This window comes from Tiliqua scincoides, chromosome 15 (assembly GCF_035046505.1).
Source record: "Tiliqua scincoides isolate rTilSci1 chromosome 15, rTilSci1.hap2, whole genome shotgun sequence".
Lineage (NCBI taxonomy): Eukaryota > Metazoa > Chordata > Lepidosauria > Squamata > Scincidae > Tiliqua > Tiliqua scincoides.
In genome coordinates, this window is record NC_089835.1 from 3,422,770 (window position 1) to 3,563,774 (window position 141,005).

Genomic DNA, 141,005 nt, shown 5'->3' on the forward strand with positions numbered 1-141,005 from the left:
CTTTACTCAGTGTGTGGTTGTTCTGTGGAACTCCTTGCCACAGGATGTGGTGACGGCATCTGGCCTGGACACCTTTAAAAGGGGATTGGACAAGTTTCTGGGAGGAAAAATCCATTATGGGTTACAAGCCATGATGTGTATGTGCAACCTCCTGATTTTAGAAATGGGCTATGTCAGAATGGAAGGCACCAGGATGCAGGTCTCTTGTTATGAGGTGTGCTCCCTGGGACATTTGGTGGGCCGCTGTGAGATACAGGAAGCTGGACTAGATGGGCCTATGGCCTGATCCAGGGGGCTGTTCTTGTGTTCTTAACTACAATTCCCAGGAAGCCTTGCAGGTCTCTTGTTATCTGGTGTGCTCCCTGGGGCATTTGGTGGGCCGCTGTGAGATACAGGAAGCTGGACTAGATGGGCCTATGGCCTGATCCAGTGGGCTGTTCTTATGTTCTTAACTACAATTCCCAGGAAGCCTTGCAGGTCTCTTGTTATCTGGTGTGCTCCCTGGGGCATTTGGTGGGCCGCTGTGAGATACAGGAAGATGGACTAGATGGGCCTATGGCCTGATCCAGGGGGCTGTTCTTGTGTTCTTAACTACAATTCCCAGGAAGCCTTGCAGGTCTCTTGTTATCTGGTGTGCTCCCTGGGGCATTTGGTGGGCCGCTGTGAGATACAGGAAGCTGGACTAGATGGGCCTATGGCCTGAGCCAGTGGGGCTGTTCTTATGTTCTTAACTACAATTCCCAGGAAGCCTTGCAGGTCTCCTGTTATCTGGTGTGCTCCCTGGGGCATTTGGTGGGCCGCTGTGAGATGCAGGAAGCTGGACTAGATGGGCCTCTGGCCTGATCCAGTGGGGCTGTTCTTATGTTCTTAACTACAATTCCCAGGAAGCCTTGCAGGTCTCCTGTTATCTGGTGTGCTCCCTGGGGCATTTGGTGGGCCGCTGTGAGATGCAGGAAGCTGGACTAGATGGGCCTATGGCCTGATCCAGTGGGGCTGTTCTTATGTTCTTAACTACAATTCCCAGGAAGCCTTGCAGGTCTCTTGTTATCTGGTGTGCTCCCTGGGGCATTTGGTGGGCCGCTGTGAGATACAGGAAGCTGGACTAGATGGGCCTATGGCCTGAGCCAGTGGGGCTGTTCTTATGTTCTTAAATAGAGTGCGGACACACCCAAGCCCAGGGACCTCACGCCAGCTCTTTTCCCCTGTGAGCAGAAAGCCCCGAAAGAACTGAACAAGGTCGAGATGATGATTAAAGAGGCATGCGAGAGAATCCTGGGGAGCCCCCCTCCCACACCTATGAAGCCTGTGGAACTCTGCACCGCCAACGGCAAGCTGTGGGCCCAATTGGAAGAGGAGCTGGAGCAAATGTTGCTGCTGCTACGCAGAGTCCGAAACACCAAGCAGACCCCCCCACCCGCAAAGGATGCAGCAGACCCGCCACGCCCTGCAGCGAAGACCCAAAAAGAACCACCCCAAACTGAAGGACGCAAAGAGGGTCAGGCCCGGAGCAGATCAAGGGCACCCGGCAGGGGACGGAGCAAGGGATGTAAATAAAAAAAAAGTTCAGAGAGAGTGAGCTGGGGTTGTGTCTCGTGGTCGGCAGGCCTCCTACCCCCAAGTGCAGCGCTGCCCCCCAGAACGCTGTCTGGGGTGGAACACACACAGACCCTCCGGCGTGCAATGAGGCTGGACGTTGATTATGTTTAAGCTCAAGCCTCGCTCCTGGAACAAGTGGAGCATTGGTACTAATATTGCCAAGAGTACCTCTGAGCATGGGCAAAGTGCCTTTCCTTTTTGTACTACCAAAGAACCTAAGAGCAGCCCTGCTGAACTGTGCCAAGGGCCCATCTAGTCCAGCGACCTTTTCCCCCCACTGTGGGGCACCAGCCACCTCCTGGAAGCCCACACCCCAGGGCTGAAGGCATACCCCTCTCCCCTGCTACTGGTATTCCTAGGTACACTTCCTCTGTCTAAGGAGGTTTCACACAACCATTTTCCTGCTTGATGACGTCAATTTCAGTCGTGACATCAGTTCCGGGGGGTCCTGATGGATTCTCATTCTAAAAAGTGGGTCCCGGTGCTCAAAGTTTAAGAACCACTGCATTATGAGAACAGAAGTGCACTGAAAGTGGATTAAAGCTGTCCCAGATATGCAGTACAGGTCTTCTCCAAATGCACCAACCTGTATTTGTACAATTCAAACATGGGCAAGTGCAACTTAAGCAGACCAGAACTGCTAAAGCCCAGCAATAAGTCACCCAGTTCAGTTCTCAGAATGCCCAGGCCCCAGTAGTCAGTTCCATCCCTTTGAGTTTGGGTGAGTTTAACCCTAACCCTAGATAGCCCAATCTTGTCTGATCTCAGAAGCTAAGCAGGGTCAGGCCTGGTTAGTACTTAGATGGGAGACTGCTTCGGAATACCGGGTGCTGTAGGCTTATACCAGGGGTGCCCAAACCCCGGCCCTGGGGCCACTTGCAGCCCTCAAGGCCTCTCAATGCGGCCCTCAGGGAGCCCCCAGTCTCCAATGAGGCTCTGGTCCTCCAGAGATTTGTTGGAGCCCACACTGGCCCAACGCAACTGCTCTCAGTGTGAGGGCGACTGTTTGACCTCTTGCGTGAGCTGTGGGATGAGGGCTCCCTCCACTGCTTGTTGTTTCATGTCTGTGATGCAGTAGCAGCAGCAAAGGAAAGGTCAGCCTTGCTTTGTGCAAGGCCTTTTATAGGCCTTGAGCTATTGCAAGACCTTCATTCATTCATACAAATTCAACTTTAATATATTCATTTATGTAAACTTATGCAAATTTATTGAAATTTTAAATGTAAATTAATTCTGCGTCCCGTTCCCGACACAGTGTCAGAGAGAAGGTGTGGCCCTCCTGCCAAAAACTTTGGACACCCCTGATCTGTTCAATCCCCTCTTAAATGTATCTAGGCCTTCAGGAACATCCTGTGGCAAGGAGTTCCAAAGGCTAATTACATGCTGGGTCAAGAAATATTTTCTTTAGTCTGTTCTAACTCTCCCGACACTTGGTTTGAGTGAATGTCTTCCAATTCTGGTGTTGTACGAGAAGGAAAAGAACACCCATCTATCCAGCCCCTGCATAATTTTGTATGTCTCAATCAGGTCCCTCTCCCCACCACCTACAATAAACATGACTTCAGCCAAAGCCTGTTCAGATGGATGTATAAAATAATATCCAAAAAAGGAAGTGTACAAAATTTTATAGAAGGAACAGGAGAAACTATCAGTGGGAGACAGGAGATCACATTATACTGGTCACTAAGCCTTCTGGTAGCAGCTGTCCAAGGCCCAAAGCAGGAGATTAAACAACAGATTGGACCCGAGAACTTCCTTATGCAAAGGATATATTCTTCCGTGTTCTGGCAGACAAATCTACCTTTGTACAGTGACTGGCTCATCTAGCCAAGTGCATCAACTCTGGTAGGCATGACCCATCAGCTGCTGAGGGAAAGGTCCTTCCCAGCCCCGCCAGCCGAGAGAGATTTAGTGGAGACGCCCAGGATTGAACTGGAGACCTTCCGAATGGGAAACATATACCCTTCCAAGCCTCCACCTTCATCACGTGTAATCTAGACTGCTGCCCATTCAGTTACTCTCCCCATTCAATCAACACCACGGGATCAGAAGCTTGCTTCTCTCAGCTATCCTGCCTCACAGGGTTTTTGCGAGGAGAAGAATAGCGACAACGTTTTTGGAGCAACTCAGAGCCCTCCACATGGGTTATCTTGAGATTATCCGTACAACAACTCTGCAAGGTTGGCGATTATGATTTATCCCCATTTTGCAGATGGGGAAGACGGAGGCAGAGAAGGAATGGAATTCCAAGGTCACCTAATGAGGTCAGGGCAAAGATTAAAAACAGAAGAAGTCCCGATCTGGAAGCAGTGAGGGGGCGGAAGGGACACACATAAACCTTTCCTTGAAGGGAAAGATGAATGCAACGTACACATCAAAAAGCCCTGTTGAGCGGCCAAGCTTTCTGTTCCAATAATCATAACGAGATAGGAGCTGTTCGTTATAGTTATTCTACTCAGACATGCCGTTCTGAAGTCTCACTGGGTCGGCTGGCATTATTTCGGCAATCCCCCTCCATTTTCAAATTAACTTGGGTGCTGCTGAGAAGGCAGAGGGAAGTCTTGCCGGCACGCAGATACAATTCAAGGTAGAACTGCAGAGGCGCTGAAGACTTCGCGGGAAATCAATGAAAGGTTCAGGCGATTAAACCCGTCGGGGGGAGAATTTCAATCAGCAAGCTTGAAAGCAATTCTTTTGAAGCCATTTCCTCCAAGAGAGAATCAGCAAGGAAAAATTAAGGGAAGCCCGATAGACGAATATTCGCTCATTAGGCTAGAAGATGTCAACCCAGAAGCTTCAAGACAGACCTGGGGCTAGAAGTCTTGGGAGGTGGGCAGAGTAGCCAGAACCCCAACACAGGTAGACTAACAGCCCTGCCAGAAGTTATTAAGCTGCCATTAAGCCGAAGGGTTAAAAAGCTCTGTTGTCGCTCTCTTATATACACAGGCAGGATTTTAGCCCATTACGAGAGCCAGGATGGTATAGTGGTGGAGGATCCAGGTTCAAATCCCTGCTCAGTTAAGAAGCTTCCTGAGCGACCTTGCCTCTCAGCCTCTCTTACATCGCAGGGTTGTTGTGAGGACAAAAGCAAAGAAAGGAATTATGTACACCACCGTGAGCTCCTTGGAGGAAAGGGTTAGGGTTATAAAAGTGCGTGAAATAAGAAAAGTGACAATGAGTTTTTTTTAGCTTTTTGCTTCTGCCTTGAGACAATTGGTTACCTGACCTTTTCATCGCCCTTTGACGGATCTGCAGGGCAATTAGCAGCTGTCCTGCAACTGCAGGAGCAGAGCTCTTTGCAAAGTAATTAGCAGCTATAGTATCTATTCCTCTGCAAAGAGCACAGCTCCTGCAGTCTACAAGATAGCTGCTAGTTGCCGTGCAAGGAGCTGAGCTCCTACAGTCTGCAAGCCTGTGTAAATATAGGGAGATAAATGTTTGAGGGTCCTTTTTGGGGTTATTCTTACAACTAAATGAATAGAATATTTCTTTCCGGATCTTTTTTTAAAAAAAGATCTGGTAAACTTACATGCGTCCTGGTAAAGTGTTTTAAAAAAGTGGGTCCCGGTACTATAAAGTTTGGAAACCACTGCCTTAAAAGGATGATCAAGCAACTAAAATCCTCTAAGTGTTTTGATAGCCCCATTAAATTTATATACTGTATTTCAAAATAAAATAAAACAGGGGTGGGGGAAGATACACCAAACACAGGTTTCACAACAAACATACAAGCGAAGAGAATTAAAACTAAACCAAAAGAGTTTGGGTTAACATTACTTCAGTTACACGACCAGGGTAACTTTCAGGGCTCCAAGACTCACAAGGGGTTCACAAGTGCCCTATAGTGCTGCTTTGCACAAGCTAGTGCAGCAGCTTTCAAATTCCCCAGACCAGTGGTTCTCAAACCTTTCAACACCAGGAACCCACCGGAAGTGATGTCATTCATTTGGGAATGATGTCATGGCAGGAAAATTTTTAACACACCCATATGACAAACATCAAATCAATTAACTAAGTTTGCAATATGTATAAGTTTTAAAATAAAAAATAAAAAAGAACCCTTCGAACTCTCCCAAGAAGTTGCTGATCAGTTTTAAAAAACCCCAGCATCCCAAAGGCTGCCTGAAATCCTGTTCACACTTAACTAGGAGTAAGCCCCGTTGACTGTCATTGTTAAAAGTATTTACATAGGAGCCCGTTGAAAGTACACCTGCTACACTTCCCCAAATGCAGTCACATCCCACGGTAGCATCAACTCTATTAAAAATAAAATATGCATTGAAAAGAATGGGGACCCACCTGAAATTGGCTCGTGACCCACCTAGTGGGTCCCAACATACAATATGAGAAACACTTTCCTCAGCCCCACAGAGGGAATCTTGCATACAAAACCCCTGAGCTACAGAGCCCCCTTAGTCTTCAGGATGGCATATACGAGTCTCACCCCCTCACCTTTACCCTGTGAGGCAGGCAAGGAGAGAAAGAAACTGGCTCGAGGTTACCCACAACACTTCACGACTGTGCAGGATTTGAATCCAGTTCTCCCTAATCAGACATTCTGACCACTACCTAACAAAGATCAAGAGACCTCCTATTTGGCAGTGAACACCCAAGGTTAGCCACATGAGAGATTCTCAGACTGAAAGGGGCATAAAAAGGGGATACACAGAAGGGGGATTTGGGTACTCTATCCCCAACCCGTTCATAATTGGGTTGCTTCATTCTATGGCAGCAGAAGCTTCCAAACAGTCTTCTAGAGCAGTGATTTTCAAACTCTCAGAGAAAGCTTGAGCCGCTCTAAGTTCTTGCAGGGGAGGGGGGCAGGATTGCGCTGCTCGGGGGGCTGCAGGAGTTCGGGTCCACTTACCGAACCTCCTGCAGCCTCCCAGGGGTGCAGGGAGCCCAGCGCGACCTTCTGCAGGGCTCCCCGCAGCTTCAGAAGTGAAAGTGGAGCAATCGCGCTCCACTTCCGCTTTAGCAGAGCGCGATCGCTCCACTTTAGCTTTCAAAGCTGCCTCCTCCCTGCCTTCTAGCTGCCCCCGTCCCTTATGGGGAAACAGGCCAGGGCCCACAGTTTGTGACGTTGCGACGCCCCTGTTTGAGAAGCCCTGTCCTAAGGGATGCACATTACAGTAGCCCGTCCAAGAAGCTGCCACGGCTTGAAGGAGGATGGCCAAGCCCTGCCCTCCAGGAAGGGGCCCAGCCAGCAAGTCAGCCTACATTTGGCCACAACCACTCCCCCGTGGATCCAGAAGTGCCCCTAGGCTGGACCTGATCCGTCAAGGGAAGTATGGGCCTGCATGAGTCAAATACTTACTGAAGGAATTTTCTTTGTGCTCCAGAAGAAGTCATTTGTCTTATGTTCTTATGTTCATTTGCCCAGATGCAACGGGCATAGAAAGACAGATTCACACCATTTTTCTATATTTCCTTGAAATAGATTTCTATATCTCCTTCCCTCCTGTTCTTTTGGCTGCCAGTTTGGGAGCTCCCAACCATTGGCCTGCCTGGGACAAACAAGCCATCTCTTCCGAGTGGGCAAACCTGCCAGGCTCCAAAAGTCAGCGTGTGGTTGGTCTGTGGAACTCCTTGCCACAGGATGTGGTGATGGCATCTGGCCTGGATGCCTTTAAAAGGGGATCGGACAAGTTTCTGGAGGAAAAATCCATTACGGGTTGCAAGCCATGATGTGTATGTGCAACCTCCTGATTTTAGAAATGGGCTATGTCAGATGCAGGGGAGGGCACCAGGATGCAGGTCTCTCGTTATCTGGTGTGCTCCCTGGGGCATTTGGTGGGCCGCTGTGAGATACAGGAAGGTGGACTAGATGGGCCTATGGCCTGATCCAGCGGGGCTGTTCTTATGTTCTTAAGTCAACCCTCATTCCAGTCCACCTCAGCCACCAGGCATCTGTTCATAGAGTAAACTCACCGGGTCGCTCTCACTGGTACGGAAGACCGCTCTGGGCTTTTCTGGGGAAAGCTGAGCATTCTGGACTGCGGCTGTTATTTGCCAGGTCCTGGAAGTGGAGTGAAAGAAACAGTCCTGCTCCGCCTAGGGAAGGAAAGAGCATTTCAGTCAGAAGTAGACTTGCACCCTCTTCTGGACATCTCATTCATCTCATGGAAAGAGGCACTCAAGAGCAAAGGGACTGACTTGCAATGCAAGCCTACTTATATTTACTCAGAAGAAAGTTCTGCTGTGCTCAATGAGACTTATTACTCCCAGGCAAGTGGGTACAGGAAGCTAAAGTCTCAGGCACGCTTAGCTGGGAGTAAGGCACATTGAACACAGAGGGACTTACAGCACAATCCTATGCATTTCTACTCAGAAGACCCATTATAGTGGGGCTTACTCCCAAGTAAGTGGGATAGGATAAGATAGGATTATTCAGTGGGTCTTACTCCTAGATAAGTGTGGACAGGATTGCAGCCTAAGGATGTCTTATAATCAATGCCCCATTATACATGGGTTGTATCTAACAAAGAGTGATTTCTTAATTAAGTCTCATTGAAATCAACACAGACAGGGTTTCAGCTGCAATCCTAAACCCTTCCTGGGGAGGAAGTCATATTGAATTCAGCAAGACTTCTGAGAAAGGTTCTCTCTAAAAACAGAGCTCTTCCAGGTCAGTGGTGTAGCTAAGGGATACAATGCCCTGGATACCATGCCTTAAAGGGGTGGCAACACACACGGACAACAGCAGACCTGATGCAAAAAGAATGTGGCACCCCAAGGCTCCGAAAGGCCACGCACAGCCTTCCCAGACCTCAGAAGGAACTCCTGATGCCACAGAAAGGCACTTTTTTGGTGCAAAAACTGGAAGTGCCTTTCTAAGGCCTTCTGAGGGCAGGGCGGATATTAAATTTTGGCTGCTCACAGTTGCATTTTCCAGCATTCGGTGATGACATCATCTGTCTGCGCCAACTTCTGGTTCAGCGAAGCTCCAAGCTGAGCACTCGGCTTCGAGCTGCTCAGCCATGCCGGTTAGCAGGAACAAGACTTCTGAGTAGGTGTACATACAATTTCACTGTAACTTGTCCCATTCATTTCAAAGGCACCATGCTCAGATTTCCATGGATGGTTGGCAACCTTCAGTCTCGAAAAACTATTGTATAAGCCTACAGCACCCGGTATTCCCAGGCGGTTTCCCATCCAAGTAATAACCAGGCCTGACCCTGCTTAGCTTCCGAGATCATGGTATAAGCCTACAGTGCCCGGTATTCCCAGGCGGTCTCCCATCCAAGTAATAACCAGGCCTGACCCTGCTTAGCTTCCGAAATCATGGTATAAGCCTACAGCACCCGGTATGCCCAGGCGGTCTCCCATCCAAATACTAACCAGGCCTGACCCTGCTTAGCTTCCAAGATCAGACAAGATCAGGTCCAGCTCATGCATTCCAAGCAAACAACCCTACAGTATTTTCACGGCACACATCCCAAAGACAGAAAGCAGTCCTTGCCAAGCTCTTCTGCTTGCTGGTGCCAAAGGCTTGGGGCAACATTTTGAGAGGTGAACCAACAAGAAGCCACATGGAGAAACTGAGGCTCGGCCAGGAATCCCAGAAGGTGGAGCTGTTTCTACAGGAATCTCCGTTCCTCATGCCTGAATTACGTGGCAATGTACAAGCTTGGAAAAGTGAGGCTTCCTGTTATTCCAGGTGTGGAAAGGTCAAAGGAAAGCAGCACATGTTTAATCTGGGGAGGGGGGTGAACTCACAAACAGGGAAGGGCTCAGCTTATGTCCCTGGAGGACGAGTCTCTTCAGTATCCTCAGCATTGTCCCTGCAAAACACAACAGCACAGCTTATTACAAACACAGCTTACAGAACACAGATTGCTGTTCTTTTACTATAATAGACATGCACTAGCTTCCTACAGACCCAAAGCACTCCTGGCGTTAAGATAACTTTTATTAGTCTAGCACAGCGTTTCTTAACCAGTGGTATGGGTGCCCACTAGTGGTACTTGAGGTGGTGTCTGGTGGTACTTGCTGGACCCCTAGAAACGTGCCGCCCAGCAGGGAGACCAGGAATGTGATGCAACCAACAGTAGTAGGAGGCTTTAATGCATGCTTTTCCACACTCAAAATAGCCCTCTGGTCCACCCTGAGCCTCTTACTGGTGCTTGTCACATCGCTTCTGGGCTTCCAACCCAAAAGCAACTAGCAATGATATCATCACTAATTACTTCCAATGGTACTTCGACTAGGTGGACCATGTGAAATGGTATAGTGGAGGACAAATGTTGAGAACCACTGGTCTAGCATTTCCGAAAGTGTGCTTTTAGGAGCCCCAAGACTCCCGAGACACCTTCTGGGGCTCCCTGAGCACATCATCAGTGACTGCCATCTGCCCCCTGTCTAGCTTGTTAGACTGTCCCTCCCACCTCCCCTGTTCACGGCTCTCCTTCCTCATTCCCTTCTTGTGCCGTCTCTTCTCAGATATATCACGTTGGGCTTGGCCCTGTGGCACTCCACGAATGCACCTGCGATCTGGAGCTACCTGAGACTCCACACTTAAGTCTGTGGGGCTCTTTGAAAATCCTTTTAGGAATAAGAACATCAGAAGAGCCCTGCTGAATCAGGTCAAAGGCCCATCTAGTCCAGCTTCCTGTATCTCACAGCGGCCCACCCAATGCCCCAGGGAGCACACCGGATAACAAGAGACCTGCAAGGCTTCCTGGGAATTGTAGTTAAGAACATAAGAACAGCCCCACTGGATCAGGCCATAGGTCCATCTAGTCCAGCTTCCTGTATCTCACAGCGGCCCACCAAATGCCCCAGGGAGCACACCAGATAACAAGAGACCTGCAAGGCTTCCTGGGAATTGTAGTTAAGAACATAAGAACAGCCCCACGGGATCAGGCCATAGGCCCATCTAGTCCAGCTTCCTGTATCTCATAGTGGTCCACCAGATGCCTCAGGGAGCAAACAAAACTCCTGCATCCTGGTGCTCTCCCTTTCATCTTGGCATTCTGAGGTCGCCTACTTCTAAAATCAGGAGGTTGCACACACAACGAACGTTTCCTCCAGAAACTGGTCCAGTTCCCTTTTAAAGGCATCCAGGCCAGATGCCATCCCCACACCCTGTGACAAGGGTGAGAGCCAGGGTGGTGTAGTGGTTTGGGAGGTGGACTTAGACCTGGATGATCCAGGTTCAATACCCCCCTCAGCCACAAAGCTTCCTGGGTGACCTTGGGCCAGTCACTTTCTCTCAGCCTCGCCTACCTCACAGGGTTGTTGTGAGGACAAGGAGGAGGGGAGGAGCAGCTGTGTAAACCGCCCTGAGCTCTTTGGAGGAAGGGCGGTATAAAAACGTGAAAAATAAATAAAATAAATATGGAGTTCCACAGACTAATGGAATGCAACTTATTCCTTCCAATAGGAATGTAAAGGGCTCCGGAGACCAGAAAGTTTGAGAACTGCTGTTATTAGTCCATGCAGCAAAAATACAATAGAAACAAAAAGATCACATTTCCTTCAGCCACACCCGATGATTACTCCTTCCTAGTCTGTAGTACTACTGAGCATAGAAAGAATGACAAGGATCATAATGCCAACAGACCCAGGGCCCAATCCTATCCAATTTTCCAGCACAGATGCAGCCACAATACAACCCTGATATAAGAGAACAAAAGTACCCTTAATTTGAGGAGGCCTTAGTGACTACCTCCCCATCACAACACACACCCTGTTGGCATGGCTGCATCAGCACTGGAAAGCTGTACAGGATTGGGCCCTCAGTAACGGTACGTTTCGTAAAATAATTGCCACTGTAATGTCAGCCAACCGGGAACTGGTAATTCATTTGTTTTATAGCTACTAGATTGGTTATTAATTCTGCATAGCGAAAGGAGGAATGGAGAGAAGAGAGGCAGGGAGGAGGGCAGATCAGTGCCAAGAAGAGGATGGTATTAGAGGCAGCAATGCCACAGATATCTATCCCCCTTTCCCACCCTCCCAGTCAGACCCTGGCCAAGATCCGAGTAAAGAACTTACCCCGGGGCAAAGGAGGCAGCAAGGACTTAACCTGGGGCAAGGGAACAAATGTTCCCTTATCACAAGGAGGCCTTCATGGCTCAAAACTCTCCTGTGGGAAGCAGCATGTGCCCTGTTAGCATGGCTGCATCAGTGTGCAGGGAGTTCCGTAGGACTGGGCTATTAGATAAAAGTAAGGGAAGGAATGAAGTGAAGTATCTTCATTCACTTTTGGAATGCTAAAACTCACAACAGTGCACAGCCCTAATACCGAATTAAATAACCAACTTAAGCTTTAATATTTAATTTACTATTACAAACGTTTAAGAGGAACACTTCTCATTTCAGTATAAACTATTTATATACCAGCTCAGTGGTTCGCAAACATTCGTACTACATCTTTTGTACTAGACAATGTACTAGATCTTTTACACACAGTATCAAGTGGTTTTGATACAGTATATGCAGGACAACAATACTGTAGCACTTGTAGATTTGTGAACATTTTGTATACTTTTTACAATCAAAGACACATCATCATAATACAGGTATTTATATACCGCCTTTCTTGGTCATCAGATTTCTCCTCAGACTTTATTCAAGGCAGTTTACAAAGGCAGGCTGTTCTAAATCCCTGTAGCAATTTTTACAATTGAAGAAAGGTTCTATCTTTCAAGAACCACAACATTTCAGATGGATCTTTCTGATCTGCTATTACATGCTGGCCTCCAGTTTACTCCGACGCAAGCTGACAAGCAGCTCCTTCATCTCTCACATGGAGGGCAGCCAAGACGCTTCTTTGCTCACACCAAAGAGCAGGTGGAATAACTCGGCTCAGCTTGTCAGCTGCTTCAAGGTCTCACCATTCACGGTGCCAGTGGCCTCGAACTGGCGACCTGCAGATGTTATCTTCAGGCAAACGGAGGCTCAACCCTCTAGACCAGACCTCCTGCCCATAATTCTTAAACCAATAACTACAGCTACGATACTTGATCTTGGCCCAAAGACAGAGAAGCGATGAATCAGAGTTTATTATTTATATATTTGAAGGCATACCATGAATACCAACCTTTCAGTAGTGCATAGATTCTGAAAGAGGCTTCAGCTAACGGCGCCTATGGAAGAGGATTGCTGTCCAACACACACAACCTCTGGAATTCTCCCTGTGTTGAACATAAAAATTAAATGGTCAGAAGGGAAGTCAGTGTTGCCAAGAGGATCTTTGACCATGTTTTGCAACACTACATTCTATGCAGAGTTGCCACTTCAAAAGAGAGTGAAGAGATAAGGAATGTTTGTAGCTAATCCCATCTGTCCAGGTCAGGGGTGTCAAGTGTTTGTGGCTAACCACAATCCCCATCGGTCTAGGTCAGGGGTGTCAAACATAAGACCCAAGGGCCAAATGCAGCCCCCAGAAGCAATTCATCCAGCCCCCCAATATAATTGTGCTCTCTCAACCTGACAATAGGCACTCATATCTTGAAAACCTGAACAAGATTAGCACATTTTCTCTTCTGTCATTTGCAGCTAATGGGTTTCTATGTGAGAACAAAGCGCTTATTTTCTGGCCATCATCTGCTTAATGATGGCACTTCCAGCCCTCAGCCAGCACCATGAATGCTAACTTCAGCCCTCTGTATGAAACAAGTTCGACACCCCTGGTCTACGCATTCAGCACTTAAAACCTCCTTATTTCCTTCCTTCACTGAAGAATAGCACCGGGGTTCCTCCTTATTTGCAGGGGTTCTGTCCATCTAGTTCAGTACCACCTGGCAGCTCTCCAGGGTGGCCTTCAAACATCTGGTCTCTCCCAGTCCTACCTGAAGATGCTGCCAGCGACCAAACCAGGCACACAGTATACAAAACAAGTGCGGCTTTGCTGCTGAGAAACAGCAGAAACCCCTACATCAAACTGTGGGTCAGGACTCACTCGGTGGGTTGTGAACCAATTTCAGGTGGGTCACCATTGATTGACTGCTTTAGCCTGCAGCAACGTGCTTATGGGCCAGGAAGGCAGAGCCTTGTGAGGAGAGATGCTTCAGTTGAAGAGGCTTCCCCAAAGATTGCCCCAGAAGGTTGAGAGAGAGAGAGAGAGAGAGAGAGAGAGAGAGCGCACTTGTGGGTGCAGGGAGGAAAATGTCTCAATTATAGACCCCTTGGGGCAGGGATCCACAGCCCAAACCTATGCTTGGGTCTCAACTGTAACCCTCTTGGGGGCAGGGACCCAGGGTCACTTGGGTCTCAACTGTAAAGCCCTTTGGGGGCAGGGACCTATGCTTGGGTCTCAAGTGTAGGCCCCTTGGGGCAGGGATTCAGGGCCGCTTGGGTCTCAACTGTAAAGCCCTTTGGGAGTAGGGACTTCTGCTTGGGTCTCATAAGTAGGCCCCTTGGGGTAGGGACCTGAGGCTGCTTGGGTCTCAGTTAGAAGCTCCTTGGGGGCAGGAGCCCAAGGCCCCTTGGTTCCCAACTATAAGCCCTCTGAGAGCAGAGACCTCTGCTTGGGTCCCAACTGTAGACCCCTTGGGGCAGGCACCCAGGGCCACTGGGGTCTCTACTGTAACCCTCTTGGGAGCAGGGACCCAGGGCCACTGGGGTCCCAACTGTAGGCCCCTGAGGGCAGAGACCTGCGCTTGGGTCTCAACTGCAGGCCTCTTGGGACAGGGACCAGGGGCCCCCAGCGCAGGGGGGCAGCCAGGGGGCCTTACCTGGCGCTGCTCCGCCTCCTCTCCTCTCACAGCAGTGCCTCCCCACGCCTCTCTCCTTCCCCCTCCATGGGCGCCGCCATCTTTACTGCTTCGCGAACAAGCCGCGTTCCAGCCCTTCCTACGGAATCCGCGAAGGGCCACGCCGCAGGCGAGCAGCTCTGCCTGTCTGTAAACACGCACATCGCTGGGAGCGCGGAAAGAGACACGCCCCCTGGCTGCTCCTCCCCGTTTGATTGGCAGAGCCGAGGCGGGACTTGCTCGGATCGAACGCTCATTGGTCGCTTCCCCGTTTGATTGGCAAGCGGAGGCGGGACTTGCTCGGAACGAACGCTCATCGGTCGCTTCCCCATTTGACCGGCACGCGCCCCGGGAAGGCTGATTGGCCCGCTTTGCCACGAAGGCGGGACGCCCGCTGGTGATTGACGGGCGCGCGAGGCGGGGACAGGCCGGGACCCACGCGTGGGATTGGCGAGCGGGCGCGGGAGGAGGCGGGACGGCGCGCCCATTGGCCGGTGCGGTGCTCGAGTGGCAGCGCGGAGAAACCCGCCCCGCGCGCTTGACGGACAGCGGAGGAGAGGGACTGGAGCGGAGCGAAGGTCGTCCGCCTCTCCTCTGAGGCCCAGCGCGGGGCGGGGCTGAGCGTGCGCGCGCGCGCGCGCGTGTGCGCGGGAGGGGGCGTGGCCTGGCGGTGCGTGAGTGGCGCGCGCGAGGCGCGAGGCGTTCGGCGCGCCGCCGCCAACCGTCACCGTAACCGCCGCCGCCGCCAGTCAGTCAGCGCCGCCATCTTGGAGCGCGGCCGCCCTCAGCGCAGCGCCGCGGGCCGAGCGGAGGAAGGAGGACGAGGCCGCGCCGCCAGCCGCCGCCCTGGCCGCGCTCCCCCGCCGCGCGCCCGCCCGCCCGCGCCAGTCCTGCGAGCAGGCGGAGCACCCGCGGCCGGGCCGGCCTGCCCTCGCACGGTGAGCCCTGACAGCCGGGGCGGGGCGGGGCGGGGCGCGGGGGGGGCTGACAGCCAGGCCACGCCCTCCCTGGCGGGGGGGGCCTCGCTGCCGCTGGGCCCGGGCCCGCTCCCGGCTCCGGGGGCAGGCCCCCCGCTGAGCTCCCCGGGAGTCTGCACGGCTGCGCTCTGCGCCCAGGCAGGGAGGGCGGCATCCCCCGGCTCCCGGGTGGTGGCGCCCCACTCCACAGGGCAAGGGTGGGTGGCACCCCCTGGGCCTCACCAGGCAAGGATGGGTGGCACCCCGTGGGCAAGGGTGGGTGGCATCCCCTGGGCCTCACCAGGCAAGGGTGGGTGGCACCCTCCTGGCTCCAGAGAGAATGGGTGCACAGCACCTCATCAGGGAAGGTTGAATGGCTTCTCCTGGGTCCTGTCCGGCAAGGGTGGATGGCACTCCTCTGGCCTCCAAGGGGCTTGCTCCCAGGCAAACGGAGATGGCACTCCCTGGGCCCCATCATGCAAGGGTAGATGGCATCCTCCAAGCTCCAGAGGGCATGGGTGCATCGCATCCGTCCGGCAAGGGTGGATGGCACCCCCTGGCCTAATCTATGGAGTAAGGAGTATTACGTGTGGAGTAGGAGTGTATGTATACTATGTATGGTGTTTGGATGTAATGTATGGAGTAAAAAGTAAAATGTGTGCAGTGTTATTGAGGAGTATCATTCTCTATGGAGTATTGCAGTCTCTGGCTGCAATCTTATCCACACTTGCCTGGGAGTAAGCCCTGTCGAGCCCAGTGGGTTGCTTACTTCTGAATCAGCCCTTCTCCCCCCAAGTGAACCTGAAAGGTGTTTAAATGGCCAACTCCAAAACAAGCCTTTCCATACTGCCTATTAAGCTCAGTGGGGGGCTTGCTTCTGAGTCAACCCCTCCCAAATGACTCTTCAAGGTGTGGGTAGGATGGCAGCCCTGGACTCCATAGGGCTGGCTCCTGGACAAGTGTGGATAGGTTGGCAGCCCTCTCCATAGGGATGACTCCCAGGGAAGTGTGTATAGAATTGCAGCAGTGTGTATAGGAGTGCGGGGGTCCTTACTTCTGAGTTGATCCCTTCCAAATGAATCTGCAAGGTGTTTAAACAAAACAGGCCTTTCCATGCTTGCCTGGGGGATAAGCCCTGAGCACAGGGGGAGATTACTTCTAAATTGACCCTCCCCTCCCCAGTTAAACACCTTGCAGATTAAACAACCAACTCCAAAACAAGCCTTTCCATACAGTACCAGGGGAGGGGTAAACTCTATTGAGCACAGTGGGGTGTTTACTTCTGAGCTGACATACACAGGATCGGTCTGTGAGTCTTTTTAGGAAGGGGGGCTTATGGGGCCTCTTGGATGGCTTCCCCTCACAGCTTGCTTTCCTCTCTTTTTTTAACATGAGATGTCTTCTTGTGTTTCTCCATCCCCTTTTTTCAGTTAGCTTGTTTTGGAGCTGGCTGTTTTAAAATCTTGTAGAGTCATTTTTGAGGGAAAGGGGCATTCCTGCAGGCACGGCCTCCTTTTCCCTGCATCACCTCTCCTGCTAAGTGTTGATCTGCAGATTGCTTGCTGCTGTTTTTGCTTTCTGTAAAATAAGGCAAGTAAATAATATTTTGCAAACTAAAAATCTTGTGAATTCTCTGACAAGTCCATTTAGGGGGTTGATTGGTCCTGCGTGAGATTCTTGTAGCTTCACTTTTTTTTTCCCCTCGGGGGAGAAAAAATTCTTGCTCCTTTGGTAGAGGAGGTAGTGCTTGTGTTTTGTGTTTTTCTTCAAATTGAGCTTTTGCAAGTTTGTCCTGGGGCTTTTATGCTTGAGATTCTTACAGCTTCCCTTGATCTTGTTATGTTGTATTGAAGTCTTGCAGCTTTGTACTGGAGGGTTATATGTGGGATGCTTATAACCTCACTTTTGGGTTTGCGTATAGCATTTTTGTGGCTTGCTTTGGGGGTGCCTGCTGTGGAATTCTTGCTACTTCATTCAGGAAAGGGGTTATATATGGAACTCCTTTAACATTGCTTTATGGGTCAGTAATGTATGGCTTTTAACTTGAGAGAAGAAAGTGATCCCCAAGAGGTCCCTACTTTAGGTGAAGCTGTACTTTCTTTCTTTATAGTAGGGTGGGAGATGCCTCCCTTGTTTAAGGGTCTTGTCTTGAGATTGAGTGTAGATTTCTGACAAGATCTTTTAGAGACTGAAGTAAAGGGGAATCCTGATGTATGGATCCTGGTGTTGTGCCCTTGTCTGCCTGGGGGCCCTTTGACAGCCAGCCCTGTTATGTAGCCAAAATGTTTGATGTGGGGAGGCAGGGTGAATGTGGATGTCAGGAAAAAGTAGTTTGGTCTTTCTGAAAACAGATTCATAACCTGTATGAGAGCTCGATGGATTCTGAGGGCTACCTCCAGGCATGCCAAAACTCCTGCGCGGAGTGTGTTTCCTTTTGTAGGAAATAACATAGCGTGGGCTGCTGGTTTACAGACACACACGCACATGTGTTTTGCTGCATGCAGAAGTGTTGGGAAACCCCCAGCCAATCACTGTGTGCCTGCCTATGTACACATGGCAATTAGATCATCACACATGACTGTCTGTGTGCACCTTGCACATAAATCTGTCTTGGTTGAAGTGGCCCTCTGCTCCTGATGAGGTGGGAGGGATTCCCGGTTGCCAGATTGGAGTCCCTGCAGGTGAAAGAGGTGGAGACCAGATGGGCTTCCTGTCGGACTGCTTCCAGAACCTGGGAGTATTGGAGTCCTTGGCACCCAAGCCTGTGTGTTGAGAAATGTCTTTCTCAGGCATTAACCCCTTAGTCTTCCCTTTCCTTTAGTAAAGCTAAGCCTAAATACACATAACTGCTTTTGTGCTACTTTTGCTTCTGTCCCCCAGTTTGCCAAAGCTTTCTGCTCCTCTGGGTTTATTTGCTCATAGCGCTCTGTAAGAAATAGGGGCATGCCAGGAAGGAGACTGCTGATTCTGTTTTTCAAACCCCATGTGTGCAGTTCAGTGTAATTCCAAGGTGCACTTAGCAGGGGACTGCAGCCTGCCTTGTACTTATTCTTTGAAAGCTTTGTCAGTGGTAGCCCGTTCCTCGGTTTTTGTTCAGCACCTGCTGCTGTGTCATTTTTACCTTTCATGTCTGACTTCTCTCCCCTTGTCTCTGTCACCTGATACCTTTCTTTCCTTGCATAGTGCTTGAGACTGGATCCGTTTAACAACCCAGCAATACAGCACTTCCTCTTACAACCCTTCAGAACTTGGTCACACGTTTTCTGTTTGTAACGCGCCCGAGCAGGAAAGATGCTGGGTGCTGTGTTGTGGTGTGGTGCCCAATGTGGCGTTGGTCCTCAGTACAGGCTGAATAATGCCGTATCCTGCTTCTTCATTAGTATGCTCGGAGAAACTTACGTGGAGCTCCTGGTTGGCTTCACGTGCCCCCTCAGCTTCACCTTTGCTACAGCAGTAGATGCTCCCAGTCCCAGGACTGAGGCAGTTGCATATTTTTCGGCAGAATGGTACATTCCATTCTGGAGCGTCTTAGGAGCTCTTTCACACCATTGCTGACAGAAGTTATGGCAGGCTTTGTTCTTGAGAGACATGGCAGGAGATTTAGACTCTGCATTCTTCTTTTTGGTGTGGCCCTAAACAGTGTATATCTAGTTTACTGCTTCTCCCTCCAAGGAGCTCAAGCTGAGCATGTGTGGGGCTGTTCTCACAACTGTCTGATGAGGTAGGTCAGACCAAGAGAGTCAGCCTGAGTCCAGGCCTCTGACTCCCCCCCTCCCCTGTGCTCTTAGCTTTGCATAATCTATTTTTTGTTTTAAGATGCCGAGGACTGTCAAGTAACATTCAGGCCGAGAGACTGGACTGTGAATCAGTGACGTAGGAAGCTCCTTTCCTGTGAGCTTCAATCTTCTCCCTTCTGCAGTATGGATATAATATCTACCTACTTTGCAAAGGTGGCTGAATTGGAAAGATCTGTGTTGGCACAAACTGGTTAGAGTGAAAAGGTCCAGAAATGCCTTGTGCCTGTGTAGTGTTTCATTGAATGCATAAGGAGCAGGGATGCCGAAACATTATATTCTTAAGTGTGGAGAACACAGACTGCCATTTGGAATAGAGAAGCAGTTTCAAATGAAGGCTGGCTTCCATTAGCCCTCTGTCTGACCGGAGAGGGAATACCTGAGGCGTGTGGCACCCCATTCTCGGCCAAATGCGTGGTTCTAAGAATCCTAATGTGCTTAGCCCATCCTACTGAAATTGCTACAAGTTTGCCAAACAGCTTGCAGAAGTTACTAATCCGTGAAATCTTTACTGGGCTTTCTGCTTTTCCATGACTGTGTAAGGTTTTTGGCATAGCAGCAGCCAACGCTCTTGGAGTTTGCAAACCCATCCTTGTTTGCTCACCTAAAAATGATCCCTACTCGCCTCTGGTGACTTGGTTTACAAAATCTGACTTGGTTCAACTTACTACTGCCTTAAACGTGCTTAGAATTGATATTAGTGACAGCCGCAAAGTTGTCTGCGTGATGCAGTGAATAGAATAAGGAAGAGCCCCGTCAAGCCTGAATGTACGGTGGGGCACTCCTTCTCTTCTCCAATGTGGCTGAGAGCCGAAGGCTTGGAAGATCCGTGAGACCTTAAGTGTTTGTGGGCATTTGGCTCTGTGCCAGACTGGCTTCTAGAACTTCAAATCCACATTTGGGACCACACCACCAAAAAGATACGATTAGAGCCAACAAAAATGTCAGAGTCGCAAGCAAGCTTCTGAGTTCCCTCAAACTTATAGTCCAGCCTAGAGGAAGGTTTGGGGGGAATTGGTAAGCTTGCTCACTGTTTTGTGACTTTTTTGTTCAATCATAACGAAGGCGTTACCCGACTGTTAGTTTTGGATATATATATACATATTTTTTGATTGTGTTTTTTTTTTCTCCTTTTGATGGATTAATAGGGCAGTTTTGTGTGTGGGTTTATGTGTGTTGAGAGAAAACTGAGCTACCTTTCTAGTGTTAGAGGCAGAGCCAGTGAGTGAAGGATGCAGCAGTGGTCAGGTAGAGGAACTTGGGTCTAACTGTGGTGTTGAAAAAAGTAAGGCAGTGATTGCCAAACCTTTACCACTAGTGGCTCCCTTGATGTGCTGGGCCATTGGCCGTGGTTCCCCATTAGGGCTACAATCCTATATTATAGGGCAGCAGGTTTTTTGCAAGGATTCCGTGGCTCCCCTGGCTTGTTTCCACGGCTCCCTGGGGAGCCATGGCTCACAGTTTGGGAACCACTGGAGTAAGGTAATGGCTAAGAGAGTGAGTGGTGTTTCTGAGTCTTGCCTGTGCTGTGAACTCTCTAGTTTTCTTTAGGCAAGCTTCAGTTTTCCAGCCTCAGTCGTCTTCATCTGCAGTATGGGGTTAATAATATTGGTCTTCCTCATACGGCTATTGTATGGATTGTAACAAGATAGTGTTCACTATGAAGCACTTTGAATATATGAAAGTACTATCTAAATGTCAAGTATTGTGGGCTAGTGCATCCGAAAACAGTAAGGGGCCTTAGCAGCCAATGCTATGGGGTGGGCAAAATGGAAGCAGGCCTTCTTGGAACCAGAGGAAAGGCAACAATGCTGTGTTAAAGCCTTACGGACTTCAGGCATTCCTGTCGTGTTGGAAAGCCCCAGATTTCCTCTGGTGATACACGATGCTCACCTGGTGAGGCAGGCTGGTTGTTAGAGGAAGCCGCCAGAGGGCACCAGGGAGGATTGTGCATCAGGTCTAGGTCTTGGTGAATGAAGAAGTGCAGCCCTAGGCGCTTAACAACAAACATTTAAATGCCAAGTGCACCGCTATGGAAACTCTTGGAAAATAGCACTGCAATTACGTCATAATAGTATTACCAGCCATGTTTGTAATTTAAAAAAAGGAGTCTGGGAAACCAGATTGACAGCTGCCTAAATAAAAGAAGCGCAGGGTGGAAGAGTTTGGGAAGTCCGTGTCAGTGCAGTTTCAGACAGGCGAGCAAATGCACAAGAAAATAAAGATCTTTACTAGCATTGTACTGTGAAGAGCCTAGAAAAATGGCACAGGAGCCCTGAACATTCAGATTTCTCCTTCAGTTTGCAACTGAACTCTTCAGAGTTCTCTGCAGCCATAAAAACATGAAACTTCTTCTGTTTTCGGTCAGCTTTTGACATCCTTCTCTCCCCACTCCCCAATGCACACAGTTTCAGCAGCTTGCTCCCGCTTCACCAGCTTGGACCCCGAAACAGCTTGCCCGTGCCCTTTGACGCAGGTGGTTTTTGAAAGTCCCTTCCGTTTCTCAGGTGATTGGTGAGGCAGTACAGAAGGCTGCTTGGTGAGAGACACCCAGCCAAATTCTACTGGAGTGTATGAAACTGGCTGCTTGGATTGTGGCCATGAGACTTCCCCATTCATTCTCATGGCAGGGGCTGTTTGACTTGGGAAATTCTCCTGCCTCAAAAGAGATGGGATCAGCCTGTGCGCCTAGGACCCCCATGTATACATTGCAGTCTGTGTGGGACTTTGACTGGCTCGCTTTCTTCTACCCTGCGACTACCAGAGGTACTTGCAGGTCAGCCAAACAGTTCCAGGATAATTTTGTGCATGCGCTTGTAAGGGTTGATTCGTACACTTGTCTATCATTTCTTCCCCAAACAGAGAATTCTGAATCTTCGTTCTTCTGGCTTCTTTCTGTAGTCATTGTCCTAATTGTTTTCTTTTTGTTTTTTCCCTGCAGTGAGAAGATGCTGGCTACAAATTTCAGGCAAGATTCATCTGTGGGCAACACGCCTGTGTTTGGAGGAGAAAATTAAAAAAACCTGTTTAGGTTGATTTTGCAACAGCACAGACTGTGATGGACCCTCAGAATACTGCTATGTTAGGGCTCAGTTCTGGTTCTGAAGGGTTTTCCGGGAAAAGCCCCTCGGCAGTGGCCACAGGTACGGCGGCAGGAGGCAGGAGGGAAGCAGAGCTCAATGGTAACACTAAAGAGGAGGAAGAGAAGAAGCGGGGCCGTGAGGGGAGCGATGGGGAGCTTGGGAAAGGCGAGAGCCTGGCGGAGGCCCAGCAACAGTTCTCCGTGAAAGAGACAAACTTTTCGGAGGGGAATTTAAAACTGAAAATTGGCCTGCAAGCAAAGAGAACTAAAAAACCCCCCAAGAACCTGGAAAACTATGTCTGCCGACCTGCCATAAAGACCACGATCAAGCAGCCCAGGAGAGTGCAGAAGGGAGGCAAGATGACCGATGAAAAGAGCGACCCTGGCGCTGCAAAGCAAGTGAGTCTTGGGGAGGGGCTGTGTTTGCAGTTCTCTAATTATGCCACTGGTGGGGAGCGGGGTGAGGCGGGGGGGGAAACAGAGGTGTGGTAGGCCCTAGAAACTGGTTCTGCTGCAAGTACCAGTGCTCTGCGAACATGAAATCTGATCTTTAGCACAGAACTTTGGTGTCTGGAGAATCTTAACTATTGTATTTTTTTTAAAAATCAGCTTCTACGCTGATTATTTTTTTCCAGGCACAGGGCCTGCCTTTAACCTGGACCTTCTGTATGGGTGTCTCTTTTTAGTTTTGGACTACATGTACTCACCTTTCTGCTTATGGCTTGTGTTCCCCTTTCTCGCTCCTTGCATGCTTTTTCTCTATCTCTCCCCCCCCCCACTTAATCCTTTACTCTTAAAAAAGAAAAGAGAGAAGAAAAAACCATGTGGCTGTGCCCCTCAAAGTGCTACTTACTCTAGGCTGGCCCACAACTCAATTTTTACTTCTGCCATGCTGGTCTCTAGTGACTTTTCAGTTGTGTTGATAACTACTTCTGGTTGTTGAAAGCACTTCTGTTAATTATCTGGCTGTGGTCTCTTACATCAAGCCAGTATGGTAGGTCAGTATAATTATCCCTATTTTGCAGATGAGAGACTGAAGCTGAGAGTGGCTTGATTAAGGCCACCGGGCAAGTCTGTGGCAGAGGCAAAATTTCTCATTCATAGTTCCTTTTCTGTGCCATTGCACTCCACCAGCTAGGCTAGGAATCCTGAACTTTTTCAGAGCTTTGTGAAGGATTCCTCTGGAAGGCAGTGTCCACATTTTCCAGTCTTCATCTGCAGCGACCTGCCAACAAGGAGTTGGGCGCACGCTGTGTGAGCTGCGTGAAGGGGAATACCCTTACACCAGGGGTGCTCAATAGGTGGATCGCAATCTACCGGTAGATCGCGAGGCAAAATGAGTAGATTGCGGAGTGCTGACCCCCCCTTCAGGTGCCTCTGGGAGGAAACGCCGGGAGTAAGGCCCATTGTATTCAATGGGGCTTACTCCAGGTAAGTGTGGCTAGGATTGCAGCCTCACAGCCTAATCCTAGGCATGTCTACTCAGGAGTAAGTCCTGTTATACTCAGTGGGGCTCAAGGTACACCAACATACATTGTCCACATAATGTACAGAGTAAAAAAAACTCTGGTAGATCTCCAGGCCTTGCTGGGTTTCAAAGTAGCTCTCGAGCCAAAAAAGTGTGAGCACCCCTGCCTTACACCTACAGAATGCCTCAGCTTACTACAGAGTCAGTGAATTCTAATGAAGGTGGAAGCAGCTTCCTACAGCTGGGAAACTTGGAAGAGAATGTTTTAATTATTGTGGTGTCAGAATATTCTGTGTGCACTGTTGAAAAATCCAAACTTCTGGTGTGTGGAGGTGAGGCAGTCCTTGGTATACTCTTTTTCTGCTCATACCCCAGAGTGCATCTTTTCCCCATTCTAGGTTTTTTTGTCTTTTCGTTCCTCTGTCTTAGCCAAAATACCCAAGATTTTAGATACCAGCACCTCGAAGGCAAACAATAGATGTAGTTTTGTTTCATTTGTGCAGTGCAATAATGTGTAGTCTCAAAAATTTTGGTCTCTGGAGCCCTTTGCACTCCTAAAAGGAGTCTCAGGGAGCCCCATATGCGCAGAGTCTCAGGGAGTCCCAGACTCTGCACATGTGGGGCAGAGTGTTACAGGGCCAAGCCAATACTGGCAAAGAACCCAAACAGGGACAGAAATGAGGAAGGAGAGCCTCTAACAGAGGAGGGGCTGTAAACCACGGAGTAGGCAGATGGCATCTAGTTATGGTGTGTTCATGGAGCCCCTGGAGGGCTCCTAGGAGTGCACTTTGAGGAATGGTGGCATAGTGTCCACTGATTGGCCTGCAGGTTTTCCTTTGAGGTTCCTGCTTGCAATAGAAACTGCTTGTGGCAGGAGGTCTGACTCCTTGTCTGCCGCCTTGTATGCCTGAAGATCTGAGGCTGCCAGTTCAAAACAACCGGAAGTACCCAAGAACTGACGACACGCTGATATACTGATGAGCTGACCCTAGGTGGCAGAGAGGAGTGGAGCGTGGGAGGCGAAGGGCCAGAGAGAGGCCAGACTGGGAAGGAATCCACCTGGAAGGAGGAGTTCTATGAAAGACTAGAACTATTCAATTGTAAAAATCCCTACGGGGGTTTAGAACAGCCTGCCTACGTAAACCGCCTTGGTTTAAAGTCTGAGGAGAAATCTCACAACCAAAGAAAGGTGGTATATAAATACCTGTATAAAATAAATAAATGATTTCCCCTAAGTAGCCAGTTGCAATTGTAGTTATGAGTGGTTTTCTTATTTGTGCACTTCAGGTACTTGCCACACTCTGATTTAAGTAATCCTTACAAGGACCCTGAAAAAAGAGAGGTTGTTAGTATTATCTCCATGCACAGATGGGCAACTGAGTCTGAATGGGGCTTGCCCCAGTGTATTCACAACTCTGAGATTTGAACTAGGACTTGCCAGCTCAGTTTGTTCCTTTAGCCATTGCTGCAACTGTTGTACATGTCGGCGGTTATACTGGTTCATGTTGTGTCCAACCCAGTTCCAAAAGCCACAACATCAGTTAGTATTTGCAGGCGGCAAAAGCAGCCCTCTTGGAAAGGCTGTGACTGGTCTGGTTTATTATTATCCACGTTAGCCAACGCTGCTTCTTTCACCACAACTTGGTAGTTCAAACCTGTTTTTGGTTTTAAAATGAGTCTCTAAGTGTGGGGAAATCCGGGCTATTTATTCCGCAACTGGGCAACCTGGCAACATTGGCTGTGTGCTCACCAGCCATCGGACCTTTGACAAGCTGTTTTGGTTTCACCGTATTCTGTAAGCTGTAGTTCTAGCTGATGTTCTTCCGTGTTAGCTGGGCTGTTGGGTGCCAGCAGTTCCTGCTTAAAACACTGCTATGTATGTGCTAGAATTGGCAGAATGGTATCTCCTCAGTAGATCTGTTGCTTGGTCATCATCAGAGAAACAATGGCAAAATTCTTGTTTTCTCAACTCTCGAGATTCTTAAATTCAAATTCCCTTTTTTTTTTTTTAAGGGAGACTGGTAGCAACTTCAGGGTGGGAATATCATGGGAAAAGTAAAAGGTTTCCTTAATTATGCTTTTCTCAGTGTCTCCTCTGCTGAAATTTAGATTGCAAACTCTCAGGGCATTGGCTGTCTTGCGCTCCTGTCGTTCTGAAGGCACTGTGTGCATTGATTGTGCTGGGTGACAGAAATGATGAGGCTGCAGCATTTGATCAATTAAAGATCCTTTGGTTGACTGAAAATGCGCCCAGATTAATTGGGCAGCAGATTTCTCTCTCTGGAATTATTTCTAATCCAAGTGTTTGTGATTGCAGAGCGTCATTTTTAGAGGAGGCATTCTTTCTTCTGGCTTGGGCAGAAGGGAAAGCCTCCCCAACAGTCCTGTCTACTCAGAATTAAGTCTTATGGAGTTAACAGAGCCTACTGCCAGGGAGCTGTGTATAGATTATACACAGGCTTACATCTGAGTGGACATGCATAGCTACCAAGCAGTAAAGTTTCACAAATGCTTGTTTGTTTCTGTCTTCTCTCTACTGTCGTCTTAGGCCATAAACGAATACTATAGGTGGGCTTGTGGAAACGTTATGAGCTAGGAAACCTGGGGGCCAGGCTCCGTTGTTTTTCACATTTTTATACTCCCTTCAAGGTGCTCAGGGTAGTGTACGTGGTTTCTTCCCTTCTTTTGTCTTTGCAACAACCCTATGAGGTAGGCAAGGTTGAGAGCCTTAAGATCACCCTGGAAGCCCCATGACTGAGTGGGGATTTGAACCTGGCATTGTTTGGGCCCAAGTCTAACTCTGGAAATACAACACCATCCTGGCTCTCCCCTCTTGCCACTTTGCATGTGATTGGGGGATGGCCACAAGATTATTTTCAGCATGGGATTGTTTTTGACATAGCGAAGCTTGGGGTAACAACTTTTTGTTGTGCCAGAATTCCCTGTGAGTTAAAAGGGATGCCATGCAAATGCAACCTATGCATCAGGAAGTGTTTTTATCCACTTTTCTTGTCTGCACAGCCTAATCCTGCCAGGTAGTTCATTTATTCCTGGCATGGCTTGGGAGCGGTGAGATTAGGCAGGACCAGCCCTGCAGTGAGGCAGGGTGAGGTGGCCGCCTTGGGCAACAAATTATCCTATTGCTGAGTGAGGTACAGTATTTGCTGCTGGGGAGCACCTTTTGGGATTTCCTGCCTCGGAGGCAGAATCTGCAGGTGAGCCTGGCATGGAGTTGGACTGCTGGTTCCAGGACTTTCATGACATGATTTGGGGGAGTTGTTGAAGAACGCTTGGGTTTTCAGATGTGTAAATTCCCCAAGTTCAGCAGGATGGCACAGCAAGAGGCCAGAAGCGAGGGTGGAAAGCAGCGTGCAATGGGTGGTAAACTCATGCCTAATTTTTCCTTAATTGTTCTTGTAATCCTCCTTCGAATACCGTGTAGCGCGTGTGTGAGAGTAATAGTTATTTGTTTAGTTTTGTAACTTTGGCCAGGTGCTTATGAATAATTATGGAGTCTGGAAAACGCCAAATCACAGGCCTTGAATAGCTTGTATTTAGTTTTCTTCCTCTGGGCGGTGTGTTTAATAGCATAGCTGGCAGCAAATAGCATGTGAACCTGTAATGTTGGAATTCTTTCGTTAAAACCTAAACGAGTTGATCGAAGCAGGGCAGGCAGGCTATGCAACTTCATAAGGGCTTCTTGACATCATTCAGGACAGACCAGGTTGTTTCAGAGGGTATCTTGCAGGGTGTGAGTCTGAATTGGCAGCTTGCTTAACTGATTAGCAGAGATTTTCAAGCTCTACCTCCTGCAAAATTCAGGAGGTGATGACATAATTATTTAATCCGATGGAGCCAAAAGTCTCTAGTTACTTGGGGGGGGGGGTCTTTACTTTATGAACCTGGTTTAGCTTCTGGATTAGTTGGATGTTTTGGGAGCTACTGCAGCTATGGCTTAGTTCAGCCTAAGCCAGCATTTCTCAGTCTGTGGGTCAGGACCCACTAAGTGAGTTGTAAGCCAATTTCAGGTGGGTCATGTAGCACTTAGCCCAGCCACCATTGAAAATACAGAGCTAAAAGTATAGGACACAAAGCTGCTGGGCAGGGCAGGATCCTGGTGGGAGAGGGGCACAGTGCTTGCCCTGAACTGGTGGGAAAATGGGATGCTGGAAAGGGATGAGGTCTGTGTGGTTGGAGAAGGACCCAAGTCTGTGTTCTGCTTGGACTTTCAAGCTGGAATGTTTTAATTCTGAGCTCTGCAAAATAGTAGCATGCTGTGTAATGGGACCTTTTGTCTGATTGCTGCTTTGGTTTGAAGCCTAAATGGATGGTGCCATTTCCATGACATCACTTCCAGGTTGCTGACATCACTTCTGGTGGATCATGACATATTGTCCTTCTAAAATTGGGTCCCGGTGCTAAAAAGTTTGAGAACCACTAGCCCAAGCCATACCCTCAAATCTAGAAAATCTAGCACCCCAGTTGCAGCTACATAATGACTCCGTGAGGTTATTCTCCCCCTGCTTCAGATTAAACCAGGGCCCCAGAGAACAGGGGGCAGGGCCGGGGAATTCAGGGCACTGTTCGTATAGTTTCTTTGGCCATGAGGGCTAGAAGCTTGCCTTTTGAGAAGAGAGAGAGAGACTTTAGACTCAGAATGCCAAAACCTGCCCTAAATCCTGCACTCGTTCAGTGATCCCTGCAAAAGCACAAAGCCCTGACTGGCCTTTTGTTACAGCCCTTTGAAGCAGCCTATTTTCTGCACATCTACCCAAGGCCCTCGCAAATGTTTGCCTCCTTTGTCTGCATTTGTAGTGTTCAGCCGCCTGGTAGGTATCGTTTTTCTTTACTGGGAAATCACAATCCAGGAGCTGCAGAGGCAGAGCAGTTTGTTGCTTGAGGCACAGATGGGCAAACGCCAGCCCCTGGAATCTTCTGCCTATTTATAGCCATGCCGTGTTCTGACTATTCCGGTCTCGGTGATGATGTGGAGGCACGAAGGTGACAGCAACAAGCTTTGCGCTGACAGCTGTAACGTGATGCAGTTGAGACAATGAAACAAGATGGAACCTGCTTCTGTGCTCACAGAGCTCCCCATTTCCCCGAGAAACTGCTGAGCGCAGGTATCTCGCCAATCCTTGCGGTGTCCTTGGCTCTGCAGGTGAATGCTGCAGGAGGGCTCCCCGCCTCTTCCTCACTTGCAGCCTGCTTCTAAACCCCCCCCCCCAAGCGAATGGTAGCCAAACACGAAGAGAGACGTCCCTCCTTCGGCTTTTAGGGCAGTTGGGGTGGGCGCAGAAGTGTGTGCAGGAACCACATTTTCTTCTGACACTCTTCTGTTTCACCTAAAAAGAGATATCGTATGAGGCGTGTGTGTGTCACATCCATGCATCCAGAAACAGCGAGGGGGAGGCTGTGATCACCCCTGGCTTAGGCCAGGAGCTAATCCCCAAAGCATTTTATCCAGAACGCTGGGTGTCTGAAGGTAACTTGCCCACGAAGCAGGGTGAGACAGCATTCCCAGGCAGCAGACTCTGGGCGTCATGAAGAGGGGCAGGGGGTGGAGGTGTGTGGTTTGGAACTGCTGGGTCACAATCCCCCGGAAAGTTCTCCTAAGTAATCCCCGTTCATTTCCATTGTGGCTCCTGCAGGACGGCCTTCTGGTGGATTGCTTTCTGAATTGGCCTGTGACTGGAGGGCATTCGGATTTTGCACCTCTGGCAACACGATGCTCTAGGCCAGCCTCGTGCAGCTTTCGTGTAGTCTGTGCCGATACTGGTGTGTTAAGAAGGGTTTCCTCATCCTTGTTTAAATTCCGTCGCAACAAGGAAACAGTGCTGAAGTGGAAGCATGCTACAACATGCTGCAGGCGCCAGGGCCCACGGCTAAGCTTCAGGTTGTTTCCATGTTTCCAAGAGCCCAGTGTGGTTCCCAGTCTTCCAGGAAGGGGGCAGACCCTACTTGCAGGGGAACTTCACACCTTAAGTACACATGGAGCGTTTGATCGCAGCAACAGTCATGGCACTCAGGCATCTGTACAGCCCTCGTGCGTGAAGAGTGTGACATCTGTCATCTCAGACTGCACAACAACCCTGGAAGGCAGGGTTTTTGTAAGTCCCTGTATGACAGGGTGGAAATGAGGCTGGAAGAAGACAGGTTTGCCTGGAGGCCACCTAGAGAGTCCGTGGCTATTCATGAATTCAGGCTGGAGATGACGGAAGGCTTCTGATCAGTAGGGATATAGAAATGAGTGCTGTCCTCGTAGGGTCAGATCAGAAGTCCGTCTATCCCATGTTCTGTTTCTGAGCAAGTGGAGCCTTGCTCAGAAGGCTAGAGTACAGCCTGGAGGCGAAGGCTATGTCCTCTCCATGTTGGCCCTCAGCCCCTGGTGTTGAGCAGAATATGGCTTCTGTATAGGGAGTTTTTGTTTATCGATCCAAGCTCCTGGCTGTTGATAGACCTGGTCTCCTGAATTTCCTTGAATCCTTTTATAATTTTTTTTAAGTGATCCAAGTCATGCATTCCCATTATTGCAGGTGCAGCCAATGGGGAGGACCCAGGGGTCAGAGTGGAGAAGCAGCAAGGTGTCTGTGTGGAGGATTGTGGCTAGAGAAGTGGGGTGCTTGCCCTTGGCTATGGTTGGGCTACAGGTGGTTGGGTTCTGGGTCTGGGGAGGAGCTAGTTGTCAGTCCACATGGGCCAGAAGCAGGTGCCTGATCCAAGCAGGGATTGGGTGTCCAGGGTAGCGATCCCAGATTTGCGAGTTGGGCAGGCCAATTCCTGCAAGAGAATGAGGTTTAGACTTGATAGTCCAGTGCGGTTTGGACTTTATAGAGCCTGGAGGGTGGTAATTGGCCGTTGCAGTCAGCTGGCTGCACACCAGTTGGTCCTGAAGCCTAATGGGTGCCCTAGAAGCACAGAGCTCATGGAAGCCGGGCACTGAAGATGGAGCTGGTCAAGTGCCAAAGCTTGGCCACTGGGAGCCCCAGTTTAAACCAGAGAAATCCTCATGCACTCAAACCCCAGCGCCTTTTGGCTGCTCCTGGAGTGAGTGGGGTTGGTCATGGGTGGGAATAGTCTCTCAGGGCCATACAATACCAGTGGTGGCTTGGACAGCATTCTCTTCCCCACCCAACCGCAACTAGAGGAAGTAAAAAATTAAACCGCCTGCCTGTGACCCAGCGTAAGTACGGAGGAACAAAATTGGTGCTGGGGGTTGCAAGAAAACAATAGCCCTGCAGAAAAACAAGCTCTGGGGCACGACTTGGGGTAATGTTTATCCCTGGCGAGCCTGCTGCACTCTGTGAACGCACCTCTGCCTTGCATGCGCACCGCCTCACAGGCTCCTGCCTCTTTCCTTGTAAGGGAGCTCCCAGCACCCTTGGTGGCTATTTTGGGAAGGAGAACAGGCCCCTTGGTTCCGATTCCAGCACCGTCGCATGGCTCGAGGCCTGCCTGCTCTGTAAGTGTGTGTGCTGAGAAAGCAGAACCCCCTCCCTTCCCTGCAACCGTAAGGCTCCAGCAGGAATTTTCATACTATTGCAGCTGCTGTGGGGAAGCTGGGCTTGGTGCCAGGCTCCGCGCTCTCTCTCCCTGCTTCAAAATCCCTCCAGCGCCAACAGCTTTCAAAGTAAACAACAGGACGGGATCTAGAGGCATCCACCCTCTGTCTGTCGCAGCAGGGCCTGAAGTAGCGGCTGAGCCCAGTTAGGGTTCAGGACCAGCAGTTGGCAGGATAGGAAGGGAAGCCCAAGCATTGGGGGGGGGGGAATCAAAGCCTGCCACGCAGCGCCTGCTGTTGTTCTAAACGTGCACACTAATTGAGAGCCCAATGCAAGTCAGCGGTGAAGAGCATGAGCCCGGAGGCCTCTCCTGCATCTCATTCTTCATCCACTGCAGTCTTGTGGGTGGCCTTGGGCAGCCTGCTGTGCTCTGAGCCTCAGCTCCCCACCTACAAACCACTTACCTACCTTAAGGGGTGGTTGTAATTTAACGATTGAGATCATGTTGTGCAGAGCACCATAAAGCAAAAGCTTACTCTTTCTTACATTTGCAGCATGTGTGTGTGTGTGTGGTGGGGGGGGTGTCCCAGACTAGATGTGGGACCCTCTTTGACCCCCAGTCTGCAGCATGGAACCCCCAACGGTTTCACTGTAGGTGACTTTCATCCTCCCTCTCGCCTTCTTTTAAAAAAAAAATCTCAAGCAAGCAAAACTGGAAAGCGGCTGCCGCTGTTACTGGGGGAGGGAAACCCCTTTTTAGTCCAAGCCAGGATCCACTTATGGGCCTTGTCCCACCCATTAAAGACAGATGCACTGAAGCCCCTGAATTTGCTTGTGTTGCTTTAAGGACCTTCTGATCCAGCAGGAATCTGTCCATAGCTTGGGATCTTCCTCAGGGGCCCTGCTTCAGCTTCCGCTGCCATCTGCAGGATGGTGGAGAGTTGCTTGGGGCAGGACCTTTTTGGCAGTGGAACCCAAATGATGGCACTCTACCCCTCCCTTGGGCTTTGGGTCTGCCTAAGTGCTTTGTTGGTGGCTATGCGGTTGTGTTTTTGCTTTACTTTATTCTTCTGATATATTTTGGGATGTTAAATGGGTGAACCTGCTCAACGATCAATCAAAAAAATTAACTGAATATAAAAGTAGAGCTTAAATATTTTAATGCGTATATTCTGGGTGCATTATCGTTGTCATCCTCCTCTCCAAGTTGTGCCTCTAAGCCAAGGGTTGGCCCTTCTGTCCGTGTCCTGCCCCAGAGACTCCAAGCAACAACACTGCAAGTCTGTCCCCCTTTGCTCTACCCCTATAGACCCGTTTTGCTATTTTAGTGGCTCACGCGTTCGAATTAGGCTTTGCTACTTAAGTGCAATTGTATTGCCAATACAATATTAACTAAAGGTTGTTTGGAGTCACGTGAGCAGCAGCATGGAAGCAGGCCTGTCAGTTTTTTAATTGAGACCTCCACATCTGAGCACACTCTGCCCACACACTGGCCACCAGTTCTGTTTCCAGGCACAGTCAAAAGTGCTGCACAGTATTTGAACCTCTGTAGCTCTGAATGGTCTGAAGAACCACCTATTCGAGTAGCCTGAGTATATATTAAGAGTTCCTGCTGAGATCTTGGTCCAGGCACCTCCACCTGTGGGGCGCGGCAAATGACAAGCAGAGACAGGGCCTATTCTGTTGTGGCATCAGGCTCTGGAAGACCCTCCCTATCAAGATTTGTTGGTGCCTCCCATATTCATTAGAATTTTTGCATTCTGAAAAAGAAAATTGCTCAGTGCTGCTCAGTGCTTGGTGTGGCTGGGTTTGGTTTCTTTGCTTTGTGCTTTCTGTTTTCGCCTCAGGTTGATTGAAGTGGAGAATGACTTGAACAGAACTGGCGCTCCTTTTCATAGTTACAGCCCCAGGGCATGGTCTGAGGGCGCATGATGCAGCTGCCCTGCTGAGGCTGAACAGGTCTTGGTCCCAACAGTGCCTGGAAGGGAGACCTACGGGGAGCCCTCATGTATGTCGCCTTGAGCCTCACCATGGAAGGAAGGTGGGGTTCGGATCCTGTCTGCACAGTTTCAGTTAACTGTGGATTGGATCCATGGGGGCGCCTCCCGCCTCCCTGTGTGCCCCCTCTGGAGGAAAGGGGAGCTGGGCTTCACTCGCTTCTAGAGAGTCTTTTGAGCCCCAAGAGGCTCTGCATCCCACCCAGCTTCCCCAGGCCTCAGGATGCCTTATAAGGCAATAAAAATGTCACTTCCATTTTACAATAAAACCAAAAATAACTTTTAAAACTCTTGTAGTCATTCGGAGTCCTGCAGAGGTCGTGGGTTGATGCACATAGCCTCTTTGGGTCTCCAAAGACCCTCTGGAGGCAAGGGGAGCACAGCGTGCCTTCTGGAGGGGTCCCCCCGTATCTGCGAATTCAGCTCTCCATGTTGGGTTCCAGAATGGACCATCCACGGATACGGGGGCACGTCTGTATTCTGTTTTTTGGAGTGGTTGGGAAGTTGGGCCTGGGTCAGGAAGACCTGAGTTCAGATCCTCTTTCACCCACGGGCCCTGTTGTTCTCAGTCTCAGCTCCTTGCAGGGTGGTTGTGAAAATAAAAGGGACGAAGAGGAAGCTTACACACCACCTTGAGGCTCTGTAAATGTGAAAAATAAAGACAAATGAACACAGTTTGCACGGCCAGTGCTTGCTTACCCACTCATCCTCATTCCCATTTAGCTGCTGCCTGTGAGGTCAGGTGAGATTGTGGCTGGGTGGTAGCGCACTTGTTTTACTTGCAGAAGGTCTTGGGTTCAGTCCTCAGCACCTCCTGGGAGGCCTGGGAAAACCCCTTGTCTAAGACCCCAATGTTGCCAATCAGTATAGGCAAAATGACCTAGACCAATAGTCCAATGTGGCATCCGGTGGCAGCTTCTTAAGGAAACCCTAAAGTCCAATCACTGGCCTCTCCAGACAGGGCTGAGCGAGACCCAGTCTGTCTGAAACCCTGCAGAGCCTGTCAGCCAGTCAGCAGAGACAGTGCTGAGGTAGGCAGACCTGGTAATGCAACTTCCTCTGCCATTAAGCCTTGGAGAGCTCTCACGGGCTCAGCCCCAGCCATATGTGCCCGTGTGCTTCCTTCCCCTGCCCATTTTGCTTGCCTAGCTTCTACTAAATCATCTCTCCAGTGAGACGGCAAGCTCCTTGGCAGTGCAAGGGCCTGTTCCTCTCCGTGTTCTGGAAATCCCCCAGCACGCTTGAGGTGCCATGAATGGAAAATTAATTGCTGAACTGTTATGAATGAAGGAGTTCCTTCAAGTTGAGGATTTCGTAACCCCCTAGTAAAAGTATTCTGGGCATGCTCTCGTGGGGAAGAGGAGCTGGAAGGGGGCAGAGGAAGAGGTCTCGCTTCTGCTTTGGGAAAACACCAGGTATCTGGTTTGGGGAGTGTCGTAAAGCCTGGCTGGCATAGTGACAGAATGCATGCTTTGCTTGCAAAAGATCCCAACATCGTCCTGACAGCCTCTCCAGGTAGGACTAGGAAAGACCCTGTGTGAAACCTTGGATAGATGCTGCCAGTGCGTGCTTGACACTGCTAAGCTAAATGGACCAAGGTTCAGACCCAGTAGGTAGCAGTATGCTGAGTATGTAATTTTGCTGGGGGGAGGGCTGGTTTCGAGGCAGGACTGTGGCAGACCAAGGCCCCAGCCCGCTTTCACTCAATAAACCCTGTCAGGTAGTCCTAAAGCCATAGGCATCAGTCCCTCTCTGCCTTCTTTTCCCCTTGGCAGCTGAGAGCCAAGCAACATTTCTGTAGGACACTGGCCTGGGGGCTTCCAGTTACTGATTCCCACTGCTGGGCACTTGTGCACCATAATAAATCTTGTTTTGGTTTTGTACAGTTCTTGGAGCCCAAAATGCCTGAGCTGTCTTCTAGGAATGTGACTTTTTTCCTAGCTGTGACACACATTTCCCAAGATCATCATGAAACCATATTGTTTCTTTAAAAAAAAAAATTAAAAAATTAACAGTCTCACTTGTGTACACAGAAAGCAAAAAGTCCTGCTTTCACTGTCATTATGATTCTTTTCTCACCCTCTGTTCCTCCTCGTGCCTCTGTCTTGGTCCTTGTTTCCCACCCCTGAAATTCTTTTGTAAATGAACATGGCTTGCTAGCCAGGCCTGTGTTTTCACGCTACCAGTAGATGGGGCTGAGAAAGTATCAGGGGCTGTGAAATGACTGAGCTCTACATCCCGCATCCTCAAAATCAGAAGTATTTTTCCCAGCCCTGCCTGTGGAAGTCAGTGTAGTAAAACAAAATGTGCTTCTCCTCACTTGTTAACTTGGATACTTAAAGCACTCTCTCTCTCTCTCTCTCTCTTTTTACCTGTAGGAACCACCAAAACAGTACAAGAAGGGTGGAGACACCACGTCGGTGGAAGGCTCTGCGGCTGATAGCAGGCCAAGGGAAAGTAGCCCGCTTTCGAAAAAACTCTCGCCACTGCGCCCTGAAGTAGTAGATTATGGGAAGTCGGTGCTTTCCGCCCCAGTCAGTAGCCGCGACCCGGACTTGAAGGACAGATCTCCGATGAACGGGACGCCAACGGTGACGGAAAAATTGGCTCAGCTGATCGCAACCTGCCCCCCATCCAAGTCTTCCAAAGCCAAGCAAAAGAAGCCACCCATAAGCATTGCTTCTGGATTCGCAAAAGACTCTGGAAAGAAGCCGCCGGCAGTCGGGGCCGCCACAGTGTTGGCCAGCAAGGACTTTGTAAAGAAACCACCAGGAAATGGCAGCATGGCTGCAGCTGTGGTGGGGAGCAAGGAAGTGGCAAAGAAATCTTCGGGGACCAGTGGTGGCGTTGGGTTGATCAGCAAGGACTCTGGGGCCAGAAAGCTGCCAGGGTCGTGTTCCAGCATAGCCGGGCTCATGAGCAAGGACTGTGGGAAGAAGCTGCCGGCCCTCAGTTCTCCGATGGGGCTGGTCAGCAAGGACAGTGGAAGGAAGCCACTGGTGACCGGCGTGCCAGTTGGGCTGGTCAGCAAGGAATCTGGGAAGAGGCTGCTGGGGACCAGCAGTCCCATCGGCTTGGTTAATAAGGACTCTGGGAAAAAGGCGATGGGGGCTGTTGGCCCACCGGGATTGGTTAACAAAGACTTGGGAAGAAAGCTGCAGGCACCCAGCAGCCCAGTGGGGTTGGTCAATAAGGATGCAGGAAAGAAACGCACAGGGCCAGATGTCCCCATGGGATTGGTCAGCAAGGACACCGGAAAGAAACTACCGGTGTTTGGTAATCCAAGTGGATTGGTTCATAAAGACTCTGGAAAAAAGCTGTTGGGAGCCAGCGGCCCAATCGGATTGGTTGCGAAGGAACCTGGAAAGAAGCCACTGGCAGTGGGCATTACAGCTGGTTTGGCTGCTGCTAAGGACTCTGGGAAGAAATTGGCAGGGACTGGCAGTCCGTCTGGGCCAGCGAGTAAGGACTTGGGGGCTCCAAAAGTTGATGCTATTAATCTTTCCCCGGAGCCCTTTAAACGGTGTTGTGGTGCGACCCTTGTGGGTCTTGAAAGTCCCGAGCCTCCAGGCCTGCTGAAGGAGAACCTCGGCAGTAAAATGTTCGAGAAACACGGCCTGAAGCAGAGTAAAGAGAGCATCCCCGAAAAGCTGGCGGTTCAGAAAGACGCTGCTGGCGGGGGCAAGGAAAGCTCCTGCACTGAGCTGGACAGTTCCTCACCCAGCGAAAGGGGCACTTGTGAAACCTCCAAGCGCGACCAGCAGCTTCCTGTGTACTGTACGTCTCCAGAGTTCAGGACGGCAGGAGGTGCCTCTGATATATCGACTGCCAAGTCCCCGTTCAGCGCGGTGGGAGAGGGGAGCCACCCGTCTCCGTCCCCAGCCGCGTCTGTGGCCACTTTAACGCGAAGCCCCACGGCCACCTTGGCTCAGCTAGCTTCCAACCCACAGCACTTAAACAACACACCCAAGCTGTTGGAAGACCTTTCTGAGCAGATCAGCAAGACCCCATTTGCCTCGGACGGCGTGCGCTCAAGTCTGAGCAGGCTGTCGCATCCCAGTCCCCACACCGCCTGCAAAGGGCTGAGGCGGGAATTGAACAGTCCCAAAGGCATGCATGCCGAGGCCCCGAAGTCATATTCCGCCTCCGGCAAGAAACCCAGCTTGGTAGCCGAGTCGAATGTCCGTGCTACAATCGCCCCCTCTGTGGTGAGCTTCTCCAGCTTATTTAACAATAAGCCTTTTCTCAAGATAGGTGCCATAACCATGCCAGGGAAGCCATGCCAAGGAGCGGAAACTCTGAGCAGCCGCAGTGGCCCCCCAGTGAAGTCCTTGAAGAAACGCAAAGGGAGGAAGCCCCGCTGGACAAAGGTGGTCTCGAGGAGCACCTGCCGGCCTCCCAAAGGCCTGGAGTTGGGGAGATCTGAGCATTTCAAAAACATGGCTTGCGGCACCCAGTCGAATAGCAGCCTGGACCAGACCAAGCTCTTTAAAAACACAGGTTCACCTTCCTTTGTTGAGCACACCTTTGTTAAGCACCATTTGCCGAAGCTGAGCAAGCCCAGTAGCATGCATTCGCTCGGTCTGCTCGAAAATGTTGACAAGGAAACAGGGAAATTTTACAGCCCCCACATGCAGGCCCCGGCTTCTGGAGGCTGCGTTCCAGACGACCTGTTGTCAGAAATGTACAAGTCTAAAAGAAACCGGTCCAAATCCAAAGAGATGCCCCATCTGGAAGGCCCCCCAAAGCGGACCCTGAAGATCCCAGCCTCAAAAGTCTTTTCTGTGCAGTCAAAGGAGGAACAGGAGCCTCCTGTGTTGCACCCAGAGGTTGAAATCCCTTCTCTCCGGCAAAGCCTCTCGGAGCAGGCTTTTCCGAAGAAGAGAGGCCGACCCAAAAGGCAAATCCGATCCGGGGTCCCGATGAAGCCGCCCGTCCTCTCTGTGGCCCCTTTCGTCACTGTGGACAGCTGTGACAAGCTGGAGTCTGAGAGCGAGCAGCAGCCAGATGGCGACTTCTTTGAAATGACGGAGCCGGTCGAAAGTCCGGAGGATCTTGGGAAAGCGAGTGCCTGCGCCGTGGCTGACCTCGAGGAGGAACCAGACCGCAGGGAGGTCAAGCGCAGCAATGGGCAGCTCATGAAAACCATCATCCGGAAGATCAACAAGATGAAGACGCTCAAGCGGAAGAAGCTCTTGAATCAGATTCTCCTGTCCACCACCCCGGAACCAAATAAAGGCAAAGTGCAATCCAAGCTCCACACGACGGTCTCGACTCTGGCAGCCACGTTTGGCTCAAAGCTGGGTCAGCAGATCAACGTCAGCAAGAAAGGAACAATATACATAGGAAAGAGGCGGGGCAGGAAGCCGAAAACCATCCCCAACGGCCTCCTGGCCGCTACTTCGGCTGGTTTGAGTGCTCTTGAAAAGTCCACTCAGCAGGCCATGGGGACGGCCCTAGGACAGGCAATCCCCCCTCTGCTGCCTTCTGCCCCCAATAACCCTGAGATTCTTCCATCTCCTGTTTGTTCCCAGTCTTCTGGGGTGAGTGGGGGGCAGAGCCCCGTCAGCAGCGACATCAGTTTTGTGGAGCCGAATTCGGTGCCATACGTGCACCTCCACACCCGGCCAGGGAGCATCGTTCAGACTCTGGCCATGAGAAAGGCCTCACGGGCCCGCAGGAGGCTGTCCCCACCGACCCTCCTCCCCAACTCCCCGTCCCACATGAGCGAACTCAGCTCGCTGAAGGAAGCCACCCCCTCGCCCATCAGCGAGTCCCACAGCGACGAGACCATCCCCAGCGACAGCGGGATTGGGACGGACAACAACAGCACTTCCGACCGGGCGGAGAAGTTCTGCGGCTCGAAGAAGCGGCGCCACTCCTTTGACCACGTCTCCCTGGTCCCACCAGAGACTTCCACGGTCCTGAGCAGCCTCAAAGAAAAGCACAAGCACAAGTGCAAGCGCCGAAGCCACGACTACCTGGCCTACGACAAGCTGAAGCGGCAGAAGCGGAAGCGGAAGAAGAAGTACCCGCAGCTTCGCAGCCGGCAGGACCCGGACTTCTTGGCCGAGCTGGAGGAGCTGATCAGCCGCTTGAGCGAAATCCGGATCACGCACCGGAGCCACCACTTCATCCCCCGGGACCTGCTGCCCACCATCTTCCGGATCAACTTCAATAGCTTCTACACCCACCCCACCTTCCCCTTGGACCCTTTGCACTACATCCGGAAGCCTGACTTGAAAAAGAAGAGGGGCCGGCCCCCCAAGATGCGGGAGGCCATGGCAGAAATGCCCTTCATGCATAGCCTCAGCTTCCCCCTTTCTGGCACCGGATTCTACCCTTCCTACAGTATGCCTTACTCTCCTTCCCCCCTGGCTGCAGCTCCCATTGGCTTGGGCTATTATGGGCGGTACCCGCCAACCCTGTACCCCCCTCCACCATCCCCTTCATTCACGACCCCGCTGCCCCCTCCGTCTTACGTGCACACGGGCCACCTGCTCCTCAACCCTGCCAAGTACCACAAGAAGAAGCATAAGCTGCTGCGCCAGGAGGCCTTCCTCACCGCCAGCCGGGCGCCCCTCCTCTCCATGAGCACCTATCACCCCAGCGTCCCGCCCGAGATGGCCTACGGCTGGATGCTGGAGCACAAGCACCGTCACCGCCACAAGCACCGCGAGCACCGCTCCTCGGAGCAGCAGCAGGTCTCTATGGACGCCTTGGCAGCCAATGGCCCGTCCCGGACAGTCTTGGAGTCCCTGAAGCGCTACCGCTTTGGGAAAGAGGCAGTCAGCGAGCGGTACAAGCATAAAGAGAAGCACCGATGTCACATGGCCTGCCCGCACCTGTCCCCTTCAAAAGGCCTGCTCGGCCGGGAGGAGCAGTGGGTCCGGAGGGAGCCGTCGGACTCCAGCTCCCTGACTTTGGGGCTGCAGGCCCCGCTGCAGATCGACTGCATGGACGCTCCACCCAGCCTGCCCCTGGGGAGGTTCGCTTCAAGCTCGGAGCCAGCCAGCAGCGATGAACACACAAACCTTTTTACCAGTGCAATAGGCAGCTGCCGTGTCGCCGGCTCAGCCAGTACCGGTGGGCGCAAAAAACTGTCTGACGGCTCAGGATTCTTCACCCCGCAAGAAGCACCTCTTAGCCGACCTCTCAGAAAGGAGACGCTGCCCTCTATGGAGAAGGCGCTGCCAACCCTGTCAGGTAAGGCGCTTCTCTGACTGCATGTGAATGCCTGGCCCAGAGTACATCTTTGGTGCACCACGTGACTGGGGCTGGTCTGCTCATTGATGGGATGGCAGAAGGGTTTTGAGGGCCAGGCTGGGGGGTTGTGGAGGGACCTGCCGATTCTGTAGACCTGGAGGAGATGGCTTTCCAATCTAGGAGCCCATGAGGTCAGTGCCTTGAGGTGGAGCGTGGGCTGGGATTTGGGATTTACCTACTTAAAACTTGCCTCTGCCAAGGACCAGCCCAGTCGCCGTAGGCAAGCCAATTCCCTCTCCATCTCAGTCTTCCCCATCTGCAGTTTGGGGATAATATTACTTCCTTGCCTTACAGAGCGGCTGGAAGGATCACAGCAGAATCATACATGTGAAATGCTCTCTGCATTCAGAAAGCATGATATGGTTTCATCATGAAGGGAAGGCTCCTGGTAGTCTGACCAATCTGTGCTCCTTGCCAGTTAAACCAAGCTGCCTTTTGGTCTCTCCAGGCCAGTTGTGCTGACTTCATTTGCCTGCAGCTTTTTTGGGCAATCAAGCAGAGATTCCCCCCCCCCCACAACCCTAATACCAGATCTCTTTCATTGGAGGTGTGAGGGCACGTGAACTATATGCTGCCCCCCTCCCACCTAGTCTGCCCTATCTTGGTAGGGGCCAGCGTTGCACACCCATGTTATCTTCCGTGACTGAAAAGGGTTCTGGGACTCTACAGACCTGGAGGCACTCTATAGACGTGCCTGATCCCAGGCATTTAAACCGTGTGTTTGGGGTGATGGATGGCAGAATAGTGTTGCTGCCAGGAAGACCTTTAAGGGCTGGGGAAATCCCAGGTGCTTGGTCCACCCTGGCGCTTAAACATTGCTGCCTTTGAGCATTGGAAATAATTACCCAGACCTGTGGACTGATCGTCATTCTGTCACCCCTCAGGATCACCCCATGTATATTGCTTGAGCATACTGTTGTCAGCCATTCAGTGCGCCTGCCTGCCAGAGGCGGAAACCCTTCTCTTTGGGTGGCTTTTGGAGAACTTTTCGATAACAAAAAAAGAGCCTTACCACACCTGAAGAACCAGCAGATTCATTGAGGCATCGGATTTCATGGCGCTCCTCCACAAATCCTTCTGCCGCAATAAATCTGAGCCCTTAAGGTGCCGCTGGGTGTTCCCGCTGGGTTTTGTTGTAACCAGCGAACACAGCTGCTCCTCTTGAAGTGTTGGCTTTGCCGTAGTTATTATGAAGTTGTAAGAAAAATTAGCCATAACAAGCGTCCTCCCGGCTGCTTTGCAAATTAACCTTGAACGTATCCACGCCTAGGCTGTGACTCTTTTTGAAAACTACACCCCCCCCACCAAAATGGTGCCCTTGCTGTCTTCCCTCCCCCACCCCACCAACCCAGATCGGCTTCCTTTCCTCTCTCGAATCTACTGCAAAAAAAAAGCAAAGCCCCAGCTTTACCTTCCCCATTTCAAGACACCCCCTCCATTGCCACATGCAACATCCTTAAGGGTTAAGTGGGGAGAGCAGGAGAAAACAGGTTGTGTTGGTTAGTGCAGTTCTGGGAATTTCCTGCGGAATTCCATTACCGTGAGCGCAGCCCAGCGTGGATTTGATGAGAAACAGCCTTAATTAGAAGAAAAACAGAGACGTCGGAGGCCAAAGCCCACCAAGTGCCATCTCTGAATCACTGAGTCTCTGCTAGTCCATTTAATTGGTGAGTCAGATGAAAATGGATCGCTTTTCAGTAAGTGTGTTTCCCACAATTGGAACCAGCTGTTTGCAGCAGGAAGGCAGCTTTGGCTCCCTCACCTTCCCTTGCCACATCTCAAGCATGTCGGACAGCAGGGGCCTGAGCTAGGCTGCCCCAAGATGAAAGTCTCTGGAACTTTCCTTTGCAAGGACTGTATCGCGCATCACGCAGAGCGCATGAATTTACTCTTGAGTGTGCGTGCAGCGTCCTTGGCGTACGAAGAGGCTGATAATTTCACATTTGAGTTTCTTTCTACACTTTCATTCTCCTCTTCTTAAGTCCAGTTTCTGGTTCTGTTCTTTAACATTGAACTTCTTGGAAGATTTGTGTGAATCAAAGCAATTTCTTAGGTTTTTACCTGGCCTTTCTTGAAGGATTTCAGGGTGTAGTTCACAAGATCCCCCCCCCTTAACTCTATCAGGTTGAGAGAGGCTGCTTAACCCATTTCTCCCCAACCCGCAGGTGTGCACATTTGATCTCTGTTGCATATATGCAGCATTGGGCAGAAATGGCTCAAAAAGAGCATCTTCCCTTGAGCAGACAAGTTGTTGGCAAATACCTTACCTGGTGATGTGCCAGCCTCTGCTCCTTTCTCGCCCTGGATTGGAAAAGGAAGAGGGCGATGGAGCTAAGGAGTAAATGTGGAAGAGAGGACAACTGTGGTTTAGAGTGTTAGAGATTCTTGTGGGAACCCCATAAGCAGGCTGTTAAGGCCACAATCCTCTCCTGAAATTCAGGGGCATACTGCCTCAGGGCCAGTGATAGACCTGTCCTGTGTGAATGTGTTTGATCCCCTTTTTGAGCCATCCAAGTTAGCAGCCATCTCCCAAGTCTTGCAGGAGCAAATGCCATTGGCACCTTCTGCATTGTGGCAGGGAGCGACCTTCTTCAGAGCCGGCCTTAGGAACTGTGGGGCCCAATTGGAAGCATGTTTCACGGGGCCCCAGGTTCTGTACAATCTTAGAGATATAAATAAAATTGATTATAGACTTGATAACTCTGTGGTAGAATTAAAGCAATCCAAATGTGCACTTAAAAGTGCATGTAAGTTAATGGACCAAATGGATCTCAGCACATTTGAATTTATAATTGCATGCAAGATTGGAGTAGATTTCCCTAGTGCTGGGTCCCCTTAGGCTCAGGCCCAACTTGGAGAAATTGATTTGATTGCCTTAAAGCCGGCCCAGCTTCCTTTTGTCCCTCCTAAATCTACCACCAGTCTGTGTCGTTGGAGGACCCCTGACACTGTGAGATGGGGACCCCCTGGGTGCTGAGAGATGGGGAGAAGATCTTCCATCTCTCTTGCTTTCTCCACTCTGGGCATAACTTTACAAGCCTCTGGCATGTCTCTCTGCCGTCGCTTGGCTCCATGTGGCGGGAGCAGCAAAGGGAGGGAGAGCGAAAGAGGTGAACTTGGCACAAACCAGGGGTCCCAGGTGGGCTTCAGTGAAAGGGCAGAAGCTGGTAAAGCAGCCGTGGGAGTTCCACTTGAGTGCCCGTTGGAGGCTTCTAGCACATCCTTTGAAATACTCTCCAACCCCTGGTGGTCTTCTCTCTGGAAAAGTCTCTCTTCCTTCCCTGGCTGCCGTGCCAAATCCTCATTGAGCCCAGCTCCTGCCCCAAGGTGCTTACAGTCTAAATGTTGATAGCACGTGTGGCAAAAGGAAAGGGATGTGGAAGAAAGAGAACTGAATTCTGAATGTGAATGTTTGGGGGATTCTGCAAAGCTGAATGAAGTTGAGAACCACAATATAAACATTTTTTTTAAATTCAAAAGAGAGTTAAGTTCTAGGTACGATGGAGAGGGAAGGAAAGACTGAATCCCAGCTTCTGAAATACTCCCCTGAAGGAGCAGGGACTTTAAAAATGGCAGGAGGTTACCCTGCCAGCGACAGGCATAACAGCCTAGCTTGCCCGAGAGTCATCAGAAATTACTAGCCCACATCCATTTTTACTAGCCCTCTTCCCCACAGGTGCTTGTGTGTCTTGGTTGTGGCACGTCAGCTGCTTAGAAAAGAAAGTGACGGAGCTCAGAGGGGCCTAGTACCATCTCTGGGAGCATCTTCCAGTAGACCTGGTACCTACCTCGCAGTCAGTGGCCACTTAGAGACTGTTTTTTATTTGCTGCAAGCCCATGGAAAGGATGTTTCATGATCTGATGCCTGCCCACAAACTTGCAAGCTTCGGAATACGCTGGGGACAAGCATGTTAAATTGGGTTTGGGCCCCACTTTGGAAAGGTGAACCAAGGCTGTTGGGCGGGCGGCTGACTCAAGAAGCTGCCGACAAGACTTAACGTTTCTAGATGTGAACCAGCCCTTGCGAACCTGTCCTGTGACCTTCAGTTGTCTGGGTGTCAGGTGTCTCAGCAGCTGCACAGTTGAGAAACCACCAAGCTGAGGACAGCAAAATGGCACTGCAGAAAACCTCAGTCCTTTGTGTTCTAGTTATGTCCAGGTTAGATTAATGTGCTGCTCCCAAGTTGAGGTTGCCTTCAAAGAACAGTCCGCAAACCTCTCCTGGTTCAGCATACAGCTGCCAGGTTTTTAAACAGGGTCTGGGCCATGGATTGCAGAAGTCGGATTTTTGCATCCCTTCCTCCAGTCAGCTGTTTGTTTCAGTGTTCAGTGCAAAGTTAAGAGACGATTTGTCCTTAAAATCTTTGAGGAGCTAGGACTCCATAAGAATGCCATAAGAACCTCCACCATCACCTCTGTGGGCCCCACCTCCCAGTGCTGCTTAGATAAGAAAGTGACAGAGCTCAGTTCTGAGCTTTGTCAGTTCCACAGGTGGAGTCGGCAGTACCTGTGATCCTGATGTCCGACTGTTCCCAAAGACACGCTGCGTGGGTGTAAGACACAGGGCCTTCTCTGTGGTGGGGCCAGTCCGTGGAATGCTGTCCCTGGGGAAATTCACTGCCCACGTTTGCTACTTAGAATATTTATATCAGGGTGGCCAAGAGCCCCTTGGAGGGGCATGATATCGGGGTGTCCAGAGTTTATTGTTCTCTCCTTGCCACATGTTGATGAGCCACCACTCCTGAAAGATGTCTCTTTGTCCCATGATCAGGCTTATGACTGTGGCTGGTTGGGCTAAGGTCGTGTTGGCCTGTCTATGTTACCTTGCCGTGACATTTGAGTGATTTGGGGGTGGGAACCGCCAGATCTTACTATTTGTATTTGACTGGTTTAACCAGGTTGTTGGCCTCTTTGAATAAAATGTAGAGAAGCCGTGGATCAGTACATTAAGTCATGCAGGGTTCAGATGCTGAGGAATTGGCGAACAACCTGTCGGGCTTGTGTGCTTGTCAACCAAGGGCAGTCACTCCCTGAGTTCTGTAGCATGAACGTGTCCCATATAAGTGGCTCTTGGAAACATGTATTGTGAGAGAGGCCTTGGTTGTCAAACACCTCCCAGGAAGCAGTGGGTTCTCTCACTGGTAGATTGCATTAGAACAGAGAGAAACCCACCCCAAGGAGACACCCTCTCTTCCCCTCCCCCATGTGGGTTTTTGGGCAGATGAGCATTTTGAAGCGACCAAATTTAGGAAGTCCTGGATCCTTTGCCTTTTCACTGGCCAGAACTTGGGTTCCCCCCTGACTTGTTTTCTCCTCCCCCAGGAACCCTCCCAGCACAGGACAAGCCCTCGCAGAGACCTTTGGAGGCCACAAGTTGCAGTCCTTCCAGGAAAAGGTCATCTTCTGAGAGCACGTCGTCGACAGGTAAATAAGAGCCATGCTTTCCATTCATAGGTCTTTCAAGAGGGCTTGGCTGTAGGTCTCCAGCTTGGAGACTGGGCGGAAACAGGCTCAGAGAAGGCCACTTGAGATGCAAAATCTCTGTAAGCCTATCCATTTCCGCCACATTCATTATTTTCTCTATTAATTCATCTTTTGTTGGAATTTTAATATCTTTCCAGTATCTAGCATATAAAATCCTTGTGACAATTAATATCATAATAACTAAATACACATCATTTTCTTTATCTATAATATCTAAAGTGATATTAAGCAAAAATAACTCTGGTTTCAGCGGTATCGTAAATCCAACAATCTCTTGTATTGGATTCCTTACCATTTTCCAGTATGCTTGCATTTTTTTTACATGTCCACCACATATGATAAAACATCCCTTCTTCACTTCCAACAATTTTTTGATATGTTCTGATTCATTTTTTACCAGTTTTATTGGTGTCATGTACCATCTATAAAACATTTTATGTACATTTTCTTTAAAATTTGTTGCTCTAGTAAATTTTGTATTGTATTTCCAAATCTGTTCCCATTGTTCTAATGTAATATTATGGCCTATATTTTGCGCCCATTCTATCATATATTCTTTTATTGTTTCTTCGTGCATCTCAAAATCCAATAGGAACATATACATTCTTTTGATATATTTTTCTTTTGTTTCTAAGAGTATTCTATCAAATTCTGTTCTGTTCTGAATAGAATCCTTCTTGTTTATCTTTCCCAAGTTTTGAATCAAGTTGCAAGCGAGTCCACCAGTCCATCTCCACACCCTGTCTTAACAGTTCTTCTTTTTTCTTTAATTGCCCATCTTTCTTCAATAAACTTTCATATCTAAGCATTTTTGTTGTCTCTAGTAAATTCGGCTGGGTACATGCTTCTAACTGCGCCACCCATCGGGGGATTTTGGCATATGTCTGTCTTTGTATTTTAGCCCAGATCCATAATAAAGATTTCCTTAATATATGATTATTGAATCGCTTATATTCGTTTGCTTTTCCATACCAAACAAATGCATGCCACCCCCATTCAAGATCATGTCCCTCCAGTTTAAGTATTCTTTGATCTTCTAATATAATCCACTCTTTAATCCATAGTAGCGCTGCAGCCTTATAATATAAAAACCAATCAGGAAGCCCCATGCCTCCTCTTAGTTCCACAAATTGCAAGGCCTTCATTTTAATTCTTGGTTTCATTCCCCGCCAGATGAATTTTGAGATAATTTGATTAAATATACCTTGCTTCAAAATTACAGGGATTGTTTGGAAAAGAAAGTTTATTTTAGGCAAAACATTCATTTTCACTGCAGCAACTCTTCCCATCAATAAAAGTTGCAATTCTTTCCATTTTGTTAAATCTCTTCTTATTTCTTCAATCAGTTTCAAATAATTATCTTTTGCTATTGTGCTTGTTTTTTTCGTTAATTGAATCCCTAAATATTTAATTTTTTTTCTTCTTTGAAATTTGTTAATTCCACCAATTCCTGTATTTTCTTTATTTGCATATTCTTTGTTAAGATTTTCGTTTTCTTGACATTTATTTTCAGTCCTGTCATTTCAGTATATTCTCGAAACACACCTAACAAATTTTTGGCAGATTCTAATGGCTCTTCTATAATCGCCATAAGGACATCCGCAAATGCCTGGATTTTAAATTCTTCACCCCTTATTTTTAATCCTTTAATCTCTTCTGTCTTTCTCACTTGATTCAAAAGTATTTCCACAATCACTATAAATAATAATGGAGAAAGTGGACATCCCTGTCTCACTCCTTTTTCAATTTTTATCTCCTCTGAAAGCTCTCCATTTATTCTAATTCTAGTAGTTTGATTCTTATATATAGCTTTAATCATAGCAATAAACAGAGTTCCTGCATCCATCATTTCAAATGGTAAAAACATCAAATTCCAGATTACATTATCAAATGCTTTTTGAAAATCTATAAAAAAGTCACCATTTGCTTATCAGGGTGCATTTCATAATATTCTAAAAAGTTCAATATCTTTTTCATAATTTTACTAATTTGTCTTCTTGGTAAGAACTCTGCTTGGTCTTGATGAATAATGTTTATCAAAACTTTTTAATCTTGAAGCTAATATTGTTGCAAAAATTTTATAATCCACATTAAGTAGTGAAATTGGTCTATAATTCTGAATCTCTCTTTGGTCAAGCCCTTCTTTATGTATAACTGTAATAATTGCTTCCTTCCAAGTATCAGGAATTTTATCCTTTTGCTGTATTTCTTCTATCAGTTTTTAAATGGTAATATCAACTCTTCGAAACATTTATAAAATTCAGCCGGTAATCCATCACTACCTGGCGATTTCTGATTTTTTTGTTTGTTTAGCGATTGCTTCTGAAATCTCACTAACTGATATCGGTTGATTTAAACTTTCTTTTTGTTTCTGTGACATCTTTAATCCATTATTTTTTTTGTAAATAATTCCTTTGAATAATGCTTGAGATCCCTTCTTCCATATATAATTTTTCATAAAAGTTTTTAGCAATATCAATCATATCTTTTACATTCATAGTCTTTTTTCTATCTTCGTTCTTTAATGTGTCTATATATGATTTCATTTTCTCTCTCTTTAATTTATAAGCCAACCATTTTCCAGTTTTATTGGCATTTTCAAAAAAGTTTTATCTAGCAAAAGTAAGTTTCTTTGCCAGTTCTTCTGTCAATAAAATGTTCAATTTATGTTGTACCTCTCTCATTCTCTGTTTTATCTCTGGTGCTGTAGGATTTTGCTTTGCCAATAATTTGTGTCGTTTCAATTCTTTCTCTAATTCTACTTATCTTTTCTCTGTTTCTTTTCTTTTTCTTGCACCTTCTTTTATTGCCAATCCTCTAAAAACAACTTTACTAGCATCCCAGACCGTGGTCATTGGTGTATCAGGTGTAATATTAGCTCTAAAATAATGTTCCATTTCTTCTTTCAATCTCTTTTAAAAAATTTTTTAAACTATTAATATTCAATCTCCGTTGAGATGGCTTTTGATGAGTTTCAAATTTGCTCTTTACTGGATTGTGATCTGATAGTATCTTTGGTAATATTTCCACTTCTACCAGATTTTTAGTCCAAGCCTGTGGTATCCAAAGAGCATCAATCCTTGACCACATCTGGTGTCTTTTTGAATAAAAAGTATAGTCTTTAGTTTCTGGATATCTTGTTCTCCATACATCTATCAGATACATCTCTTCCGCTAATTGTAAAAACGCTTTAGGAATTTGTGGTCTCCTTTTTTTTTCTTTTACTTGCGTCGATGTAGAATCCATTTGTCTATCAAAAACTGAATTAAAGTCTCCAACAATACAGCACTGTTTGTATTCTCTAATTCTTGTGTCTTTGTATTACTTTACAAAAAATTCTTGCTGATTTTCATTTGGTGCATAAATATTCACAATTAAGACTCTTGCATTTTCTTTTTGTACTTCCACCATCAATATTGTTCCATCTTGTGATGCATATATTAGTTTTGGTCTCAGTCTTCCTTTTACGTATGTGGCCACACCCCTTTTTTCCAATCTGAGGCTATAAATACTTCTATTTTTTGTTCACAAGCAGTGCTTTATTCATATTTTTGATGTGCTTTTATTGTATACAAGTAATATCCATATTTAACTTTTGCAATTGAAGGAAGACTTTCGTTTTTGAGGTGAATTTAAGCCATTTATGTTGGCAGAGTAAATACTCCATCCTGCCTTAACCATCATGTTTCTTTTCACTATTCACCTTCTCTTTTTGTCTTCTTCTTGTTGCTATCAGTGAGTGCCTCCTTGCCCCTCTAGTTTCTTCCTTCTCTGATTCCTTAGTCGTCTCTGCATCATCTGATTTCTTTTCTTCCAGCTCCATTTCTACACTTTCCTCATTTTCTTCATTTCTCGTCTCACCTTTCATCACTGTACTCAAGAAGCTTTTTGCTTTCATTGTTGAATTTATATTATATCTCTGTGACTGGAATTGAAAAAACTTACCTTCCAGGAGAAGCCATCCATATGGTATTTGCTTTCCTCTTAAAATTTTTGCTAGTTCTTCATATTCTTTTCTCTTCTTTCTCACTCTCCATGGGACAGGTCTCAGAATTTTCACTTTGCTACCCTCCACCATCCATTCCTTTTCCTGTGAGATCTTCAATATTTTATCTCTGTAAAAAGTTCTGATGAATTTCACATGGATTTCTCTTGGTAGTTCATGTTTTCTTAGATAGAAAGTGCTCACTCTTCTCACTGAATCCAGATCCATGAGTATCTCCTCTGTTGGCATGTTGATTCACTCTGATATTAAATCACCAATCAGACGCCCCTTTCTGTTCTGGTACATTTTGTATTCTCACCACCCGAGCTGCACTCTCCATCTGAATTTCCATTAAAGTTGCCTCTCCATCATATTGATTTTGTTTTATCTCCAGTATTCTGGATTGATCTTTTGTTGTCTTTTTTTCTAATTTTCTAATCTTTTGTGTATTCTCATCTGCTTGGCTTTTAACAGCTTTCAGTTGCACACTAAGATCATTTAGTTGTGTAGTTAAAACATCCAGACTAGCTTGAACCTGCAGAAATTGATTTGTGTGCTGCTGTCCCATCACCACTAATTTTTCTATACTGTCTTTTAATGTCTGCTTCCAATCTTTCGCTTTCGGTTCCTCTTGTGTTAGTTTTCCCAAGCTTGACTAGAGGGCGGGAGAGCCCCTAAATTTCACTCCTTTTCCTGTCATCCTTTTTCTTCCTTCTTGTATCTTCTTTCCTGTAAAACTCATTATCTGTTATCACATATATCACTGTCAATTCATCACATCATCACAATCATCACATCACATCATCAGAAAATCAACTACTCATAAAAACCAAAACAAGGAAATTTTAAGTCAAATAAACCTTTGCCTTGCAATGTTTTTTTAACACCACTAGATGTCCTCAGGGTATCGTCCGGCTTACTTCACTTGTCAAGTCCTGTTCTTATCCTTGCAATGTCTTTTTTAATCCACTAGATGTCCCCGATGTTCTATTCTTCTTATTCTGTTACCTTGGTTCTATTGCTTATGTTTGTTGCTGTATCAACCACATTCCCTTCCAGGAGATAGTCCCAGGAATTCAAAACAATGAAAGCGCTTTTGCAAAACAAAGAAATGCAGATCTCCAGCCCTCTCCACAGGAGATCTCCAAGATCTCCACAGGAAAATGAAACTGAGCTTTTGAAAGCAAAGTTTATATTCCAAAACGATTAATTTGTAATCCAAAGAGTTTTAGATTTGTAAAGTTAGAGTTATACTCTCATATTTCCATAACAAGCTCGGCAGGTCTCCTCCAAAGCTTCTTCTCACACAAGCAAACCAGTGAGCGGAGAAAGCCTTCCGCCTCTACCTCTTCCCACAGGGGGAAACCTGCCCCTCCTCCTCCTTCCCTCAGGCAAAAGCTTAATCAGGCAGTCAATTAATCAATCAATGCCAGACGCACACAGCACAGAACAACACTCAGTTCTTCCAATGTCCTTCCCTGCTTGGGGCCTTCAGCTTAGTTTCATCATGAAACTCACCAACACCTTGTCATTGATGGCTGGGTTCCCTAGGAGAAAAAACAGCCACTGGCTGGGCCCTTCCTCTCCGAAACTGTACGCCATCTGTAGGATCGAATCTCTCCTGATCACAGATCCTCAGATCTCCTCAGACCCATGGTTTTTTGGGAGGAAATAGCATGCTTTCCCAGGAGCTTTCAAGAACTCAGAAAAGCAGGGCCATTCGGTTGCCTCTGGCCCCGCCCCCCTCCATGAGTGTGCTAGTCTTGAAGGTTCCAAGGACTCTTTGTCAGGAGCTGCTGGTGTTGCCCATCCTTGCTGGGGAGTTCGTTCCAGGCATGTCGCGTTCCAGAAACACTTCCTTTGCGGCCCAAATGCTCCTCAGTCGTGCCTGGCCGGCTCTGCAGCTGTCATTGGCTCCACTGAGTTGGCTTCGCCTGACCCTCTTGGCTCTTTTCCCAAAACAGGAGTGCCAGTTCAAGGGCAGATGCGTCAAGATGTTGCATTTTCTCCTTCCTCCCCCCCAAAAAACACACACACAAGCTGGATTGTTGTCGGTTAAGGCAGCTGCTTTGGTAGCTTCATTTTTCTCAACAGATGGCCTGCCTGCAAGGAATTGCAGAGAATTTCACCCTCTGTCAGTGTGTACAGCGAGAGGATGGTCATATGCAACCCTCAAAAGCAGAACTTCTTTCACCAGGCTTAGGCTAGAGCAGCAATTCCCAAACTTACTAGGGTCACGGCACCCCCACAGTCTTTTTTTTTTCTTTCTCTGCTCAACTGGGTGCTGCCATCTTGGAATGTGTGAAATCTCGCGCGATCCAAGTTGGCGGCACCCAGATCTCATGAGATATTATGTGAGCCAAGACAGTGGCAGCTGGGAAAGTCGATAGGAAAGGCCACTGGGGACATCCCATGGTGCCTCTGTGAGTGTGCCACAGCACCCCAGGGCATCTCAAAAACATGCTTTGAGAACCTCTGGGCTAGAGCACTGACTCAGGGCTCTTCTGGAGCAAGACAGACCTGGCCACGATAGTTCATTCTTAAGCTGCTTCCTGAGTAGACTACTACAAGTGCATCATCTTTGTCGCAGGCCTGTTCATTTCTGGTCCCAGTTCTTGCCTCCAGAGCTCTAACTGGCTTGGGGCCTGGTCACCTTAAGAATTGCCTCCTCCTACATATTTCTTCCACTAGTCTCAAATGAGCACCCATAGCTCTGCTCTGTGCTTCCCCGCCATCCTGGGATCTAACAAGGAAGACTTTGTTGTGGAATGCCTTCCTTGGGAAAGTCTCTCTGGCCCATCACTGCTGATTTCACCTTTTTATACAGCCCTCTCTCCAAGGAGCTTAGCGTAGTGTAGATGGTTCCTCCCTCCTTTTGTCCTCGCAACAACCCTCTGAGGTTGGCGAGGCTGAGAGTGTGTGCCTGGCCCAGGGCCGTCCAGGTAGCATCGTGGCTGAGCAAGGATTTGAAGACCCCTTTTCCTTTCGCTGACGAGCGGATACCCATGTTTGTTGCTGTATTTTTGTCGAGTTACCGCTAGGTAATCTTGTTTTTTTTAATTATTATTACTGGTTTTTTGAACAGTTTTAATCAGTCGATGGCCATCTTGAGAGATTCTCCTCTAAAAGGCAGGCACTGACACAAATCTTTAAAATTGCTTGCAGCAAGATGTGTTGAGGGGGAAAAAAATGAATTCTGCTTACCCTTCTTGAAAAATCTACTTATTCTAAAAAGTTAAAGAAATTATATGTACATGTTTTTAAATAGGCCAAAAATATCCAGCAGGCATGATCTGAATGCAACAGTAATTTACGTGCCTTCAAATCCAGGGGAAAAACCCTCCGCTTTGCTTCGGCACAGTTCTCTTCCAGCATAACAAAACAGCGCCCACTCTGTACCCTTCTCTGCATAGAGCCCTCCCATGTCTCTCTGTAGGCTGTCGATTTTGCTACTGAGGCCTGCCTACCAGCTTTTCCTTTGCCGGCTATTGATACTGGGCAATCAAAGCAGTTTCCCTTCTTGAGCTAATAGTATTTTAGCTGCTGTTAACCAGCAGGCCACTGCTGTGTTCTTTGCTTACGGGCAAAGGACCATAAGAGAGGGGTAACTGCCTTTCTGAAATGCCAGTGCAGTTGAGCAGAGCATTTAGTGAATTCTCTGGGTTCAGCACAGAATTTTAATTTAGGGGAAACGGTGACACATTTATGGTATAGTCCAGGGGTGGCCAAAGTTGCTTAGCTTCAGAGCCATATATGATAAACTTCAGATGTTTGAGAGTTGCAATACTTAAGAAGCATTTACATTCTTAAATATATTTATTCATTATGAAACAATTCCTTGGCCACCCTCCCTAAGGGGGCATGACCCCTATCCAGTTCCCCAGTGGGCTGCACCTCATCAGTTTGGGAATCACTGCTCTAGAAAAAAGGCACCTGAGGGAGGCCTTGATTGAAATGTACAAAATTATGCATCGGATGGAGAGGGTAGATTAAAGGATCTCCATTTCCCTCTCGCACAGCACCAGAACCAGGGGACAGACACTCAAATTGTGTGTCGGCTGAGTTGGAACAATAGACAAAAGAAAAAATTACTTTCCCCAGTGTTTCATTAGCCTGTGGAACTCATTGCCACAGGATGTGGTGATAGCATCTGGCCTAGATGTCTTTAAAAGGGACAGATTGATGGAGGAAAAGTCCATCAAGGGTTACAAGCCCTGATGGTTACCTGCTGCCTCCTGGTTTTAGAAGTAGGCTACTTCTGACTTGCCAGATGTGAGGGAGTGGTACCAGGACGCAGGTTGTGTCTTGTGTGCTCCCTGAGGCATATGTTGGGCCACTGAGAGATACTGGAATCTGGTCTAGCCTTTGGGCCCGATCTTTGGGCCTGAACCAGCAGGGCTCTTCTGACGTTCTGATGTTCTCCCTATGCAGTGGTTGGGATACCTGCACGAAGTACGAGGCTCGGAGCGGCAATGGAAGATTCTGTGGATAACCTTTTGCAGCGCATGGCTCAGCACGAAAGCCAGGGTGTGTTGGACAAAGCCTTGGAGGCTGTCATGGCAAACACCCCTGCCCCCCCATCAGGCAGCCCCAGCCGAAGCCCCAGCCGAGAGAAGAGTGGTGGCCTCTTGCTCCCAGGAGCTCCAAGTGACGAAGGCACCTCGCTCCTTTCTGACCGACTGTCGGGCGGCTACTCCCCGCATCACCTGAAGAGAAGCGTGGTGGAAGCCATGCAGCGCCAGGCGAGGAAGATGTGCAATTACGACAAGATCTTGGCTACCAAGAAGAACCTGGACCATGTGAATAAGATCCTCAAGGCCAAGAAGTTGCAGAGGCAGGCGCGAACTGGCAACAATTTTGTCAAGCGCAGGCCAGGCCGGCCCAGGAAGTACCCCATGCAGTCGGTGGTCTCGGTGCATGCACTCCAGGTGAGCCGTTTGGTCAGCCAGGAACTCGGTGGTGGCGGTGGGGACCAAGGCTGCCTCATCCACTGTGGCCCCGACACGGTCAAGGACGCCATTGAGTCAGTGGTCCAGGGAGTCAGCGTGAAGGGGTTGAAGCGGAAGAGGTGGCTTGAGGAGGAGCAGGCCAGGAAAAGGCAGAGGCCTCTGCCAGAAGACGAGCGGGAGAGCACTAAGAGGTAAGCCCTTTGTGTTTGGAACATCTTCAGGGGGGACCAAGACAGGAACAAGTTTCTAGCCCTCAGAGCCATGCAGATAAATGTGAATGAGAACAGCATTGCGTTTGGGGGCTAGAAATGGTCAGAGTGGGATTGTTCAGAACCTGCAAGATCAGCTGTCTCATAGTGCAGCAGACCACCGCTCCATGTAGCCTGGAGTGGGCATAGTTTGCAAATCTCTTGGGTAGGGAGAAGCCTTTCCCAGCCCTGGGATATCCAGGATTGAACCTGGATCCTTCTGCGGGCAGGGCAAATGCCTTGCCACAGAGCTATGGTCCTCTTTTTGGTGAGCTACTCTGAGCAGCTCTCTGTTGTCCTTCCTTGAAGAGGCGCCTGAGGGGGGACATGATTGAGACATACAAAATTATGCATGGGAAGGATAAAGTGGATAGAGGGATGCTCTTTACACTCTCACATAACCCCAGAACCAGGGGACACCCACTAAAATTGAGTGTTGGGAGGGTTAGGACAGACAAAAGAAAATATTTCTTTACTCAGTGTGTGGTTGGTCTGTGGAACTCCTTGCCACAGGATGTGGTGACGGCATCTGGCCTGGATGCCTTTAAAAGGGGATTGGACATGTTTCTGGAGGAAAAATTCATTACGGGTCACAAGCTATGATGTGTATGTGCAACCTCCTGATTTTAGAAATGGGCTATGTCAGATGCAAGGGAGGGCACCAGGATGAGGTCTCTTGTTATCTGGTGAGCTCCCTGGGGCATTTGGTGGGCTGCTGTGAGATACAGGAAGCTGGACTAGATGGGCCTATGGCCTGATCCAGTGGGGCTGTTCTTATGTTCTTAACTACAATTCCCAGGAAGCCTTGCAGGTCTCTTGTTATCTGGTGTGCTCCCTGGGCATTGGGTGGGCCGATGTGAGATACAGGAAGCTGGACTAGATGGGCCTGTGGCCTGATCCAAGGGGGCTGTTCTTATGCTCTTAACTACAATTCCCAGGAGGCCTTGCAAGTCTTCTTGTTGTCTGGTGTGCTCCCTGGGGCATTTGGTGGGCCGCTGTGAGATACAGGAAGCTGGACTAGAGGGGCCTGTGGCCTGATCCAAGGGGGCTGTTCTTATGAAGGCCAGTGCCCTCTGCAAAACCCTTGCTACGCAGCTGCACATGCTGTGCCCTCCCCCCCCCCCGTCCTGGTGCTGGCCAAGCTGAGCCAGTGTAAGAAAGGAAGTGACATGGCAGGTGCAGGAAGTGATGCCACCACTCTCTGCCACAGTGGCATGCAAAAGTCATTTGGCACCCAGGGCCCATAAATTTGTGGCACCCTCCTCATGACAAAATTTGTTTTCAGTAATAGGCACGACAAGAAATGAGTAGTAATAGTGGCCAAAGGAGAAGCGCAGATGGTGAATGTTTACTTTTATTGAGGTGTGTGTATGCACACTCACTTTGTCAGTTTATATATACGCTAACTTTGTAAGTATATTTATATATAAGTTTGTATATATGATCATACCATAAGCATGCTTCTCTTGAGGGCAGCTGCAGCCAGTGCTAGCCAAACTGCAGTTGCAGCCATGGTCACACCCGCTGCCATCTTGGGGCGGCCTCTCAGACACTCCCCTGCAGCCTGGCACCCCCCCCAGCCACCCTCTTTGTACACCACTGTCAACCACCCAGGCTACACGGCTTAAGCCTACAGGCAGATCTCCATGGACACAGCTGTGGAAGTCTCAGTTGACCCTTTCACTCCCCCCCCCCCCCCGCAGTTGACAGTGTTCTTTTGAACTGCATTGGGAGATGTTGCAATGTTGCTGAAGTGGGCACATTGGCAGAAGCAGCACTGCATTTGGTAAGGCTTCTTTCTACAGAGCCTGATCCTTAGTCCCCCTAGCCCAGTAGCATCTGCTCTGACTAGTCTTTCTAAGCTCCTTTGGGTTGGGGATTGAACCCGAGACATCCTGCATGCAGAACATAAGGTCTCCTGCTGAGTCGTGGTTCCTCCCCGGAGGGGTTCTCCTGCCGCTTTTGCAGAGCAGGCTGGCAGCCGGCGCCATTCACCTTTCCCAATTTCATCTTAGCTTTTCTGAGACGGCGGTCGAGTCCCCCACTTCTGAGGAGGCCCTGGTGAAGCCCCGCGAACCAGAGGGCGCCGAGCAGCCGCCGCCGCCGCCACCTCTCGTTCAGCCTCTTGTCCAGCGGGAGAAGAAAGCTGCCCGCCCCCCCAAGAAGAAGTACCAGAAAGCGGGGCTGTACTCCGATGTGTACAAGACCACTGAGTAAGTTGGGCTGCTGACGTGCCACCATCTCTTGCAGCTGGTGGCTGCTCTTGGTCCTCTTAGATGTTTGGAGTGGTACAGGCAAATGGCAGGGCTGTTGCACCAACTCCCCAGCTCAACCCAGATTCCTTTGTTGCCGAATCGGCCTCGGCAAAGTCCGGGCCCCTTCCCTCTGAGAGTCTCAAACCCTAAATTACCTTGGGATTTTTTTAACAATAGCAGTTACCTTCCAGTTCCCACCCCGATCCATCGCTGTCCAGATTGAGGGTTAGGTGGAAAGAGAGCAAAGAAGGGCCAGTGGGGTGGAGGAGAGATTTGTATAAGTCGGTGCTGGGGGCGGGGGGGGGGAGCCTTTTAAGAGTCTTTGTGAAGATGTTTAAAGGGGCAGTTTCAGATCCGTATGCATGCAGTTTGAAGTATATATACGATGGCCCCTCTTTATCCCGTCTCGGTATCCACAGATTCCGCCACTCCCAGATCCCATGGACCGCAGGACAGTCTCTGGCTCTCCTTGAAGTCACTTCCAGGTCCGTGTCAAGGTCCGCAACCCCTCCTTAGCCCTGGCATGACCTGGCATGACCTTAGCCCTGGCATGCAGTGTACTCTGGGGTGTGCTAAGGCAAAGGGAGAGCTCATGAGCCTCACACCATCTGGAAGTGGCTTCTGGGAGCACCAGAAACGGCCCTAAAAATGGTGTGTTTTTGTGATGCGAAGGTAGGGAATACAGTTTTTTTACCGTTTTAAAATGTTTTTAAAGTGGACTTGACCATTTGTGGGTTTTGGCATTGATGGGAGGTCTGGGAACGGAACCCTCGTGGATGCCGAGGTCCCACACTATATTAAAATTCTTCCCCCCCCACACACAGAAAAGACTGACATTTCTCCTTTAACAAATCATGCAAATGTGTATCTTCTTCTTGTACTTTTGCATGATTTCCTCCGGCACACTAATATCAGCCTACCTTGCCAGACGGTTGGTAAGGATTCCTGAGAGATTGTGTGCAACAATACCGGCTGATATGGGGAGTGCCTTGCAGGTGTGTGCGCTCCTCCTCCTCCCTTCATCTCCTCTCATGCGCACGCACGCGCACACACACACCCCTGGCATACATAAAAGACCTTGGGTCCTTATGGCAAGGATCCCATTAGTAGAATTATTCGCTTGAGGTTAGGAAGTTTGAATCCTGCCATAGTACAAGTTCCTCAGTTTCCACTTGTTAACGATAGTCGTTGATTCCAGCCTGCTGCAGTAACCCCAGGGAAAGGGCCAGCGCAGACTTGCCCTCGCTCTGGGACGCAATCTGATGCAACTTGTCGTCTCCTCCTCAGAGCCCACACATAAAATTCCTGAACGGCATCCAAGTTAAAGAATACTCTGCTCACAAGGCATGTGACTCATCACCGTTTCTGACATTGTTTTTTTTTCCCCCCCTCTTTCCCTTAAGGATAGATCAGGAGCTGCTGCTCTTCTAAGGCGGGGGTGCAGCTTCCTCTCCTGAGTTGCCAGCACATGTAAAGAACCACTTGGCCTCTGGTTGCTCTGTGAAGCTGGGAAGCTTTCAAGGGCAAAGGGGGTTCTGTGTTTTGCAAAGTGAAGCGAACCAGAGCAGGGATGGATAATTCCTGACTCCGAAGCCACACAAAAAGAGCTTCTGGGGTAGAATTAACAGGCAGATTTATTGTTGTCTTCATATACCTGGTGCAGCTTGGAAATGTATTTGTCCTTGGGGATATAATCTCTCTCTTTTTTTTTAATAGCCAGTTATGCAGAAATCTCACACACCTCCTCAGAATTACAGCTCTTAAAAATCCTGCATTACGGGTATAAATATTTATCGGCATAAACCGCCCGAGTGCTCAAAGCCCAGGCAGTCATTTTCTCTCTCCCGTTTCTAAAGGACAATCGTTCACATCTCTTGACGTTTCACAAATAGCAGAACGGAATTGTTCCAGGTTGTGACATTTGAAACACAAGCCGCTGTGTTTACAAGACACAGTGTAAAGAGAGAGCACAGGCAAGTTCAGTGGTGGTTTCCAGCTCCCTTTGAAGAGCAGTTTGCCGGGGAAGGCCTCTGTGTTTCAGAGAAATGTGCAAAGTTTCATCAGAACCTTGCCGAGCATTCCACAAGAGTGGCATGTTGGAGATAGGGTGTTTGGCTCCTGTAGCCCAGAAGAAAGGTGATGGTTAATGGAGATAACGGAGCATAGACTGATAAAAGCAAAGATTTTCCCCTGGTGTCCTACTTCTAAGGGAATGGAATCATCCAGTTAATGAAACCTTAATTGGCAAATTGTATGAGTCTTAACTTAGGTTTTTTTCCACTTTTGTTTGTTTATCCAAGGAACACCTTTAGGAGTCTCACTTCTGCCACCAAAAGCGGCACCTGTGCACAGATTGGGCAGCTTGCCTCTCAGCTGGGTCTTTGCGCCCTCCTTCCCTCAGATCTTGCCTCTTTTGACGGGTTAGGCAGTTACCCACCAGTCTCGTTGACTGGTGCCCTGTGCCCTCAGCCCTTTTTATTTCCAGTGGGGCTGGGGCAGAGTCATGTGGTCACAATAGTGGTGGGGCCAAAGATCACAGAGACCATAATGTGAAGAGCTACTGGTCTGCTTATGGCCGTAGCCTGCACCTAATAAAGTCCCGGGCAGGTGGCCTTGACAGCCTCTAAGGCTTGAGAGTGAGAGAAGGATGTGCCTTGGCAGTCCAACTAAGAAAAGTGAAGCAAGTTTCTTTAAAAGGCCCTTCTGGCAGCCCATTGCCTCTCCTTTTTGGCTCTTAAGAGGTGCAGGGGCATTGCTTGGCTATAAGATAGCAGCTGCAGTCAGAAGATGGGATGTTACAGTTGCACGTTTTAAAAAATATTTTTGATCTGTGGTTGGTCGAATCCACGGGTACGGGACCCCTGGATATGGCAGGCCCATTATACATTGTGGTGTTAAGCTGCTGCTCACAGCCAGTGAGTTGGGGTGACCGTCTGGAGCCGAAATGCAAGCACAGGGCTCTGGTTGCTTTCAAGCAGAGCACTGTGTTCCTTTCCTGTCACTAGGCAATAGTCACTTTGCATGTGGTTTGGATGCCCAGTTATAATTGTTGCAATGGCACAATACCCTCTAGTAGCAGTACAGTTAACTGCTAAAGGTCTGTTAAACTGGGCCAAGGTGGACCACGGCCCGCACTGTGTGTAAGTCAAGAGCATTAGAGCCACTCCTGATCTTAAAGCTTGTATGTGTGGCTGTCTAAATTTCAGATGGCAGTTGTGAACCTGCTATACTGGCTGACACCGGCAGGGATAGTTCTGTGCCCTTATTACACGACGGTGTTGTTGAAACACTGTTATCGAGGAATGTGAGAGACAGCTGTCTGCACTTGGGGGGAAAGAAGTTTTAGTAGATCATAAATTAGACTGTAGTTTAGTATACAGGCAGTATCTTTAAAGAAGATAGATTTAAATTGGTTGCCTTGTCTTCATTTTCCTTTGTTAATTCAACTGGAATATGTTACAGACTTATTTCTAACCATGAGGACTAGGAGCTTGTATAAAGTGATGTTTGGAAGAGTACCCTTGAAAAGGGGGCTGTGGATTTCACAGGCTGGCTCTAAGCTCCCATCTGACTGCAAAGTTTTGCTTGCTGTGTTTGTGTTAACGTGTTTTCTGATGTTGCGCTAGCACTTGGGCGATTGTTGTATGTTTTCACACGGCTTTAGGCCCAGACCTGCAAGGTAGGCTTGCCCTATATGTTCCCCTCTCCCTTGGAAGCCGAGAGAAGAGTAAATCCTAAGGCCACCGAGGAGCCTGAGACTGAGGGAAGAGCCTAACTTGAGAACACCCTGGCCTCCATCCCGACTGCTATGCCACACCGACTCTGCCATGGTGCCCATGTCTGGGGTGGAGCAGAGTTGGTGGCAAGACAGCACGAGTTCTGCTGCTCACCTTGCCTCTTTCCTGCCATTCTCAGCCCTAAAAGCCGACTGATCCAGCTGAAGAAAGAGAAATTGGAATACACTCCTGGAGAGCATGAGTACGGCTTGTTCCCGGCGCCTATTCACGTGGGTGAGTTCATCAGTTGGGTCCGTGGGGCAGTGAGATCCTGCATGCCTCCTCTCTACTTTCTGAGGTTCTCTGAGCGTGAGGTGGGTCACCTAAAGTCGGGAGCAGGAGTTTGAGTCAACCTTGTAGGAGGGTCCTCTCTCTCTCCTAGTCTTCCACTTTTAGGCATAGGGGCACAGTTCGTTGTCCGATGTGCCTGTGTGTCTTTTTTTATTGTGCCAGGCGATGGATTGACAGGTTATCCCACCAGTGAGTGCAATGTGGTGTCTGTGCTGAGTGCCCCCTCTCCCCAAAAAACTGTTCTGTGATGCTATTAGTAGAAATTGCCGCGTGTTTTTTAAAGCGCTCTCTGCAGAAAATCCACCACCACCACCCGCTCTTGAGAGCCAATGTGGTTTAGTGGCTAGCCTATGGGGTTTGGAGCAAGAGGCATGGGTTCAGTGTGCTGCTTAAATGGGATGCCTGCTCAAAAACCTCGAGGCAGTCATTCTCTCGACTGTGAAGTCTTGTCACGGTAGGATCATCCTTGCATGTTCTGCCCCCAGCTTTTGGAGGGAGCAGCACAGAACAAATGCAGGCCTCCTGTTGGATGAGGCCAAAGGTCTATCTAAGCCACCATCCCAGTGGGCCAAGCACATGCCTCTGAGACATTTACAAGCAGAGCACCAAACTGAAGCCCACTCCTTTGGTCAGCCCCCACTGTCTTGCTGTCAGGGGTGGGCTGTCTCTGAACTCAAGCTATCCTGGCAGAGGGCTGCCAATAGCAGTTGTCCTCCGTGAATGAATCTAGCTGATAGTGCTGGTGGCCACCGCAATAACTTGTGGCACTGAGTTGTGCAATGAAGGTTTTGCCTTTGGTTACCCTCGAGCCTCCTGCCAGCTTTGTTGGATGATCCTAAGTTCTAGTGCTATGATGTGGAGAGAGATTTTTTTGACTGATAAAAACCCTATTGTCGTCCACTCCCTTTGAAAGATAGCTACCACAGGGTCAACTGTAGGAGCAAAAAGACAAATGGAGTGAGCATGGAGGGGCCGCCATTCAGTGCTGGAGCCCCTGTATACCATGCAGGATCCCCTACCTGGCACAGGGGCAGATGCTATTTGGGGCAGGACCATGAACACTACCTTGACCCTAGAGACCTGGTCAGCCAGGTGGGTAGACCTAGGCTCCCAGTTGAACTTAGGCCCCTGTGGCTGAGGTTTGCTTGGTGGGTAGACCAGCGCTCCTGTGTGGACTTGGAGCCCAACTCTATCTGCCAGTTCGACCTGGGCTCCCATTCCTCTCTCTGGCGCCATCTCTTCCAGGTAGGTAGACCTGGGCTCCTGGCTGTGCTTGGGCTGCTCCCCATCCCAGCAGGCGCCCTTCCTCACTGGCACGATAGCTTGGGGGGCCCCCCCGTGGCCCCCCCAGATCTGCCTATGAGCTGGCAGCACCCACATTTAGGGCCGGGAAAGACCTCTGTCTGCCTGAAGCCTTAGGGAAATGCTGCCAGTCAGTGCTTGACAACACTGAGCTTGATGGCTCAGCAGTCAGTCGTGGTAGGAGGCAGCGTCCTCTGGCCACACTTCTAACACTTCACTTTGATGGGGAGAGGGCTTTCAGGGTGGGAGTCCAATCCCTTCTGCTGAGACTGCCTTTTGGAGCCTCACTGGCCCCAGAGGCTTTTCTGGGATTGAGCCTGATGCGGCCAGACTGCCTTTCTCTTCCCCCCCCCTCCCCAGGTCACAACCTCCATTTTATTTGTGCCAGGAGATGCAAACAAACACGAGCTGCAGAGATAAGGCGGCTTTTAATGACTCCGCCTGGCATCACGGTCGAGCACTCTAGCCTGCCCCGAGTCGAGTTACGAGGATTATTGCTCTGCCCGGCGCACTCGTCTGGGTGCCTCCTTTATTGCCGGCGAGAGAGAGCAGGCGCGCTCCCTGCTCTCTGGGCTGGCTGCCAGGCCCTTGAAAGAGCCCTTTTGTCTTGCCCAGTGAGGTCATAGAAGTGAAAACAGATTCCCAGTGGACTTTGCTGCTTCCTGGAACTCGCCAATCACCACTCGAGGCTTTCAAAAATAAGAACAGATTTTAAGAGCAAGTTGTAAAGAAAACATGACAGCTGTGCTCTTTTTAGCTGTCCCCCCTTCTTTCCCAGCAAGCTTTTTGGAGGTGGGGGGGGGAGCTGCTAGTCCATCTATGCCAGTGCCTCAGGCACTTTTCGCTGTAACTAGTGGCACATCCAACTTTTCGGGAGCCTTGGGGCCGAAGGCCCCCCCCAGCATAGTTCCCCAGGTGCCTGTGTTATGCACGCATGCCAATGCCCAAAAACCAGGCAAAGCGTAGGCAGTGGCCCCCCACCACCACTGCCATAGGCCTGCTGCAGTTGCAGGGACCAGCAGCAGATCCTTTCTCTCCTCAGTGCTATTTAACAAACCCCAGGTGCCTCAGGCCCCCTCCCATCATGCTGTTTTGGGGGACAGAAGAGCTGAAAACTGTGAAATGTCCTGGGGGGGTGGGGAGAGCAAGGCAGTCTGCCTTCTGTTGCCCCCGCCCAGTGCCCAGGAATCATCTCCTGTGGGCCCTAATTCACTAGGTGGGGAACAGTAGCACACCACTGCAATGGGGGTTTGGCCAGGTGTGGGTGTGAACCCAAGTGCGTTCCCTACCTGTGGAACCTCTCCAGGCTGTGAATCCTCCAGTTTACATTCTTTCCCCTCCTCATTTTCATGCCTGAATCCTGAGAAGGATGGATTGGGGGGGGCAAGACTGCTTTTTAGTCGTAACCATTTTCTCGTTATTTGAGTTCATGTAGCTCACTTAATTTGGTGCTCTCAAGAAAAAAATCACCTCTCCTTGCCCTGAATTCTGGCTCTGGCAGGCCTGAGCACTGGGACCTGGAAGCTGCTCAAGCCAAATGCTTTGGTGAGCCTTCCGGGAAAGTTGGTGAGGAGCCCCGATCAACAGCTCCTTGAAGGCAGGGTTTGGACTCGTTGGCCTCAGCCAGGAACTCCCTGGCCACGGTTTAGCTAACCAGGCCTGTACTGCTTTCCAGGCTTGTTCTTAACAAGAATAAGAATGGTGTTAACGTGACTTTTCAGCAAAATAGTTCGTTGGCATAGCCGTATCAATAAGTGGTTCCCTGCCCTGAAGAACTCACAGTTTGCAGACCCAGGAAGGAGCAGGTGTGTAGACAGGGTGGTTTTGGCCGAATCTGGAATGCCGAGACTGGAAGCCACGGTTTCTTCTCGTGTTTGGTTACAGAAGCGCTTCAGATTAGCTTCCCTGGTTTCACCAGCCCCCCCCCCCCCGGTTCCAGCAACTGACCTCGGGTGGGAGTGGCTAATGGAGCATCCCCTCTGGGCCTATATCTGGGACTGCTATTCTCAACCCCGGTGCTTTCCTGAGCAAGGGCACTCAGTAGATCCAGGATGGGCGAAAGAAGGGCCATCTTTACCCAACACAGTATTAATAGGGTTTACTGCCACAAGGTGTGGCGATGGCCATTGGCTTAAAAAGGAGCAGGCCTGAAAGTGGCTCCAAGTGATGATTGCTAGATGCTTCAGAGCAGCAGTGGCTGCAGCTTAACAGCAGGATCGGGCTATTTGCCTCCGTGCCTGGCTTTTGGGTTTTCTCAGAATCGCCTGCTTGGCCATTGGCTGTAACTGGATGCTAGACTTTGTCCTGATCCAGCCAGACCCTTGTGGTGTCCTTTGCGCAGGTCTTGTTTGCATCGTCAGAGCTTATGCTGCCACCCAGAGTCCGCTTCCTCTGTCTCTGTGACCTGGATATCTTGGGCTGGTTTTCCCACCAGTCCAGTTTTCCCTCTGTAAGAGGACATACATGACTGCTGTGGGCCTTTTCTCTCCCCCCTTTTTTCCCATTGCAGGAAAATACCTTCGCCAAAAGCGAATCGACTTCCAGCTGCCATACGACATCCTCTGGCAATGGAAGCACAATCAGGTATGGGACCAGCGTGTATGTGTGTATGTATTTCTTAAAGTCATGCGGTGCCACGCTTGCGCTCCGACGTGCCTGCAAAGAATTAAACCCGTCTTCTGCTGCGGCTGTGCTGTTGTTTTAGCTGTGTGTTCAGAAGACTTTTGCTGGTGGTTGCAACTGGGGGAGGGGAGGGGGGAAAAAAGAAATCTTTGAATATATATTTAATGCAGACAGTATCCATCCCCCTCCCTCCTCTTTCTGCCCCCCCCACCCTTGCAAAATAGCAGCTGATTCCCTTTCTGAAACAGTCCACCCCAGTAATCCTACTGGGGACTCTTATCCTGCTAGCCTGCCTGACTTCTTTAACAAGGATCTGTGCGTGCGTGTCTCTCTCTCTCTCTCTCTCTCTCTCTCTCTCTCTCTCTCTCTCTCTCTGTTCATGTGTGTGTGTTTTCTGACACGCCTCTGGAGAATTCAGATGTTCTGCCAGCAGCACTGAAAAATTTCTGGCCTTTATTTTTCTTGGACCCAGTCCCAAGCAGAGTGGTTTTGTGTGTGTGTGTGTGTTTTTATTTGATTTGGTTTTATTTTTCCATTTAGAGTTTGCAGATGAGAAGGGAAGCACTGAGCGCTCCCTTATGCCTTGGTGGTGAAGAGCTCTCTCATTTTGTCTGTGTGCGAGGCTAAAAATGTGGGGGGGTAGCCTCCCTCCTGACAAAGGTTCCCACCTGAGATGGCACTGCCCAGGGGGACTAGGCAGGGTATACATTCAGGTTCTTCTCTGTGTGCAGGAGCAGCCTCTGCTTTGTAAATAATGCTTTTTACTCCAAGGATGTTCTTTGCCCAGGCTGCCTCCCTGCTATACTTCTCTTCCAGGCCATCTCTTCCACCCATTCTTGCTTCCCCCCAACGTTCCTGAGGCTTCAGTCTCAGAGTCCCTGTTTTGCACGTAAAAGGCCCTGGGTTCAATCCTCTGACAGTCTCTTAAAAGGAAGTGCCCTGAAGCAGAGCTGAGAAAGACCTGCTTTCAAGGGAAGTAGGTATTTAGGACCTGGATAAAGCTCCAGTTCATCTTTATGCAGCTTCATCTGTTCCAAGTCCTCCTCAGTTACCCAAGTACCTTTGCTCTCATGGGCAAGGGCAGGGTCGGGTGTCGTGCTGTGAGTTCTCCTCTGGCAGGAGTGGTGTCAAGGAGTGCTTGGGTGCGGCCTTTTACATGCCCCGCCCCCCCCAAAAAAGACCTGAGCTGAGGAGAGTCCTGTTCAGCAAGGGGCAAATGAGAAATTTGATTAGGGACCTGTTTGCACTGTCTCCACGCGTAGATGCATGACTGTGTGGGGTGACAGAACCGAGGGGAGAAGGGAAGCCTGGATCAAGCACCCCTAGGAGGGGAGTGAGGACTTATTTATGTCATGTCTTCAGATAAGAAAAACATAGGCAGTAGATGTAAATAGGACATGATTCTGAGTCAGTGTGCCCAGGCTAGCACTCTAATATACCCGTTTATATACCCCTTTATATTTATATTTGTTTTTAATCCCATGTTTCAGTTTTTCTGCCACATTGCATTTGAGTGGGAGCAAGCTGGGTCTTTAACTGAAATCTAATAATTTTCAGAGCAGAAATAAATTGTGGGAGAAGAAAAATTGCTAAGGAAGAAATGTAAAAGTTGGGTGTTCTTTGTTGTATAGGGCGTGTGTATATATCCTGGCAAGCTCCCACAGTTCAAATTTGCAACTATGCCTGTTTGTTGGCCAGAGCGTTGGAAGTTCTGATCAGGCCCATATTTTTGTGCTTGTTGTCCAGAATGTTGGAAGGCAGAAGCAGAGTTAAGGTCTCAGTTCAGTCCTTCGCATCTCCAGTTAAAGAGATTTCAGAACCTCTCAACCAGGCTGACCTGGTGAAGGCAGCTTCATGCCATTATCTTCCTTTGCCGATCTTTCTGCAGGACTATTTGGATGGCAGGTGCTTCTGAAGCACTAGGCTCTCTGTAATTAAATGTTTACTTTCTGCTAGAATGCCCTGAAGTCGTGCTGCCAGTCAGCACTAACCAAATGCCATGTGAAAGTCTGTGACAAAACGTGAATGGTTTTGGGAGGCAGGAGAGGGGAAAGTTCTGGAAAATGGCAGCTGAAGCTGGTGTGGCTGGACCGAAGCAGGCACGGGTCTGCAGCCTCTTGGGTGGAAGGTCACTGGGATATAGAACACGATATGAATGCAACATGTGTTTAGCAGACTGGCCCTGAAGTGCTTTGGTTGACCAAAAGCTGCTCTGGAAAGCTCCCCTTCATTATTCTGCATTCGGCAGAAATCATATCTTCCCTTGTAAAGATAAATCAGTGTGGATCTGCTTCTTCTCTCCCTTCTACATGGAGATCGTCATGCTTGTAGCATCATAAGGAACCACTTTTCTTTCTCTTTTCTTTTCAGCTGTATAAAAAGCCAGACGTCCCGCTTTATAAGAAGATCCGTTCCAGTAAGTAGCCTTGTGTGTGTGTATTTAGCACTCTCTTTAGGGGTCCCCCGACAGCAGAGCCTGCCAGCCGTCGATCTTTAGTCCACCACGCCTTCCCTGACCTCTTTACAGTCGCCCCGCTCTTTGGGTGCCTTCCACTGCTTTTTTATTTCCCTTGTGGGTTGAGGGGGAGGGAGATGCTTGTATATCATGCAGATGTGGGACCTGCAGTATTTTGTTACACCCAAATCTTCACCTCCTGGATCCTATATACGTATAAGCTGTTTAAAGCTCCAGCGGGTGAGAGGGATCAGGTCGCAATGAAGCATATGAAGGTGCCCCTGCTTTCTCATCACTGTGGGGCAAGCCGGCCGTTCCTGGGTCCAGCTGCTGACTCTGGGGCCAGTGTCAGAACTTGCAGAGTGGTGCTCTCCCCCTCTCCCCCCAAAAACAACCAGAAGTTAAAAAGTCTTGTTCCTCGTGAACCTTGCCACCCAAGTATGTAGAAACCACCACATTTCATTTCGGCTCCAGTCTTGCAGGTGCTCAGTGGCCCAAGTTACTTTTGCTGACTGGGCAAAGAGGCACCTTTCAAAGTGGTGCTCCTTTTATATTTAGCGGGGGGGCAGAGGGAAGCAACCATCCCTTTTTACCCCAGCATGTCATCTTTTCCATAGGCGGTTGCTGGTGTCTCTTTTGTGTGTGTGTGTGTGTTTAAGATTATGCTCCCTTTGGGGACAGGGAACCATTGATTGATTTTTCTACAGGTTGAGTACCCCTTATCCAGACTGCTTGGGACAGGAAAGTGTCTGGATTTTGGATTTGGCTGGATTTTGGAATAATTACGTAAATATAATGGTTCCTCTTGCTCTTTTCACTGTTTCCCATATACGGGTGTCTGCTGCTGGCCTCCTGGACATTTTTCAACAATACACACCACAGAGCAGAGATTAGAACTTACAGCCTGTTCCTGCATTGTTTGTGGGAATGGGCACAAGACCTAGCGTTTCACGCTACTAAAAGTTTTAAAAAAAAAGAAGTCTTGAACGAAAATGTTTGAATTTTGGAATAGTCCAGATTTTGGGTGTCCAGATTCGGGGTAATCTACCTGTATGTAAACCGCTTTGTTGAAAAGAGGTGTATAAATATTCATCATTATCATCGAGTGTTTTGTTGGTTCTCCCCCCCCCCCTTTGATTTTCAGATGTCTACGTGGACGTAAAGCCCCTCTCTGGTTACGAGGCCACCACCTGCAACTGCAAGAGACCTGAGGACGGCAATAGAAAGGGCTGCACAGACGACTGTTTGAACAGGTATATGCTGTCTTTGGGTGGGGCTTTTAATCAGTCAGTCAATTTTTTTTTAATTCTCTTGGTTGACCAGACAGGTGCCCTGCTGAAGGTTTTAATAGGAAATGCTGATGGAAACTGAGAATGGCAAACATCCTCTTGAGGAAGGAGCATTCCCCCCTTCCGATCTCTCACCCCACAGGTGGATGCGTCTTGGGTCCGAAAGGATTAACAGCCGAATCCAATTTCAATTTCAAAACCTGTATTGGCATATTAACAGCCCAATTCTATCCATACTTTCCTGGGATTAAGCCCCATTGACTCAAATGGGATTTACTTCTGAGTAGCCATGCATAGGATTGGGCTATAAGGCAGCTTTCTTTCCGCCAGTGTTACATAAGAACAGCCCCATTGGATCAGGCCATAGGCCCATCTAGTCCAGCTTCCTGTATCTCACAGCGGCCCACCAAATGCCCCAGGGAGCACACCAGATAACAAGAGACCTGCAAGGCTTCCTGGGAATTGTAGTTAAGAACATCAGAACAGCCCCACTGGATCAGGCCATAGGCCCATCTAGTCCAGCTTCCTGTATCTCACAGCGGCCCACCAAATGCCCCAGGGAACACACCAGATAACAAGTGACCTGCAAGGCTTCCTGGGAATTGTAGTTAAGAACATCAGAACAGCCCCACTGGATCAGGCCATAGGCCCATCTAGTCCAGCTTCCTGTATCTCAAAGCGGCCCACCAAATGCCCCAGGGAGCGCACCAGATAACAAGAGACCTCATCCTGGTGCCCTCCCTTGCATCTGGCATTCTGACATAACCCATTTCTAAAATCAGGAGGTTGCGCATACACATCATGGCTTGTACCCCGTAATGGATTTTTCCTCCAGAAACTTGTGAAACTCCAGAAACAAAGTGTTCTGCCTGCACCAGCTCTGTGCCCTCCTGGTCTTTCTAAGCCCGCCCCCCCTTGTCCACTTTCTCAGGATGATCTTTGCCGAGTGCTCCCCCAACACCTGCCCCTGTGGAGAGCAGTGTTGCAACCAGCGGATCCAGAGGCACGAGTGGGTGCAGTGCCTGGAACGGTTCCGGGCTGAAGAGAAAGGCTGGGGCATCCGCACGAAGGAGCCCTTGAAAGCCGGGCAGTTCATCATCGAGTACCTGGGAGAAGTGGTCAGCGAGCAGGAGTTCAGGTAAGGGGCGGGCAAGGGCAAGAGGGTGGGCCACAGGCCAGCAACAGGCCGCCACCTCCACCGCTAAGGATTCCGCTCCCCTGTTGCCTCCCAGGAACCGAATGATCGAGCAGTATCACAGTCACAGCGACCACTACTGCCTCAACCTGGACAGCGGGATGGTGATTGACAGCTACCGCATGGGCAACGAAGCACGCTTCATCAACCACAGCTGCAATCCAAACTGCGAGATGCAGAAATGGTGAGGAGAGGCAGCCCAGGCAGGCCTGGGATTAGGAGCCACAGAGCAAGAGTGAGAAGTCCCCGTCTCCTAGCTTAACACGCCTCACAGCTAGCACTGTGCATTAAACCTGGAAACAAACTAGAAGCCAGTGTAAGTCAAGGAGCACGAGTGTTGATGTGCGATGGCAAACAGGCACCAGAAAAAGCTGCAACGTTCTGCACTAGTTGAAGTTTCCGGGCAGTCATCAAGGGCAGTCCCAAGTGGACTGTGTTACAGTAGTCCAACTTGAATGTCTCTGGAAGCACAGAGGCAGGGTATGAAGGCAGCAGCCCTTACCTGTTGTCAGCCCCTCAGCAACTGGAATTGAGAGGTATAGTGGAGTTACAGAACGCACCTTTGTGTCTACTTAGAATTAAGTCCCAGAGTACTCAATAGGACTTACTCCCAGGTACCTGTGGACAGGGCTGCAGCTTTAATTTCCTCCATGAATTGGTGTGACCCTTTTTTAGGCTTGTTGCCCTTGCACAGCAATAGTGCTACGAATAACACCCAAATCACGGCAACTGTGGCTTGTCACACAGACCTTAGTTGGTCTCCAAACCTGGATCAGAAGTCCCCTTGAGACGGTGGCTTCCGATTCTGGCTTGGAGGCAAGCCGTGGTTTGGTGATTCAGCCATAACTGGCAATTATGGTTGCCCAAGCAAGGAAGAGGATTGAAGCGCGTGAGGAGAGGACAGAGTGTGGATACCACAGGCGCAGTCAAGTGCTGCAGTCTCAGTCCCTCCCGTCCTGGTACCCCAAAGCAGACCTAGGTCTGCTCATTGCTTGCCATTTTCAAAGCCTTTGCAGCATTCAGGCTGCCACGGTGCCCTTTTCCCAGAGTTACAGGCTCTCCCTTCCCCCCTGCAGGTCTGTCAACGGTGTCTATCGGATTGGGCTGTACGCCCTAAAGGACATGGCTGCCGGCACCGAGCTGACGTACGACTACAATTTCCACTCCTTCAACATGGAGAAGCAGGTAAGGGTTTTGCCACCGATCCGAGAGGAAGCCTTGGAAGGGTTTTGGCCTGAGCATCCTGTGCCTGTGAGAGTTGGGTGCGAATCCCCGCTTCCTGTGAGGCCAACTGTGGAAGCGTGTGCAGTGAGCTGCCCTGAAAACTGAGAAAAGAGAAGGCCTTTTCCTAGTCTTGGTCCTTCTGGAGATGCTTCGCAGCCAGGGGCGGGCGGGCAGGCTGCCTTCCGTGACCCCCTATTGCGATGGTTCTCAGGCTGGTTCTCTCGTTCAAACTAGAAAGGGATGTTATCATTGCAGTAAATAGTAATAATAACGCCTGTTATCTAGAAGTGTTTGTGAAGAAGTTTACACAGCAGAGGACACTTTCAAATGATTCCCTCTTCAAAGGGCTCACAGTCTAAAAGAGACACCAGCAAGTGGGCTAGGGAAGAGTTGCTGTGCTGGGGAAATGGGGACAGACTGGAGCTCTACCCCTGCGAAATAGAAGAGCTGCATCTTGAAAGAGGGCTCGTAGCCCAATGCTGACATCCCTAGTCGTTGATGTATTTTTTTTAAAGGAGTAGGGGTCAGCTCAAGCTCGGGGGCTTTGTCGAATCTTCAGCGGAGGGGGATTTTGCTCTGGGCAGGCAGCCTCCAGGCACACCTCTTTGTGTGGCATCTCTTTGGACAGCAGTCTTGCTGTTCCTTGTCAGCGTACGGCTGCGGGGGGTGGGGGTGAGCCTGCCGGGGCTGCAGCCTTGTTCGAGGGAGCACTAAAGCCTTGCCTTGTCTCCTCCGGCTTTCCCAGCAACTCTGCAAGTGCGGCTTCGACAAGTGCAGGGGGATCATCGGGGGCAAGAGCCAGCGCATGAACGGCCTCCTGAGCAAGGCTAACCAGCCTGTCACCTCACAGAAGAGGCCCAGCCGGTCCAAGGAGAAGAGGAAATCCAAGCACAAGTTGAAGAAGAGGGTGAGTGTCTGGAAGCCAGCAGGTGGCCCCTGGGGCATGCCAAGTTCCACAGTAAGAGCTGCATCTTGGTTGGGTTCAGTGTGAGGCAGCTTGGTGTGTTCAGTTTAACCAGCTATTCGCTTCCATTAATTCCTGGGGTTGGGTTGATATTTGGGTTGAGGGAAACTCGGATCCCATTCCAGAATTCTTTGTGTGAAGACTGGCTGGAGTAGAGAGGTCTTCACCGCTTTCTGGTGAAGATGCTTTCTTCCTCTACACTAGGAAGCAGCAGTTGTGTCCACTAGGTTCCCTCTAACCTCCAGGGGAAGTACGCAAAGCAGTCCAGTGGCTGCACGGGGGTGGTTCTGGAGCACTTGGCGATGACCTCATCCTTACTGAGAAACTGTGCAGTGCTTGGGTTCTAGCTGCACAGCTCAGAGGGAACACTGGTGGTGGTCCTTCTGGGAACCTTGCAAAACATTTTACAACAGCAGACATGATGAAGAGGAGGTGCAGACAGGAATTTCAGTTAACACGTGTTTCCTGTTTCCTATGTTGCTTTGACAAATCCAGAATCTTGTACTAGTTCCTCGCTGAATAAGTGGGGAAGGCTTGTGTGCCCCCCCCAGGAGCAGTGTGCAACAAATGAGAGGAAGAAATTGTGCTTTCTGTCGTAGGTCCCTCCCCTTTAATGACAGGCTCCAGAACACAACTTCTTACCAAAGTAGAGCTAACCAGAGCCCATCACCCAGTGGGGATTTGAACTTGGTGTCCTGCATCTAGCATCCTGGCAGCCACAGGCTTTCCTTTGCTCTTGGTTAACTTCAGGTTCTGTCGCGATTCATTCTGTTTTACAGAAGGGTCACGCTCCTGAGGAATCAAGCGAAAATTCAAGCACTCCAACGCGGTTGGCTCCACAGCTGCAGATGAAGCCCATGTCCAACAGGGAAAGGTGAGAGAAGCAGGGGCAGGAATGTCGGCTGATCTCCCCCATCACAAATGGCTTTTGTGAGAACTACATTTTTTTGGCACAATTCAGGCATCACATCACAAAACGTAGCTGTGGTTTATTAGCATCCTTGTCTGAATTGCTCAACCATGGCTTGAGACCAGTGGGCAAACCAGAATCCAAAACCATGGTTTCTGCTAATGGCTGTTTGGCATAATGTCCAAGAAGACACGTCCTAATTGCAGCGTCTGCCTCATAGTCATAGGAGCTTTGGGAAACTGGAAGGTGAAAGCAGATAAGCTGTTCTTGAGCAGCAGTGGAGGTAATTGCCAGTGGAGAGATCCCACTTGCTTCAGTAGGCGGAGATATGCAAATGACTTCCTGCTTCATTGATTTTTTTTTCCAGTGGGAGGAGCCTCCCCTCCACTTCCCATAGTGTCTGCTTTGAGACAGTTGGGCTTTCACTGAACTCTGGCTTGTGTCTTTTGTCCCTCTGGCCTGTCACAAGCATAGCAAACACACAGTTCTAAAACATAGTCTGTGTGTATGTTTGGAAGCCCAAACCATGGCTTGTTTCTGTCCCGAACAAAGGAGAGTACGAGCCATGGTTTGAACTGCTTCTCTGTGGGAAACAGGCAAATCCTGGCTTTGCCTTACCTGTATCTCTCTGTACCTGCCTCTGTCCCCACTGTGTGGGGGAATAATAGAACTTCCTCCCTGTGTTTTCTTTCCTCCCAGGAACTTTGTGCTGAAACATCATGTTTTCCTGGTGCGCAACTGGGAAAAGATCCGGCAGAAGCAGGAGGAAGTCAAGCACGTCAGTGACAACCTCCACTCTGCCTCGCTGTACACCCGCTGGAACGGGATGTGTAGGGACGACGGCAACATAAAATCTGGTAAGGGGCCAGGGTGGTTTTACACCCCCCCCCATGGTTGAGAAGTTCCTGGCCTCTTCCCACAGCCTCTGTCCTGCATAAATCCCCCATCCTCATTGTGACTACTTGGTTCTAGCCATGCCTCAAAGTTGCCTGCTGTCAGCTGATCTTATTCACCTATCTGTCCAAATGTTCCATAAGTTAACAGCCGCTGTGGCCTCCATGAACAAACGCCAGGGACAAAACCCAGAACCTTTGGCCGGCAGTGCCGTGACTCTGCTGCTGAGTCATCGCCCTTTCCCAAGGGAGAGCAATGGGCTCTGACTGACAAGGCGTGTCTCTTTCCGCCACTCTTTTTCAGATGTCTTCATGACGCAGTTCTCCGCCTTGCAGACCGCCCGCTCTGTGCGAACTCGGCGGCTGGCCGCAGCTGAGGAGAACCTTGAGGTGGCCCGCGCAGCGCGCCTTGCACAGATCTTCAAGGAGATATGTGACGGCATCATCTCCTACAAAGGTAACGACAGTAAGCACCCAAGGCCAGCCCGTGGCCTCCAGAACATAAAACAAGGGAGGAAAAGCTTGATTTCTCCCACACCATTCCCCATTCCCCTCCTCTGTCCCCACCAGAAATTCTGAAATGAACTATGGTACTGTGAATCCCCCTAACAGCCGCACTCTGTGTCTCCCCTTCTTCTGCAGATTCCTCCAGGCAGGCTATGGCTGCTCCATTGGTGAACCTTCCTCCAAAGAAAAAGTAGGTTCTTCCCCTTTAGAGAGGGGGTGGCTGGCCTGTATTTCATTCTCAAAATGTTTGTATCCTCTTTTTGTCCACCCACGAAGTCTGGGGGGCCAGCCCGAACATCCGTCTGGTTTCCAAATATAGTAAGGCAGCATGTGGTCAGTATGTGACCAAGCTGTAGATCCAGGGTCAACCTTCTTCCAGCCCAGACATTGGGTCCATCAGTAGTAAGAATGCATGGCGTATTTGATATGCACAACTTGATTAGGCCACAGAGCTAAGAAAAATGAGATGGGCGCTGCACAGAGAGATACATACCCAAACAGAGAATGTTGCTCAAGGAAGCTTCTTCCCTTGGTCTGCTTATAGAGATAGAATTGCAAATTTGAATTCTTTTTAGGGTCACCTGGGCCCAGTGAATATATCTGAGCGGAATGCTTTTGGGTTGTAGGCGGGATCCAGCCCACACGCCATTGGTTGACTCTAATCTCGGTATAGCGTACCAGAGCCTCTACCGAATCCCAAGTGGCCTTGTCCTGCCTTCTGAACCCCACTAATGGTGGGGCGAGACGGGCAGGTCTTGCTTAGGATGCCTTTTCACCCTGAATTGCATGTCACCGCCATCCTCTTGGCTTTGAACTAAGAGGGCAGGGCACTGAAGAGTGAAGCAGTGAGAAGCCTCCAGCGTTGCATCACGGCAGAAGAGGCAAGTGACAGGGTCTCCATGAGCATCAGGAGGCAAGGAGGTGGTCCGTTGGCTGTTCTGCTCCCCAGATCATGTCAGGCTTTCTTAAAGCCCCGCTCGGCCCTTTGGATTAGTCTGACCTACAACTTAGCGGGTTTAAAAATTTGTTGATGGCACCAGAACAGAACCCAGAGGTATGACTGGCTCTTGACTCCCTGCTTTTCCGATTCAGTTCCAATTCCGAGTGCGGTACTGCAGCATAGGGCACTAGGTAATGTTGTGTCTTCCTGCCCCGTAACCGCCGCCCGGTTTCAGAAACGCAGATTACTATGAGAAGATCTCCGACCCACTCGACCTGGCCACCATTGAGAAGCAGATCCTGACGGGATACTACAAAACGGTGGAAGCTTTTGACAGTGACATGCTGAAGGTCTTCCGCAACACCGAGGTGAGTTCTGCTACCGAGGAGGTGGAAGGCAGTCTGCACTAGCAGAGGCTCCTGGCCACTTCTTTCCTGCAGGAAGGGAGAAGTCGTCTTGAGCCATGCTGCTTGGGAATCCCTTTGGGAGCATCAAGAGATCAAGGGGGAGCACTTGGCTGCCTGAATTCTCATTCAGAACTGTGGTCCTGTCCAGGCTAGTCAGTTGGGATGAGGAGATTTCTTTGGCTGGCTGGCTGGGCCCACACTTCTGCACAGGGCCCAGGGCGGACGTGTGTGGTTCGCTGGGTGTGCTCTCTGCTTTGCAACAAGCTTTCTGCAGCAGAAAAGCTGAAAAATCAGGCCCTCAGTTAATTTGCAGGATGTGAATTCTGCTGCCCGGTTTTGTGCATACACTCTTCAGCCCCCCCTTCCCCCCCCAACCATAAGGACTAGAAACATCTTTTTTAAGATGAGCTTCTCAGAAAGCTAAATGTCCTGTGCTTTTTTTTTTTTTGAGGGTAGTTTTGGGGAATTGCAGCAAGCACACAGTCTTAAAAATGGCAGAGAGAGGCTGAAGATTATAATGGCGTGGAAGGTGGTTATCCAGGGCAGAGGAGCTGGAGGGGGAAGGGATATGTGGGTAAATGTAGGTGGGGCGACGGAGCAGTGAATGGAGAGATGTTGTGAGTGGCCGATCTTTTCTTGCCCTTAGAAGTACTACGGCAGAAAATCCCCCATTGGGCGGGACGTCTGCCGGCTGCGGAAGGCGTACTACCATGCCCGGCACGAGGCAGCTGCCCAGATCGACGAGATCGTGGGGGAGACGGCCAGTGAGGCAGACAGCAGCGAGACGTCCATGTGCGAGAAGGAGAGCGGGCACGAAAAGGACGAGGATGTGATCCGGTGCATCTGCGGCTTGTACAAAGACGAGGGGCTCATGATCCAGTGCGACAAGTGCATGGTGAGGGTGGTCTTGACCCTCAGACTTTGTCTGGGCCCTCCAGAGCCAGGCTTTTCGCATGAGACAAGAGGCACACGCGCCCATCTGGAACTGAGTTTCACTGGACTGTAGGGACCGTCTCACCTAATTGAGGCAACGTCAAATGTGTCCCTAGCAGGCCTCCTGACAGCGGCCTTCCACCGCCAATGATGGCATGCATGCATTATAGAGAGTGGGTTTTAAAGCTGCTGCTGATTTGTACGTATGAAACTCCTTGATGAAAGCTTTGAGCCATCCAGCCCGGTGCTTTCTGGCACTGGCTTTTCGGCATCTCGGGCAAGGGCCTTTCCCAGAAGCTTGCCGTTGAAATGCCAGGGGCTGAACTCAGCTTCTTCCCCAAATGGAATTCTGTGAGTTGTGGGGAATTCTGGGGCAGCCGATTTCGAGAGCTGGATTACCGTGTCCTCCCGGGGGCAGAAGACAGTATCATCCCCTCTCTGTGTCTGAAGAAGGGATCCTCCTGGGCATGGGATCATCTCTTTCTCCTTGGCAACTTCCTAACCGTAGCTGCTCTGTGAACAGGGTGAGATAAACTCTTGACTCTCCCTGATGCCAGGTCAGGTCGCTAGTCCTAGCCCTGTGCTGCTTCCTCTTGACTGGGGCCAGCGCAAAGCACGGGGGCCCTGTGGACATCTCTCTGTCACTTGCACACCGATGATCTCTGAAAGCCCGTTGTGTTCTTGGGCTCCTTTGTTATGTCCTTCGATGCTCGTGGGGAGACATTTCTTCTGGCCTTCGCTCTCTGATCTGTTTGTCTCTCCTCCAGGTCTGGCAGCACTGCGACTGCATGGGCGTGAACTCTGACGTCGAGCATTACTTGTGTGAGCAGTGCGAGCCTCGCACGGTGGACCGGGTAAGCTGTTTCCAGATGCTGAGGCCTAAGCAGCAGCTTGGCAGCCTCACGTTGAAAGTCAGGTCCTTCTTACCTCCCGGCGGGTAAAGCCGAACCGTAGAAAGGACCTTAGACCTTGAATTGTAACCAGTGCGCATCTCAGACAGTTTATGGACTTGTGGGAGCCATAGCAAGCGTAGAGCAAATCACGACCCCAAATAAGAATAAATTCACAAAGCAGCCAACACAGAACCGTCGAAATAATAAACATATGTCTGGCTGCACAGTTGAGCAGGGCCAACTAAAGCTATTTTGCAAAAGCCCTCATAAAATTCCCCTGCCCTGTAGTAAAGACTAGAAGCCTTAGATCAGGTTCAGGCTGCAACCCCTAAATTCACCCCCACAGAAAACAAACCTCACTGAATACAAGGCGCCCCATCCCTGAGCATGCGTGTACAGGAGCACATGAGATGTTTCCTAATTTGACCCCATAAGTCATCCTCCACAGAGGGAAATAGCCAAGTGGTCGTCTGCCAGACTTGTCGGACTCTCTCAGGGACCGATCAGGGAAGATGGGACAGAGACCCTTTAGGGGAAAAAATGGCCATGAAATAACCTTCAGGTGAAAGTGAGTCCGCAAACCTGATGAGAGGAATGGTTTTTATGGGAAAAGAAGAACCAGTTAAGAGCAAAAGCAGGATAGGGAAAGGTCTGTGAAGAAAGTAAATCCATCCAGGATTTAGGAAAAGGAGGTTAAAAGGGTGAGCCCATTTGCCCCTAATGAAGCCCACTTTGTTTTCAGTATCTGTTTGAAAGTATCCACAATGTTTTCTCTGGGCACCCATTTTGCTAGACTCCACCGTGCATTCCCCTGGGGGAATTCCCTGGGGGAATCCCCTGGGGGCTGGGGATAAGAATAGGCCCTCAGTTTGGCTGTACTTGTCGTAAGAGGCGACTAAACAGCCACCGGGTAGATGGGACTCCTCAGCCTGGGAAGGCAGCTCATCTGAGAGAAGGAAAACTCTGATCCCAAACCTCCACTGCCTTGTGGCTACATCCAGTTATGGAAAAGGCTTCAGGAGTCAACCTCGAGGCAAAATCCGGAGCCGGAGTCCCTGAGGCAGTTCATGGCTGAACACAGTCACGTTCTGGCAACTCCTGCGACGCCGCTGGAACCAACTGTATTGGCCTCTGCCTTTCCATTGGACCATTTCAGTAACGTGGAGAGGGGGGATTTGCTGCATGGGTAACAGTCTGTCCTCCATATCTACTTTACCCAGGCGTCGCGCACTGGAGAGAACACTCTGTTCCAGAACCACGATACCATGGTCTTTCGAGACTGAAGGATGCCAACGACCGTGCATCTCTGCTGCCTCATCCCTTGATTGCAGGACCGCTTTTTTCCAGTGGGTCATCTTGCTCCATGAGAAAGCCGCCTGCGTTCTCCTCCCAAAAAGCAACCCCCTTTTGTGCCAACATCTGCTTTCTTAGCTGAGAAAACTGCAAACCACCCAGCTGGAGTAGGTCTCTTGTTAGCTCTGCTGCTCAGGAAGCCAGCTTACCTCTAAGGCATCAGTGACGTGTTCAAAGACCAGAGGAAGACATACCAGCCTCCTTGTTTCCCACACACAACTCTAGAAGATGAAATTGCCATGCTGTCCCACTGCTTTTTCCCCCCACAAGGAACTCTGGGAACAGTGGCTGCTGTGGTGTTGGGCATTCTCAGCAGAACCACAATTCCCAGGTGTCCCTTGGGAGGGAGACCCCAGTAAGCTGTATTGCTGGAAAGTCAGTGTGTTACCTGAGCTAGCAAGGAGGAAGGATCTTTTAAAGCAGATATTAAAAGCTGCAGGAAGGTGCTTTCTGCCTTGTGTTTATAGGATCCTTGCAGCGTTGGCCCTGCAACGTGTTAATTCTGCAGTTCAGGGTGTGTGTGTGTGTGTGTATCGAATGGATGCATTGTGGGTACCTCTTCAACATTCAGCTCAGGGGGAGGGGGAGGAGACACCTCTCAACATATGTCTCTTTCCTCTTCTCTAGGAGGTGCCCATGATTCCCCGACCGCACTATACGCAGCCCGGTTGCGTCTATTTCATCTGCCTGTTACGGGATGACCTGTTGCTACGCCAAGGTGCGCATGTAACCCCTTGGGGGTCGGAGAGAGGACGTTTTGCTGAGTCGGACCCACGGTTCGTTTGGCTCAGCGTTGTCAAGCCCTGACTGGAAGCAGCTCTGTTGAGTCTTGGACCAAGGAGGTCTTCCCCAGCCCTAGCCAGAGACCTCCTGGTTGCAGAATATATGCCCCCTGTGGAGTCATACCCATTTGTGAGCATTAGTCAAACCTCCGTGATGTGAAGAGGCAGCTCCCTATGTGCTTTTTTCCCCCCAACAGGTGACTGTGTGTACCTGATGCGAGACAGCCGGAGGACCCCAGACGGCCACCCCGTCCGGCAGTCGTACCGTCTGCTGTCTCACATCAACCGAGAGAGACTGGACATTTTCCGTATCGAGAAGCTCTGGAAAAATGAGAAGTGAGCATATAAAAAAATTAGAGGGTGGAGAAGGAGTTCATGTGCTCCGTAGACTGACCCTTCCCCTGTCCTTTGCCTTCCCCTAGGGAGGAGCGCTTCGCCTTTGGCCACCACTACTTCCGTCCGCACGAAACGCACCACTCCCCCTCCCGCAAGTTCTACCACAATGAGCTGTTCAGGGTGCCGCTGTATGAGATCATCCCTCTGGAGGCTGTGGTGGGGACCTGCTGTGTGCTGGATCTCTACACTTATTGCAAAGGCAAGTTGCCACCACTGGCCGGCCGCCTGCGGTTCCCACACTGCGTCTCAGCAAAATGCTGTGGGGATGAATGCAACCATCATAGTTTTGCATATCACGTCACACTGACCTCTGTGGTTTCATCTGTGGTCTTCACCTCTTGTGGTGTCACTTCGGGCTTCCAGGAGCCTCCTCTCTGTTCTGTGGCTCTGTTTCTAAGGCTGTAGTAGCGGATTGTTTGACCCTCTTCCTCTGCCGAATAGACAATTTGTTACGACATACACTTGCCCAAAGAACAGAGCCGCAAAACCCAGCTGAGTTTTTTAGCAGTTTTCAACTGCTTCTCTCCATGGCACACCTCTGGACATTTCAGGGCACATCAATGTGCCGTGGCACAGCGGTTGAAAGTCGCTGGTTTAATGAAACAGTTAAAGGCTCCTGTGAACCTCAAAGTACTGCACTCCCCCCACAAAGGAGGTGTCCCAACTGTGCCCAGTTCTGCCCCAGTTTACCCCAGTTGTAGGCCTAGAACTGATCCAGGGCTTGCTGCCCCTCTCCTTACAAGGAAGGGCAAAAGTGCTTGAGGATTTTTGGTTTAGGAAAAACGTAACTGGGAGCTGGGTGCACACAAGAGAGAGCCTTGCAGTTATGTGTGGTGCAGAGGAAGCTGACAGAGAGCGTTCTCCCCTAGACTCACAGTATAACCTGAATTTCAGGTCACCAGTGAAAGTGATGGACAATAGGTTCAGGAGAGACGAAAGAGGAGACATCTTCGCACAATGCAAGCTCAGCTTGTAGATTCCATTGCCATGAGAAGTGAGCTTAAGGCAACAGTTCCCAACCTGGGCATCAGAACCCCTGCCCCGGTACCACGTTCGGAAAATCCTTTCCCCTTAAGTGGGGTGGAGAACCGCCGGCGGAGAACCGGCGGAGCCCATAGGTGACAACACTCATCGCTTCCAGGTTCTCCCCACCACTACCACCAACTACAGGGAGGTAGGAAAGGGGTTTAAACAGGCTTCTTACTTGGTTCATTTGGGTACTTGGTAGCAGTGGCAGTGCGGAGAACCTGGAAGTGATGGAGCCTACGGGTCCCCCAAAGGGTCCCAACCCTGTCTCAAAGGGATAGGAGGTTGGGAACTACTGGCTTAAAGGATTAGACAAATCCACCTTGGTAGAGAAGTCTGTCCCTGGCTGTTAACTACGACAACTGAATCCGTGTTCTAATGCACTGTAGCAACTACTGGGGAGGGGCAGTCACTGCCTCCATGCATGTGGAGTTCGTAGGAGCTTCTGTCCTTTTCATTCAGGGACAAAGCCCACATGCACCCAGAATCCTGCAGTTCTGCAGCGGTGGTGAGAGCATGCATTTTGGAGGAGGCCGTAGCCCCCTTGCAGAGCCACAGTTTCCCCAGCCTGGGGAGGACTTGGGGCATCTAAACTGGTACAGTTGTGTCCAAGAGCTCTGGCTGAGAGACGGCCTTGTGTTCCTCCCCCACAATTCCAGGAAGGCCAAAGGGAGTGAAGGAGCAGGACGTGTACATCTGTGATTACCGCCTTGACAAATCAGCCCACCTCTTCTACAAGATCCACCGGAACCGCTATACAGTGTGCACCAAGTCCTATGCTTTCGACCATTTCCCCAAAAGGCTCACGCCCAAGAGAGATTTTTCGGTAAGCTGCTTCCATTACCAGCCCAGTGAGTCCCCAGCAGGCCTGTTGTCTCACTGCCTCAACCATGGATGCAGGTCTCTTGTTATCTGGTGTGCTCTCTGGGGCATTTGGTGGGTCGCTGTGAGATACAGGAAGCTGGACTAGATGGGCCCATGGCCTGATCCAGTGGGACTGTTCTTATGTTCTTATGGCCTCTTTTTTTTTCTCATGGTGGTGGAGGGCATCTGTGGCCAGGGGTACCTCCCACTCACTGCCCGATAGGGCTTCTCAGTCTGATATTTCCTGCAACTCTCATAAAAGAGGAACAGAAACTATGGTTAGTACAGTTTGCAAGTGAAGGAGATAGTGGATAGTAGAGTTTTTTTTGAAAAAGGAGCAACCAAACAAGTTTCTTGTCTTCAGGGCTGCAGCAACAGGTGTGTGCAAGTTTGTAGCACCTGGAAAAGGAGGTTTGAGCAGGACTTAGGATGGTTGGGGAGGTGAGGAGGGGGAGCTGCTTCAGAGCCCTGTGTGCTACTTGTTCCTCCCCTAGCTGGCAGAAATAGAATAGAGCCATGCCCAGGCTTCTTGGATAGGATGTGTGGAATCTTGAGCTGATATTTTGGTTGCCAATACACACAGCCTCCTTATAAGTTGCTGGACCACTTTTCAGAGATGGTGGGGCAGAAGACTGTGATTCTCAGCCACAGGACCCCAAGCTCTCCTGTGTTCCATTCTCCCCCTTCCATCACTCTCTGTTTTCCTCTGTTTGATCATTCATGACCCAGCTCACTCCTCCAGTTCAGCCGAGGAGCCCAGAGAGCAGGGGGCTCTCAGACCTTGGTTTTTAATTTTCTTCCCTTTCCCCATTGCAGCCTCATTACGTACCAGACAACTACAAGAGAAATGGAGGCAGGTGAGTTCTTGGTGCTGTGAACTGTTTTTTGCCAGACAGTGATTCTGCTTTTAAAAAAAGTGTAGATGTTTCCCCCATAACACATTGCAACATAAGTATCACCCTTTCAGCTTTGAAACAGTTAAACATGAGATCAAAGGCTAAGTGTGGATTGGCTAGTGACCTCCTTGCACCCATGTCTTGCAATTTGTCTCAGTTAACTTGAACAAGCTGCCATGTGCGTGAAGCATCTTCTTGTCTGTCAACAACAGTCTATTTCTGTGATTTCTGCCCTGTCTTTTTTTGAACCCAAAGGAACCCCAAAGGCGGCCTTTGTAAATTAAAATGCAGTTGATGCGATTAAACTGAATGCGATTAAATTGGGACCAATTCCATCCCTTCCAACACACAGCCTTGCTGTACGGGGTGGCCACCTCTCCAAACCAAGTCAAATATTGTGCTTTTTTCCATCCCACCACACACCATGAAATGCCAGTAATTGGAAAAGCCACTTAAGGCTGGAACCCTATGCGTTTACCTGAGAATATGGCTCATTGAAGTCAACGGGACTTGCTTCTGAGCAGAATGCATAGGATTGGGCTGTAAGCCACTGCCTGGTGGTTCACAAGCCCCATGCTGTCCACCCCTTTCCCACAAGGAGTGTTTTCAGTGTGCAAGTGTGGAAAGGGAGGCTCTAACTCTGTGTGCCTGACAAGATATTCCAAATGAAGGCCAGAGCACTTGGGTCCTTGAGTTTTTGGAAAAGACTAGGTGACTAGCTCATCTGAACGAGCAGCAGGCAGAGAGAGGCTCCGGCCACAAAAAGAGCACTAGAAGATTCTCCACGGTGTGTGACCGGTGCCTGCCTGTCTCTGCCTTTAGGTCGTCTTGGAAATCTGACCGTTCCAAGTCCCAGAGCAAAGACCTCAGCCAGGAGGAAGACCCCCTCCCCCTCATGGAGGAAGTGATGGTCAGTCCAGAGCAGGCCTCTCGCGAGCTGGCGCCCAGTCTGGAGGAACCGGAGAAGGAGGCACCCCTCCCAGAAGGCGGCGAGGCGGAGAAAAAGGGGGAGGAGAGCAACCCTGTCTCCAGGCGGCCTTGCACCCCAGAGGAACGCCGGAACATGCAGCGTGAGAGGCTCAACCAAATCCTCCTTGCCCTCCTAGAGAAAATCCCAGGGAAAAACGGTGAGAAAATGCCCACGTATCCCATGCTTGGCCAAAACCAATGCAGTTAGCACAGCCTTGGTCAAGTTGCATCCCCCACCCTCGCATGTGCATCTCCTTGCATGAGAAAAGCGAGCACATTGGAGAGAAAAGCATCCAGCCTAGCCTTCTAGCCTATGTGCTCACTTTAGGTGCGCATGTGGGGGAAGCATTCAGAAATCAGACCTCGCATGCAATCCAGCGAGGTTGCTCGCATGTAGCAGTGCTGACTGTAAGGACACGCATGTTTTAATGGAAAGACGGTGTTAGTTCTCAGGAATATTCCAGAATGGGGGCCACTTCACTGCTTCCCAGGGTGCACAAGTTTGCCATAGCGAGAACTTAAGCAGTGGCAGGGTGGTGGTGGTAGAAATGTTTTTCTGTACAACAACTTGAACCCAGAGCCACCTTCCAGTGGGCAAATGAGACCCATATTTTTCATACAGACGCAGGGAGCTGCTTCCTACCAGAATCCTTATTTATGTGCCCTCTTCTCCCACTGTCCATATCTCTCTTGGGGTGCTCTGAAGGCTCAGAGCACGAGAGGGGGAGCTGCCCATCAAGGGTGCCCTTTAATTGGAACCCATGCCTTCTGCCTTGCAGCCATCGATGTCACCTACCTGCTGGAGGAAGGTTCGGGGAGGAAGCTGCGGCGGCGCACCCTGATTCTTCCTGAGTGCAGCTTCAGGAAGTGACGCGGCGTCCCAGAGAGAGGCTGCGGCCTGGAGATTTAGCTGTTGAGATGTGCGCAAGACAGACAGACGGACGGACGGACGCGCGTGGCTCTTCCCACCTTCCTCCGCTTCACAGTGTGTGTCGAGGGAAGGGGGAGAGAGGAGAAGCCAGGAGGGCAGAAGGAAACTGACAAAAACCCGGTTCTGTAGCACTTAGACAATGTGATTGGGCGGGCAGCCCTGCCCTTCCGGCAGTGCTCTTAAGATGATGTGTGTGGTGTTGGGCGTGCCTTGTTGTCAATGTTAAGGTACTAAGGAAACCTTGTGGTTTTATTTGTCCAAGATGGTCAAATTTTAATTAATTTATTTTGCATTTTTTCCCCCGCTCCGATGTCCCCACTCGAAGGAAAAAGGGGTGTACGGAAGGGCGGGGGGGGGGAGAGACACAGGTTCGGAACTGCTCTCCTCCCTCAGTAGGAATCCTCCTGCTACACGTCTGTTTCTCCCGCAACTGCAAAGCATTGGCCGTCCTCGTCATGGCGGTCCTGGGGTGGGGGTAGGGTGGGGTTGGGGGGTGAGGCATCCGGGCCTTCAGAGGAGAGATTGACTTGGCCAAGATTTACCAGAGGGAGAGGAACCGTTGACTGTATGAGCAGGGGGGCGGGCCTGTTGGGACTGCTCACATGTTGACCCTCCAGCAAGCCGTTCCTGTCTGGAAGCACTTGTAAAAAATGCGGGGAGGATTTTTATTTTCTAAAGCAAGTCCAACCCTAATGCCCACCCCCCTGGGTTTTTTCTCCTTTCTTTCTTTGGTTCCTTCCTTTGTTCCTTCCTTTTTCTTTTTTATAAGCTGTGGTTCTTGTGTGTCCAAGTGTATTCTGAAAAAAAAAAGAATCTGTCCTAACAGCAGACAAAAAAAAAAACAAAAAAAGGAAAAAAAAGTAACTTTTCACTACATGAACCATTGAGCAGTATTTCTGAGCGAGTATTTGTTGTGAACCGTAGACTATATCCACCGATAAACACTACTACTTTGTGTTTTTGTTTTTCTTTTGAGGAAGATCTGTACCGCTTAAAAGCATCCGTCTCTTAAAGAGACAGTGTATAAAAATACGCGTTCCGCCTCTCTCCGCCCTCGTCCGGGGGGAAAAAGGGTCGATTCTCATCAGAGGCAGCAAAGGAATAATTTTCCTTCAATGCAATAGGGTGTTCAGCTGCTCTGGTTAATGGTTGCACCGGAGGGGGCGCCTCCCGTGTGGGCGTGTTCCCTGGGCCCCTTCAGTTGGGGCACAGACAATGGGAGCAGGCGGTTGGCGTACACACTGGCCCTTTAACGTGGCTTTGCTCTCTTTTTGACGTTCATAATGCATATTAGAGTCCTGTTTTAGATGTCCTTATAAGAGACTCCTGTTTTTTCAATGTGCCAAGTTGTATATATCTTTAAAAAAAACAAAACAAACCTTTTCCTTTGCCGCGTGGTTGTAAAGCAATAGTCTTTTTTTTCTCTCTCTCCATGTTCCTTCCCGACGGACCAAGCTCGTCCCGATTTGTACATTCTCGTTGACGATAATTATTATTTTGCTCTTAGTTTGGAACGACAGCAAAACAAAAATTCATTCCATATGAAATTTTACCTTGAACGGTTTAAAAAAAAAAAGAAAAGCAAAAAAAAAGTTTAAAGTGGGGGCGAGAAAGGAAGAGGTGGGGTTGGGGGGAAGGAAAACGCCCTTTGAGAAGGAAAAAAAATATTTTATTAAAAAAAAAAGACAAATAAGAAAATAGTTTGGAATATTTTCTTACTGTAGAGAAGCTCATTGTACAGGAAAAACCCTGAGTATAAAATACTCTGTTTGTGTTGTAGGGGGAAAAAAATAGAAAAAAAATCGCATGTCCAGGGGGGTAAAAAAAAACTACAAAACACAACCCCTTATTGAGTCGCTCCATTTAGTTCAAAACAGGGGAAGGGGGAAGAAATTGTCTCAAAAAACAGTGTCAAACACTAAAAAAAAAAAGAATTTTAAGAGAGGTCCTTTTAAAAAAACAATAGCAAAATAATAACGGAAAAGCACGCCCAAGACGCGAGGCTCAGCTCTGCCATTTTATCTTTCTTCTGTTGAAAGACTAAAAGCGATGTGTGTTTTTTAGACAATCAGATTCTAGGTAAAGTGCGAAGAATTTGTGTTTTGGGGTTTTTTTTTTGGTTGGTTGGTTTGTTTGTTTCGTTTTAAGTTTTTGGATTTTGTTTTTCTTACCGGTGTAGAAAATTACTGACTTTTTTTTAAGGAAAAAAAAAAAAGATTTGGGGGGGAGGGTTACCGGGGTGGGGTTGGGGGGACGGGGGAAGTTATTTTGTATTAACTGAGGAGACGGGCAGCGTTTAACCCCGATCGCTGGTGGAAGCCCAGGAAAAAAAGAGGAACGGAAAAGAAAGAAAGAAAGATAAAAAAAGCACTACGTTTTGTCGCGAATATGGAATACGAACTCTTTTTAGTCTGCATGGGGATAGGCCGTGTGGTTGCTGAGAAGAAATGCTGCTAATATATTTCCTTTTTACAAGAGCATATCTAAATAGACCATTGTTTTGATGTTAATCTTTGTAAATTATGTATTACCAATTTTAACATTGGATGTAATTGCATAAAAAAAGGCCTGCATCTCGAATACTGAGAGATTCTAGTATTAAATGGAAAAAAAATGTTTCTTATTCACTGTCTTCAGAGGGTTTCATTCTTGCTCTCCCCTTTTCACATGTGCGCAGGTGCGCTCCAAGACGCCGTCCCTGGGTACGTAGGGGCCGTCCCAATCTCCAGGTCCCTGTCCTAGTATCTAGACGGGGTTAGTTTGTCACTTGCTTTAAACAAGTCTTGTGGTGCCTTTTAAAGGCCGTTTCAGAGGGAGTGGTTGGTCTGTGGAACTCCTTGCCCCAGGATGTGGTGATGGCATCAGGCCTAGTTGCCTCAAAAAGGGGATTGGAAAGATTTCTGGAGGAAAAGTCCTTCAAGGGTTACAAGCCATGATGTGTACATGCAACATCCTGATTTTAGAAATGGGCTAGGTCAGAATGCCAGATGCATGGGAGGGCACCAGGATGCAGGTCTCTTGTGGTCTTGTGTGCTCCCTCGGGCATTTGCTGGGCCACTGTGAGATACAGGAAGCTGGACTAGATGGGCCTATGGCCTGATCCAGTGGGGCTGTTCTTATGTTCTTAAACTACAATTCCCAGGAGGCCTTGCAGGTCTCTTGTTATCCGGTGTGCTCCCTGGGGCATTTGCTGGGCCACTGTGAGATACAGGAAGCTGGACTAGATGGGCCTATGGCCTGATCCAGTGGGGCTGTTCTTATGTTCTTAACTACAATTCCCAGGAAGCCTTGCAGGTCTCTTGTTATCTGGTGTGCTCCCTGGGGCATTTGCTGGGTCACTGTGAGATACAGGAAGCTGGACTAGATGGACCTATGGCCTGATCTGGCGGGGCCATTCTTATGGTGTGGGTCATAAATCGAGAATCCAAGGTGTACAGAATGCAAAATGGACCCAAATTGGAGGTGAAGCGTGGCAATGTTCAGGCGACGGTGGGTTGGGAGAACAGTTTTGGTATTCCTGGGCACTTAAACACTGATCTGTGAGTCATGATCCCAACCAGGGAGACTCACAGCGGAACAACTGCAAAAGAATTTGTAGGGAAAATTTGAGTATCTTCAGTTTGAACTTAGATGAAGGGTTGGGGCTCTTTAGTTAGAAAAAACGGCGCCTGAGGGGGGAGATGATTGAGAAGTACAAAATTACGCAGGGGGTGGATAGAGTGGAAAGACAGCTGCTCTTTTCCCTCACACAACACCAGAACCAGGGGACAGCCACTAAAATTGAGTGTTGGGAGAGTTAGAACAGACAAAATATTTCTCTACCCAGCTTGTCATTAGTCTGTGGAACCCCTTGCCACAGGATGTGGTGATGACATCTGGCCTGGATGCCTTTAAAGGGGGTTGGAAAGATTGATGTAGGAAAAGTCCATCACGGGTTGGGTAAATGCAACTTCCTGGTTTTCGGAACGAGGCTGCCTCAGAATGCCAGATGTAAGGGAGGGCACCAGGATGTAGGTCTCTTGTTGTCTTGTGTGCTTCCTGGTGGGCCGCTGTGAGATCCAGGAAGCTGGACTAGATGGGCCTTTTGGCCTGATCCAGCAGGGCTCTTCAGGTGTTCTTGAGGCTTTCTGTCTCACGGTGTTTTTAAAATGGCTCGAGTTCAGAGAGACTGGACTATCACCCAGCGTTGCTGATGCAAGTTATCACTGTGGTTAACTCAGGCATCGAGCCTCACCCTTTGTTTCATTTGGCCTTTTCCTTCATGGGTCAGATGCCCTTATTCTGCCTCAATACTTAACATATTCAGCAGAGATGCACTACATGAATAGTACCCATTTTAGCTATTGCAGAGGGGAAATGTCATATATTTATAAGCCTTTACCGCCCTCTTCTTCCCCCTTTAAAAAAAAAATATTGGCATGTTTTATTTTGGCGCTGGGCTTGGAAAGAGATTGCGATATCTCCCCATTCATGTGCATGGTTTTATGTGCACTTTTGTTGATTCAACACAAAATTAGCCTGGGATTGCTTGAAACAGATGCTGTTTTGATACTTGTCCACCAGGTGGTGTTGACTCTGACACTTGGACCACATGTTAGGCAGTGGTGTTTACAGGGTTAAAGGAACTTACCCAGATAAGTTGCTGCCTGGGCTTCCTATGGTGGGGGGTGGGGAGAATTCTCTCCAAATAAAGTTATGGAAGGAAGGAAATCTAGTTTAAGCACTTGAAGGGTAGCGAGAACACCAGAACCAGGGGACATCCACTAAAATTGAGTGTTGGGAGAACAGACAAAAGAAAATATTTCTTTACTCAGTGTGTGGTTGGGCTGTGGAACTCTTTGCCACAGGATGTGGTGATGGCGACTGGCCTGGACGCCTTTAAAAGGGGATTGGACAAGTTTCTGGAGGAAAAATCCATTACGGCGTACAAGCCATGATGTGTATGCACAACCTCCTGATTTTAGAAATGGGTTATGTCAGAATGCCAGATGCATGGGAGGGCACCAGGATGCAGGTCTCTTGTTGTCTGGTGTGCCCCTTGGGGCATTTGGTGGGCCGCTGTGAGATACAGGAAGCTGGACTAGATGGGCCTATGGCCTGATCCAGTGGGGCTGTTCTTATGTTCTTAAACTACAATTCCCAGGAGGCCTTGCAGGTCTCCTTGTTATCTGGTGTGCTCCCTGGGGCATTTGGTGGGTCACTGTGAGATACAGGAAGCTGGACTAAACGGGCCGGATTGGGGTCGGAAGGTGCAGCCGTGATGCAGTCTATGGGCTTTCCTACTCAACTAGACCAGGACAAGAGGGCAAGATCCAGAACAGGTCTGGGTAAAGGGAAGGTTCTGTGTGGGTGGCATCAGTGTGACAGATCCAACTGAACCTGGCCTTGCTGCTGTTGTGAAATCACAGGGCCATGTCCCATGGGTGAGCTCCAAAGAGCTCCAAGAGTTTGGCCAGGCCCAGTGTGATTTTTAACCCTCTCTGCGCCTTATCGCAATCTACTTTGACACACGAACCCACACGCCATTTCAGGTCATTTGCTGAATCGAAGCCAAAGCCTTTGCCAGAGGTGCCCGGAGCTTGTTTGGGCAACTCTTTGGAATCTCGCCCATCTTAATTAATCAGGAGCTGCTGCAGTCCTTCAGCCTGCCTAATTGCCTGTGCCCATGAGAAAGCCCCACCTCACCCCTAATGTGAGTGGTGTGGAAAGGCTGTGTAGAGTGGTGGCTCTCGCTGGGGGGGGGGATGGATTCAGGCAGAGAGGCAGTGGGCACCCTCCCTGGAGGGCGAGCCATCCCTCTCCCTTGGGGGCAACGGAGTCATCCAGTTGACCCCATGCACAGACATCCTCAGTGGAGGCTGGCTGGGAAGGAAGGTGTGGCCAAGCCAGCAACTCCTACAGCGCTACAACGGGTAGACTCCTGTATGCACTGCAGCGACACAGCTGCTTCTGATCAGTGTAGCACACTGTTTTTTAGTGAATGGCAGCCTGGGTCCATCTCTTTCAGGTGGTCAACACCAGTGGTGTTCAGCTGGTCAAGAACTGGGCCGCACCCCAAACCCCAACCTTCCCCATGGGTCCTATCTTCAGGAATCCAGTTAGGGGACAGAGGCAGGGGCTAGTGACCAGACATACTCCCCTCCTTCCCCCCCACCCCGTCCCACTAGCTGCTGATCAACCTGTGTAGCTCCTGTGCGCCTTCCTGGTGCCTGGTCAGAGAGGGTCATGGCAACTATGCACACAGTTTTGCAGCCTGGAAGGGTGTAGAGAAGTGAGGACTGCAGCAGGGAAGAGAGTGGGGGTCTTGGCCAAAGACTTGGGTAGGGTCTTTCTTCTCTAGGCCCCTTTGCCCTGATGGTGCAAACGGGTGCATTGCTACAACCCAGTGATACTTGGAGTGGCACCCACTGCTTGAAATCCTCTTGGGGGGGGTGTCCCACGACCTACTTACACCGGGGACTGAGCAGAAGGAAGGAGGCAACCCAGCTGTCTATCTGCACAGGAAGCAACACAACAATTCAATCATACCCAAAGTGTGGGGACAGGAATTATCCATTCACATGTGCACACACTTCCTGGGGGCTGATTGGGAGGAAGTGATTTGAGAAGAGGGCCCTTGCTTTCAACCCACAATGCATCAATCCCTTGTTTCTAGCACAGTTGGGGGAATTCACGGCAATAGGTTTGCGTACAACACACCACTCCTTGGCTCCTTCAACAACCTTTATTGGCCCTTCCTTGGGGCGCATGTCTCCCCCCACCCCCACCCCAAGAGTGGAGGGGGCCAACTTCATAGGAAGCCATTATAATATTGTCGTGATCTTAGGTTGTGTTTGTAGATATGGAGGGAGGAAGGAGGGGGGTGCCCCCCTTCCGGGACAGCCATTCCAGATGGGTCCTGCTCCCCTTGTTGGCGGTGCCGACAGTGCTTTTGTGGGGGGGCAGGGATCAGAGGCAGCAGTGAGGCCGAAGCAGCAGACAGGTGTGTGTGTATTCAGATATAACAACCTCTTGGTGCGACTCACACAATTGTCAAGAGCAGAAAAACACAAGTGGCTGGCAGGGGGAGATACGCAATGGGGGGGGGAATGTCTACATTGGCCAACTCAGGCCGGACATTCAAGCAGCACTGGGGGACGAGTCTGGAAGGCACCCCCTGCCACAGGGGGTGCCTACCGTGATCACAGCAGCCCCCCCCCCCACACATGCCAGTTTGGGGCTTGCAGCCGGTGCACAGTCGAGGAGGACAGATAACATTGATGCACGCCGGCCGTGTCGTCCTCGCAGTGTTCACGGGTTGAAGCCCCTTTATCCGTGGGGTGGAGGGATGAGGGGGCGATGCTCTTCTGCCCCCTTTTCTTAACCTCGTGGCGCTCCCCCCAGGGTTTACAGGATGAGAGAGGTGTAGCTGACAGGAACAAGGCCTTGGCTGTCCCCGCGGCAGCACTGGATCCAGTCCTCATCCACGGTGTCCAAGACCTGAAGGATGTCTCCTTTGCGGAAGCTCAGGTGGTCGTCACCGGTGCCCGCGTGGTCACAGAGGGCGCGCACAGCCCTGGGTGGACAGAGAGGCACACACAAATTGGTCAGTGAGCTCTTGGCCTGATATGCATTGGTCTTCCCAATGAAATTCCTGCATGCGCTTCCTGTGAGATACAGGAAGCTGGACTAGATGGGTGTATGGCCTGATCCAATGGGGCTCTGCTTATGTTCTCTGTGGTGCCCTTGGCGTCCGTTTTAGACTGCAACCCCCTTGAGGGCAGAGACCGGTCTCATTCTGCATCAAGCAGGCAGAAGGTCCAATAATAATAGTGTCAGAGGCAATGCACGTAAATCCAAGGCTGGAGCTCAAAGGGTCCCACTCTCTCCAAGGTGGGGAATGAACTATGGATGGCAGAAGCTGCTGCCAGACTGAGTCAGACCCCTTGGCCCGTCTAGCTCAGCACAGTCAAGCACTGACTGGCAGCAGCTCTCCAGGGTTTCTGACAAGCATATTTTCCAGCAACTGTTACCCTGCACATGCCGGATCTCGTCTGATCTCGGAAGCTAAGCAGGGTCAGACCTGGTTAGTACTTGGATGGGAGACTGCCTGGGAATACCGGGTGCTGTAGGCTTATACCATGATCTCGGAAGCTAAGCAGGGTCAGGCCTGGTTGATACTTGGATGGGAGACCGCCTGGGAATACCGGGTGCTGTAGGCTTATACCATGATCTCGGAAGCTAACCAGGGTCAGGCCTGGTTGGTACTTGGATGGGAGACTGCCTGGGAATACCGGGTGCTGTAGGCTTATACCATGATCTCGGAAGCTAAGCAGGGTCAGGCCTGGTTGGTACTTGGATGGGAGACTGCCTGGGAATACCGGGTGCTGTAGGCTTATACCATGATCTCGGAAGCTAAGCAGGGTCAGGCCTGGTTGGTACTTGGATGGGAGACCGCCTGGGAATACCGGGCGCTGTAGGCTTCTACCATAGTCTTTCGAGACTGAAGGTTGTCAACCAACCATTTTCCAGCCCTACTTGGAGATGCTGCCTGGGACTGCACCTGGGACACTGCACGCTAAATGGGGGGGTCTGCTACTGAGCCCCAGCCCCAACTGGGCCTTTGCTGTACCTCTTGGGAACCACGTCACACCTGTACCACTCAAGCTCTGGCAGGCTGGCTCACCTGTATGGCTGCAGCGGGTCTGGTGAAGCGTCTTCCCACGACTCCTCCGGCCAGCTTTTCTCCACCGGTGCCGACTTCATCATGAGGGCCAGGACATTCATGGTGGGGGGCAACCAGCTCGAGGGGCGCCTGCAGGGAAAGAGGGCAAGCACACCTCAGAAAGGGCTGTCGTTTGGGGAGGGGAGGTGGGCAGCTTGGTCCTTTTTCCTTAATGGACGAGTTGGGAAATATCTGCCTGAGCTTGGAACGGTTGCTTAGAGGCTGGATAGGAGGATTTGGCAATCTTAGGCAGACACACAGGCTCGGCACCTGGTCTCCAGTTCGAGGCCCAACCAGAAGTTGTTCTTTTCCCACTCACACAGCACCAGAATTAGCAAACATCCACTAAAATTGAGTGTCAGGAGACTTATTAAGACATAGCATTTCCTTAGCCAGTGAGTAATTAGTCTGCGGAACTCCTTGCCGAAGGATGTGACCCAGATACCTTGAAAAGGGGGAGTGGACGAATTTCTGGAAGAAAAGCCCATCACAGGTTACAGGCTGTGATGGGTTTGTGCAAACTCCTGGCTTTAGAAGTGGGCTGTCTCTGAATGCCAGGTGTAAGGGAGGGACAACCGGATGCAAGTCTCTTGTTGCCTTGAGTGCTCCCGGAGGCATCTGGTGGGCTACTGTGACATGCAAGAAGTTGGACTAGAGGGGCCCTTGGCCTGATCTAGCAAAGCTGATGTTCTCAGAAGACACAAAGCAAGGTGTGCTGTGGCCCAACCATCTGTCTTGTTATGCCCAGTTAACGTCTGCCTGTCCCTTCCTCTCTTCCTTCTCTCCATGTCCGTCTATCTATCTATCTATCTATCTATCTATCTATCTATCTATCTATCTATCTATCTATCTATCTATCTATCTATCTATCTATCTATCTATCTATCTATTCCTTCCTTCCTTCCTTCCATATCTATCTATCTATCTATCTATCTATCTATCTATCTATCTATCTATCTATCTATCTATCTATCTATCTATCTATCTATCTATCTATTCCTTCCTTCCTTCCATATCTATCTATCTATCTATCTATCTATCTATCTATCTATCTATCTATCTATCTATCTATCTATCTAACCCTTCCTTCCTTCCTTTCATATCTATCTATCCCTTCCTTCTTCCCTCCTTCCTTCCTTCCATTATCTATCTATCTATCTATCTATCTATCTATCTATCTATCTATCTATCTATCTATCTATCTATCTATCTATCTATCTATCTATCTATCTATCTATCTATCTCTTCCTTCCTTGCTTCCTTCCTTCCATATCTATCTATCTATCTATCTATCTATCTATCTATCTATCTATCTATCTATCTATCTATCTATCTATCTATCTATCTATCTATCTATCTATCTCTTCCTTCCTTGCTTCCTTGCTTCCTTCCTTCCATATCTATCTATCTATCTATCTATCTATCTATCTATCTATCTATCTATCTATCTATCTATCTATCTATCATGTTTATAAACCATCTTTCAAGGTCCTTCATCCCGCTAAAGCAGCGACCAATGTTAAACTGGGACATCAGCACATCACATGTGAACTGGTGAAAGAAGATCTAGTATATCTGACCACAGAGATGGAAGCTGTGGCTCACAGCCCATTACCAGTCCTTACACCCATAAGCATCCTGAATCAGACCAAACACCTGACCAAACGGGCTGCATCAGTGCTGGAAAGCTGGATAGGACTGGGCTTTGAGCTGGTTGGACACATACATGAAAGTGACAACTATCCCCTGAAGTTAATCCCTAATCTCAAACATTGCTGCTTCCCAGACACATCCTGGCTAACGGATGGTGAGAAACTCCTTCTCCACCCACAAGTTTCTCCAGCTGCTCCCCCACCCCCTGCCCCAGGTTTAGGAGTTCACACCACATCTGGTGGCAATGAATTCCACATGCTGCATGAAAAAGGATCTCCTTTGGCCTGTCCTGAATGCACGGCCAGTCATTTTCAGCAGCTGGCTATAGCTGGGCTGCAAGACTGAGAAAGAGAGAGAAATATTGTCACGCTCTAAATATGGGGACTTCTTTGAGCTGAGTTTCGGATCCCCTTGTCCTTACCTGGACCTGGGCACACCTGAATCCGAGTCAGGGGAACAGCCTGATGCTCCAGGGGAATTTGCTCCAAAGAGCCATCCCAACCAAGTCCCCTTCCCACTGCCAGGGGTGCCCCCTCTGTCGGGGGTCTCGCTCTGCTCCTTGTCAGCCTGGGGTGCTGTTTCGGGCCCAGGTACGGACCCCTCCGGCTCCTGTGTAGCTTGACCTTCAGGCGATCTTCCCATTCTGCTGGAAGGTGCCGGCCTTGGTGTCTCGGGGCCACTTTCTTCAGGGTTGGGCGGCTGGGGCTGCACGCTAGAGCTGACGGCGGCCTGACCTGCCCCGACACAGACCTCTTTTACGGCGTCCCCCAAAGCCACCCGCAGCCTGGCCCAGCGCGTGACGGGGAAGACTTCCTGCGTCGAGGGCGAGGGGAAGGCATTGATGTAGACCTCTGAGGCCCGGCTGATTTGCTCCCACCAGCTCCGCTTGTCTTCAACCTCTTGCTGGGGGGCTGGAGGGCCAGACTCCCCTTTGGAAGGGGCTTCATTGCCCAGTAGGGTATGAGTGAGCCGATCCCCCCACAGCAGCAGTCTCTGGTGCAGGGGGACCCCTGCTTGGGGCTCATGGAGGGGGCTGGACTGGGCCAGTGGCCCATCTTCTAAGCTGGCTTGGCGTCCTGCCAAATCCGGGCAGCTTGGCCCCCGGGCCTTCCAGGACCCAGCAGAAGGCTGGGTTGGCGTGGCCGCCTGCTGGGTCACCGGCCGGACATCCAGGGAGAGGTGGTGGTATTCGAAGAGAAGGTCCAGCTGGAAGGTCAGCATGGAAAGGGGCTGCAGGAGGAGGAGGAGCTCCTCTGCCCAGCGGCGACAAAACCCTTGGCTGAGTACCAGGAAGGACGTGGGCAAGTACAACGCAGAGATCAGTTCTGCAGGCAAAAGAACAGACGTGGTACCTTCAAGGATGCCATAAGAACATAAGAACAGCCCCACTGGATCAGGCCCAAGGCCCACCTAGTCCAGCTTCCTGTATCTCACGGCCCACCAAATGCCCCAGGGAGCACACCAGATAACAAGAGACCTGCAAGGCTTCCTGGGAATTGTAGTTAAGAACATAAGAACAGCCCCGCTGGATCAGGCCATAGGCCCATCTAGTCCAGCTTCCTGTATCTCACAGCGGCCCACCAAATGCCCCAGGGAGCACACCAGATAACAAGAGACCTGCAAGGGTTCCTGGGAATTGTAGTTAAGAACATAAGAACAGCCCCACTGGATCAGGCCATAGGCCCACCTAGTCCAGCTTCCCATATCTCACAGCGGCCCACCAAATGCCCCAAGGAGCACACCACATAACAAGAGACCTCATCCTGGTGCCATCCCTTGCATCTGGCATTCTGACATAGCCCATTTCTAAAATCAGGAGGTTGCACATACGCATCATGGCTTGTAACCTGTAATGGATTTTTCCTCCAGAAACTTGTTCAACCCCCTTTTAAAGGCATCCAGGCCAGATGCCGTCACCGCATCCTGTGGCAAGGAGTTCCACAGACCAACCACACACTGAAACAAACAAACAATGAACAAGGTGTCTGGTGCCTAATGGAGCTTTCCAAGTATCTTAGAGTTTGTTTAAAAACACGCCTGCATGTTTCCGGCCCTCATGGATATCAAGATATGCTTTAAACGGTTGTTTCGCATATGGTGGGTCAGAAGACCCTAGATGGGTCGCAGACCCATTTCGGGTGGGTCCCCACTCATTTCAATGTGTGTTTTATTTTTAATGCTTTTATTTAGTCCCATGGTATGTGACTGCATTTGGGGAAATGTGACAGGTCTGCGCTTTGAACAAACTACTATTTCACCCATGATAGTCAATGGGGCTTACTCCCGGGTAAGTGTGGATAGGATTGCAGCCTTTGGAATGTTCAGGGAACTTTTTTTTTTTACACAGGTCTGCGACTGCTTGGGAAGGTTAGGAGGGTCCTTTCTTTTAAATAAATTTTTAAATTTATTTATACTTATACTTTTTTAATAATTTTTTTTTATAAAAAAAAATAATTTTTTTATACTTATTAATTATACACTTTTCATTGATTTATTTATGTTAAGGCACAAGCCTAACCAGGTCTACTCAGGAGTCAGTCCTATTTTGTTCAATGGGGCTTACTCTCAGGAAAGTGTGGCTAGGATTGTAGCCTAAATTTATAAACCTATACTGGAGGCAGGCTGTGCAGCATGGCCTTTCCCAGTTTGAAGAGACACTTGGCCAACAGTCTGAGGCAAAGAGGCAAAGGAGGAAGGCCCACAGCCAGGGAGACAGACCAGGGACAGACTGCACTTGCTCCCGGTGTGGAAGGGATTGTCACTCCCGGATTGGCCTTTTCAGCCACACTAGACGCTGTGCCAGAACCACCTTTCAGAGCGCGATACCAGAGTCTTTCGAGACTGAAGGTTGCCAACATTCATACTTATAAACTTTTAATTTATTTAACAAATCAAATTGATTTGATGTGTGAAACATTTTCCTGCCTGGTGATGTCACTTTCAGGTTCGTGACATCACTTTCAGGTTCACGACGTCGCTTCCGGTGGGTCCTGACATTCTAAAAAAGTGGGTCTTGGTGCTATAATGTTTGTGCACCGCTGCTTTAAAGAGTGAGGAAATTGCCAAGGAAGTGCCTGGATAAGACTGAAGGCCAAATTCTATCCAGTTCTCCTGTCCTGGTGTAGCTGTGCCAAAGGGGGTGTCCACTGTGTCCTGTGGTGGGAGGGTCGTTATGGAGGTCTACTCAAAGTATGGGGACGTTTGTTACCTTCAGGCTGCACTGGCCCTGGAAGGTTGAATAGGGTTGGGCCCATCCTATACCTGCTTACCTGGGAGTAAGCCCCATGGGACTTATCTCCGAGTACATATGTATAGGACTGGGCTGTTGTACTGTGGTTAGTGAGACTGTATAAATGAGGAACATCTACACAGCTGAATCACGCTGGTGAAATTCTGCTTCTCTTGGTGCAAATGTCATTTCTGGTTTGTGTTTTCAGTGAGTGTGGAGCAAACTTGCCTACAGGTGCCCTGAAGGATCAAAACAGACACTGTCGGACACTGTTAAAAGCCCTCCAACCACTGAGCCAGACTCCCCCAGCATCGTCTAAAACGTACCCGAGTTTCGCTGCAGGTGAGAGAACCACAGTTCCAGCTGTTTCATGCTAAAAGAGAGAACCAGGCAGAGGTTTCAGCATTCAGGCAGGCATTTTCTTCACCGAGCTAACTACCCCACACCAATCTCCCACTCCACCGCCTCTTACTCACTTCAGGAGACCCAAGACAAAAGCATGGAAGCGTTGCTGGTTGTTACGGAGCGGGGCCAACCGAGACACACGCCAGTACAGTGCGTTCAGGGATCGGGCGTGGGGGCCTGGGGGAAAAGAACAGGGTCGGAATGGTTACTGGCCAGTACCACCTGAGCTCCAAACATCTCTCACCCTGGAAACCGAGACATGGAGGGCACAAGCCCCGTGGAAGCTCAGTGGCGGCCACACCAGTATTGCTGGGGAACTGCATAGGCTGTTTTCCACTGTCTGCCTCTGTTGCGAACGCTCTAGGAGATTTTCTCTCTGATAACCGCCTGTGTGGATGACCCCACCCTGCCATCCCAGCCTGCTGAATGCCACCTACCGGGTTTGGCGGAGGCCTCCACGACGCTCCATGGAGAACTAGGCCTCTGGCCCGTGATGACGTCCTTCTGGAACGGCTTCAGGCCATCGGCCACCAGCGCACGGAGCGCTGGGCACAGGGTATGCAGCACCAAGTATCCCACATCCGGGCTGAGCCGGCTGTCTCCCAGCTGCGCCTGCACCAGAGGGAAACGGCTGCGTCAGCTGTTGGCAGCCTCAAAAGAGCAAACAATGGCCCCATCCCATTGCTAATTGATAATTAACATTTTCTAATTAGGGATTTTTTTCCCCCCTAACAGCAGTGGAGAACTGGTAGAGTACCTTCTGGACGAGGTTCTTGGCAGTGCTAAAGTGGGCCACGATCTTGTCCACGGAGGCACTGACCGCCACGAGCAAGGCTAGGGAAAAGCAGAGGGAAAGAGAGCATTATGGGACAGGTTGGTTCGTGGTCCCAGGCGCCACTGCCCGTCGGAGGCGCGACGGCAGCAGAATCGACCCTTCGTAGGAGGCCCACCACCACCAACCTATCCCTTCTACAATACTCCGTCCCCTCTTCCCCACAGGTCCCACAAACACGGCCTTGTTCGATCCGACAAAACATCAGCCTAGTGTCAGATTCCGGTTCCAGTGGCGGCTGCCCTCTGTAGCAGCGTTGGCCCCAAAAGACAGGGTCCTTCTGAACACAGAGGTTCCACTGAGCTCTCATCCTCATCCCCTTTATTCAAGCCCCATCAAAGCCAATGGCCGATCAACATCTTGTGGCAGGGAGTTCTATACGTTAATTAAGCTCCTTGCCTTCCAACTTCATGGCGCAAGCCTGGCCTCCATTCCACGCACCGGTCAACCCTGGGTGGTGGCCACCCCAGCCCAATCTCATTTCATCAGTGAAAGGTGACCGTAAGCCAGTCACTGCTTCTCGGCTGAGACTACCTCACAAGGCGGTTGTGAGGATAAAAATGTGGTGCTGGGGGCAGGGAAGACCTCACGCACACTGTTGCCCTGAGCCCCTTGGAGGAAGAAAGGGACACCAACATATGTTTGCCAGGGAGCTGCAGGGGCAGACGATACCCCCTGACCAGCCCAGCACATCACCAGGGGAGGAGCTTATGAGCGCATGTCCCCTCCCCTTGGTGCATCATCCACAAAATCACGGGACAACAGGATGCCCAAACCACCTTCACTGCATGGTTTAAATGCCATTTAAATCATGCACGTGAGGTGACCTGGAGGGACATTTCGCCCTCCCATGTGACAGTGCGCAGTGCGCCAGAGCAGGCCATGCGCACACGCAAACCTCGTCACATGTTCGGGAAGGCCGGCTGGGCCTGGTATGGTCCAAACCCGTCCCGCGGCGCTTCCCTGGGGAACGCGCAAGGGTTGCCATGGCAACCCTTGTCTCTCCGGCTGCCCTTCAGGTTGGAACGAACGGAAGGTGCGCGGAGAGCCGGTGGTCACCATGGAAACCAGCGAGGCCTGGATGGAAACTGAAAAGCACTCACAGATATTAAAGGGGATATTAATATCTATATCAATTTTCTTAATAAAATTAATAATAATAATATCTTTAATGGCCAATAACGCCATCCCATGAATGGTCTGGCAACCAGAAAACATGGCTTGTGGACTAGTTTATCCTACACACACAGGATCGAGCAAGAAAGCTTTTTTTTCTGGGCTGTTCCAATGTGCATTTGCTTGGATGATTTGTTTGAACCAAACAACCAAACCCCCTCCATGCACGTAGCAAACTTGAGTGTGCAAACCTGACAACACTGTACAGCACGTGGGCATTTTTTTTTTTATCCCCATACTGCAGATTGGGAAAACTGAGGCCGGAAGGAAGTGGTCATAGTGCAGATGGGGGAAGACTGTCAGCCCAATCCTTTCCACACTTTCCTGGGCGTAAGCCCTATTTACTTTAATGGGACTTACTTCTGAGCAGACATGCATAGGATTGGGCTGTGAGGCTCCTTGCTTCCCAACTATTCCTCCATTCCATGTATTCCTATTTCCTCCATACCATCTACCAGTCAACCTGGGTGGCCAACCCAGCCCAATCTCATTTCATCAGTGAAAGGTGATGGTAAGCCAGTTGTTCTTTCTTGGCCGAGACAACCTCACAGGGCTGTTGGAAGGAGCCACTGGGAAGTGGCTCGCCAAAGACCACCGAGTGAGAAAGCACAGCAGGGGTCTCAAGTCTCATCACCCCCACGTGACACCAGCTCTAATCAACAGAGAAAGGCCTGACTTGGCTTCCTCCCTGGAGTGCTGTTTCCCAATGCACATGGATTCGTAAGTAAGGGGTTCTTCCCTTGTGTTCATATTGCCATTTTATTTGATGTTACCTTTCTTTTGCTCTCTAAGTTGTGCCGAGACAGGATCCGCTCCAGCTCGCCACGGACGGCCCGCACTTGGAACTCCGCCGAAAGACTGAGACTGTCGGACTGGGAGAAGAAGCAAAACGGGTTAATTCAACGCAGCTGGAAAGCTAAGTCTCACCTTGCACCCTTGTCCAGTTATTTTTTTCCAGTAGCACCCATTTGATATCTGCCTCCCTGCTTGCCCTGTTGCTATTTGTCTTTTGGGATGCCGGTCAGGGTTACAGTTTATTGCGGCTTCCAAAATGATTGCTCTGCCGGCTTAAAGGGGTTTGCGCACCCAGAAGGTGTGCTTGTGTTAATGTTCCCTGGGGCATCTGGTGGGCCACTGTGAGATACAGGAAGCTGGACTAGATGGGCCTGATCAAGCGGGGCTCTTCTTATGTTCTTAAGGGAGAGCGCAAGCTTCTCGTGCATAGAAATCCCAATGGACTTTTGACTTGGGCAAGACAAGATGCACACCATATCACACACAGAGTGGTCAGTTTCACAATTTCATATAAAAACTACATGTGGAACAAGATGCTGCCTTATTTCCTTGTGTGTGTGAAAGAGAGAGAGAGAATTCCTTGTTTAAGCTTAATTTCTGCTTATACTATTCAAAAATCAGATCCCGTAGCTGCTAAAGACCCTGCAAAGAGCTCAGCTCCTGCAGTTTGCAAGTAGGTGTAAATACAGTAGAACCTCCAAAGTTGACCACCTCTATATAGACCACCTCCTTAAGTTGACCTAATTTTCACAGTATGGGCAGACACTGCATATACACTATGGGAGACCAACCTCTCTATATCGAACACCTCCGTAAGTTGTATCTTGACCACTTCGACCATTGCACAGAGTATTCATGTACCCTCTGTAAATTGCCCACTGAACGCGATACTGTGGGCCTGTGTTTTGTCTGGTTTTTCCCATCTTGGAAAAGCAAAAAGCCACACGACAATCCCTCCCCTACGCCTGCTAGCGCATGTGCGAAAGGGTTTTTATAGATGGGCACACTGCACATAGCCGACAGACCTGCGTTGGCTTCCGACCATACCTGGACATATACCAAATTGTAAGGGACATGAGGTTGCTTGTGCATAGTGAAGCCACTGTCCTTTCACTTTGGTTCCCATCACCAGTGCATTACTTTACACTCATATTGAAACACAACTGCTATTTTGCTGCCTGTTCTCCCAGTTTGGAGAGATCCTTCTGGAGCACTTCACAATCCCTTCTGGTCTTCACCACTCAGAAAAGTTTGGTGTCATCCACACACTTGTCCATCCCTGTTATCCCTGTTTCCAGGTCATTTATGAAGATGTTGAAAAGCACCAGTCCCAGGACAGATCCTTGAGGCACTCCACTTTCCACCTCTCTCAACTTTTTTATCAACTGCTCATTGACACCCACTCTCTGTTTCCTGGTCCTCAACCAGTTCCCAATCCACGAGAGGACCTGCCCTCTTATTCCCTGACTGTGGAGTTTTCTCAACAGCTTTTCGTGAGGGACCGTATCAAACACATTTTGGCATTTAGTGAATCTGAGGAGACCCAGTGGAGGCCAGGCAGCCTAGCCAAGGGTTGTTGTTTTTTAGCTGTTGGGGCTTTGTAACATGCTACCTGTTATGGGCTGGCAAGGGATAGCATTCGTCTGCCTTTCTGTTATGAAACCAAGTTTTTGTTTTTAACGTACAATTTTTTTTTAAGCTTATGAATTTTCAGGGTTTTTTTAAAACACTGATTGTGGGCTGTTTATTCTCTGTCTCTTGATATAGATATAGATGAAGGAAGCACCCTGCACTTGCTAAGCAGGGTCAGGCCTGGTTAATACTTGGATGGGAGACCGCCTGGGAATACCGGGCACTGTAGGCTTATACCATGATCTCGGAAGCTAAGCAGGGTCAGGCCAGGTTAGTGCTTGGATGGGAGACCGCCTGGGAATACCTGGTGCTGTAGGCTTATACCATGATCTCGGAAGCTAAGCAGGGTCAGGCCTGGTTAGTGCTTGGATGGGAGACCGCCTGGGAATACCAGGTGCTGTAGGCTTATACCATAGTCTTTTGAGAGTGAAGGTTGCCAGCCAACTAGGAAGCATCACAAGTGGATCAATTCTCATTGATATTTGCAATAAAACTTTTTAAAAATCCAGTTGAAATAATAATTTGGCCTTGCATTTGTTGTCCGGGGAGCTAAACGTCATATTTAATATTTATATTTCCCGTATGTTGACCACCTCCCTAGGTTGACCAATTTCCTCCAGTCCCTTGGGTGGTCAACTTAAAGAGGTTCTACTGTATAGGGAGGTAAATGTTTGAGGGTCTTTTTCTGATTATTACTTATAAATCAATCAATCAATATTTCTATATATATTTTTTTTTAAGTATCATAAACCTAGGTGGGTTCTATCATTTTAAAAAGTGGGTCCCAGTGCTAAAAAGTTTGGGAAACACTGATTTCATTCATTCCTCGCATTATGTGGTTTGGAAGCAACCGATGCAGGGAGGTGGGAGAGAGGAGGGGATCAGGAAGCAGCTTACTTGGCTTGGGAAGTCCCGACTCGTTGGTGCCCATTTTGTCCCGGTACACCCTCCCGGGGCCCGCTCCAGCCTGGCTGTCAAGAGGGCCAGGGGCTCCAAACAGCTGCTGAGTGACCTGGCGGGTTGGGAAAGCTAAAGCAGGGAAAGTTTGGCTGCGGGGAAAGAGCGGGGAGAAGAGAACGGCCAGATCGGGGCTCTCCAAGAACGGCAGGACACTCCGGGCAGGAGGGGAGTAGGCCCCGATGGGAGAGAGGCGGATGGGGAGAAGCTCCTCCGGCGAGAGGGTGCCAAGGACTTGCCCCTGCTTGTCAGCCAAGAGGCAGACTTCCTCGCAGGAGAGGGTCTCCAGCCGAGGGCAGAAGGCCGGGCCCGAAGCGGCAGGTGAAGTCAGCTCCACGCTCTCCAAGCTTGGGCAGAGGGAGAGGTGAGGGGACCGGGCAGGCTGGCCATCCACCACCGAAATATGGAACAGAAGAGGTTGGAAGGGCAGAGCGTCAGGCCTAGAGGAGCCAGGTGGGAGGCTGCCAACTGCGGGTGGCGGGGGCAGGAAGCATATGGGGCCATCCCAGAGGAAGGGGGCAGTGGTGGGAGAATGAAGGACGGACAGATGGATGGACGGACAGATGGATGGACGGACAGATGGAACGACATGACATTGGGGCAACAAGGGCCAAGCCAAACCGGTGGATGGAGAGAGCGAGGCGGGGGGGAATGGGGTCAAGGTGGGAAAAGCCAGAACAAGGAAGGCGTTTGGGGCAGGGAAGGAGAAAATGTGAAAAGAGAGAGCGTGTTAATTCCAGAAGTCACGGAAGACAGTAAAACAAAATACAAACATAATGAACGTGAAACAGCCACACATCCCCACATCGCTGGCTGCCCAGACCCTCGGTACAAAATGCCGCGTCTCAATCCCAGGGGAGCGTCACACCTCCTGGCACCGGGGGGGGGGGAAGCGGGAGAGCGAACTCTGCACAAGCTCAGAGGCTCCCTCGTTTTAGCACACCTCCACCCGTCCCGAGTCACTGGGGTGAGGTTTGGGGTTTCCGAGTCTGCAGGCTTCACAATGGCAGTGGGGTGGGGTGGGAAGGAAGAGGGGGGGGTCGGCCTCTGGGGGAGCAGGCGTGAAAGGAGGACCAACCTCACTCGGTGAGGCTGCCAGACCTCACCGAGGGAATTTCAGCTTCTCCTGCAGGGATGAGAACAGTCGGATCCACTGCAATATCCTTTCCTGCCAATGCCACACAGCTATAGTATTTTACAGCGGTCAACACACCACATCCATTAGCCAACAGCCCTTGAGGGTAGGCCAGTGTGATTGTCTCCATGTTGTGGGAAGCCTCCTGTTCTAAGGCAGGGATATCTCAGAGGGCAACTGACAATGCCACTACTTTAGTGCTATGTTTTTTTTTTTTTAATTTAACGCTTTGGCTCCAACCTGTGATCATACAGTCTCTTCTTCCTTGTTTACACCAGTCTTTGCCTCCCTCCTCTTCCTCAGTTATCCCCCTATGTCAGTGGTTCCCAAACTTTTTTGACTGGAGGCTCCCTTGAACTTACTGGGCCATCAGCTATGGCTCCCCATTAGGGCTACAAAGGGTTGTATATGTTGTATAGGATGGCAGGTTTTGTCATGAGGATTCCGTGATTGGTTTCCAAGGCTCCCCAGGGAGCCACGGCCCACAGTTTGGGAACCACTGTCCCATGTCATTTGCTGAACTGTGAGCTTCTCAAAGGCACAGACCTGCCCTCTCTGTGTACAAAGCATCGTGCTTTAAACTATAATTAATTAGGATACCAACGAATTATCACCGTTCCTTGTCACACCCCCTGTTTGTTTTGTCATCGGCTGCCTTGCGCATCCAGAGACGGGATTTGAACTCAGGACTTTCTGGTTCCCGGCTCTTGGTTACACTAAGGACATGTGGGAACGGCACCCGGGGCAATGTAGATAGGGGGTGTTTCCAAGGGGCAATTAACAGGTTCCTTGTCATGGGCCAGCAATAAAACTGCCTGACCCCAAAAGGAAATAATTACAAGCTTTTGTCGCATGGGGCCTTTCCTAAAAGGAACTGACTTGGGAGTAACCAGTAGAGAAAGTTCCTGCGCATGGCTAGATAGCGCATGAGTATAATGTTGCTGACTGTGGAACTGTCATTTTAATTCCATGGCCGGCACGTGGCAGGGAAGTTAGGCTTCCGCAATAGGACTGGGATTCTTACACTGGACCACCCTCGCATGCGCTCTCTAGGGGATCCAGGTCCTAACTCCCATTGCAGGATGGGGAAATCTCCCTCCTTAAATCTTGAGCCCTACAAAGAAATCCCACCCCACTACGGAGCAAGGATTCCTTACAGGTCGTTTTTCTCACAGTGTCACGGCTGGGATTACGTTACCTAAAGTGTTTTTCCAAGCCAGAAAAGGCAGCTGCTGGGGGTTCCACGATCAGTACCCCCCCTTTGTGGGTTAAAAGGGGGGGTGGTTAGGACACACAAGCTTCCAATTTCTCCCAAGACACCAACACTGGAGAGTCGAACTACAGGAGGGCAAAAGAGAAAGTAATTTTTCTCTTCCTCTTCCTCACCATGCAGCTGGAGGAAGGGCAGGGAAGGGAGGCAGCAGGGGGAGGTGACCTTTTCCTGAAGCTGAGTGGCAATCAAGTTGGCCAATCAGAGCATATTCCGCTCCCACACCCTTCCAGGTAGTACGACTCAAGGTGTGTATTAGACACCTTGGAGAGAAAACAGAGTAACTTTTTTTTTTTCCTTCCCCAGAGAATTGCTTCTTCTGGAGTGAGGCCCTGGCCTCCCTTGGTGGAGACTTGACATTTCTCTTGAACTATGTAGGGTTGGCTCATCCAGGAGGACAACTAAGGTGTTTTGCCTCAAGTGGCTGATGGACAGGATGAGGGTGTCTCACCTCCACCTGCCCACTCGACTTCACGGCTTCCTGGACTGAAAAAGGAAGGGAGAGGACAGGGGGAAAAGTGTGGCGGACAGGCTAGGGCATCTCTAGTGTCAGAGACACTCTAGCCCACTACTCTCCTCTCCCTCCAGATTTCCTTTTCCGCCCTGCCCCCCTCTTCCTTCCCCAAGCTGGGAAGAGTGGAGGGTGGCACCTCACCAGGTAAGGGGGGAGGGGCAACAATGGCCACACCACCTCAACCACCAACAGGTCTTGGACCAGCCCTGGACATCAGGTCAATGCTCTCGGAGTAAATAGGTCACACAGGTTCTAGAAAACCTCTACAAAAACCTGCCAAACCTATTGGGACTGGGAGGGGTGTACTTACTACAAGTAGCGATTCCTCCTTATTCATCCCATTTACAACCCTTTGTGGGGGGAAAAAAGCATAGCGGGGCCATGCTTGACCATCAATCGCCTTCTAGATGGGGCATAATATGTATATATATTTTTTTGCCCTCCCACAGGTCAGTGCGATGATTACAGAGGTCTTAAAATGGAAGACGGAGAAGGAATAAAGCCAAGGAGAAATAAATTCATTTGCATGCAAAGCATGTTCAGGAATAAATGCAAAGTCCCTGAGGGCCATTTTTTTTCCTTGCAAGGATTAGATCCAAGTAGTGGCGTAGCTGGAGGGGGGGCTGAGCACTCAGTCCGGAGGGGAGGCTCAGCGGGGCAGACAAGTGGCCCCTCCCTTCGGAGCCATTCCCGGCGGGGGGAGCAAAACGGAGCCGTATGGAATGGCTCCGAAGGGAGGGGCCGCTTGCCACCCCGCTGAGCTTCCCCACCAAACTGAGCGCTCCGCCCCCCCCTCCAGCTACTCCACCGGATCCAAGAATGGAAAGTAGTGTGGACTCAGGATCAGCACCATAGCCAGAAACTCACTTTTCCGACTCCCAGGCGGCTTGATGCCATTTTGAAAAAAGCTTCACAACAACCCTGCGAGGTTGGTTCGGCTCCAAAAGAGAGCATATGTGTACATTGGGGGGGGGGGCTGGCTTAAAATAACTGCTTTGAGTTTTTGAGAAAAGCGGTATAGAAATCTAACAATAAATCAATAATATATAATAATTAATAATGATCTCTCCCCAAACTTCAATAAAGGCTGACCAGGGATTTGAAAGCAAGCCTGTCCAGGACTTCACTTCATCTCCAGGGTAATCCAGCTTTGTGCAATACGGATTCACCAAGTAATTGAGTCCAGAAACGGTGAAGGGAGGGGAAGGGTGAAAAGGAGCCACGTGCGGGAAATGAGATGAGACGGGGTGGGATGGGGGGATCATTCCAGCGTCCCTCGCGGTCCAGAACGTCCCTGGTTTGATGACGACGTGGGCCTTTTAGTGAATTAATGAGTGAGATCAACGGATTAAAAACCTTTCCAGTGGGGTGGCCGATTAATCCAGTACCATCCTTGCAAATACCAAAACAAACCTAAATGGTTGCTGCCTTTAAGGGGGGAGGGGCAGAGTCCAAAGATGGAGTGCAGGAGGAACAAACCGGGTTCAAGTGGTTGAGCTTCCTTAGGTGCCAGGCAGTTTGCAGTCCAGGTTTCCAGGATGGGGCAGAGACCCTTTTTCTCAGAATAGAAAATGCAGCACCTACTATTCTGCTCGGTCCCCAGGGCTAGCTGAAACATGGGCCCCTTGCCAGGCAGAGGACTGAAGGAACTAAGAAAGGTGGTCCTCGATCTAGTAACAAAGCTGGGGTTGGATCTAAGGTGACTCATGCGGTAGAAAATCAATAGCAGCCCAATTAAGTAGCTAGTCCTCATTGAGGGCACAATCCTAACCAGGTCTACTCAGAAGTCCTATTTTGTTCAATGGGGCTTGCTCTTAGGAAAGTGTGGTTAGGATTGCGCCTGCTTAATTCATTTGAGGGCTGAAACTAGCTTGGGGAGGGGGCTCACTGAGTGCCCCCGTCACCCTCCTCTCTTTTTGCTTTGCTTAACACCCAGACTGATGAATAGTTCTGTGTTTCCTTGGTGAAGCCGAACAAAGATATGAGCCAAATTGGGGCTTTTGAACATTTTTCTTTCAACCAGGCAGTCACAGGGGAGGCGGAAGGGAGTTTGCCCCAGGAAAAGTAGTTTGCCCCCCCTGAAGCCCACCCCCATTGCTAAACCCCTGTGACGACTTGAAGAACTGAACGTCGTAACGACAAGAACCCTGAGCATGCGCAAAGTGCAAAGGCGCTTTGCGCATGCTCAAAATGCTTGTCGCTACGATGCGCAATGTGTCCCGATAAGAAATTTTTGAAGAGCATTTGCTTCCTCCCTCCAGGGCTGATAATTTCACGTTTAGGTTGGGGGCGTTAATGTGAAATGCACCTAGTTTTGGAAATCTAATATTTAGGACCACCCAAAAATCATATTTTGCCCCCTTTGTACCCCCCGTCCATGTATTTTGGGAGCCACACCAAACCTGAACCAAATCCCCCCCCCCCACAAAAAAAAAACACTTGAGAGAGGGGCCTTTCCCAGAACCAGGCAGTGGGGCCTTTCCCAGAACCGGAACCAGGCTGTGCAGACCAGGAAAGAGATTGGATCAGAAGCCTGCCCCCCCCCAGGAAGACCCCCCCCCCACACACAATGGCAGCCAGGTTCCTCGCAACAGTGCATGTCTGCCTTGTGGATTGCGACCTGCGCTGGTGAGAAGCGGAGGAAGCAATTTGGATTCTCCCAACCCGGCAAAGCAGAGGGCCACCCTGGGAGAAGGGACAGTGACCCGAGCAAACTTGGGGTGTCCTGCCTGCACCTCTGCACCCCTTCCCTCATTAAATGCCAGGTGTCACTTTCCAGGTCCCCTCTTTGCCTCTTACCCTTGGCACCACACCTATCTCCTCTCCCTGGCACCCAGGGGTCCCTCCGACGTGAGGTGCCCTCCAAGCTCCTGGCAGATGGATTCGGCTCCAACCCTCCATCTTCCGTTTCTTCGAGGCCTCCCTCCACAATGGGCTGCAGGCCTGGCCGGGGCTTATTCCTCCGGGGCTGGATTTCCTTGGGAGCCCAGAAATGCCCATTGGAGGGCAGCTCGAGGTCAAGCTCCTGAGGGGCACTGCTGTCCGGCACGCCCTTGGCTGGATCCGTCGGCGGAGGTGGTGGGGCTCCCCCCTTGGCAGCCAGCGGGCCCTTCTGCTTGCGGTAGCGCAGTTCCTTGAAGGTGGTCACCCCTCTCTGGGCACAGCCAGCGGGGTCCCCTGGCTCCTGCAGCGAGCTCGGGGGATCCGCCGTCTCCGGGATGGGGGCCCCCCCACAAGTGAGCTTGTTGCAGGGGGGCAACTCCGTGTCAGGAGAAAAGACAATCAGCCAGTCACTCTGGTCCTTCCTCGCCTGCGGAGCGGGCGGGGGTGGCCCGGCCGTGGCCCTCTTCCGCTTCTGGGCCAGCTCGTGGAAGGAGGTGACGTTCTTCCTGACCCCTTCGCCTGGCTGGTAACTGCGGCCTAGCGACGGCTCTGATGGCATCGGTGGCGGGCCTACCGCCGGACTTGGCTTCCCTGCTTCCCCTCGCCTCAACCCTAGCAGCCCCCTCTTGGTCCTGGGGGGCACCGGAGGAGGCCCGCTGGCCACCCAAGCCCGGTTCAAGTTGACATCCAGTTGCCCTGAAGAGGAGCTGTTTTCACGCTCCGTTTCCCGGACCGGGAGAGTGTTGCAGTTTGAGTCCAATTCTGTACCGGCACGAGGAGCTGGCACTGCTGGAGGTGCCCGGCATGGACGGGTGGGGGGCAGAACGAGCAGGAGAGCAGTGCGGGAACCAGCGGGGCGTGGCTCGACCGGGCTTTCTGGGCAGGGCGAGCTGCTGTCGGATGGTGATCCCAAAGAACCACTACTGCACAAGCTATCGGGACTGTCGCGGACGCAGGGCGTGGGACGCTCCCCCGTTGGCACGTTGAGATTTGAGCCCGTCTCCCCGCAGTTGACCAGGGGGGTGACGTAGCGGGCGTCTTCCAGCGGGACAATGTTGGGCTGGTGATCAGGGCTGGAGGCCTCCACGGTGGGGAGCTCCTTAAAATACACCGAGACGGGCGAGTCGTCCAGGCTGAGATCTGAGCAGCTGCTGACCGACGAGGAGACTGGATCCGAAGGGGAACCGAGGTCCTCTTGCTCTTCCTCCTCATTTTTCAAGACCGGGCAGCTGGGAAGGAGAGGCTGGCCGCGAAGGCCCAGTTTGTCGTCCAGCCGCAACAGGTGGGAATGGCAGCAGCGGCACGGCAGAGACGGGTTGTTGGAGTTGGCGTCCACCTCCTCCAGGGTCCCGCCACCGTGGTCTCGGCAGTCCCGGCAGCCTGCCTGCCTCCCTGGTGCCAAGGGGTTGCCATCTTCCTGGAGCTCCGGGTGGCGGGAGAGGTGGAGGCCCAGGGAGACGTGCTGCAGGTGGACGTGGTTCAAGTTGCAGACCCAGCTTTTCTTGGGAGACTGCATGGCGCTCGGCCTACCTCGGGGATCTCGGCCACCAGGGTGCTCGGGGAAGCCAGAGTCCTGCAAAAAGCAAAGCTGCCTTTTCAGTCATGGGGCGGTGGAGGGAGAGAAAGTCCAGGGTGGGCAGCAGGGAAGATAAAGACAGTGTTACGTTTCCCAGAAAGCCTTTGGCACAATCCCCCATAATCCCCCCCCCACTTACTGTCCTGCAGCTACGGTAAATTCATGTTCATTTTCTCTACACCCCCCCTTCCTTCCCTGGGAAAGGTAGTTCTGAGAAGGGGTTTTCTCTCTGAGAAGAAAGAGCGAGAGAGTTCTCCATACCTCCACAAATTCCAGAATTATTTGGGGGAAAGCCACAGCAGTTTTAGTATTTGGTTTGGTAATGGTTGGCAACCTTCAGTCTCGAAAGACTCTGTTATAAGCCTACAGCATCCGGTATTCCCAGGCGGTCTCTCATCCAAGTACTAACCAGGCCTGACCCTACTTAGCTTCCCAGATCATGGTATGAGCCTACAGCACCCGGTATTCCCAGGCGGTCTCCCATCCAAGTACTAACCAGGCCTGACCCTGCTTAGCTTCCGAGATCATGGTATAAGCCTACAGCACCCGGTATTCCCAGGCGGTCTCCCATCCAAGTACTAACCAGGCCTGACCCTGCTTAGCTTCCGAGATCAGACAACATCAGGCATGTGCAGGGTAACAGTTGCACAGCCCTCGTTCTCCGCTAGGGCTAGGTTCCCAGAAAACCTAGTGGATGCTGAACTAGCGGATACGGAATCATTGAGCCTATGGGATTAGAGTCCAGGGGGACCCGCTTCACCATACATTCTATGGACTACATGAACCAGAATCTGAACTTCAAGTCTCTGGGGCTGGGTGATAGCAAGGGGCTCATCAACATCTCCAATATCGGAGTCTTCGTCCTCTGTGCTGACTGTCCCTCAACTCACTGAAGGTTGCTGGCCCAACAAGGAAGCCCCAGAGTTCAGCAGTGGGGAGGGGGCTGCTTCACCCATCCTCCTCCTCCTCCACTTGGCTCCTTCCCTGGGCCTGCCTCAGGGTCCCAGAGCAGCCCTTGGGTCACCTTCCAGAGGCCTCATCGTTGGCCTCTCGTCATTGCCAGGGTGAAGACGGGTCAGCCGGAGACCCCAAGATGCGCCCAAGATGGTGGGGCAATGTGTCCAATATAGGGGCCAACGTAGTACATAATTGATGCTGAAAATGGACCCAATCCAGACAACTTTCTAAGAAATGAGAAGTATAATTGGCTGGACACTATTACTGCAACCCCTGCCCCGTTGGCCGTATACTATATAGGTGTCTCTTGCTCTCCCTCCCCCCGCCCAGTACCTGATTGCTAGTGAGGAAGCCACTGTCTCCCCTCTTCTTCCTCCTGCCTCTCTTGCCCCCCCTCTGCTCATAGCTGTGCCAAGCCACCCCCCCATCCTGAGTAAACTGGCACAGTATGAGCAGATCTCAAAAACAGAGTAGCATATAAGGAGAGATAGGTGGCAATTCTGCCCCCCCCCCCTGCAGATAAGCAAATTCAAAGATAGAGAACTGACTGTATTTTGTGGCGCTATAAGACTCACCTCCCTGCATTACAATCTCTGCGCATGAACTGGAGGTTGTCCATGACTTTGTGTACCTTGGCTCAACGATCTCCGACACTCTTTCTCTCGATACCGAGCTAAACAAGCGCATCGGTAAAGCAGCTACCACGTTTTCCAGACTCACAAAGAGAGTCTGGTCCAACAAGAAGCTAACGGAACATACCAAGATCCAGGTCTACAGAGCTTGCGTCCTGAGTACACTTCTGTACTGCAGCGAGTCATGGACTCTTCGCTCACAACAGGAGAGGAAACTGAGCGCTTTCCACATGTGCTGCCTCCGACGCATCCTCAGCATCACCTGGCAGGACAAAGTTCCAAACAACACAGTCCTGGAACGTGCTGGAATCCCTAGCATGTATTCACTGCTGAAACAGAGACGCCTGCGTTGGCTTGGTCATGTCGTGAGAATGGATGATGGCCAGATCCCAAAGGATCTCCTCTATGGAGAACGCGTGCAAGGAAAGCGCCCTACAGGTAGACCACAGCTGCGATACAAGGACATCTGCAAGAGGGATCTGAAGGCCTTAGGGATGGACCTCAACAAGTGGGAAACCCCGGCCTCTGAGCGGCCCGCTTGGAGGCAGGCTGTGCAGCATGGCCTTTCCCAGTTTGAAGAGACACTTGGCCAACAGTCTGAGGCTAAGAGGCAAAGAAGGAAGGCCCATAGCCAGGGAGACAGACCAGGGACAGACTGCACTTGCTTCCGGTGTGGAACGGATTGTCACTCCCGAATCGGCCTTTTCAGCCACACTAGACGCTGTGCCAGAACCACCTTTCAGAGCGCGATACCAGAGTCTTTCGAGACTGAAGGTTGCCAATACAATAAGCCGGCCGGCCAGGATGGGAGGGGTCAATAAAATAATAAATTCATGCAATTAATGTCTTTTGCAACAGATGGGGTGGATCCAGATTGGAACTGTCTCTAGATCCCTGTCGTAAAAGGACAAAGTGTTTGGGCTCCAAAACCCTGCCATGAAGGGTTAACTTGGGCTGGGTGGGTTAAAGTCAGGTTTTCCCAGCCTAAAAGACTGCCAGATTGTGGTTAGAGCTGAAGCAATTAGAAGGGGGAAGACCCTACTCCAGAAATATTCTAGGCCCCTCCCACAAATTTTCAATGTTCATTTGCAGAGAGAGGGGGCAAGAAAGTTTCTAGTCCTTTGACTTATGGAAGAGCAGATGGGGGTTGAAACCCCAAAACATTCAGGCTGTGAACTCCTCAATTGCTCAGCAAGGATACAAGGCTGCTGCAAACTGTGGGTCAGGACCCACCAGGTGGGTTGTAAGACAATTCTCAAGTGGGTCCCCATTCATTTCAATATTTAATTTTTAATATGTTAGACTCGATGCTACCATTTATGTGACTGCATTTGGGGAAATGGTACAGATCTATACTTTTATGAGGCGACATTATATATATATACCTATATATAATATATATATATATAGGTCTGGTCTAGAGGGTAGAGACTCTGGTAGCCCAAAGATAACATCAGAAGGTCGCCAGTTCAAGGACATCGGCAACTCCCTGAATGGCTGAGAATGGCGAGACCCTGAAGCAGCTGACAAGCCCAGCTGAATGATTCCACCTGCTCTTGGTGTGAGCAAGAAGTGTCTTGGCTACCTCCATGTGAGAGATGGAGCTGCTTGCCAGCCTGCGTGGGAGAACCGGAGGCCAGAAGTGAGACCAAACCAGGAAGATCCAACCTGAAATGTTGTTGGTTCTTGAAAGAGAGAACCTCTATGATTGTAAAAATCCCCTCGAGGGATTTAGAAACGCCTACCTCTGTAAACCGCCTTGAATAAAGTCAGAGGAGTAATCCAATAAACAGAAAGGCGGTATATAAATACAGTTATTTATATTTTTATATATTTATTCATTTTTATTTTATTTAAACAAATAAAATAAATAAATATAAAATAAAATAAAATATAAAATAAATATAAATAAATAAAATAAATAAATATAAATAAAATAAAATAAAAATAAATAAATATATAAAAATAAATAACTCGGTATTTATATACTGCCTTTCTGGTCATCAGATATATATATCTATATGTCACCTCGTAAAGGTATAGATCTTTATAAGCACGCACACACACACACACACACACATACATATATATGCTTATAAAGACATATATATATGCATATATATATGCATATATATATGCTTTTGACAATCACAGTCAATGAGACTTACTCCTGGGTAAGTGTGGGTAGGATTGCAGCCTAGGATTGTTAAAAATGTTCCTGCTTGATGATGTCACTTCCGGTCATGACGTCATTTCCAGTGGGTCCTGGCAGATTCTCATTCTAAAAAGCGGGTCCCGGTGCTAAAAGTTTGAGAACTACTGCTCAAGAACATTTAAAAGGGGAGGATTGGTCCAGCAGCCCAAATGGGTCCAAAATCCTTTTCCCAACCATGGCGAAATTATGTGGGGCACAAAAGAAAGTTCCTCCTCCTATTGTGGCTTCCCCCGGCATTGTTAGTCAGAGGTGGATATTTCTGGCCCCAGTGGGTCATGAATCTGTGGAACCCCCTGCCACAGGACGTGGTGACGGTGTCTGGTCTCACTGCTTTTATAAGGGGATTGGACAGATTGTTGGTGAAAAAGTCCATCACAGGTGACAAGCCAGCATGGGCAGGTGCAGCCTCCTGGTTCTAGAAGTGGGCCGTCTCTGAATGCCAGGTGTAAGGGAGTGGCAGCAGGATGAAGGTCTCTTGTTGCCTTGTGTGCTCCCTGAGGTGTCTGGTGGCAGCTGGGCTAGATCGGCCCTTGGCCTGATCCAGCAGGGCTCTTCTTATGTTTAGAGATAGCGTGCCCCTAAACATGAAGGTTCCATTCCTAGCTATCATAGCTAATAAGACCGCAAGGGCCCTGTTGCCAACATGGCCAGCATCTGTTGTCCAGCAGTGGCCAGGTAGATGCTTTTGGAAAGCCCACCTCCCTGAATTGGGACCCCCAGCACCTCCAATTCAGAGGCACGCTGCCTCTCGAGTCACGTGGCGGTTCCATGCGACTCTCACCCCGAATAGCCGTCAGTAGCGATCTCAGATGGAAAGACAAAAACAGCAGACACTCTCCCTAGTTCCCTGCGGCACAGCAGATGATCGCACAGATTGGAGCCGTCCCCTCTCAAAGCGAACCATCAATAATTCAGAACAAAACACGAAGTTCTCATGGCAACCTGGGGGAAGGGCACTGCACAGGGTGCCCTCCCCCTCTTCCCCACCCGCTGCCCTCTGCGTTCGAACCGCCACACCGGCAGAAAAACAAAAAGGCAGGTCTCTGTGTGCCGCAGCCGTACCAGGAAGATCAAAACCAGCCTTGAGCCCGAGAATCCATCCCGAGAACCCCCTAACCCTAGCACGGTGTGGTTCCCGCTGCAGTGACTCTGCGCACGCCCAGAGGCACTGTTGACAGCACCTCAAACAGGTGGCGTGGCTCAGGACCAATGAGATTGGACTCGAATCTGGTCAGCTTCCGGGAACGGGGTAGAGAAAGGCACCCGTTCAGTGTCGTAGGAGGAACCCGATTTTGTGTGCCTGACAGTCGGGGAGAGCGGCAGCATTATGGCCTCAAATGACCCCCTTCCAAAATAAATAAAAAAGAGAACCCCCCCTCCGGGAAGACTCCCCCTTTCCTCCTTCAAGGTCACGCGCCCACAATGAGACAGCAAGCCTCTCTTTGTTGTGTCCATAGCCACAATTAGTATGTTGGGCCTTAGCCTGTCTCCCTGGATAAACTCGTCCTGATCAAGTGTGCCAAATGGATCTTTGGACTAAGGGGTCACAAATGCAGGAGTTCACAGATCCGGAAGAGGTGTGGGCAAAAACAAAATCTAAACACCACAGTCAGATATATAAATATATTTTACTCCATGGCACTGAGACGGTATGTATTTTTGGTCCAGATCAGGTCAAAACCCCATCTACTCCAGCTTCCTGGATCTCAAGGTGGCCCACCAGATATCTCCAGGAGCACACAAGACCACATCCTGGAGCCACTCCCTTGCACCAGGCAGTCAGAGGTAGCCTATTCCTAAAAAACCAGGAGGTTGCACAAACCCATCACGGCTTGTCACCTGCGATGGACCTTTTCCTCCATGGATCTCCATCGATCCCCTTTTCAAGGCCTCAGGCCTTGGGTAGCGCCATGATGAGAAAGCGTATTGGCTTTCTTCCAAGCCCCACTTTATACAGCCTGCTGAAAGTCTTTTTTATGGGGTGGGGTGGTCATGATGGAAAGAGGAGACAGGAAGGATAACAGCAAACAAATAAACCAAGTAGCCAAACAGGATGAGGCCCTACGAACATCATTTAACACTTGCCCCCAGATTTCTCTTGACTTTAACCCAAAGCCCTGGTAGGTCTATCCAGGGGGTAGAGAGCGCTTCTTTACTGGCAGGAGACCCCAGCCCCGATCCGTGGCAGCATCCCCAAGGAGGGCTGGGAAAAACCCCTGTGGGTCTGAAATGCTACATGGTTGATTCCGTGGGCCAGTGCTTGACCCCCCCCCCAGGAAGACGGACCCCAGTAAGAGGCAGCGGCTTGTGTTTTCACCTACAAACGGCTACTTTCTCCCACCTGATGAGGAACGCCACTAGGACAGAGGTTCCCAAACTTTGGAGTACCGGGACCCATATTTTAAAACAATGCTTTATCAGGACCCACTTATATTTGTGAGGCTTATCCCTGTTTTTATCGGGGGGGGGGGGACCGCCTTCCGGAGCATCTGTTGAGCTCCACGTTCATCAGATCGGGACCATTTTGGTGGCCTTGCACTCCCTTTCGCCGGGCCTTTGCTAAGAGCGGAGGCGTGCCTGCCTCCTCGCGAGTAAACACGCATGTGCAGCCCATAGGTTTCACTTTCTCGTAGGGTTCAATACATCTCCCTTCTCGGCGATCAGCCGGTCGGTTTCAGGTTCACAGCCGACCCCACTGGTGGGTCCCGACCCACAGTTTGGGAAACGCCAGACTAGACAATAAGCCCAATTTTTAAATTTAAATTAAGCCCCCAAAGGCTAACAGATTTACCAGCACGGCCTAGATCCTACTGCAGGGAAGCCACCCTGTGAAAAAATCCATCCCAGTTTATCAGTGAGACTCCGAGATACTACAGATTTACTCCTGGTTCCCTGGCACAGGACTTACACAGCTAACTCTCTCCAATTTGGAATCAAGAAATGAGTCCCTTAGGAAGATATCTTGCAAGACAGAGGTCTTCTTAAATGTGACACCCAGGGCTCGATTCTTAGGGGCTCACACGGAATGGTCAGAGAAATGCACTCTGTATGGCCTCAGGGGCTACATGTTCTGTTTCCAACTGTATCTGTTCCAGGATTAAGCCTGATGTCAGGGACTGAGACTTCGGGCATGATTTAAATTCTGGCTGAAGCTCTTCCCTGTACTGTCTCTCTCCCATCCATATCACTTTAGAGCACTGTGCATGGGATATAAAGCCTCCTTGTACCCTCGCGACAGCCCTGGAAGGTAGACCTGGCTAAAAAAACCAAGCACACAGGAGGGCTGTCTACCAAATCAGACCCTTCACCCCTGCAGTTTGGTGCTGCCAGGGATTAACAGGCAGCATCGCTCTCGGGCAAACCAAACCGACCTGGAGACACTGCCAAGGCCCGAATGCGAAATCTGCCAAAGGAGGGCTGTCTGGGGAGCAGAACCGGAATTGGAACCCAGGGCTCTCCGGTCCAAGCCAAGGGGGTCCATCGCTTCTCTGCATAGCGGAACTACTTGGAAGGCAAGCAGCCGGGTCCAACAGCCCCTGGAGGGAGGAAGGAGCCTTCCTCCTCCTCCTCCTCCTCCTCCAGGGCCTCTGTGTGTGTCTGCAGGAACCCGGCTGGCAACGCCTTCATCCATCCCACTCCATCCATCCCTCTCTCCAGCCCAGCCCTTGTGCAGGCAGACTGCCAAAGCACTGCAGAGGCTGGGGGGGGGGGGCCGGAGAGAGAAGACACCATGTGGGGAGGGCTCGCCTGCCACTGGGGGCACTGGCAAGGGGGAACTGAGGACTGGGTGGGGGGGGGTGGAGAGCACTAAAAGAAGCCAGGAAAAAAGGACCAGGAGGTGGGGGGGCTCTTTGAGGGGGGGCAACCAATCAGGAGGGGGAATGGGGGGGCATCTCTAGCTTGGGGAAACAGCAGGGCACCCCTCCCCAGGGAAAGAAAGCCAAGAGGGTGGGGTCCAGGCAGGAGGGGGTATTGCAATGGGGCACTGCAGGTTGCCAGGATAGGTGGGGCAGGAGGAGGCAAGGGGGGCAGGCACAGCTGCGTCTGATCAGGCGGTTCCCCCCCCCTCCAATAAAAGCAACCCACCCAGAGGTGCCCATCAGTTCCCACCTGCTGCAGTGCCCACCTATGCTATGATGCCCGGGCACTCACCTGGCACCTCTCTGCCTCTCGCCAGCCTCCGCTGCAGGGCTGGGTCTGGCTGCAGAGCTGCCCAGGCTGAGCTCATTCCGAGGGGGGAGGAGCTACAGCTTGGCATGCCCCGCCCCTCCAGGCCTTAACCCTTGCCAAGCACATGGGCACTGCCCTGCTTTCGGTGCCAGGTTCTGGGTTCCAAACATCCCAGCTGGTCTCCTTGGATCTCCCCCTCCCCACATCTCAAACACCAGAGCTGCTCAGGACTGAAGCCTCACCAGCCTCTGGTGCCTCTGAGCATGTGCAGAATTAAAGGGAGACTCAGCAGGGCTGGCTTTCTGCGTACAAGTAGCCAGCCAGTCACCTGCTGGGGTACCCATCAGATCTAGACTTGGTGAGCTGGGATGGGCTCCAGTTCTTGAGCCTGACACACACACACAGACACACACACACGCAGACACAACTCAGGCTCAAGAACTGGAGCCCATCCCAGCTCACCAAGTCTAGATCTGATGGGTACTGATGTGTGATGTGTGTGCCACACTTGACCGCGGGGATGCCTTCTCCAATCCCCGTTGTAATGCGATTAGGTTGTTAACTGAACATTCAGCCCAGTCTAGTGCCTTTGTTGTGCAAGCAGACACTTTGCGGTGTAAACACCGTGTGGTGTAAACGGACCCTTCTCACATTCAGCCCGACCTAGAGCCTTTGTTGTGCAAGCAGACACTTTGCGGTGTAAACACCGTGTGGTGTAAACGGACCCTTCTCACATTCAGCCCAATCTATTGTCTTTGTTGTGACAACAGACACTCCCTGCCTGACAGGGCTGCACAGGAGATGGATTGCCTCTTCTTTGCATTAAGAGCTTCTCTGTTGTATAAACAGACCCTCTGCTGCAGACTATGGAGTCCTGACTGCCTCATTGAGAGCATCTTTATTGTGCTTTGAGCACTGTCATATATGTGGTCCGTTGTTAAGCGAATGGTCGTCAAGTAGCAGACATCTGACATATATATATGTCCGTCAGTCCGTGACCTTTTGGGACAGGAAACCATTTAGTTATTTGATTTTTCTCTGTAAACCGCTTTGTGAACTTTTAGTTGAAAAGCGGTATATAAATACTGTTAATAATAATAATTATTATATATATATATATATATTATATATATATATATATATATATATATATATATATATATATATATATATATGACCCTGTCCGTCAGTCAGGGTGCCAGTTTGTGGTTTGTCTGCCAGTCCGTGAGTTGGTATGCAAGGAAGTTGTTTGTTTGCCAGTCGGTGGTGAATCAGTGTGCCAGAAAGTTGGTTAGCCAGAGAGTCAGTCCGATAAGTAGAGCCGTGAGTCAGTCCGTGAGCCGACAGGCCAGTTAGCCAAAAGGTCAGTCCATTTAGCCAGCAAGCCTCCTCTCTCTCCAACTACAACCCACAAACTCTCCCTACATCAGGTGCTGCTTATACCCCTGAAGGCCTTGTTGCCTCTAGTGGCCTCTAGTGGCTGCAGCTGGGCAGCACACCCTCTGCTCAAAGCCCAGGCCTTAACCCTTAAAGGGGCTGACACCACATTCTATCTCCTCGCCAGATCTTCCGCAATTCCAATACAAAGGGCTCTGCAGGTTTCGTGGTTTGGGAGTCGGATGACCTAACATTGCGCCAACCCCCCCATTCCCTGGACTGAAAATGGAAGAGGGGAAGGGAGGGTGCAAATAAAAAGAGTCTCGCAGGGGGTGTCACTAGGGCTTGTGTCACCCAGTGTGAGAGCTCATTGCTGTCTCCCCCATGACGGACCTCCTGCCATACCAGACCATACTGAATGTGATCTTGGGGTGGTGGTGGACAGCTCGATGAACGTGTCGACCCCATGTGCGGCGGCAGTGAAGTAGGCCAATTCTATGCTGGGGATCATTAAAAAAGATATTGAGGGGGACGTGATTGAGACATACAGAATTATGCAGGGGTTGGATAGAGCAGATTGAGAGATACTCTTTTTCCCCTCTCACACAACACCACAACCAGGTTAGAACAGACCAAAGAAAATATTTCTTTGCCCAGCGTGTCATTAGTCTGTGGAACTCCTTGCCACAGGAAGTAGTGATGGCATCTTGCCTAGATGCCTTTAAGAGGGGATTGGACTATTTCTGGAGGAAAAGTTCACCACAGGTTACAAGTCATGGTAGGTATGTGCAAGGTAGAGGTAGGCCGCCTCCGATTGCCAGATGCAGGGGAGGGCACCAGGACGCAGGTTGTGTCTGTTGTCTAGTGCGTTCCCCATTTGGTGGGCCGCTGTGAGATCCAAGAAGCTGGACTAGATGGGCCTTTGGCCTGATCCAGCGGGGCTCTTTTTATGTTCGAATACATTACAATATCAAACACACAGCCTAAATGCGCTGGCATCCCTGGGGCTGGTGTAACCCCTGCTTGCTTTTATTTATTTATTTAAATATATAACCATACGGGTCACCCAACCAATCGGGAACCAACCCCAAAAACCAGTGGCCAACTTGATGACCCTCCCACAACTGAATCAGAGCATTAGCTCCGATGCTTGGAAATGAGAGCTGACACCTACTCACACCTGATTGGGTTCTCTTCTGTGTCATACGGACACTTCATTGGCTCTCAGAACAACCAGTCTCATTGGTCAGTGCTGAGTTAAAGCAATCCTCTTTTCATTCCATAAGGCAGTTGTGTCGTCCTTTTCGGGTTATTGGGCTATAACTTTCGATGGCACACAAATATTTCAACATGGGTTTAATGCATTCTGTATTATTATTATTATTATTATTATTATTATTATTAATAATAATACAGGTATTTATATACCGCCTTTCTTGGTCGTCAGATTTCTCCTCAGACTTTAATTCAAGGTGGTTTACATAGGCAGGCTGTTTAAATCCCCGTAGGGATTTTTACAATTAAAGAAAGGTTCTATCTTTCAAGAACCACACAACATTTCAGATGGAACTTTTGCGGTCTGTATCACTTTCTGGCCTCCTCCCACACAGGCTGACAAGCAGCTCCCTCCGAAGAGCAGGTAGAATAACTCGGCTCAGCTTGTCAGCTGCTTCAAGGTCTCGCCGTTCACGGTGCCAGTGGCCTCGAACTGGCGACCTTCAGATGTTATCTTCAGGCAATTGGAGGCTCAACCCTCTAGACCAGACCTCCTGCCCATTAAATTCCCCATTGAATGAACACCAAGGTTTTTACAATGTTGGCCACACATGGTGTCACCCCACCCTCCCAAGGGTGTCACCCGCACCCCCAGCACCGCCCTAGCGATGCCACTGACTACCAGCGCATGAGACCACAAACCATATTTGAGGCACCCTTCCCAGGTTAGCTTATGAGATTAACACCAAATCCACCCCGATTCCCACTAAACCGTTGCCCGGTGGAAAGGAACAGAACAGGCTGATCTTCTTCACCGCATCACTTTTGCCTCTTGTAAATCTTCTGCAGGAGGTCAAAGAAGATCCGGCTGGGCAGCTGCTGGGCATGCTGGGAAATAAGTGCCAATAAACGCTGGTAGCTGTTCTCCTCTACCTCTTTGTAAGCAGCTTGTAGGTCCAGCTGGCTGTAGAGCTGCTTCACACGGGCCACTTGATCTGGGTCCTTCCTCCCGTAGTTCTCCTGAAACAGCAAATGGAAGCCTCTAGCTCAGCCATTTTCAACCACTGTGCCGTGGCACACTGGTGTGGCACGCGTGGTCCACAGGTGTGCCCACAGGAATTTGGGGGCGGTCATTTGTTAATAGGGCCAATGGGAGATGTGAGCCCCCACTGGCGGCATGGTGTGTCAGTTGTCCAAAACGTGGTGGTGTGCCTTGACCATTTTAGTGCCTTGTCAGGGTGCCGTGAGATGTAAAAGGTTGAAAATCACTGCTCTAGCAAGAGATACAGGAACCTGGGCTGTTAAGAAATGGGATAAAATCCTGAGCACCAGCCTGCAGTTGCCTGTAGAAGCTTAGAAGGTTTCAGATCTGTCCTCTTAACAGCTACTATGTCTGTGCTAATAATAATAATAATAATAATAATAATAATAATAATAATAATAATAATAATAATAATAATAATAATAAAACTTCATTTTTATCCTGCCCTTCTCACTAACGGGACCCAGGGCGGCTAACAACATATTAAAAAAACAATAGATTTTAAAAACATTAATACAAGCAGATAAAAACATTTAAAAACACACTACAGGGCCATAAAAACAGTACTCAGATTAAAAGAGTAAAAGAGCAGATCACCGAGGAATCAAGCCTGTAAAACTAAAAGATGTATAAAAAAGTTAAGAAGGCCAGAAATCAGAAGGCTTGTTTAAACAACAGTGTTTTCAGGCCTCGCCGAAAGCTCTCAAGAGAGGGAGCCATTCTCAAGTCAAGGGGAAGGGAGTTCCATAATGTTGGTGCCACTACCGAGAAGGCCCTATTTCTTACAGCCGCCCCCCGGACCTCCTTGGGTGGCGGCACTTGCATTTTAACAATGATCGTCAATGGGGCTTACTCCTGAGTAAGTGTGGATAGGACGGCAGCCTTTGGGATGTCTGGGGGATTTTTTTTTTAAACAGATGAGCAACTGCTTAGGAGGGTTCCTCTTTCTTTTAAATAAAGTTAAAAATAAAGTGTTTTTTTTCATTAACTGAATGATGTCTGTTAATGAAGCAGGAGGTCTGGTCTGGGCAGGAGGTCTGGTCTCGAGCAGGGGTGCCCAAACCCCGGCCCTGGGGCCACTTGTGGCCCTCGAGGCCTCTCAATGCGGCCCTCAGGGAGTCCCCAGTTTCCAATGAGCCTCTGGCCCTCTGGAGATTTGTTGGAGCCCACTCTGGCCCGACGCAGCGTGAGGGCGACTGTTTGACCTCTCGCATGAGCTATGGGACGAGGGCTCCCTCGACTGCTTTTTGTTTCACGTCTGTGATGCAGTAGTGGCAGCAAAGGAAAGGCCAACCTTGCTTTGTGCAAGGTCTTTTATAGGCCTTGAGCTATTGCAAGACCTTCACTCATTCATATAAGTTCATCTTTAATATATTCATTTATGTAAACTTATGTAAATTTATTCAAATTTTAAATGTAAATTAATTCTTTTTCTTCCCTGGCCCTCCACACCCTGTCAGAGAGTTGATGTGGCCCTCCTGCCAAAAACACTGGACACCCCTGGTCTAGAGGGTAGAGCCTCCGTCTGCCTGAAGATAACATCCACAAGGTCGCCAGTTTGAGGCCACCGGCACCGTGCAACCTTGAAGCAGCTGACAAGCTGAAGCCGAGCTATTTCCATCTGCTCTGAGCGTGGGAGGATGGAGGCCAGAATGTGAAGCCAGATCGGAATGAAACACCTGAATGTTGTGGTTCTTGAAAGAAAGAACCTTCTTTCAAATTGTAAAAATCCCTATTTAATAAGGGATTTAAATAAAGCCTGCCTATGTAAACCGCCTTGAATAAAGTCTTGAATAAAGACCAAGAAAGGCGGTATATAAATACCTGTTATGATGATGATGATGATGATGATGATGATGTATGTTGGAATTTAGGGCCAAACCCTTATGTGTAACCTGTGTTGTACCTACCCTAAGTAAAACCTATTTCCTTTCCTGTATCCTGTAATAAATAAATAAATAAAATATTTTAAAAAAATTTTAAAAAAATAAAAAGTGGGTCCCTGTGCGAAAAGAATCACTTGTAGTGGGTCCCGGTGTTTGACAACAGAAGTTGGGTTGGGTAACTTTTCCTCATAAGGAAGGATCTCAGGCCCCTGATGGTTTCGGATGGTGTGGCAAGATGTGAGCCATGAGACAGATAAATAGTTTTACCGGCAAAGTAGTGGGTAGAGATAAGGAGCCCTTGGCTAAAGCGCTAAGCCCAGATGAAGAGGATTGACCCCCTATGGACGTTTTGCTACATGCACTGAGACCGTCATCAACCAGCCTTTAATCCACAAACACACGAACGTCCCAGTGTTTGATCTCATCCAAAGACCTTTTCCCACTCTAGTCTCTGGGAATTTCCCCATATTCCAGCTGCCATGCGACTCATAAGAACATACGAACAGCCCCACTGGATCAGGCCATAGGCCCATCTGGTCCAGCTTCCCGTATCTCACAGCGGCCCACCAAATGCCCCAGGGAGCACACCAGATAACAAGACCTGCAAGGCTTCCTGGGAATTGTAGTTAAGAACATAAGAACAGCCCCACTGGAGCAGGCCATAGGCCCATCTAGTCCAGCTTCCTGTATCTCACAGTGGCCCACCAAATGCCCCAGGGAGCACCCCAGATAACAAGAGCCCTGCATCCCTTGCATCTGACATAGCCCATTTCTAAAACCAGGAGGTTTCACATACACACCATGGCTTGTAGCCCGGAATGGGTTTTTCCCATTGGAAATTTGTCCAATCCCCTTTTAAAGGCATCCAGGCCAGATGCCATCACCACACCCTGTGGCAAGGAGTTCCACAGACTCAAGGATCCACGGAAGGTTTGCCCCCTCTAGCACTTCCTCTTTGCTTTGCACACCTGCTGCCGGTGTTTGTGGTAACACGCCGCTATCAGGGCACTATTGGCATGAAAATTTCAACTTGCACCCGGTACCTGGAGGAGGTGTCTCTGCTCGGGTGAGGCCCACTTTAGACATTCCACCACCAGCCAGCTGCACTTGTTGTCCTGGATGCCCTTCCCCACTTTGCCGGTCACTTCGGGGTAACCAAAGCAGTCCAGGAAATCGTCCTGTGGGCAAGGAGACTGTAAATTCCCTTGCTGCATGGGGAAGAGGCACTTTTCAAGTGGAGCTGCTTTTATATTTAAGCTGGGGAAGAATAAGGCTGCAATCCTATCCACACTTTCATAAGAACATAAGAGGAGCCCCAAGATCTGGTTCAGGCCAAAGGCCCATCTAGTCCAGCTTCCTGTATCTCACAGCAGCCCACCAAATGCCCCAGGGAGCACACCAGAGAACAAGAGACCTGCAAGGCCTCCTGGGAATTGTAGTTAAGAACATAAGAACAGCCCCGCTGGAGCAGGCCATAGGCCCATCTAGTCCAGCTTCCTGTATCTCACAGCGGCCCACCAAATGCCCCAGGGAGCAGACCAGATAACAAGAGACCTGCAAGGCCTCCTGGGAATTGTAGTTAAGAACATAAGAACAGCCCCGCTGGAGCAGGCCATAGGCCCATCTAGTCCAGCTTCCTGTATCTCACAGCAGCCCACCAAATGCCCTAGGGAGCACAAAAGACCAGGCACTAAAAGTTTGCTAAAAGTTTGATTTTAGAGCCACAGATTTAGGGCACAATTGTAACCAGGTCTACTCAGAAGTAAGTCCTATTTTGTTTGATCGGGCTTACTCTCAGGAAAGTATGGTTAGGATTGCAGCCTTAGATTCATAGTTTGCACCAGGACCCATTTTTTTGAATGAGAATCTGTCAAGACCCACAGGAAGTGATGCCATGACTGGACGTGACATCATCAAGCAGGAAAATTTGTAACCATCCTCAGCTGCAATCCTACCTACACTTCCCCAGGAGTAAGTCTCATTTACTGTCATTGTTAAAAGCATATACAGAGTAGCCTGTTAAAAGTACAGGTCTGTCACATTTCCTCCATATTCAGTCACATCCCATGGGAGCATCATAAGAACATAAGAACAGCCCCACTGGATCAGGCCATAGGCCCATCTAGTCCAGCTTCCTGTATCTCACAGCGGCCCACCAAATGCCCCAGGGAGCACACCAGATAACAAGAGACCTCATCCTGGTGCCCTCCCTTGCATCTGGCATTCTGACATAACCCATTTCTAAAATCAGGAGGTTGCGCATACACATCATGGCTTGTACCCCATAATGGATTTTTCCTCCAGAAACTTGTCCAATCCCCTTTTAAAGGCGTCCATGCTAGACGCCATCACCACATCCTGTGGCAAGGAGTTCCACAGACCAACCACATGCTAAGTAAAGATATATTTTCTTTTGTCTGTCCAAACTCTCCCAACACTCAATTTTAGCTGATGTCCCCTGGTTCTGGTGTTATGTGAGAGTGTAAAGAGCATCTCCCTATCCACTCTGTCCATCCCCTGCATAATTTTGTATGTCTCAATCATGTCCCCCCTCAGGCGTCTCTTTTCTAGGCTGAAGAGGCCCAAACGCCGTAGCCTTTCCTCATAAGGAAGGTGCCCCAGCCCCGTAATCATCTTAGTCACTCTCTTTTGCACCTTTTCCATTTCCACTATGTCTTTTTTGAGATGCGGCGACCAGAACTGGACACAATACTCCAGGTGTGGCCTTACCATAGATTTGTACAACGGCATTATAATACTAGCCATTTTGTTCTCAATACCCTTCCTAATGATCCCAAGCATAGAATTGGCCTTCTTCACTGCCGCCGCACATTGGGTCGACACTTTCATCGACCTGTCCACCACCACCCCAAGATCTCTCTCCTGATCTGTCACAGACAGCTCAGAACCCATCAGCCTATATCTAAAGTTTTGATTTTTTGCCCCAATGTGCATGACTTTACACTTACTGACATTGAAGCGCATCTGCCATTTTGCTGCCCATTCTGCCAGTCTGGAGAGATCCATCTGGAGCTCCTCACAATCACTTCTGGTCTTCACCACTCGGAAAAGTTTGGTGTCGTCCGCAAACTTTGCAACCTCACTGTTCAACCCTGTCTCCAGGTCATTTATGAAGAGGTTGAAAAGCACGGGTCCCAGGACAGATCCTTGGGGCACACCGCTTTTCACCTCTCTCCATTGTGAAAATTGCCCATTGACACCCACTCTCTGCTTCCTGGCCTCCAACCAGTTCTCAATCCACGAGAGGACCTGTCCTCTAATTCCCTGACTGTGGAGTTTTTTCAGTAGTCTTTGGTGAGGGACCGTGTCAAACGCCTTCTGAAAGTCCAGATATATAATGTCCACGGGTTCTCCGCATCCACATGCCTATTGACCTTTTCAAAGAATTCTATAAGGTTCGTGAGGCAAGACTTACCCTTACAGAAGCCATGCTGACTCTCCCTCAGCAAGGCCTGTTCGTCTATGTGTTTTGAGATCCTATCTTTGATGAGGCATTCCACCATCTTACCCGGTATGGATGTTAGGCTGACCGGCCTATAGTTTCCCGGGTCCCCCCTCTTTCCCTTTTTAAAAATAGGCGTGACATTTGCTGTCCTCCAATCTTCTGGCACCATGGCCGTTTTGAGGGACAAGTTGCATACCTTAGTCAAGAGGTCTGCAACTTCATTCTTCAATTCCTTAATAACTCTTGGGTGGATGCCATCAGGGCCCTGTGACTTATTGATCTTTAATTTATCAATGAGGTCTGAAACATCTTCTCTTTTAACCTCTATCTGACTTAACTCCTCGGTCAGGAGGGGCCGTTCGGGCAGCGGTATCTGCCCGAGGTCTTCTGCCGTGAAGACAGATGCAAAGAACTCATTTAATTTCTCTGCCATTTCTAAGTCTCCTTTTATCTCCCCTTTCCCTCCCTCACCATCCAGAGGGCCAACCGCTTCTCTGGCAGGTTTCCTGTTTCTAACATATTTGAAGAAGCTTTTATTATTCCCCTTAATGTTGCTGGCCATGCGTTCCTCATAGTCTCGCTTGGCCTCCAGTATCACCTTCTTACATTTCTTTTGCCACAGTTTATGTTCCTTTTTATTCTCCTCATTAGGGCAAGACTTCCATTTACGGAAGGAAGCTTCCTTGCCCTTCACAGCCTCTCTAACTTGGCTGGTTAGCCATGCGGGCACCCTCCTGGATTTAGTGGAACCCTTCTTTCTTTGCGGTATACACGTCTGCTGGGCCTCTATTACTGTTGTTTTAAGCAGCCTCCATGCACTCTGGAGAGATTGGACTCTTTTTACCCTCCCTTTCAACCTCCTTCTAACCAGCCTCCTCATTTGAGGGAAGTCCGCCCGTTGGAAGTCAAGGGTTTTTGTTAGAGATTTGCCTGGTATTCTTCCCCCAACGTGCACATCAAAACAGATCGCAGCATGATCACTGTTCCCCAATGGCTCAGTAACGTTTACATCTCTAACCAGGTCCTGCGTACCGCACAAAATTAAATCCAGAGTCACCTGTCCTCTGGTGGGCTCCGTGACTAGCTGATCTAAGCCACAGTCATTTAGCACGTCAAGAAATCCTGTTTCCTTATTGTGACCAGAACACAAATTGACCCAGTCAATATGAGGATAATTGAAGTCCCCCATGATTACAACCCTGTCCCTCCTTGTCACCTCCCTGATCTGTTTCCTCATTTCAAGGTCCCCATCTGCTTTCTGGTCTGGAGGACGATAGCACGCCCCCAGTATTACATCGCTGCACAAGCCTGGTAATTTAACCCACAGAGATTCTACGGTGGAGTCGGATCCACCTTCAATCTCTACTTTGCTGGATTCTATCCCTTCCTTAACATAAACGGCCACCCCACCTCCAACATGCCCCTGCCTGTCCCTCCTGTAGAGTTTATAGCCCGGGATTGCGGTATCCCACTGATTCTCCGCATTCCACCAGGTTTCTGTTATGCCCACTATGTCAATATTTTCCCTTGTCACCAGACATTCCAGTTCTCCCACCTTTGCTCGTAGACTTCGGGCATTCGCATAAAAGCATTTATACACGGAATGCCCCAGGATGGGCTGCTTATTCGCTCCTTTGTCCCCGCATCCTCTCATTGTGCCAAACCGTCTATCACATCCCATCATGCTACCTTTCCCAATTTCTTCTCCTACTCTGCCTTTGTCTTGTTGTTCTCTAACCTCCCCATCCTCATCCCTATGGATGCCCCTCGGCTCCTGTCGGCCTTCCCCCAGGGATCAGTTTAAAAGCTGCTCTGCCACCTTTTTAATGTTATGCACCAGCAGTCTGGTTCCATTCTGGTTCAAGTGGAGCCCGTCCCTCTTGTACAGGCCCCGCTTGTCCCAAAACGTTCCCCAGTGCCTAACAAATCTAAACCCCTCCTCCCTACACCACCTTCTCATCCACACATTGAGACCCCTGATCTCCGCCTGCCTAGCTGGCCCTGCGCGTGGAACAGGTAGCACTTCAGAGAACGCTACCTTTGAGGTCCTGGCTTTCAGCTTCCTGCCTAAAAGCCTAAATTTGGCCTCCAGGACCTCCCAGCTACACTTGCCCACGTCGTTGGTGCCGACATGCACCACAGCCGCTACCTCTCCCCCCGCACTGTCTACTAGCCTGTCTAGACAAGAAGTGATGTCCGCAACCTTCGCACCAGGCAGGCAAGTCACCATGCGGTCCTCACATCCGTCGCAAACCCCCCTCTCTATGTTTCTAATAATTGAATCCCCCACTACAAGAAGCCCCCGACCCCCCTCCCGCCGAGGAGTATCCCGAGTGCGTTCGGATACAGGCCCATCTCCTGGAGAAGGGGTCCCCCCTAGGGGATTGTTTCCCTCCTCTCCAGAATGACGTCCTCCAGTCCCGAGGCTTCCCACCCGGGCAGCCGAGGAGCTGCACGCCTGAGGTTGGGACGAAGCCTGATCGTCCCCAGAAGTCTCCCCACGGTCCTCCTCTGCCTGCCTGCGCTTCTCCAGGTCGGCCACCAAGGCTTCAAGGGAGCGGACGCGTTCCCTGAGACCCTGGAGCTCCTTGCACCAAGGACACACCCATGACTTGCCCCAGAGGCATATAATCATACATGTGGCACTCAGTGCAGAACACTGGATAGCCCCCTCCCTGCTGCTGGCTGTCTGACTGCATAGCTTTTTTGTTGTTGTTGTTGTTGTTTTATTTAGGGGTACTTTTATAAACCCTACACTGGTTAGCACCCCTCTTCTCAAGGGAAGAGGAAGGGCAGTGTATGGGGCCCTGGCCTCCTCGCCCTGCTGCTGAACTCGCCCAGATGCTAAACTCTCAGTTTACCTGGCACTTGGGGTCCCAGAGGCACTTAGGGTTCCCAGAGGCCACACGCGTCCCAGAGGCCACACGTTCCATTGTGTTCAATGGGGCTTACCCCTGGGAAAGTGTCATAGCCTTGCAGCCTGAGTAGATAGGCAGAGGAGGGGCTCTGAGGCTGCAGTCCTCGCCACACTTTCCTGGGAGGAAGCCCCATTGACTCTAATGGGACTGACTTATGAGGAGACAGGCAGAGGAGGGGCTCTGAGGCTGTAGTCCTCTCCACACTTTCCTGGGAGGAAGCCCCATTGACTCTAATGGGACTGACCTCTGAGTAGACAGGCACAGGATTGGGCCCTGAGGCTGCCATCCTATCCACAGTAAGCCCCATTCACTAAAGTGGACTTCTGAGTAGACATGCATAGGATTGGGCTCTTAGGCTGCAATCCTAGGCACTTTCCTGGGAGTAAGCTCCATTGACTAGAACGAGACTTACTTAAGAGTAGACATATCTAGGATTGGGCTCTTAATCCTGGCAGAGAGATATATCTGCACCCATTTTCACCTGCTAAGGGCAGGTGAAAAGGGATTCTACGTGTGTACAACGTGCTGTCCAGCCTTGCCAGAGATCCTCCTCATCCTTCCCCCACAAGCATGCCCTCCGCCAGCCAGCGTTTGCAGCTCCTCTTCAGCAATGCACAGCAGCTGCTCAGGGCAGCAGAGAACATACAATTACATGCCAAGCGCCTTCCCAAAGACACAGAGTATTCTGATACCTGAATTGGTTGGCAACCTTCAGTCTCGAAAGACTATGGTATAAGCCTACAGCACCTGATATTCCCAGGTGGTCTCCCATCCAAGTACTAACCAGGCCTGACCCTGAATTAAACCATATTTAATTGCTTGTTTGCAAATGTAGCTGTTTCTATGTGCACCTAAGGACCCCTCTCGTGTAAGAATTCCTTTTTTGTTCTTACTCCCACAGTTGCTTAGAGTAATTTTACTACATGGAACTCATGTAAGCCATTTTCTGGAATCCATTCACTGCTTCCTCTCCTCGAAGTAGTGCCACACTACATACTACACGCTACAAGTGCACCTGTACAGTATTTTTCCCCTTGTGTAGAAAAAGTAGCTAGGGGGAAGGGGATGTGGAGATTGACAGCCCAATCCTATGCATGTCTACTCAGAAGTAAGTTCATCTTTAGGGGGGAAGCACATAAAAAATATTTTATTTCTCCAATAAAAAATGGTTTAAAAATAAATAAATAAATAAATAAAAGATTAACAAGTTGTGAGTTCCTGCACCTTTTTTCTTTTCTTTTCTTTTCTTTCTTTTTTTTACAAAAAAAGCACTGCTTGTAGGAGAGAGCTGAACCTTAAGAACATAAGAACAGCCCCGCTGGATCAGGCCATAGGCCCATCTAGTCCAGCTTCCTGTATCTCACAGTGGCCCACCAAATGCCCCAGGGAGCACACCAGATAGCAAGAAGACCTGCAAGGCCTCCTGGGAATTGTAGTTAAGAACATAAGAACAGCCCCACTGGATCAGGCCATAGGCCCATCTAGTCCAGCTTCCTGTATCTCACAGCGGCCCACCAAATGCCCCAGGGAGCACACCAGATAACAAGAGACCTGCAAGGTCTCCTGGGAATTGTAGTTAAGAACATAAGAACAGCCCCACTGGATCAGGCCATAGGCCCATCTAGTCCAGCTTCCTGTATCTCACAGTGGCCCACCAGATGCCCCAGGGAGCGCACCAGGTAACAAGAGACCTGCAAGGCTTCCTGGGAATTGTAGTTAAGAACATAAGAACAGCCCCACTGGATCAGGCCATAGGCCCATCTAGTCCAGCTTCCTGTATCTCACAGTGGCCCACCAGATGCCCCAGGGAGCGCACCAGGTAACAAGAGACCTGCAAGGCTTCCTGGGAATTGTAGTTAAGAACATAAGAACAGCCCCACTGGATCAGGCCATAGGCCCATCTAGTCCAGCTTCCTGTATCTCACAGTGGCCCACCAGATGCCCCAGGGCATTGACAAATAGCATTAACAGCTCACTCTAACATATACCAGAAAACACAGTCGGTTCTCTTTATCTGCAAATTTGCTCACCTGTGAGGGGCAGAATTGCCACCATCTCTTGTTATCTGCTACTCTGTTCTCGTTATCTGCTATAACCAGGGCTTTTTTTGTAATGGAACGCACCGGAATGGCGTTCGGGCACCTTTTTTTCCCCTCCTCTCTGCCCCCACCTTTTTTTCCCCCGCCCCCTTTTTAAGCTCCTGGAGTGAGCCCCCTGCTGGAGGTTGTGGGTTAAGTCCTACCTGGGACTTAAAAAAAAAAAAAGTTAAAAAAAGAGCCTGCCTGGGACTGAACTTTGAGGAGTTTTGCAGCCTCAACTGGCCCCCCTTTTGGCAACTAGCAACCAACCTTTATATTTTGCAGACATGGAGCACCTTCCCACCTTAAAAAAAAAAAATTATTCTTCAGTGGGATTTGAACCCCAGGCCTCCGGCTCCACAGATCTATAATTTAACTACTGAGCCACCAGAGGTCTTAGGTTCAAAGTGTTTGGAACTAACACTTGAGGCACTGATGGCCACCAGCTGGGCTGAAGACCTTATATATTTGTTCTGAACACTTTAACTACTGTATAGGCTTTCCTATAGCCCAATGGAGAGAGTTTCCTATAGCCCAATGGAGCACCTCCGTACCTAAAAAAAAATGGGGTGATTCACTCCAGCTGTGGCAGGAGTGCTTTTGCTACCAGGGAGCTCACACGGGATGGACGTGTGTGTGTGTGTGTGTGTGTGTGTGTGTGCGCGCGCACGCGCATGTATAAAAAATGGTTTATAAATAAATAAATAAATAAAAAGTTGTGAGTTCCTGCACCTATTTTTTTTTACAAAAAAAGCACTGGCTATAACCGTGCTGGTGCCACATCAAATGGGTTTTGGGATTGACCTGCGGAGAATCGTCAGGCACATTTGTGTCCCTTTCCTGACCTGCCCCCCCCCCCCAAATCTTGGGCACCATCTCAGGGACTCCAGCTGAACCTTCACAACCCTGGCGATGATGAGGTCTCTGGAAGGCTGCCCGAGGGCCACTTTGGGCTGGGGCAAGCCAAGGGAAGGAGCCAAGAGACAGGTGCAGGAGGAAGAGAGGTGAAGCCACCTCCTCCCCATTTCTGAGGCTTCGTTGTTGGGTCAGCAACCTACAACAAGTTGAGGGATAGCCAGCCTGGAGAAAGTGCCATCACCAACACCACAATCTTCAATGCATCAAGGGATAGCCAGCATGGAGGAGAAAGCATCAGATGTTGATGTAGATCAGGGGTGCCCAAACCCTGGCCCTGGGGCCACTTGCGGCCCTTGTTGCCTCTCAATGCAGCCCTCAGGGAGCCCCCAGTCTCCAATAAGCCTCCAGAGATTTGTTGGAGCCCACACTGGCCCGATGCAACTGCTCTCAGCGTGAGGGCGACTGTTTGACCTCTTGCATGAGCTGTGTGATGAGGGCTCCCTCCACTGCTTGTTGTTTTATGTCCATGATGCAGTAGCAGCAGCAAAGGAAAGGCCAGCCTTGCTTTGTGCAAGGCCTTTTATAGGCCTTGAGCTATTGCAAGACCTTCATTCATTCATAGAAGTTCATCTTTAATATATTCATTTATGTAAAATTATGTAAATTTATTCAAATTTTAAATGTAAATCAATTCTTCTCCCCTCCCCTGGCCCCCAACACAGTGTCAGAGAGACGATACGGCCCTCCTGCCAAAAACTTTGGACACCCCTGATGTAGATAAACCCTCAGTATCTCCTAGCCCCATATATTTCAGATTCAGGTTCATAGAGTGTTGCAATGAACAGGAAGTAAATGAAGAGTCAGAGTCACTTGCTTGATCTAGATAGGAGCAGAGCTGCTTGTCTGAGCCAGCAGCCTGCTTTTATTGGCTTCTTACATGAAGCAATACAGTGCAATACAAAGGTTATCAACAGTTACTGATAACAGCATTTCTAGCTGACAATATTCCTAAGGTCTTCACACTCTTCCTTTCTTGCTAGCTACTTCATGCTTGTATACTATAGAGGGCATGATGCTCTCAGCTCGTGAACAGGGCCCATCTCAAGGTGTGCCTCGAGTGGGGGGGGGCAAGTGTGCTTGCCAGGTTGCCACATATGCTAAGGCATTTCAATGCCCAGTGCTTCTGCACTACTACATAGAGTGTCTGGTGAAAAGAGTCCCTTGGAACCTAACCCTATTTTCCCCATAGGCTCAACTATTCAGTACCTGCTAATTCAGTATCCATTAGGTTTTCCAGGAACCAGTCAGGGGAGCCATGGAATCCTTGCAAAAAAAACCCCCACCACCCTATACAATGTTTAGGACTGTAGCCCTAATGGGGAACTGTGGCCAATGGCCCAGTAGGTCAACGGAACCACCGGTCAAAAATGTTTGGGGACAGATCTAATGGACTGAATTAATGGAAGTTGCCTTTTTTTGTGATGGGAAGGGTTTATCCAGAATAGCCTTCTCCCTGACCAATGGCCTGGATTCAGTGCGCAGGAAGACAAATGGAGCCTGAACTAGTTCAGAAGCAGAGTTTAAAAAGAATTGGAAATATCCTGGTTGCCTGGAACCTAAATTTAACCACCCCCTCCAAGTTTAAAGAAGCAGGTCTGCCTCTGATCATGTGCAGAGCTTATTTGACACCTGGTGGGCTCAAACAGAGTGCACCCTGGTTGCTTGGACCCTAAATTTAACTAAACCCCCCTCCAAGTTTAAAGAAGTAGGTCTGCCTCTGAGCACGTGCAGAGTTTCTTTGATAGCTTATGAGCTCAAACAGAGTGCAACCTGGTTGCTTGGAACCTAAATTTAACTAAACCCCCCCACGTTTAAAGAAGTAGGTCTGCCTCTGAGCATGTGCAGAGTTTATTTGACACCTGGTAGGCTCAAACAGAGTGAACCCTGGTTGCTTGGAACCTGAATTTAACCAAACCCCCCCTCCAAGTTTAAAGAAGTAGGTCTGCCTCTGAGCACGTGCAGAGTTTCTTTGATAGCTTGTGAGCTCAAGCAGAGTGCACTTGTCTCATTCTAGAATATAACAGCAGCCTCTTCCCCCCCTTGGAGACTGGAATAAAAGGCTTCAGTATAGAAACAGGACTCCAGCCAAGGTTGTGTACACATTTGTTCTCATTTACCTGTGCATGACACTTCCATGGAATTTAAAAAAAAAAAAAGGAGGGGGGAGGGGTCCAGCTTCTGCATTGAGGACCCCCTCCCACTACCACACTTCCCACTCCTTCCACCCCCCACCCTCTCCCCCCCAAATCCACCAGCTCAGGCTAATTCCACTTGGCTGGTGCAACAAACTTGACCACACAGAGTCCGGTTTTTAAAATAATTTATTGCTACAAACCCTTTCCTACAGCCGGTGTGCCCTGCAAGGCTCGATGACGTAAACCTCGCACAGATAGGGGGTGAGGAGTATACAGAAACCGCTCCCCACCTACATTTGCTCTGGGTCGCTGACTCAGAGAAAGGGTCGACTGTCACCCCCTTCCATCCAAGAGGGGAGAAGTCTGTCCCCACTTTAGTGAGCCACCCCACCCGTGACAAAGGGAACCTTGACAATGGGGCTGGATGAATCTCCCACTGACCCAAAATGCAAGAGGGGAAGGGGGAAGCTACAACAGGATGCCAAGTCGTCAACTCTGCCACCTTCACCCTCACCACTCTGAAAAGAAATCCAATGGATTTATTCCCTTCTGGGGTTAAAGAGGGGCAGAAATAACATTGGTCCTGGATGTATATAATACGTTCTAAAAAAAAAAAAAAAAGTTTCTATGTGCAAACAGACCCTCCATATGTTCCATAGGAGGAAATTTTAAATAAAACACACGTAACCATCGCAGAGAGCATGAGAAGCGATATGCCCTCGTCTGTCCATCTCAGGTAAGGGCTGCAGCGGCAGAGGGTGGGATAGTGAGAAGATGGGGGTACCGCTACAGATCAGGCTAACTCTCTGGGCGGTGAATTGGGAACACGAGAAAGCAGTCAGGCTGCCTTGGTTGTGCCTCCTGTTTTAAGACACTATGCAGACCACCCCCTATTACTATCATCGCTGAACCTTCAAAGAAGCCTGGGTTACAGAGAAAGATATATATATATATATCCTTTACCTTTTCCTACTACACTTGGAGGCTGACAAGGTATACAGCCCTTCAGAAACACACCCAGAACTACCATGGCGTGACACCACTGGGCATTAAAAAAAAAAATCACATTTTAGGCTTTTTCCACACTCCCTCCCCAGTTTAGCCCATGCGCTCAACTCCCCCCGCCCCCAAAAAACACAAAAATTTGAGCCCTGATTCTCACTAAACTAGTGTCTAGCCCTGGCGGAAAAGACCAGAAGAGGCTTATCTTCTTCTCCACAGCCAAGCACATCATTTTTGCCTCTTGTAAATCTTCTGGGCAAGGCCAAGGAAGACCTGGCTGGGCAGCTGCTGGGCATGCTGGGAAATAAGTGCCAATAAACGCTGGTAGCTGCTCTCCTCGTACTCCTTGTAAACAGCCTGCAGGTCCAGCTGGTTGTAGAGTCGCTTCACGCAGGCCACTTTATCCGGGTCCTTCTGGCCGTAGTTCTCCTAAGATGGGAAAGTCAGGTTAGGTCATGCCAGGGCAGGGGGGGGGGTTCAGCTAGTAAGCTGGCCAAGGAACTGAACAATCGTCAAATTAAAGTTTGTCAGCCCAAATCCTATGCATGTTTACTCATAAGTAAGTCCCGTTAGAGTCAATGGGGCTTACTCCCAGGAAAGTGTGGATAGGACGGGGCTGTCTGGTTTGTTTGCTAAGAGGGTTTTGCTAAGCAGCAAGAGTAAAGTAATGCAGAAAGTCGGTGTAAGTAACCCGGATGGAGGGATGGATTACTTTCCAGCTAAGGCCCTCAAGCAAAGAGCTCTCCGTAACTCAGTAGCCCCTTTGAATTAGATATTCACACTACCAAGTCTGGCATGAAATCCATCCGGCACCAACTCGAGGATGCGGCACATGGACCGCAAACCCCAGTTACAGTGGGCCCTCCGTGGCCGCGGGACCGCTTGCGGATACCGGATTCTGCGGATAATGAAATCTGAAGGGGAGCCTGCGCCGGCAAACCAGAGGGCCTTTTAGAAGCAGCCTGGAGGGTCTCAGCAGCCGTGTATATTCAAGTCCAGCCTAGCCCGCGGTAAGGAGGGCCAACTGTATTTGGTGGGCCGCTGTGAGATACAGGAAGCTGGACTAGATGGGCCTATGGCCTGATCCGGTGGGGCTGTTCTTATGTTCTTAACTACAATTCCCAGGAAGCCTTGCAGGTCTCTTGTTATCTGGTGTGCTCCCTGGGGCATTTGGTGGGCCGCTGTGAGATCCAGGAAGCTGGACTAGATGGGCCTGTGGCCTGATCCAGTGGGGCTGTTCTTATGTTCTTAACTACAATTCCCAGGAAGCCTTGCAGGTCTCTTGTTATCTGGTGCGCTCCCTGGGGCATTTGGTGGGCCGCTGTGAGATACAGGAAGCTGGACTAGATGGGCCTGTGGCCTGATCCAGTGGGGCTGTTCTGATGTTCTTAACTACAATTCCCAGGAGGCCTTGCAGGTCTCTTGTTATCTGGTGTGCTCCCTGGGGCATTTGGTGGGCCGCTGTGAGATACAGGAAGCTGGACTAGATGGGCCTGTGGCCTGATCCAGTGGGGCTGTTCTGATGTTCTTAACTACAATTCCCAGGAAGCCTTGCAGGTCTCTTGTTACCTGGTGCGCTCCCTGGGGCATTTGGTGGGCCGCTGTGAGATACAGGAAGCTGGACTAGATGGGCCTAAGGCCTGATCCAGTGGGGCTGTTCTTATGTTCTTAACTACAATTCCCAGGAGGCCTTGCAGGTCTCTTGTTCTCTGGTGCGCTCCCTGGGGCATTTGGTGGGCCGCTGTGAGATACAGGAAGCTGGACTAGATGGGCCTAAGGCCTGATCCAGTGGGGCTGTTCTGATGTTCTTAACTACAATTCCCAGGAGGCCTTGCAGGTCTCTTGTTATCTGGTGTGCTCCCTGGGGCATTTGGTGGGCTGCTGTGAGATACAGGAAGCTGGACTAGATGGGCCTGTGGCCTGATCCAGTGGGGCTGTTCTGATGTTCTTAACTACAATTCCCAGGAAGCCTTGCAGGTCTCTTGTTACCTGGTGCGCTCCCTGGGGCATTTGGTGGGCCGCTGTGAGATACAGGAAGCTGGACTAGATGGGCCTAAGGCCTGATCCAGTGGGGCTGTTCTTATGTTATTTCACAGGGTTCCCTATAAAGATCCGACTCCTTTAGCTCTTGCTGTCTAGACAGATGCCTTCCTGTTGCTTTCCAAGCCTGGAAGACTCAGGAGTCATCCCAATCACCTCTAAGGATTTGCTAGTGTTGCATTTCCTCATAAGCCTCACCTGTGCGGCGGTTGAGATCAGGGCTGCCCGAGACAGACCAATCCCAGCACCGCCCTCCCAGTCGCTCTACAAAGGCTCTTGAATGGGAAATGCAAAGCATGCTGGGAAGTGCACCCAGCTCACCCCGTATTTCTCCCATGCAGAAGGACTGCAATTTGTTGTGCGTCGGGGGTCGAGCCCTTGTCTGACCCTCGCCTTACCTGGCTGTGGGCCAGGGACAGGACTGCCTGGCCACAGAGCCACTGCCACCTTGCCGGCTGAACAGGCGAGACACAGGGTAGCTGGGTGGGAGAGACGGTTCCCCCTCCCCCCAGATATCACCTGACCGAAGCAGTAAGCAGGGCAGGACCACCAGATAGGAGGGAAGCAGGCTAGGGTTGGGGCCCCTTTAAGCCTAGAGAGGGAGGAAGAGGAGGAGCAGAAGGTGTGGCTGGGGAGGATAAAAGCAGGGAAGCCTGTGATGCCATGCAGTTCTGGAGAGGGAAGGCAGGAGCTGGAACCCCTGCCTGAAGACCAAGGGCCTCGTGTCCTGCCTCCAGGGAGGAAGAGGAGGGCAAGGGTGTTGTGAACCCCCTCCCCCTGACTTGTTCTGAGGCTCCCCCGGCAGGGAACCCCAGGGAGGTGGACACCCCCACCCAGGGGATCCCAAGAGACCAGCCAGCCAACCCACGGCACCCCGCCGGGTGACCCCCAGAGACCCTCTCCATGGGGCACCCCTCACACTGTATTAATTCTGTAAGCACAGGTGTGATCCATTCTGGATCCCCCGCGGACACCAGAAAGCTGAACGGTTTTCAATTTTCAAAGACAACAGGGAGAGCTGCTTGAAGTCAAGATATGCAAGATATGCTTGTCTGCAGGTAGAGGCATCAGGAAACAGGCAACCAACCACCC

General features: G+C 49.9%; 4 protein-coding genes and 1 pseudogene across 5 annotated transcripts in view; 2 read left to right on the forward strand and 3 right to left on the reverse strand.

Annotated features, from left to right (window-relative positions):
* Positions 1 to 14,445, reverse strand: part of DAP3 (death associated protein 3) — a 38,885-nt gene extending 24,440 nt beyond the window's left edge. Inside the window, exons 1-4 of the mRNA XM_066610255.1 lie at positions 14,280 to 14,445; positions 12,644 to 12,737; positions 9,316 to 9,380; positions 7,528 to 7,650 (exon numbers count right to left, since the gene is read on the reverse strand). Of these exons, the coding sequence (XP_066466352.1) occupies positions 7,528 to 7,650; positions 9,316 to 9,375 (183 nt within the window). The 5' untranslated portion in view covers positions 9,376 to 9,380; positions 12,644 to 12,737; positions 14,280 to 14,445. The remainder of the gene's footprint in view (positions 1 to 7,527; positions 7,651 to 9,315; positions 9,381 to 12,643; positions 12,738 to 14,279) is intronic.
* Positions 14,446 to 15,157: 712 nt separating this feature from the next.
* Positions 15,158 to 87,322, forward strand: ASH1L (ASH1 like histone lysine methyltransferase). Its single transcript, XM_066610148.1, has 28 exons — positions 15,158 to 15,235; positions 21,989 to 22,528; positions 35,475 to 40,302; positions 45,685 to 45,786; positions 54,263 to 54,971; positions 57,044 to 57,241; positions 61,199 to 61,293; positions 65,162 to 65,235; positions 67,645 to 67,690; positions 68,874 to 68,982; positions 69,950 to 70,156; positions 70,251 to 70,397; positions 71,290 to 71,398; positions 72,183 to 72,344; positions 73,181 to 73,275; positions 74,011 to 74,168; positions 74,509 to 74,661; positions 74,847 to 74,901; positions 75,887 to 76,019; positions 76,705 to 76,953; positions 77,759 to 77,845; positions 79,865 to 79,955; positions 80,217 to 80,355; positions 80,442 to 80,618; positions 82,105 to 82,267; positions 83,122 to 83,162; positions 84,024 to 84,328; positions 84,950 to 87,322. Exons 2-28 carry the CDS (start codon positions 22,106 to 22,108, stop codon positions 85,039 to 85,041), a joined length of 9,147 nt encoding a protein of 3,048 aa, XP_066466245.1. The 5' UTR covers positions 15,158 to 15,235; positions 21,989 to 22,105; the 3' UTR covers positions 85,042 to 87,322.
* Positions 87,323 to 91,888: 4,566 nt separating this feature from the next.
* RUSC1 (RUN and SH3 domain containing 1) lies at positions 91,889 to 111,802 on the reverse strand. The gene is made up of 11 exons (XM_066610336.1): positions 110,212 to 111,802; positions 106,142 to 106,172; positions 104,425 to 104,924; positions 101,874 to 101,972; positions 99,850 to 99,926; positions 99,530 to 99,704; positions 99,164 to 99,269; positions 99,014 to 99,060; positions 95,880 to 96,783; positions 93,767 to 93,895; positions 91,889 to 92,656 (listed from the first exon to the last, which is right to left on the reverse strand). Exons 1-11 carry the CDS (start codon positions 111,800 to 111,802, stop codon positions 92,488 to 92,490), a joined length of 3,828 nt encoding a protein of 1,275 aa, XP_066466433.1. The 3' UTR covers positions 91,889 to 92,487.
* Positions 93,099 to 93,215, forward strand: LOC136635325 (5S ribosomal RNA; annotated as a pseudogene).
* Positions 111,803 to 137,039: 25,237 nt separating the features above from the next.
* FDPS (farnesyl diphosphate synthase) overlaps positions 137,040 to 141,005 on the reverse strand; it is a 19,613-nt gene continuing 15,647 nt past the window's right edge. For both annotated transcript variants that reach the window (XM_066610225.1, XM_066610226.1), the window contains exon 10: positions 137,040 to 138,302. In XM_066610225.1, the coding sequence (XP_066466322.1) occupies positions 138,102 to 138,302 (201 nt within the window). In that variant the 3' untranslated portion in view covers positions 137,040 to 138,101. The remainder of the gene's footprint in view (positions 138,303 to 141,005) is intronic.

Excerpts from the sequence above, each read along its gene's own strand:
- ASH1L (XM_066610148.1), top strand. The coding sequence starts at position 22,106 with ATGGACCCTCAGAATACTGCTATGTTAGGGCTCAGTTCTGGTTCTGAA. Across the intron at positions 80,619-82,104 it reads TACACTTATTGCAAAGGCAA|GCCAAAGGGAGTGAAGGAGC; the intron begins GTTGCCACCACT and ends AATTCCAGGAAG. Across the intron at positions 84,329-84,949 it reads GAAAATCCCAGGGAAAAACG|CCATCGATGTCACCTACCTG; the intron begins GTGAGAAAATGC and ends TCTGCCTTGCAG.
- RUSC1 (XM_066610336.1), bottom strand. The coding sequence starts at position 111,802 with ATGCAGTCTCCCAAGAAAAGCTGGGTCTGCAACTTGAACCACGTCCAC. Across the intron at positions 104,925-106,141 it reads GTGCCTTTGAGAAGCTCACA|GCCTGACGCTCTGCCCTTCC; the intron begins GTTCAGCAAATG and ends TGGCTCCTCTAG. Across the intron at positions 99,927-101,873 it reads ACTTAGAGAGCAAAAGAAAG|CCTTGCTCGTGGCGGTCAGT; the intron begins GTAACATCAAAT and ends GCTTTTCCCTAG.